Below are 142985 nucleotides of genomic sequence, written 5' to 3' on the forward strand. Positions count from 1 at the left end.
AGAGGTATCCATAGATCTCTTCATGTTGCTCTCAAAGTGCACCAGATTGATGCTTTCAACGTCAATACTTCCCGGGGGAGCATCCCCCCGTGACCCCCCTAGAGGAGGTGAGGACCTAGAGGAGGTGAGGTCCGCCCCCCACTCGTAAAAAAATAGTACTTTACCCCTGCCTATATGCCGTGAGCTGATTATGGAGCCTTCATTGTAACAGTAATTCAGATGCAATTAGCCTATATAAAAGGCCTCAAATTGGAAGCACTATCTGGGCCGTCTTTATCACTCAATTCTGCAATAGGTAGATCTCGCCTTTCACCTAGGCCGAGGTCGGTGATCTTGGCCTTAAAAAGGTTGGTGACCACTGCTTTAGATGGAAAATAAGGAGCCACTCCGCACGCCCCTCTGAGAGATATTTGGTTAAAAATAACACAATAGCCGCTTTCACTGCCATATATACTGTCACGTATACTGCCACCCGAAGTCCCGGGTAAATCGCCAGACGCGCCGACACCTCCTCATCACTCCACCGCTCCCACGTTTCATTTTGTGTTTCCATAAGTTAGTCTCTCTCCGTTGGTGCGCTGGGCTAATGCTAATAATGCTAATGCGAGCAAATAAAATGGCGGCTTCACAAAACCTAGCCAGCCAATCAGAAATCGGAACCTTTTCCTCCCCAGGAAAGTACCACCTCTCTAGTAGGGACTGAAAAGGTTCCCGAAAAAAAAAAAAAAAGTTCTAGTTTCAGATCTTTTTGGTGTGAACGCAAAATCCCAAGAACAATCTGAACTATTCCTGGGAAAAGTACTCCGGTGTGAAAGCGCCTAATGGTGCTCTAGGAGGAGATTCAGGTGTTAAGGTGGCGGGTGTTACCTTGGTTGGTTATTGGCTAATGGTTACACAACCCAAAAACCTTATGACATCATAAAGTGGCCAAAATCTGATCAGTTCATTTTCAGACAGGTTTTTATATAAATGGATCAGGACAAAAAGTGAGAGAATCTTTTTTCCTGAAACTTGCAGAATCTCTTTACACAGAGGGGACACATGTTTATGTATAACAGACATGAAAAAGTGGATTTTGCATAATACAAATTAAACTCAATTATAAGCCAAATACCAAACATATAAACTCACTTCCAGCCAGTCGAAGAGGTTTATCAGCCTGCCGCACTCCAGGTGTAGTTTGTACACGATGCAGATATCAGGAGCTGCGTTGGAGACGGACCCATCCTCAGACTTTAGGCGGTCATTCTGAAGGAAAAGCAAAGAGACCCCAATGAAGCTACTCTCACCGCTTTCAGTTTCTCCTTATCTTAAGATAGTTACACACTTTGATGGAATTAAGAAGTACCTGGAGATAATAGAAGGGGCTGTTGAGCGCAGCCTGAATGGAGGTGCGCGGTGCTGCATTCAGGTGGCGTCTCACAGTGGCTGAAGAAGAGTAGTAGCAAACTTCATACAGTGTCTGAGACTCTGGGGGAGACAGGTGGCTCCTGGAAGGGAGAGCGATGTTAGTCAAATAATCATTTATACCACATTTATTACAATATGAATTCAAGCAGAGCAGAAGGTAATACTTCTTACTGCACTAAGCTGTCGATAAATTGGAGAGCTTCATTTCGCAGAACCTCGAATGGACTCAGTTTTTTGGATCTCCGAGACTCGTTCATCTCCAGCAGGGCCTAGAAATATGTGAGAATAATTTATGGATCAAATTCATCAGAGAGGAAGAGAATTCCTTCACAGAAATGCGGTAAAGATAACATTCTTCAGAAAACCATAAAAACCTTCTGCAGCTGGAAAAGATCCATTTTCTTTTGAAGGTTTTTCACCGGGGAGGTGATACTCTCTTCAGCAGGAGGGGGGGGTTCGGCAACTACTGCTGTGAAGAACAAGACAAAATCATTTGTTGCGTATTCACTAACTACGGTAATAAGATATAAAGATATGCAAGTCTCTCCATTTGTACTACTTACTGTCCAACTGCTTGAATTTGGCGAGCATGGCTTCCAGCAGGAGAAGAGCGCTTTTCATATTCTTAGACTTGGAATGCTGCAATATCTCTGCACACTTCTTGAGCAAAGAGATCAGCTCATCTTTAGCCATCATCCTAGAGGGTAAGGATTGGGGTGAGTAGGTTAACAACTTCTGCTTTGTTCACAATAAAAAAGCCAGTCTCAAACAAAGGAAATTGGTCCAATGCTGTTTGACTGTAAAAAAATGGCTATTTGGCCACCAGGAGGAGCAATAAACATCCAAATACCATTGCATATGCTGCCATCTAGAGAATAAAATGTGTAAATAATGTTTTTTTATTAAAAATGAGACTTTTTGACAAGGTTTTGACAACACATGGAATTTGGGATTATTTTTAAACAGTGGGCATGGGCTCGAAAAGCCTCCTGCCTACAATGAAGATTCTTGATCGTCCATGTCGGTTCTTCTGGTTGAAACACAAGTTAAATATAAAGATTTACTTCAGAAGCTTCATGGCTGATTGGTATTCCTCATTCTCCCAGACGTTCTTCTCCAGACAGATTAAATGGAGCTCTCTGATCTGTAACACATACACAATTCCAGTTTTAGAAAACATGATAAAATTACCTCAACACTACAAACAAAGTTGTTTTTTTATATAGAGCAGTAATTTCTTGCCTGTTTCCCAAGCGGGTATCGAGGTAATGATGAGGTCAAAGTGTGGAGACACCTCAGGGTGGGATAATAGTGTTTGTGGTATTTGCGAAGGTCTTTTATCAGCCTCCGGCACACCTCCTAAAAGACAGAAAAGCCTTAGATTCTGACGTGCTTCTATTACCTGCCAATGCCTCAGGTGTAGAGATAAAACAAAAATGTACCTTCAAATGAGTGTCATCTGTGAGCAGGTGCTCCTGTTCCTGAGGTTCCTGCTTTTCTACATACCTAGAAACACATAGGTTAGACTCTATTTAAATGATTAGTTGTACATTTGAAAAAGCTCAATCAAATCCTACAACAAGGTACTAACACAAAAATGTAGTTAGCCGGTGAATAAAACTAAATGATATATGTGTGTGTACCTCTTGAAGGACGGCAGCTGTCTGATCCTCTCTAGGTCCTGGTGACCAAGCTGCATCACATTAAGCAGAGCCTCCTTCTTCCTACAGCACAGCACACTGAGAGGCTGAGAGTGAAAGTGCTCCAGCAGGGCCAGCTGCACCAACACAGAGCAGATAGCTTGCAAATCACTTATCTAAATTACACTTACACTTACAAAAAAACATAGGATACCTGCACTCAACATCCACAAATATTAAAACAAAATACTTATTTGGGATGTTGAGTGTAGCAGTCACAAATAAATGGCTCAAACCAAACATCCCATCTATAGATGATTGGTACGATATCATTTATGAAATCTTCGTAATGGAAAGAATAACCTTCTCTATCGAACTTAAATTTGAGGAAATTTGGGAGAAGTGTATATTACCCTGATATGACCTTCTTTTGTTTAACTGTTTGAATCTTTTATTTAATGATCTATACTGTCAATGTTTTATATTGAAAATAAAACACCCCATGTTCTTATGTGCTTACTGTTGTTGTTTTGTCAAGAAAAAACACGGACCACTCTGTAAAACTATTTAACTACATACAGTTGAGGCCTAAATTATTAGCCCCCCAGGAGTTATGGAACATTTTCCTAAAATTCTTCCCAATGTTTCCAGTATTGATAAAACTTGATATAATCAAACATTCACAAGTGCTATTTAGTAGCTTTTGGTACATTTTGGAAAATAAAATAAGTTTTTAGGCTTGCTTTATATCAAATATAGTGAAAAATGGGTTGGGCAAAAATATTAGCCCCCATGTGAATTTTTGCTTTCAAAACACACCTAATCAACCAATCAGCTTTCAACCCACAACTAATCAACCAATCAGCTTTCAAGCCACACCTGAGCATCAATCAGCATAAAAGGGGAAAATAGTGTCAGTGAGATGTCAGCTAGAATCCCCGGACATCTGCCAAGATGATTGTTGCTGACCTGGCCTCTTCTGGAGTTGATGTTTCAAGGAACACAGTGGTGAGGGCTCTTCATCGTGGTGGGCTTCAGGGCCATCGTCCCAGAAGAACCACTTTACTCAAAGAGTGGCACATCAGAGCCAGACTGAGGTTTGCCCGTGAACATTTGAAAGGTAAAGATGCGTTTTGGAAGTCTGTGCTTTGGTCTGATGAGACTAAACTGGAACTGTTTGGGCACATGGATGTTGCTTATGTTTGGCGAAGAAAGGGAGAGGCCTTCAACCCTAGGAACACATCATGCTGTGTGGCTGTTTTGCAGCCTCAGGCACAGGGAGCCTTGTTCGGGTGCAAGGCATCATGACAAATTCAAATTATGTTGACATTTTGAGGGATAATATGACAAAATCTGCTCTTAGTCTTCGCTTAGGTCGTCGCTGGGTCTTCCAACAAGACAATGACCCAAAGCACACATCAAACTTGGTCCAACAGTTCCTAAAGGAAACCAAAACCAAGGTGCTAGAGTGGCCGGCACATAGCCCAGATCTGAATCCTATTGAGAATCTGGCGGGTGCTCAAAGTGAATGTCCATGCTCGGAAACCACGCAATTTGGACCAGCTGGAACAATTTGCAATGGAAGAATGGGCCAAAATCCCTCAAGAGACCAGTGCCAACGTAGTAAAGAACTACTCCAAGAGGTTGTTGTCAGTTGTGGCTCAGAAAGGGTACACTATTGACTATTAATGGCCTGGGGGCTAATAATTTTTGACCAACCCATTTTTCACTATATTTGATATAAAGCAAGCCTAAAAACTTATTTTATGTTCCAAAATGTACCAAAAGCTACTAAATAGCACTGGTGAATGTTTGATTATATCACGAAGAATTTTAGGAAAATGTTCCATAACTCCTCGGGGGCTAATAATTTAGGCCTCAACTGTATGTATATGTACACTGAAGTTGAAATGTGATCCAAAGAAATAATAAAAAAAATGTAAAAAAAAAACATAGGATACACATGTTGGATAAGCTCTTAGAAGCTACTCTGTACCTGAACACCCTTGATGAAGTTTCTCACTGAGAAATCGTGGTAGAGGAAAATGCTGATCAACACCTGCATCACTTTGCCGTTGAGCTTGAAAGGGAAATGCGTTGTCAGGATCAACTGGAAACATAAACGAGACAAAATATACAATTGACTTCCTGGTCATTAATTTCAAGACAACACAGCAGCCAAATACACAATTTGATTGAAAAAAATTATTTGATACAGTTTTACTTGTTAAATCTCCATGTTTAGAAGTTGTGCAATACCTTTCACCATGCTATGTCTGCATAAGTATATATATTTTACAGTTTGACACAAAATTGGATGGAAGATTGGCAAATTTAATTTAGAATAAAACAGGATAGAGAAATAACACAAAGTCTTTCAGTTGTGGAAGCTCATTAAATCACTCTCTACCATATTTTTTGAATGCATACTTCCTATAGTGAATGTGAGAGTAACCATTACCTTGTCTATGACTGTGGCCAAGTGCTGAGTACAGGAGAGCGACTGGAAGAGCTCTATGCACAGCAGGGAGGACACAGAGTGGGGCAGCATGTGTTGGATGGTGCTGGGTGACGTGGCGATACCAAAGATAAACATCAGCGGAAGACGTTCAATGTACCGGCTGGGGAATGGATAACATGTTTTAACAGATGTTTGAATAATAGACGAGATACTTAAAACACTGATGGATGCATTTTTCCTTCAGTGAATCATTTACTTTAACCCTAGTGTCTAGAATAACTCCCTTAGCTTCCAAGTGTATGTGAAGGTGGCTATAAAACCAGACTGGTATATGACTTTCCAAATAATAATTGTTATCTTTTAATACCATAACCAGGAGGCGGATGACAACAATAAAATGATAAGGAAACAGTTCAAGTGTACGGCTAAAGCAGGGGTGTCCAAACTTTTTTCACGAGGACCACATACAGAAAAATATACGAAGGGCTGGGCCACTTATAGAGGTATGTTGCCTCGTAAGTTAAGTTATAAGTTAGCAAAATCAATAAATGTAGGTAAATGATGCTTGATACTTGAAAATGCTTTAAGAAACACAACAGCCTACATCTCAGCTCTCCATAGGGTTTCATTTATTTTGTTGGCAGCTCATTCCTAAAAACAGAAGCCTCAGATTGCTTTTTAAAAAAGGAAATATAAAGGGTAGATTTCAAGCTTGTAATGTAATTAAGTTATTGGGCACTTTTTATCAACTAAGATTTGTTTGAAAATGTTTCCCTAACTTCAATTGACTGAATTTATTTGAAAAGTGGGTTTATTAATGAATACTACTGTGTAATATATTTGTACATGTATATTTAAAAAGTACAATATAAGACAAGCACAAGTTTAATTTGTGGGCCATATTCCATTATACTTTTTGAATTTGCTGAGGGCCGATTCAAAATGTCCCGGGGGCCAAGCCTTAGTTTGGACCCCCCTGGGCTAAAGCATTGACGTTACCTGCAGATGAGTATGAAGTCCTGAAGAACTCTTGCATTGAAAGCCTCCAAATCTTTGAAAATAATGACAATGGGAGGCTGCTGCAGATCATCTTTGACCGGAGAGCTACGCTTCTTTCCAGGCGTAAGAGAGTAGGATTTCTAAAACACAGGGAAAAGTGCTTTCAGCTTTTCAATGTCTTTCCATGCACCAAATTGCAAATCTAAAATTATGTACACTGATTATGCTTTACGGTCCTACCTTTGTATTCATAGTGTACCAATCACAGAGTGTACTGAGGGAGCAGTGCACGCTCTTGTGGAGCGGAGCACTGGTCTGCTCCGTCTCCTCTTCCTCATCATCATCCACAGTCACATCAGTGCCCAATAACCTCTCCAGGACCCTCTTTATTAAATGCTTCAAGGCTGAAATGAAAAAGAAAACAATATAAGAAAAGAAAGTATTAAGTCACTACCACTTTTATTCTAGGACACAAAGATAAATTCCTTCAAAATGCAATTAAATTATCGCTCTCGTCTTTTACCTCCGCACTCTTTGGCCTGTACTGAGGCCACATGAGGAGTCACCGACTGCCGGAGCAGTTCAGACAAACTCTGGAAGGTCATGTCATGGTCCGGGACATTTACACCTATGTGAAAGATATCAGAGATAAAACAAAAACAAATGTATGACAATGTTAGCTTTGAAACTCCATATTGGAACACCACAAGACTGGGGAAAAAATAGAAATTAAATTATAATTTTATACTAAACTGCTGTGGATAATCAATCAGCAAATGACATTTTACCGAGAACAAGAGCCGCTGTGGGGATCTCGCTGGCCCTCATATGTGATGCCCAGTCAGTCTGCTGGCGAGTGGAAGAACACTTCCTCGTGAAGTCCAGCAAGCTGTCCAGAATTTTCGTGTTGAGTTCATCCTGTAAAAGCTTACAGATAGCAAAAAAAACATAGTTAAACCCATTGTTTATGACAATTCAAACCCACAAACTGTTTATGATACTCTGTTTGGATGGAATATTATTAAGGCTATTGTTTACCATCTCTTTAGTGTGGGAGTTTTGTTTAAAATAATGCACTGTTGTACAATTGAGATGGCATCAGCTGTTTTTAGTCTGCTTTGGTTTTGTATATTTTGAACAAACAATTATTTCCCAGTTGAATAGTTTACCTAAATAAATAGGTCAAAAAATAGTAAGAAATGTTTCTCCTAGTCAAGGGTGATGTCTTTAGATCCATTGCTTCGGCAGTCCATTCATCGCTTTATCTAAACGATTTAGAGTGTTATCGATCTAATGCTTATAATAAATAAGGCTGCCAACAATTACAATATTCAATTTCAAACCTTTTATTTATACAGATAAAATCCCATTGAGATCATTGATCTCTTTTCCAAGGGAGACCTGTTCAAGTAGTTCCACATGAAACATAAAAGCATTAACAGAACAACAAAAGGACATCATACAGCATCATTTACAAATAAAAAATAATTAAATAGCTTCCGATTGAGTAAGATAAGATAAGATAAGATGAACTTTTATTAATCCCTCGTGGGGAAATTATTTCTCTGCATTTGACCCATCCTAGTGTTAGGAGCAGTGTGCTGCCATTTTGAACGGCACCCGGAGAGCAATGTGGGGAACGGTGCCTTGCTCAGGGACACCTCGGTAGCACTTGGTCTTGCCGGGACTTGAACTGGTGACCTTCCAGTTCCCAAGCCAAGTCCCTATCGACTTCGCCACCACCGAGTAGCATCCAACCGAGCTTTAAAAACATTTAGTGGCACCAGATTGTTCAGTTTCCATTTAATTTGCAGACTATTCCAAGACAGAGGAGCTGCGCATCTAAAAGCTGTCTTCCCTAAGACAGTCCTAGCAGTTGGCACATTTAATAAAACCACAGCATTCGATCTCAGGCAGTAGCCACTTACAATTCTCCGTGAGATCAGGGAGCAGATATAAGATGGAAGTTTCCCTAGCATGGCTTTGTATATAAAAATGTACCAGTGACTGAGCCTCCGTACAGTTAGTGAAAGCAAACCAGCCCTTGCATACAGGGTACAGTGATGGGTTAATGCTTTACAGTTTGTCACAAATCTCAGTGCACTGTGATACGCAGCATCTAACTTGACCAGGCAATTGGCAGGTGCATTCATATAGACCAGATCCCCATAGTCCAGCACAGGTAAAAAGGTCACAGTGACTAGCCTTTTCCTGGCCTCAAGCGAGAAACAGGACTTGTTTCTGAAAAAGAACCCTAGCCTAACCCTCAGTTTTTTTAGCAGGTTATTGACATGAAGTTTAAAAGAGAGACAATCATCAAGCCAGATACCAAGGTATTTGTAACAGGCAACAACTTCAAGTTTTGTTCCTTGCGTAGTTACAATATCTAAAAACAGGCTCTGGTGTCTTTTTTGCTTTTGAAAAGAGCATTACCTTGGTTTTATCCACATTTAAAAGAAGCTTTAATTCAGAGAACTGAGTCTGAATAATGTTAAAAACAGCCTGTAATTTAACACCAGCCTCCTTAATGGAGGGACCTGCACAATACATCACAGTATCATCCGCATACAAATGTAAAGTAGCTTCATCCACATTATCACCTACGCTGTTAATATATATGGAGAATAAAAGTGGTCCTAAAACAGAACCTTGTGGTACACCATTAGAAATGTTTAACCACTCAGAAGACAGTCCATCAAAATGAACACATTGGGACCTTTCAGAGAGGTAGTTCACAAACCACCCCACTGCAAGGCTGGATATGCCAATACTGAGTAGCCTCTGCTTTAAGATGCGATGATCGACGGTGTCAAACGCTTTGGAAAGGTCAATAAACAGAGCTGCACAACTCTGCTTATTATCTAAAATACTCGCCACATCATTCACCACTTTCATTGTGCTGTGTTTCTTTCTGAAGCCTGATTGATGTTTAGACAGGATGTCATTTGTACATAAAAACTCCTTTACCTGTTCACTCACTAGGCGTTCAAGAACCTTAGCCAGAACTGACAATTTAGAGATTGGCCTATAGTTATTTAAAATAGTTGCCTCCCCTCCTTTCAGTAAAGGCAAGACATAAGCTGACTTCCATACTTTTGGAATTGTATTTGTGCTGAGGGAGAGGTTAAAAAGAGAAGTAAGAGGTGGAGCAATAAAGTCTGCAGCTAAAAAGAAGGTTCTAAGTTGTCCGGGCCAGCCGGTTTCCTAGGATCTAGTTTAGATAAGGCTTCATGAACAACATCAACAGTAAAAGGGGTAAAACTGAAAGGGTTTTCCAGACCACGTTGTTCAGAGTCACAGACTGTGGTGTTTACAGAAGCAGAGTTAGTGACAGAATCAAATAGAGAACCACAGGACACAAAATGCTCATTAAAGCAATTTAGCATAGTAGCCCTGTCTGATATAGAGCCATATGCTGTGGTAAGGCAAGGCCAGATGCTGTGGTAAGGCACGGAGGTAGCTCATTACGGATCTCACCAGTTGATATCGATTTTATTGCTTTCCAAAATGTCCTAGGATTATTTAGGTTTTCTGTGGTAACTGACAAATAGTACTTCGACTTTGCACTTTTGACATTTGAAGTGAAGCTATTCCTTAGCTGCCTAAAACACAGCCATTCTATCTCTGAGCCTGATTTCCTAGCCTTTGCCCAGGCCTTGTTTCTCTCATGAAGGAGACTAGACAGCTCAGCAGAAAACCAAGGATTGTCTCGTCCCTTTACTCTAAATGTACGCAGGGGTGCATGTCTATCAATGATCTCTATAAAACAAAGATAAAAATAAGACCATGCGGTTTCTACATCAGCACACAGATCGATTTTACCCCAATCAAACCCAAACAGATCATGCACAAAACCCTGCTCCACAAAATGTTTTATGTCTCTCTTGATGATAATGCGAGGTTTAACCTTTTGGACCGTAGTGTCCCTAATTGTGGCTACAACACAGTGATCGCTCAGATCATTTGCAAATACTCCCACAGATGAATATTTATGTGGAACATTAGTTAAAATGAGATCAATTAGGGAGGATTTATTAGGGGACTTAATATTTGGGCGAGTAGGACTGTCCACAATCTGAGTAACATTCAATGAGATACAAAGGTTTTTAAAATCCTCTGACACTGCAGTTAACCAGTCCCAGTTAAAATCTCCAAGTAGGACTATTTCCTTGTAGTCTAGTTGTGATAAAAGATTTGCTAGTGAAGACAAGGAGTCTTTGACAGCTGAGGGGGGTCTGTAGCAGCCCACCACCATGACCTGTTGACCCTTTGCCACTTCTATATTTAAGGCTAAAAATTCAAATTGCTTACTGATCGATTTGGAAACTAATGTGGTTACACTGAACTTATTCTTAACATAAATTGCAACGCCACCACCTTTATTAGGCCGGTCGGTACGATACACATTAAAACCATTTAAGGCAATGTCAGAGGCCAAAATAGACTTATTTAGCCATGTTTCAGATAAGACAATGACGTCAGCGTCAGTCGATTTTGCCCAGATACGGACAAAATCTAGTTTACCTAACAGACTGCGCACATTCAAGTGGATGAAACCCAACCCAGACCTAGCTTTAAAATCAGCAGGAGTAGCGATCTGACTATTACTACTGGGCGGACCAGGGTTAGGTTGTACATTTCCTGACAGTAATAACAACAACAAAAACAGGCATCTTTTCCTCTTAAATGACACACATACATTGTCATCTACTTTAGAATCACCGGAAAAGTCTGCGAGAGTGTGATTAGAGCTTAAGAAGCAGTCCTGAAGAACCATCATCGCAGGAAAATAAAAAAGACAAACATATTTTGTCGAGCAGATTGACTGTGACAAGGCAATACAATATTGTATTCATTCATTCACCTCTACTATCCCTGACTTCTATTTGTTCTGTTCTGTTGGTTAGGAAACACATTGAATGCTCTTACCTCTGTGTCCGTTTTAATTTGATCCCAAAGATCCTGACACAGGTTGAATCGTGTTTTACTCTCGTCAGCACCTTCACAGCCATGGATGAAGTGATCCTCTGTGGAGAAATGGCATCAAAGTGAGTGTAACACCAGACAGCTAAAATGAGAACAGTCTTCTATTAACATTAACATAGCTCACCCAAACTGAGTGTCTTTTTCTTCTTAGCACTGGGCTTGAAAACAAAGCATCCCTGTAATTAATATATACGGCGATAAGTTTCAAACAGTGGAAGTTTACAATGAACATAAACAAAGAAAGTACAGTTTAATATGGCAATATTATGTCACAGACTGCAAGCTAGTTTCACGAGGAAGCCCTGCAAAATAATAACGTCAGAATATTACGTTACCTTGGACACAGATGAAGTTGACATCTTAGTTGTAGCTACATGCTAAAAAAGCTAACCGTTTTTTAACTTTAGTTTAGTTCACACAGTGACTTGAGCTGCAGTCAGATATTTGTTTAAAATACTGCTTGTGCTGTATTTAACAAACCCCCTACTACTTCCCGCCAATATGACGTTTACGGAAAAGGCTGTGTTCACGACACATAAGGGGACAACGCCTGTGTGTTTAAATTGTAGGTTATCGCACATGATTAAAGTGTATATGCTAACACATGCTAATATGACATATACAACCTCAAAGTATTTAACATCAGTTTAGTTTCATTATGTTAATCCTCTCTGATGTTTTAATGCGGTGAATTCGTTTAACACTGCTGTTCTTGAACACCCCCGCCTCTTCACAGCATCTCTGGTTTCCCTGTTGTGGCCTCTCACTCAGCCATGGATGTTTAAACTCTTTTCAGGTCCCCTGTTGCAGTCCCTAAACATCATATGCATATAATACCAATAACTTCATAATAAATATACATACAAATACAATATTCGAATTAATTATTTTCTTTCTATACATGATTTTTAAAAATGTACTTAGATTAGTTTTATGTGTTTTATGTGTTTTATGTGTTTGCTTAGATCTAACGCTGTAACTTATTGCAGTCTTTAATTTTCCTATTCATAAATGATATACTGATGATGATGCTCCCTAGTAGAACTTATTGTGAAAAATATACAATAGTGGTAGCATGAGTAACAGTAAAAGCTAGTAATAGTATTAGTTAGTACTTAGTGTAAAGTTAAAATTATTGAGTTTTTAAAATTAATTTGTATGACATGTTGAATATTTAATTTGTATTTCAAATGTTAATTATTATTATTATAAGACTGGTCTCATAGAAACAAGGAAGTAGCCAGGACTTTTCCACTTTTTTATAGTATTTATATATATTTTTATATTTACCTAATTTATTTACAATTTTTACATTGTATAGATTTCTGGTCGTTCCCATAAAATAAACTTATACAAAGAATGTCAGGTTTTCACGCAAGTTAAGTTCAGTTAATGTGTAACTTATATCTTAGTAAAATATTATTTTTAGCGCAATTCTTTAAACGTTTTTCCAAAACTAAACCATTTTTTATTAGAGATATGACATTCTGGCCATGGTTTATGTTTTCCATACAAAAAACGGTATAAATCTGGGAAAACTAATGAACACACATACTCGACTGTGTAAACAACTTAGATATAAGACAAAAAAAACTCAAAACAAGATCTGGAGTCAATATTTATAAAAAAGTAACAGTTACATTTCATTGAACACTTTGTGGAAGACATGTAAATATTACAGATAGGTCTACTAGTGTTGAAAAAGGATGAAATAAATACAAACGGAATTTAAAATCCCATAGGGATATATAAAAACATGGTTTTTCTTTAAAAGTCTCCATTTAGCAAAAGAAAAAAAAACTTCTTCAATACTAAGCATAAATACAAACATGTTTCTAAAATCTATGCCCTAAAGATTACCTGGTTATTATGACTAACATACATACTTAAAATCATCCAAGACATTTTTTCATTAAGTACAAAATAGGCCATATAATTGATAGCTGTGACCATTAGTGTTAACAGTTGGAAATCGGATGCCTAAACAAACCATTCTGCAGCATAACTTCTCAAATCCTGAGTGAGATTGGGTTGAAAACAACGTTTGGGCCTATGATCCACTATAAAGCCATTTTTTTATTTTGACTATCGGCCTCATGTCTTGTAGCTGCTTTAGCAACAGATCAGCACCATCTGAAAAAGTTTTATCCATGACAATCTTTACATTGCTCACTGCTTTTAGATTAAGAGGATTTCTGAAGTCGACTAACTTTTCACAGCCTCTGAACTCAATTTTACCTTTCATTGCAGATTTCTGTCTGTGAGTTAGTTGTCTTTTGGACGGCAGTTCAGCATTAGATTTGTCATTTAATTTGCGTTTGGAAGAGTGGGTTGACTCTGAGGTTTCCAAAAACTTAAGGAAAGAGTCTTCAAGTCCTAAAGGCTTGAAAGACCCAGGCATAACCCCATCGTCACGTTGTTCTTGGGCTGTAGGGGTACCAGGATTTGAGTTCTCTCTTGAACTGTTAACAGTCAAACGATTCCTAAGGGTCTGCATCCTCTCCGGACAAGCTGGTGTTGGATGTGCAGGCTTTTTGGGACGACCTCTTTTAATTCCTCCATCTGTCCCAGTGGAAGCTTGAGATTCTGTACTATCATCGTTGGACAGCTTGCTGTCTTCTTGGCCTAGCCGATCCACAAGCTCATCTGTTTTCTGGTCACTGGGCTTTTCACCATCATCTGGCTCCGCCTCCTCAGAAGATGAGGTTGACCCGCCCTCTGATTTGCTTGAATCTTTGAATCTGGAGCGTGAGTATTTTTTGCAGAAAATGAACTGACTCCTGTGGTCTTCAATATATCTTTCTGTGAGGCCATGAGTGGTGTAATGCTTGAATATACTTCTTTCAGCCCGCTCCACTGCATCGCAGCCTATTATCATGCATGGGTACTGCAGAGCAGACTTCTTGGTGCACATGGCTGATGCCTCATCGTGTGATTTTAGTGTTGGCTTTCCAAAACTAGTCCAGTGTTCAATGGACTTTCCATCTTTCTTTTTTGTGTTTTTCTTCTTCACTTTGAATTTGTTTTCAACATTCTCTTTCCCGTTGAGCCCCGGGAAGAGCCCCATTGCTTTAGTACGTCGTCCGTCACTTGTTTTAGGATCATAAACATAAGCATGCTTTTTTATCAGGTGACGGAGGAGATTTGATTTTGTACTGTAAACGCGGTCACACTCCACAAACTCACACTTGAAAGTTTGATCAACTGAGCCGCTTTCGGAGATGGCGATTTCCTTGTGGTAATTCTTAATGTGCTCGATGTACTTTTCCACAGAGTTGAACGGGAGAGCACAATCAGACCGGTCACAGTTGAAAGTCCCTATGTTCATGCTGGCCATCATGGTTGTGGCTTTGTCACGAGTAAACTTGTGAAGTAAGAGGTAATGCTGCACTAACCTTGTGATTCCTAAGAACACCCTTGAACAGTTTTTCACCTGACACCTAACTTCATCGTCTTTGTCTATGCTATGATGGCTCTCTTGGCCATTTTCGACATTCTCCATTTCTATGTCAGGTTCAGGTTTACTCGGGGGTAGGGATGCCTGATGCATGGCCCTGTAATGGAGAATCAAATTCTGCTGGATGGTAAATGCCGCAGTGCATCCTTCATGAACACAGCGATATGGTCTATATGGACTAAAGGGGTTGTCTGCATCACACATTTTGAGGCTCAACCTTTTCTGATGTTTTTCTTTCCTCTGGTGTTCATCCTTTGTTGGTGTGCTTTTAGAGCTTCCTGGTTTCTCTGGGGAGGATGAAGCAGACACAATAGAAGGGCTAGACAGTGGCTCTTTTAGTTTGCTGGATGATGCATCTGATCGTCCGTGCTGCTTTTTTCCTTTGCTAACAGGACTGAGTTTCTCCTGTGAATGGCATTTCTGTTTCACATCTGGACTCTTGTTTAAAACAGCCACTTCAGGTTGCTCTGGAGCTTTTTCATGAACTGATGGTGCCACCTGACAGAGCGACATATCAGTCATGTAGTTTTGAGGTGGGGGAAGTTGTGCAACAATAGATACATCAGGAATGAAGTCCTGTTTACCGGCATCTCCTGGTAAAGTGTTCTGAGGAGCTTGTGGATTGTTCTCATTGTCTGTTTGAGGTGCAATTGCAATGTCAAGTGGTTCCTGTTTTATATTAGGTAACACATCTGCAGATGGTCCCGAACGACTGGAATTGGCATCAGTAGTCGCACAGCCAATTAACACATCATCTTTGTTCAGTCTAAATGCACGCCTGTTTCGAGCACTGATCCTTAGCTTCTGCATTTCTGCCTTTGACAATCGATGAACTTTTTCGTAGTGAATTCTCAAACCTGTCGTTCTCGTGAATGTTTTGGGGCATATCTGACAAGGATATGGAGACAGTTTGGATGGGCTCTTTTTAAGTTCTTCTATCATCTCATTAGAGTAATCATGCATTTTACTTAAGTGTTTGAATAATGCCTCCTTGGTCATAAATGAGTAGTCACACTCATCCTGGTCACATTTAAAAGGCTTGGGGATCTTTTCAGTGGGTTTGTCATCACTTTTAGTTGGTATTTTACTTTTTTCAATGTCACGGGGTTTAACACGATGACTGACATTTTGCTCTAATGACAAAGCATTCCGCCTCCTTTCCTGAGCAGCCTCAATCAAATCTAACCTTTGAAAGGCATGGGAAATTTCCATCAAGTGATCCTCTTGACGAGGTGGATTTGCCAACTCTCCGGCCTTCTGTTGCTGGTTTTCGGAGGAATCTGAATAGTCCATTATATTTGTATGTTGGGGCTCCTGTTTCATCAGCAAGGGTGAAGTCAAAGAAGTCGAGCTAGAAGATTCTTGTGAGAAATCACCATTTGACATGTTGAATGCTGCTCCATTTGTATCAAGGACATTGGGGTCATTGAGAAAATCAAGAAAAGATGTTGGCAGATCAGCTGTTAGGTCAATTTCATCTACGGGCCTGCACTGGGAGCGTTTAGATAAGTGACCTCCGAGAGACTTGGTGCTTGTGAACTCTCTGAAGCATCTCCTGCAGATGACTTTGCCATCCTTAATGATGGCTGGCCATTTGGTTCGCTTGCTCAACCTGCCTCGTTTTCCTTTCTGCACGTCAGGGTCACCTGCCTTTTCATCTGAGAGAAGAGCCTCACAGTCAGCACCAGGCGAGTCTGCTTCATAGGTGAAATCTGTATGAATGACATTGTTTGAACTGAGCATGCCATCCACAGAGTCTTCCATGTGTTCATGACAAGGAGCGGAGACATTCTCTGTTTTAATTATTTCATTTGTTGCTTTTGATGCAAGCGGGGCCTCTGGAGTTAAACATTTCACAGGAATATCAACTGAGGAGCCTTGAGTAGGACAGGAGTTTTCACTCTGAGCATATGGAGTGTGGTAAATTCCTTCAGGTAGGCTATCAATTGTTGAGATACTGTTTCCGCTATCCAACTGGCTTGTCATACTTGCATTGCTTTTTCCAACATCTACACTGTCTCCACGGCCCTCTGGATGCATAAGTCCATACTGATGCCCACTGTTATGGATTTGCCCTCCATTGTCAAGCATCAAAGAACTGGACACATACTGAGACATCAAACTTGAAACTGAAGGAGCATGTGACATAGAGGGACCATGTATAACTGCCATAGGAGGATCTCTGTCCGAGGGGAGAGGCGCTGTTGCTTGATAAGGGTCAGGCTGCCATTGATGATAGCTACGAGGGGGGTATTCATTCATGTTGAAGGGTTCTGGATAGCAATTATTCGCTGGGGGTGAAGACCATGTCTCGGGCATGTCTGACTGCATCATTCCGCTGGGATTATTTGGGCTTCCCCATGACGGATAAACTGTGGGGTTTACCATTGGAGTGATAGGCACGGGCTCCATTGATCCAGAATAGCATTGGGCAGGTGAGGTTGAAGATCCCATTGGGTAATCCATTTGCTGCATCCCAGGTTTGTTGCATAGTATTCCAGGCTGACTTGACGGCCTGTTCCCTTGGTTCTGAAAGGGATTAGGTGAAGCTGGCCCATTTGACACCTTTTTTGCTGTGATTTTGGCCACTTTGTTATATTTCTTTGCCAATTTCCAATCTTCAAATATGTCAGGGTGTTGCTTCTTCACATGCCTAGACAGACTTTTGTTGGTGCTGTAGGCCCTTGTGCACTCACTATGTGGGCAGCTATGCAGGTTCTCCTCATTTCCAGCAGATACAGAAGGCGTATTGGAAGGATATCCTTGCAGTGAACAAGGAATTTCTGTCTTGATTTGACTGGGAGAAATTATTTGTGGAATCACTTTTGGAAGTTCATTGCTTTGTATATTATCCTCTCCTTGTTGACTTGCCAAAGGGTTGTTTGCACTTGGTTCATGATTTCCTAGTGGGATCTCACTTCTTCCAGCTCCCATATCACGGTGCCCATGAGGAAGCTCTGGGGCTGGTTCAACATCAACTGCTACTGGAGTGGGGTTTGTTAGAGGAGTGTAGCATGTATCTGCTTCTTGTATTTCAGGATATCCTGCAGAATTCAGCATGCTTTCAATGGAGTGTTTAACTCTCACAGGAACAGGTTCTTTACCGAGGTCTGGTGAGCTGCAAGGAGACGCATTTGCATTTGAGTCCTCCTTCATATATATATCTGTATTAACCCTTTCAATATTGACAACTGCAGAACCGGTATCTTCTTTGCTCAGGGTGCTCTCTGGTGTTGGTTCTACTTTTGGAGTATCAGGAGGGTTTTCATGTGTGACATGTGGAGTGTTTACTGCATCATTTGTACAATGACTCTGTTGGTGTGACAAGAATTGAGACTGGGAGTAAAATATTTTGCCACAGTTGTCTGTTTGGCAGGTGTAGGTAAGGTAATGCTGAGCCTCGTGATCGTACAACAGGTAGGCCTCGCTGAAAACTTCGCCACAGTTAGGAAACATGCACTGGGCCTTAAACTCGGGATGTGTTTTTCTATGCATGAGAAGCTCAGAATTTGAGTTAAAGTTGGCCTTGCAATCCAACTGTATGCATATGTATGGTTTGCTGCCACAATGCATCTGCAAATGATCATTTAGATGTCTGACATTGACAAACTGCCGTCTGCAGTACTGGCATACCACTTTCTGTTTTTGTATCTCTAAAAATCTCATGGCCTCGTCGTCGTCCTTGTGAGATCTGACATGAGCCATGAGGTTGCGGAAAAACTTGAAAGCCTTGGAACAATTTTTGACAGGACAGAAACAGTCTTGACTTATGTTTGTGTCAGATGTAGTTTGTTCTATCTTAACAGGAGATGCTAATTGGTTGCCGATTTGAGATTCAACTTTAACAGGACTCATGCTCACCTTGGTGGCGACTTTTGAATGTTTTGATGGACTTTTAGGGGACTGAGGTACCTTCCTAGCAGCTTTCATTGCAGCTAGTCTCTCTTTGCAAGATTGCTTTACATGTGATGCTACATGTGGCTCTAGAATCTCCCTTGTTTCAAAACTGTCGGCACAAATTGGACAAAGATAAACTCCATCTTTGAAGTGCTTCTGTGCATGGCGAACAATTCTGTGACCCAAGAACTCCTTATCACATAAAACACAATACTGCATGTAGGCTCGCCAATTTCTGAACCGGGCTGACACAAAACCCTGCTCCCGAAGCTTTTTAGCCTCTCGGTTTTTTTCTCGTTCATCCGTGATCTCGTTAAGTTCATTTGTAGTGGTAAGCAGAAAATCCTCCAGGTCTCTGTATTCAGGGAGTTTACCAAGTGCATTGTCCACCTCCTGTTCGTCTGTGTCATTGAGTGTGTCTATAGATGACACAATAGCTGCCTCATCTCCCATTAATGCCAAGCAGTTGCGTTTTAGCGTTTTCCAGTCCCAGAACTCTGGATCAAAAGGCCACTGCGTCTTGAAGGCCAGCAGTAACTCGCAGCGTAAAGAATTGGGCACTGGCAGACTCCCATCCTCCTCAGGCTTTTGGTCAGGTTCATTGTAAAGTGACTCCACAGCATAATACGAGTCAACAGTAGGCTGGAGGAGGAACTCGGTCAGCTGACATGCACGCTTAACCTCCAAATCAGTTGGCAAGAGGCAGGATATCGTTTTGCAGATGGTGGACTTGCTATCTTTATGGTCACTGGATGTCATTTTGAGAGCTTGAATGCACATTTCCACACACACTGGAAGCCCCACCTCACCAACCTATAGAAATAATAAAGCAACAAAAATGCAAAGATTATCATTTTAAGTCCTCTTTGAGGTGCAGTATCATATGAGTAGTTTTTGCTGGGAATAGTCATGTGTTATGGTTCTGCTATCATCTACAAATGCGTAGACTATTTATCTTACCTCGTTTTGAATGACTTTGATTAGAAACAGAATATGACAGACACTTCTGCAGAGGAGAGCCATCTCTTTGCTGTGACCAAGAAATGCATCAGCTGACGACTCTAAACGCATGAGTAGCTTACTCCAGAACAGTGTAAGTTCCCTGCAAAACATCAGAAACACAACTGTTAAAAACAGATACTTACTATTTGGATTGCTGAATCGTCTTTTCGTTCTGTATTATGATTATTCTATTTAAAAATAATAAGTACATATATGTGACCTGCTCCATCGAAATCAGTCGCATTGACCCGAAGACACATTTTGAGTTGTATACACTGTTGGAAAGAGGATATTCCTAGCTTTCTAATGATATCAGGATTGTTGTTCTACTCCAAATATTAAGCGAAATATGTCACATTATATAATGACTGTCACAGAGTCATAATTTTGAGAAAAAGGCCTTCGAAGTTTTCTCTTCTCTGGAATCCATCGATCTGATTGATTATTAGTGGAGCAAATGATCAAAATACTACGGAGGGAAGATATTTTCGTTTTGAGGGGAAGCTCGCGAGTGTGTGTGTATACGCGTGTGTGTGTTTGTGTAATTTTGCGTTTGTGTGATTGTGTTTGTTTCCCGGGGAAAACACTCACGAGAAACACCGGCTGTTGTTATGCCTGCTGTGACGTTAAGTTACTCCGTTCTCCGCTTGTAATTATGCCGTTACAAGCTTCAAAGTTGTATTTATCATCTGAATTTGCCGAAACAAGTGTAATATTCTGAAAGCCAAGACTTTGTTTAATTGAAATCAGATGAAAACAAACTGTAATGGACCCTGCCGTGTTATCTATGATTACTATACTCTTACATTCATAATTTCAGCCGGAGGGAGGGGGGGCGGCCCTACGGAAGAGCAGATTGCGAGTGAGAGCTGTCTTCGTCCCTTTACAAGCTTCAAAAATGTATTTATTGTGTGATTTTGGAAATAAAAAAGTTTCATATTCTGAATGCCAAGACTTTGTTTGTTTAAAATCAAACAAAACACCCGAACCCCGAAAAAATAGTTTTTTACGTAAATCCACATTTATTTTGAAATGAGCCGTTGCGACTTCCGACTGATTTCGATAGAGCGGGTCACATATTGAGTATTTGGATGACAATAAATCTAAGTCTACTGCATAGTTTTTACTTTAAAATTAGCTGAGCATAAGTCCTTTATTAACAGCATGCCTCTCTTCCCTCAAGTACAACATGTATTAAGATACAGGGACCTACAAACACACACAATCAGCCTCCAAATATGCTCCAAAAAGGTCAGTGAGTATCTTTGTGCACATGATTTGTACAGAGAGTGCTTCAGTTTTGATGAACCAATTACGTAATGTATTGGTTCAATGACCACTGTATTTTGTAAGGGTATTTATCTGGAATAAACAGCCACACTCACCAAGCACAATAAACATCTCCTTGAAGTAGCTGTCGTTTGAGAAAGGCCGAACATAAGCAGAGAGCTCCTTTCTCATCTCCTTCTGACTCCAAGTTGCAGATCATTTCAAGAGCATCTTTACAGTCTATTGACGCAATCTATTTTAAAGGAAAAAGAGAAATAAGATAGTGGATCACAGGAAAATAGTCGATTTATATTAACTAAATAAATCAGCAAATCTTTCATATTTGATAACACCGCTGGGACAAGTGATAAGTGGGTTTTGGTCATTAGACTACATTTCAGTTCAGTTTTTGTAAATTAAAGTCTATCTTCAGTCCAATTGTCCATTTGCTACAATGTGTTTAAATGTAGTGAGTGTAATGTGTGTAATTCTTTACCTCCTCCATTAGCTGCTCCTGACTTTTTTTCATGCAGATGCAAAGCAAGTAGGTTTGCTTGAAGTTTCCTTTTCCTTCATATCCCGGATACTCTGAGCACATCTTAGCCAGTACAGCAGCTTTATCAACACTCTCCACTTTAATTAGGTGCTTTATTCTCATGTTCAGAAGTGCAGCACCTTCAAACTCAAGATATTCATGTACTAAGAAAGAAAAGTTTAAAAAAAAGACGAAAGTTCAGAGAGAGATGCAGAATATTACAATACAATTATAAATATGTGTAATTAAAGCTGCACAAGTCAGAAAGGTGCATTTTTAAACTAAGTCAGATCTAACCTTGCTCAGTTTGAGGGATTTTATTGGACATGATGCTGCTTAGTGTGGTGTTGGACCAGACGCCATCCTGCTGTGCCAGAACTGAGAGCAGGCAAAGTTGTGTGCTCCCAGTTTCTAACAAAAGGCTGTGTGCCAACTGCAACATAAGATATATTAAGACATAATTACCAACATTTCAGTGAGTGTATGTAATGATAGACAGTAAAGAGTCTAACATAATTGTTTGGACAAGGTTACCATATTACTATTACTATTAAACATTGTACAACTCTTTTAAACATTTGATGTTGTTTTTATAAAGAGAACCAACAGATTGAAACATTCAGGGAATGTGTTTTTTGATTGCTTTCAATGATTGGCTCAACCTAATGCATTCAAATTACTAAACAACCTTTCATTGCTTATCACTGCAAAGATAAATGCCTGGGAAAGCTGACCTTCATGGAGGACTGAAACTCCTCCCATAAGGCACCAGGGACATGCTGGGGCAGTAAGAGCAGCAGCTCCGCACAGCTCCTGTAAACCCAACACAGTTATTTGTTAAAGGCACATTTAGGTCAAGGCTGTGCACACATTTACAAAAATTAAGGGTGGCCATACAAGAATAACTATGCACCAAGTGTGAAGCATTAAAGTCAGTGTAAAATAAAGATGACAAAGAGGACAAAGAGGTGTAAATCCACAGCATCGAGACACTTTAATTACAATTATCAATATCAATATTGATCAATATTGGTGTACGTGTATGTGTTATTAAATAAAGATCAGTACTTAATCATCAATAACAAAAAAGGTTACATCATTGCATTGTATAATTGTTGCCTCGGTTTCTTTTCATTTTTTAGTATTCACCTAACCACCTTGTGCAAAGTATATTCTGTTGCCCATCCCAAATATGTCGAAGCTCCCCAATTACCGCCTCAAGGACTTTGCCTTGATCACAAGAGCACACTTTGTGAACAGAGGAGTAGTTTCTCCCTGGATATTGATGCAGAGTGTTTTAATATTTTTATATCCACATTTCTGATTTTTTTAAATATGGATTTGGATGCGTTTTCTTTCATGGTTATTGTCAAATATTGTGCAACTTCTGTGCAGGATTGCTGTCTTCAAAATGATGAAGCCGGACAAAGAGTAAACTATATAATTGGAACTGCAAAGCAAACTAATATTAAGTATGATATCATTTGCACATCCAAAACCTGTAACCCATCCATTGCGACATGAACTTTAGAATACCACAGGAAATACTTAAGGAGAATGCTTTCTCCAACATGCAATTTGAGCATTATGTTTCATCAATATTTAACACATATTACAGGTCAATGACATGCTGAGAGGTGTAATAAAACAAAATACAATTTCCAGAAAGTTTCTACTCACAGTGCTAATTTTTCAAGTAGGAGTGGCACGTTTTCACATTCGGAGGAGAGACAGGAGGATGCCTGAGCGAAGCTGAGGATGGCCAAAGTGTAGACCTCCAGCAAAGGCAGAGGATCTTCATCAGTTTTCCAACGGCCGACATGTTCCACAAGGACCTGCCAAACATAGGAATACTTACAATTAGATCCAAACTATTGATTAATTGATTGTTTGTTTTTGCCACACCTGTGTATAGCAATACGGGTTAATAAATGTAAAGACGAACACAATGTGTATAAATCATAAAATCCCAAAACCCAATAAAAATGGGACCAATACAACAGTACATCTAATTAGTCATTTAATCATTTTTCATTATTTGTTCATGGTTATTCTTAGGGTTTTTGCAACTACCTAGCAATGAAAAAACATTTGGAGATATTACCTTTCATACTGGGACATTATGACATACATTTTCAAAATGTTCTGCATTTTCCAAACTCATTAACTAATACCAATAGATCTTACAACGGTATATACATCAATAATGAAATCCATAGTTAGGGTTGTAGCTCTATAAGCTTACTTGTTAGCCCAACTATTTGTGTCCCTTTGTATACTTTCTATAGTTCGGCAGTTGTATAAGTGTAATAACATATAAAGTAGTGAGTCCAGTTGGACAACAATATAAGTTAAGGAAACCATGGTAGTAAAAGACAGATTAAAGGCTTGATAATCATGACAACATCAAAATAAAACATGTTTAGTGAGGAAAAATATCCCATTCCTCAAAAAAGGTAGCAATTGTATATTTAATGTAAACATTGAAAGTCACTATAAACTTTAAAGTTTGCTTTGATTAAAAAAATAAAAAACATCATCTAACTTTCGAAAAAAAAAAATTAATTCCAAACTATTAACTTTAAGGAAGCAAAAAATGCATTTGTATACTCTTATTATCTACTGATTACATAATCCAGCAGAGATGTAGACACCTAAAATAACAACGCACCAGTTATGTGTGGCTCAGCAAAAAACAACTTCTTTATCCTCCCTCTTTTTTTTTTCAAACCCCAGCTCAAATAACGCCTAACCTTCATCAATGAAAACTCCCTCCATTTCTTCCACACAGAAAAACTCTACAGATCCATTTCATCCTGAATGACTCCATTATTCCTGCAGTTTTACTCTTACGAGATAAATCTCCATCATGGCACAAAACTACAGCAGCATGCAGCCCGAGGCTCGTCCCCTTTTACTCAAATAACTTTAAAGTTGCATTCTTTACCGGCGTTGAATGTTGGATAGAAACACACTAATAATCCAAACTATTTTGGTACAATGGCAGTAATTCACAAGGTTATATAAATTAAATGGAGACATCGCATCATATGTTCGTGGTCGGGGCAAATTAATGAGAAGGATGTGTAATGGAGTCAGTGACCACTGCCACACTTTCCCTTTTTAATCACTGTCTCAGCCAGTTGCAGGCAGATCGGTTGCTGTAACATTGACATCCATCTAACATATTTCACTGGTGCTGGCTATACGACTGTAATAAACATCTCCGCTGATGTGGTTAGCTGGATTAATTAGGGCAAAAGGCCTGGGCTAGCACCTTGGAAAAAAATCATTGATCTTTCCGTACAATCAAACAGCTTCAAAAAAGTAACCCATTTTCACACCAAGCTAAAACTTAAGCCAGCATGCAGCGTTATAACGTTTTAATTGTCTTTCCAAAGGGGGACACAACCGTTTAATTCAGTGCATTTCAATGCAATGGCCCTGTAAAATTTCGCTAATGTAGCTACCCGTTTTTTGCACAGCATGACCACTGCACAGGACAGGGGGACCCTGCATACCAGCTAGCAACATTCATCTGCTATTAGCTATCTGGCCTGGAAAATACCAGTAATAGAGGCACGGCGCGCACACGTTGGTGTGACTTATCGTCGCATGGATAGTCAGACTTTGCAAAAAGGTTCATGCCATAAACGATCATCATTGAGAGAATGGCTGAAAACCATGGAGGAGTTTTTTTCCCCATCTTGAAATGCCAGGCATAGGCAGCTAGCTCCTTAGCTACATTGTTGTAGCAAACGTAGACGCGCATCCTCGGCCAGGAAGCCAGAGGGGCTGCAGGCTGCCCGGGATGAGCAGCAGGAGGACGGGCTAACCTGGCAAAACTCCTGGCAGAAATGCAGGGAGGCTTCCAGCGGGGACTGCAAACTCTCTTTCAAAGCTGTGGTCAAACCCTGGAACCGCTCTCGGAGCTCCTCGATAGCTTTCCGTGTGTCATATTCCTTCTCTGTCTCCCCCTCCGCCATCTTCACAACAATCACGACCGCGTACGCACAGATGTTACGCTGCCAGACTCGCACACGCACGCGCACGCAGAGGGGGAAGGGTGAGTACAGAGTGTGCTCCACACACACACCCCTGATGTCAACAAAGCATCCATACTGTGGCACAAAATCACACTCTGCAAACAGAGTGAACGTGAAGTGTTTGCTCATCACCTAATCAGTATGATTGGACTCCTGGATTACCCTGATGCTGTTACCATCCGTGCAAAGACAGGCTACTCGGCCATGACCTCCAAGCACTGAGCATAAGACAAACATAATCTTTTATATTTTCATGAACATTTTAAACAAGCTCCAATACCCCAGGGGCACGGTATTCTCGTGTTTCTTGTCCCTCCTGATCATTCAGATTGCAGGGTCAGCTCGATGCTTCAGTGTGACTGCAGCAGTTCACTTACAGGGGTCAGTCAGCTGAAAGACTCCCAGTTGAACATCTGGCCTCAAATGCAACATGTTACTTAGCATGTTATAAGTGACGTAAAAGTATTATGATTATGTTTTTATATTATAAGGGGCATACAATGTTAAAAGGAGTAATGCCACCAAAGCTCTGATTATTGTATAGTAGCCTACTTATATCTTGAATATTATCCTCAAAATGTAGCTAAATACAATCTTCAAACAAATGGCTGGTTTTACCCATTTCCCAATCTCCATCTACACTAACAATTGCTACATTTGATTACTCAACCATTTATAATCTGAAGGTCTAGGGAGGTTTTGATCATATTACCCACTCTTCGTTTGCGCAGGTTTTTTAAGTTTCAAATTACCATTAATGTACCACTTTTTTCCAGCACATTTTCACAGCTTTCATTTTCTATTTATTAGCTTCTTGACCAATTTTCAGATTTCTCATGTCACAAACCTGTTATCAACCTCAAAGTCATTTTCGTACTTTAAGACTGCTACTTGTGTTACTATTCCATTATATTTATTTTGCAGTGTATTGGACCGAAGCAACTCAGTATTTCGTAAAGTACTAAATATCCCTCAAAACACACAACGCAATACCATGCATTTAGAGTAAGACGCATTCATTATAATGCATCATTTTAATTGCTTTTCAATCTACAATGAATCATATACATCTACCAACTAAAACACAGGCATTATACAGACAGTATTGCTACAAAAACATTATCTGGCAACATATCAACATACATTGTAAAAGTGATACAATTTGTTTCCAAGTTAAGCGCTGCAGAAAGGTCTCCAGGTCCGTCTTCATATCTTGTTATGGTGGCAGGTGCTGCAGTGACACTCTGTATGGTTTAATATTTTTATATTAACCATGTCTGACTGAAAGAGGCAAAGATGAAGAAAAGACACATATGTTATTCTTAACCAATCCCTATCTGTCTACAGCAGTAACTGTGTAGATCAAATGCTCTATTAACAGTGTGAGCAGTTTAAATGTTTGGAAATCTTTACAACAGAAAGTTCAAATAAACTGCAACCTAATATAAACCAAACATTAGTAAAAGCAAAATATACACTCATATAATTTAAGTAAGATAACAATATCACAGTTTTAAAATGACTTTATTACAAATGAAATAACAGCTTTCCAAAACGATGTGGAACCACTGTTTAATCTTTAACAATGCACTGTAAGTTTGTCTGTTATATTATAGCCTACAATATTATCCACAGAATTGCAATTGGGTAGAAGTATAAAGTACATCATTTCATTTGTAATTATTTACGATAACACATACCTAAACCTTTAGGTAAGCCTATATTTAAAGTAGTTCCTTTCCATTACTGATTACCTAACATGACCAAATCCTCAGAAATATCCATAAACCAATCTGAACATAAAATAAGAAAACAGATCGACCAAAAGAGATTAAACTAGAACTATAACAAAAATATTTAAAGTGGAGATTTTTTTGTTTTATCTGCTAATTCTTTAACAGTTAGTCAGTGTAAGTCTGTTATTTGCTATCACTCATGTCAATCTCACTGTAACCTCTATGCAAAGTGAATATTTAAAGTAAAGTTTGCCTGACAATGGTTTTGTCTGTTACTGTGCCTTTACCTCTACCTCGTAGCTGCGACTCGCAACACAGCATGTTGACTCGGAGGTGATGTTCTTTGGGATCCTCATGGTCTTCAAGGACCAGAGAGGTGTCGGGTAAGCTCTGGAGAAGCAGCAGCCCACGCACTGGTAGATCGGGCGGTCGCCAGGCAAATAGTTGTTCCTTCTCAGTGCGCACTCTGGACAGGCCACTGGAGAAAGACAATACTATTGATTATGGACAGCTTGTGCTACAGTGCCAGAGACAAGTTGTGCCATTTAAAAATGAACCGTTGGTGTTTGGAGAGGAGGGTACCTAATGCATTTGTACTTAATTATAAAGAAATCTTACTGTTTGGTGAGTCCATGCTGGGGTAAGAATCAGCTACGTAAAGAAGAAAAGACATCAGAAGCAGAGACAATCCAGCTGATTTCACTGACTGCATCGTGGTGGCACAAGTCATCTAAGAGAGACAAAATAAAATCGTGAATCCAAAATCTGTTGATCAAAGCATTAGTAAGTCAGACATAAAGATAGAGCATTACCATGTTGTGAGAAAGTTCCCTCTTCATTGTGTCTCTGGAGAGGATGGCTTTTTACTCAGGACTTTTGCTTCCTTCTTTGTCGTTTTATATCCGTGTCTCTGGCCCCTTCCTGGATTAGGTGGAACCTACCAACCTTATCAATGATCTCACCGACTCACTGGCCACCTTTGGTACCTTGCACATAATCCCTTGAAAGGACAAAATGATCGTGGAAAGTCAAAACATACTTCCATCATCGTTCCATCCTGACTATTGATGCTGCATTTAATCCATGGGGTTTTGTTACTTGGCAACTGCTGATTGTTTTTATTTGTCATAGAAGGGTCAATAGTTTTATGTTTTTTTCTGCTTTAAATCACAAGTTTTCTATTCTTAATATTATTCAGCAGTTGCACCTGTAGACTTTTGACATTTCCCTTGACAATGACAAGATCTGTATTCTACCTTCCATTTTCAAGTAGGCATTCGTATACATCCAAAAAGGACTAAAAACTCTGTAAAATGTCACTGAATAGGTGATGCCATATTTTTCTTCAATTAAAGCTTCATTCATTGAACTGCTGCATCTTGACCAAACAAATGAAATAAACGATTTATGAGTTCACTTTGATCTTCATTTCACATAAAAACATATGACATCTAAATATTTTCGTCAGTTCAGTTTTTATCAGTTTAAAAATGTGACTAAACTCTTTTAAAACACTCCAACAGTCATTTATTGTGGATGTATTCTTTTTGTTTCCTTTACATTATGCTCATTTACTTACATAATCTATTAGTGCCATTGCTTCTTCAAAATTGGAGAAATTGATGGATGGAAAAAGTTATGAACAAATGGAAAGATATCTAATAGTTGCTAAGGAGTATCCATCTGTTCACCCCCAGCATCTGAAATATCAAGGATGAATATGAATTAGCTTTGTATTTCGTCAGTGTGTTTACTTAAGTACTCGTGTCCTGCGTCCTTGGTTGTGCCGGTGATAAATCCTCGGCCTCTACTCGTAATTCAATAAGTGTCGAAGACGAGATGTTTCAAGTCACAGAGATGTTTTAAGGCTGTAGAGTTTGCTTCAATCACAACAATTTAACCTTGTTTTGTACACCCAATAAAATGTGGTACTTATGTCATTCCTGTTGATAAGATTGATAGCAATGGCTGTTACATTGTGTGATCTTGACTTTGTCATATGGGGCAATTTTTACTGACATCAAACGTAATGTCCTGTAAAATTAAATGTAGCTGTAACACATTATTTTAGTACAATGGCCTATTGAACAACACGTGTAAGAATAAAAAGCACGAGTAATATCACATCAATCAAGAGCTGACAACATTTTAATCATACCATATAGTCTTATGTAACATCATACTTGGCTCTTTGCAGCACTGTATAAAATAACTGCTTGAAATCAACTTGGACTCATGAGGAATGAGTTGAGCTGTGTTAGTGTGCTTGAGATACAAGATATTAGATGTTAGGAGATATTGAGAAAAAAAAGAGAACCAGCTGAGAAAGAAGGCACAGAAGATTAGTTTGATGTGCAGTTTTCCTCACCCTATATTTGAATAATCACATTGACAGGCTTCACGGCCTCCAGATTTATGAAACAAGAAATGGTGCAAAGTCTTTGTATAGTCAATGATCTGGGTGGCTGAGGACGAGAACCACAGAGATGTTGAACTGTGTTATATAAATTGTGTAGCCATATGCTTGAGATAATCTCAAGGGCTCCAGTGTCTACACTCTAACTGTTGCTGTGTTGAGATAGCCCGGGTGACAGAGAGGTTAGCTGGGCATGTCTGTATTCAGCAGGCTCAGTTCAAAGCCAAAGGTTTCTGGATGGCATCAGTGTTTTACTGACACCACACAACAAATTAGGTAATTAGCTGAGACCTGTAGTTTTATTGGCTATGAAGCTAATGAGAAAATGCATTGTAGCAGTAAATAGAATGATGATTGTAACCCATTCAGCTTGAGCATACTGTAGTTACAATCCTTGCTTATTCCCAAGAATTAAGGCGGCCTAAAAATATTAATTAAATGAATTACAGGTAAACACACCTTTGCTTTTGTGTAAACATAGGTGCAATAAAGGGAGGTATGCAAAAGACCGAAATGGATGAACAGATGTTTTGTTAAGTTGTTCAGGAGTCAGACCATTTTTGCTTGGAACTCTCTCTCCACACGGTGGCATGAGAGATCTGTAATATAAGAACACGAATTACCCTTTATCTCATTAAATAGCCATGACATAGTGGATATACTGGTCATCAGAGGCTCTTTTTTTACTGTTTATCTCTAACAAAAAAGACATTGTCAGGGATAGACAAACAAAAAGCCATAATTATGGGTTCAAAGGTACATTTCTTAATTTCTTAAACTCAGAAGATTTTAATTGCATGTGCCAAAAGTGAGCAACTAAAACGAATTGAATTAAGTCCAATAAGCCTTATTTTCTGATGATCAATTAATATTATGTCAGATTAATATTAATATTAATTCAGAAGCTGGATCTTCTGTTGACTTTTTTTCTTTCAAATATTGTATAGTTTTTGCAGTTAAATTACAAATACATTACATTACATTGCATTTAGCTGACGCTTTTATCCAAAGCGACTTGCAATAAGTGCATTCGACCAAGAAGATACAAACTTGAAGAAAACAGAATCATATAAGTACATTAGGTTTCATAGAGCTAAAACATTTCAAGTGCTACTCAACTGGCTATAGATAAGCCAGTCCTTTATAAGTGCTTTGTTAGTATATAAGTGCTTAGTTAGTATTTAAGTGCTTTTTTTTCTTTTTTTCTTCATTTTATTGCTCAAAGTGGAGTCGAAAGAGATGAGTTTTCAGTCTGCGCCGCAAGATGTGTAAGCTTTCTGCTGTCCTGATGTCAATGGGGAGCTCATTCCACCATTTTGGAGCCAGGATTTCAAACTGACGTGTTTGCACGTGCTGGGGGGTTTCATTTAATTTCATCTCAATCTTTATTTCGAACAGATTAAAAAAATAACAAATAAAAAATAACAAATGTGAAAAACAGAATACCTTATTGTTAAAATGAATGAAAACTTTATTACAGACTCAGGGTCCAGATAAAAGGCATTACATATAATAAATTACATACACAGCATAAAAATAATTCATAGTTTAAGAATAATTTAAATCAGTGTCCTACAAAGAGACAACTATACCAATGTCTCCACAGCTGCGATTGGTAGCGTGTAGTACTAAACCTTATGTTCGATAAGGCCAAGAGGATTTCATTATCAGAGTCATTAAGCCGGCAAATACATTTATACATAAGATTTCTTAAAACAGCTTGACTCCTGCAGCCACAAACATTTCACTTGCACTAGACCATCGAGGTCTCTTCAGCAATATTCTCATGGCATCATTATAAGCTACTTGAAGTTTCCGTAAACTTGCTTTTCTGTAGTTTGACCACAAATGTGCCGTATACTGTAGAGCGGTGTGCAATATGCTCTGAACAGAGACATCTTCACTCCATCTGTACATGCACCAAACTTACGTAGGAGAATGTTTGCTTGTGCATACATCATGCGGCATTGCCTATAAATATCTTCATCATCTGTCATTTGTTCTGTAATAAAGTGTCCAAGATATTTTAATTTATTACAGACACTAAGATTAATATCAGACAATTTAAAATCAGGAAATTTAAGAACTTTATCTTCTTTGGTTCTAAAGATCATGACAGCACTCTTACTGGCGTTGTATTTGATGTCATGCTCCACACCATACACAGAACAAACAGCAAGAAGCTGCTGAAGACCAGCGCTAGATGGACTCAGCACAACAAGATCATCTGCATACATAATATGGTTCACTAGAGTACTACCAATCATGCATCCAGTATTACAGGCTCTCAGTCGCTTGGACAGATCATCAATATAAAGGTTAAAAAGAACTGGGGACATAATTCCACCTTGTCTGACACCATGGGGCTGAGACCCTATTGCCCCATTTGACTTGCATAGTCTGGTGGCCATACCAGTAGACCAGAATTCTCACAATGTATTTGGGCACCCCTCTTTGACTCAGTTTAACAAATAACTTCCTATGATTAACACGATCAAAGGCTTTAGAAGCATCAATGAAACACATAAGAACTGAGGAGTTATTACCTCTATATTTGTTGACAATTTCCTTTAAGGCGTATATACACAAGTTAGTGCCATGTTTAGCCTTAAAGCCAAACTGGTTATCTGTTGAGTTAATAAAGTCATCTAATCTGTCCAGCAGAATTCTTTCTAGGACTTTTGACAATATGCTGGCTAATGCTAATGCTAGTTATCTAGGCTTCCTACTTTACCGGCTTTGTCCTTAATAACTGGCACCAACAGAACAGACAACATTGAGTCTGGTAACAAGCCATGACTCATAAAGGCAGTAAAGCAGATAGAAAGAAGATGAGCTATCTTTACACTGGCATATTTAAGATGTTCAGCAGAAATATGATCTACACCACTGGCTTTGTTGTCTGACAGCTTGTTTATAGCTTGGCACACCTCATGTGGCATTATCACCATTGACTCATTGTTATCAATATCATCCTATACAGTTCACTTTGGACACAGTTGAATAAGGTATTATAATGCTGTCGCCATAACTCCACAATGTTGTCTGTTCCGGATGTTCAGTGCATGGTAGAAATATTTTGCATTTATTAATAGCCCTCACTTCTTTACAAAAATCCATAACATTGTTACTTAGCAGCTTCTTAGCCATGGAATCGGCCCTCATGGCTTGCTCATTTTTACAGATGAAGCGAATAGCATACTTGTATCTTGCATTAGTAAGCTTCTTGTACTCAAATACAGACCCTTGTCTGGGTCTGCCTGCCATAGCCCATGATTTGGTGGCTTCACAGGCTTCAGCATGATACTCAGCTACATACCTATTCCAGCCAGGCCTGATGTTATGAGTCTTATTGTTACTTTTGTAGTAAGACTTACTGCCTTCATACAGAGCACTTACTATATCACTGTACATGGAGCAGATATCACTCCTATGCTTTGCATCCTTACAGTTAACATCACTACACATAATTGCATCTCTAGGTAGATGAATATTAGTTAAGGATGTATCTGTCTGAGCATAATAGGATGTAATGTCTTCCTTTGTAAGGGTTGACCAGTCTAGTTTTTCTGTTTGAGCACTATTTACATTTCTGGTTAGCCCAGGTAGATGTTCGACATTTATTGACATAGCAACAGGTATATGATCAGTCGTTGCTGTCCCATACAGAATGCTCATACACTCAAGTGAAGCATGAGCATCAGCTATACTAATACAATGATCAAGCCATGACGTAGTATGCCAGGCCTCGCTAATGTAGGTATAACTATCTGCAGGCAAAAGCACCTTGCTTGACAATGTAAAATTGTTATCGTGACAGAACTGAGCCATATGCTTGGCAAATAATGAGTTCCTGTCTGAGATATCTGCATTCATATCCCCAATGACATACACACAAGAAGAAGTATTGCTTTGAATAAAGGAATTAATGAAAGCAAGCCTATTTAGATATTCATCCTCATTCTGATGACATTCATAGGGTGTATACTGTATACACATTTAGAATAATAAATTCCTTGTCATTGTGAGTAAACTGTATTGCAATGCACCAGTCGGCACAAAGCCTAACCACATTTATTGATGAATCAAGGTTCTTATTCCACAGGATAGCCACACCCCCTGATATCCTTCCTCTGACTATTCCCATGCCAAAGTCAGTAGTAGACTCCCCAGCCCCATGGAAATTATCATTGAAAGAGTTCCGTTTTTCCAAGTCTTGCTTCGCTAAAAATGTCTCTTGCATACATAGTATGTCACAGTTCTCCAGAAGGTGGTCAACTACAATACGGCGAGCTTTCCCTTAGCAAAAAAATCTATAACATCCTATAGAATCCTATAGAATCTTGTAGAAATCTATAGCATGTTATAGAATATTGTCGTTTTTGTAAGCCATGCTAAAGAATTCTATAGAATACTATAGAAATCTCTAGATCATTCTGTAGAATACTATAAATGTGTACTTTTCTATAAACTTCTATAATTAAAACTATAACAATCTAAAGAATTCTATAGGACAGAACCGACTCATGACATATCTGTAGAAATCTATAGAAATCTATAGAAATTTGAAGAAATCTATAGCATTCAAAGAAAACATGCATGACATTTTCTCTCTGATGCAACCTATACTAAATTCTATAGAATTCTATAGAATTCTATACAACTCGTCTTTAAATTGGAATAGAGCAAATCATAGTAATCTACATCATTTTGTGGAACTGAGCTGCTTTGCAAAAGCTGTATGGGTCCCTTTGAAATCTTTACAACTGTATACTGGATTATGTGCCCAATTAAATTATGTAACCTATACATAACCATATACAACATATTGGAATGGAACTCTAAACTGAATGAATGTCACTGTCCTTGTAATCTGATGTAAATGCTCCAGAATTTATGTGACTGCATCTGTATGTATACATTGATCACTTTTGTTATGTAACTAATTATCTGTTACAACTGGAGATTAAAGCTAAGTGACATATAACAATATCTATTGTTAGTGTGAGTCTGTTAAGAACAACTCATTGGAGTCTGCAGTACTCTACTCTGTTTTGCAGTCTATTATACACTGTAAAAAAAGATCGTAATTTTACAGGAAATAACTGTAAATGTTTATAGTAATTATCATGTTTTTTTAAATAACTTGCAAAATCCTGTAAAATGGCAGATATTATCTGTAATTAAATATGTAACTCGTAATATAAAAGTGTATTACTATTATAAGACTTTAAGATGTTCTTTGTAATTTTAAGGTAATCATAAAACTGTAAAAAAAAAAAAGCGTCAAATAAAAAAAACGTAAAATGTAATTAAAACCTTTTTACATACATAATTTTCTTAATATTCGATTGAATCCACCACAAACACAAAATATCCAATGTTGAAACAAAAGTAAATAAATATGTTCTCATTAAATTCCTAACTTACTATATTGTAAACATCTACAGTTGACAATATCATTAAAAAAAATTCAAATGATAGAAAGTGGAGACATTTCTGCAGGGAGGATCAAGGTTTAAAACACACACTGTTATTTACTCAACAAGTCACAGTTATCCTTGTTTTATTTATGTTGCTGTTTTTTTTTCTCCCATTGGTCAATATACAGTAATAAGCCTTAGTTTTACAGTATAATGTATGGTTTTCGGATTCTGGCCGACAGCCAGAGCTACGGAAATTGAAATAGAATTCAGCCAAAACACGGCAGTCCACAACACTCCTGATTGGTTAATATAAACGTAATCGAAGAAACCTGCCAATGAGAACTGTCCGCGCCTGTCGTTGACATTTGAAACATCCACGTCAGTTTGAGTGGGTCTCCTCCTGCGAGCTACAGCTGTCTGTATGTCTGCTGCAGGAATTTATGGATTAATATCGGGATCGTTTTACACGTTAAATATGAGCATCGGGACGTCAACAAAGAACAGAAGACTTGAGATCTGGTGAGTCCTGCAACTGTAATGGAGTTAAATATGTATTTAGATAATCCTTAGCTTGTGAATGTTTTATTTTTTATTTAAGGTTACGTTTCTTCTTCTAGTTAGCTGAGTTTCTTCCCGTTAAGTTGGTATTCATCATTAATAGGTTATTAAATGTTAAGAAGCCCTGACATGCTGTTTCTTGCAAGATGTTGCGCCCGGGAAACCTGGGTTAACAAGTGGCTGCTAACGTTAGCTTACAGTTTATTGCAGTGCTGCCCCCCCACCCTCTCGTCTCCAACACGGGAGAATTACACATAAACATGCAGCGGGGTGTCACAATGTTGTCGCCAAGTTTAATGTAAAGTTTCACAGCTTTCTTATAGCAGAATCTAGTTTGTTAATGTTCAGTAACAGCTAGCATAGCATAAACAGCTAACCGCTAACGTTTGGCTAACTTGCTAGTTAGCTCTGCTCTATATATTACAAGCTAACATGACTAGCTAATGTCACACTGTGTGAACTAAAATACTTTTTGTATTACTACATCATACATGCTTGGTCCAAATCACTGCTAAAATGTATTATTTTTGAAAATGTATAGTAAAGAAACACTCAGCCATGCATGAAATAACATAGCAAAAATAATACGGGTAATGTTTGACCCATGTTGTGCCTTAGAAGTGTAGTGATACAAACATGATTTTTATTCAAAAAGTAAGAAAGGGAAAAATACAAATTGGTGTTGATCCAAAACAGGTTAATTGAGGAATACCTGGAATCCTGAATGGTTAAAGTAATTTATTGCAAAGATATTTACAATTAAAACTAATTCGGGTCACTTTTGACACATGTTGGTTGTATGTTGTGTAACAAAGGGTTAACATGACGGCTGTGATGTTCACTCTTTTGACAGAGCACCAGTGGACAGTGAGGACTATGGAAGAGAAGATGTGATGGCTTTGTGTGGAAAGCTGCTGACGCCAGCCTGTGTCCCTCATCAGTCTCTCCTGGCAGCACCCAGCTATTCTTCCATCTTGCAGATGAAAAGACTTTGATATGTGAGTAATAACTAACTTGTGTCTAACATAGTATTGAATGTGGTTTAGTAAAGTATTTAAAAATACCCGACATTGTACATGTACAGGACAATCAGACCTTGTTCAACAAAGATCATAAGACAATTGTTTTGTCTTTGAGGTACAGCCGCAGCAGAGAGTCTGAGTTTGAAGAAAGCACTAACATTTTATTTAGTGTTGTTTAATCAATCAATATGTACTGGTCTTGAATTTCCTCACTGGATTACAAAATGCTCGAATCTTATTGTACAGGGACATTATGCAGATTTAATCACCTGAAGATGAAAATATAGATTCATCGATATGTACCATTTTAAGGAAATAGACTGTTAGTGGTATTGACCGAAGCTCCACAGCTGTAGCTAGGCGCTGCTAATGAAAACTCAAGTGCTCAATTTGTTGGTTTTTCTTTATTATTAAGAATTGAGCAAGTATATCTTCCTCTTCGAAATCCCAGTTGTACTTCGCCAACACGTAGTGCCTGGGAGGGTGTGTTTGATTGTTCCCACCCTTACCTCACTTATGGACTAGGTCATGTTAGACAAGCAATCCAGTGGTTAGTTTTAGGGTCACCTCCATTGTTTTATTTTTTATTTATTCACTTTAAGAGAAAGGGATTTCAGAAACAAGTCTCACAAGTTTGTCTCGCGGTAAAATTAACAAAAGCTAACTGTTGTTAGACTATGTTCCCCCCTTCTAAACTTATTAAATAATCAATGCCCTGATAATAACATCCATCATTATGGTTTACTAATAGTTATCACTTCACTTCCTCCTCCAGCACCTGGACACAGCAGGAACCTATGCCAGGATCCTGTTTGTGGACTTCAGCTCTGCCTTCAACACAACCCTCTGGCTGGAGGCTGCGCACCATCAGGACCAGAACCTCTCTCCATCCGGACCAGAACCTCTCTCCATCCGGACCAGAACCTCTCTCCATCAGGACCAGAACCTCTCTCCATCAGGACCAGAACCTCTCTCCATCATGACCAGAACCTCTCTCCATCAGGACCAGAACCTCTCGGCACCTCAACAAGGCCCGCCCCCCCCACTGACACTTTACCTCAGCCACAACGCAGACTCTGCATGGAGATCACAGGATGGTAAATAATGCAATGTTTGAATATTGCTTACTGCCCATATTTTATATTCTATAATTTATTGCATTCTATTTCTTAATATAGTTCGCTATCTGTGTAGTTTTTACATTTTTTTATTTGTATGTACGACACCTCCTCATACGTGTGAACATACCTGGCAATAAACCCGTTTCTGATTCTGATCTGTTTGTCCTCTAGGTTGCACTGCCACGTCTACAGTAGCACAGAATGGACAGAGGAAACATGATTGGGCCTCAAGTTTTTTGCAGCCAATATACATTATCCTACAAACTTGGGATAGGAGGGTGAGTGAACAAGTTATCCATTGGTTGGAACCTACAGTACATCCCCATTGTTAGACGTACTAAATCCTGCACACTGCTCCTTCAAATTGACAATGTGAGCATATGTCGCCATTTTGCCATTTCTGTTATTTTCAGTTGAGAATGTTTCAAAGTAATCTTAAAAAATTCAACTTACTTTTTGTTTCTACTGTTTATAAGTATGATGTTTAAATATGAAATGCTGTATTCATTAGTTGTACTATAATTCTACAAATATTTTTATATTTTAAGTTTTCAGAGTAATTGTTTCCTACAGAACATTTTGTCATGTCATTTTGTTGAACCTGTTTGATTGGAAAATGTTAGAAAAAAGCTGTAAAATAACAGTATTCCAGCTCTTTAGGTTCTGTATTTATTTTAGTGTTTGATCATACAAATCTAATACAAGAAAATGTAAAAAACTGTTTTTCTCATCAGAACTTTATTTAAGGTATTTTAATGTAACATTTTAAGACAATGGATTTTGAAAAGAGAGGAAAGTTTCCTCTAAAATCTTTAAGGACAATTTCTGTATACTAATTGCTTTTGCACTTTATTTCAGTTAAAGTATTTTTACTTTAATTTTATGGTTTTTGTTTGGCAGCCTGCTGCCAGTCATTTGACCGTTTTTTACAGGTTTTTTGCCCGTAGAAGTTTTAGTGCTGTACTTTTATTAAACGTTATTGACTGTAAAAAGAGCAGATACATCTGTAAAACCTGTAAAATCTTTAAGGGCAATTCCCGTAAATTAATGTTATAAATTCTGCAGAACAATTTTATAGAAAACAATAGCAATTTTCTATAGGATTCTATAGATTATTTTGCAGAATCTATAGTAAAATCCATAGAATGTTTGCCAATATTCTGCAGTATATTCTACAGAAATTCTATAGAAACATCAATAGATTCTATAGAATATAGGTCACAAATTCTATGGTGTTCTATAGAAAGCATCCATGGGGTTTTCTATAGGATTCTATTTTCTACAAAAAAAACATCTACAGTGTATATTTTCTATACAATAGTATTCTATAGATTATTTCCCAGAATCTATAGTAAAACACGTAGGCAATTTCTATAGTATATCCGCAAAAATCCTGTAGTATTCTACAGAAATGTTCTATAGAATTTGTCCATAGATTTTTCTATAGATTATTTCCCAGAATCTATAGTAAAACACGTAGGCAATTTCTATAGTATATCCGCAAACATCCTGTAGTATTCTACAGAAATTTTCTATAGAATTTGTCCATAGATTTTTCTATAGATTATTTCCCAGAATCTATAGTAAAACACGTAGGCAATTTCTATAGTATATCCGCAAAAATCCTGTAGTATTCTACAGCAATTTTCTATAGAATTTGTCCATAGATTTTTCTATAGTATTCTATAGATTTTTTTGCTAAGGGTTATCCCCTGTGCTCTGGCCCATACGAAGGCCACGACAGTTGTACGACAAGACCCGAATAGTCATTTAGCGAGATAAGTGAGTGCCCATTGCACCAGCAGGCACACTCATTCCCCCCGCAGTAGGTGCAGTGTTTGAGCCGATAACTCCCGCTCTGCGCGGCTCATAATATCGCCGGACAAATGCCCCTTCTGGCCAGATCTCCGGATTGTACATTTCGCTGACCTCATTGCATTCAGCAGATACTTTAAATGAACCGTATCTACCGTGTATAGTGCACATTTTTTGGTAAAATACAATATTTATCCACATTCATGATAATATTCATACATTAAAAAAAATAAAAAAGTCTTCATTAATTTATAATTAATAATAATAATAAATAATATGTGTCCGAAAGGGAGCAGGAGGAAGCAAATGCTTATTAATTCCCACCCCTTACTTGATCAATGATTGTCCTTTAAATCATTATGAAAGTTATTATACTTACATTTACATTCATACATACATATACAATAATTTCTCATCTTCAATCACCTCTCTTCATTCTCATAGTTTTCCAAAAAAGTGTTTCTGTACATCCTTTTAAACTGAATTATGCTTGTGCTTTGTTTTAACTCCTGCTCCAAACCATTCCATGAAGTCACCCCACAGATTGTACTCATACTTCTCAGAGTTCTTCTGACCTTGAGTTGTTTAAAATGTAGATTTCCTCTCAAATTATACCCACCCTCTCTGTCTATGAACAGTGTTTTTAATTTCCTAGGAAGTAGATTATGTCTTGCTCTGTACATGATTTTAACCATGTCCTGGATGTAGGAAGGGCCAGAACCATTCACAGCATGGTATGCAAGTACCAGTGTCTTGAAGTGGATTCTAGCAGTTACTGGAAGCCAGTGAAAGGAGCGGAGGAGCGGTGTGGTGTGGGAAAATGTAGGAAGGTTGAAGACCAGACGAGCTGCTGCATTCTGGATAAACTGCGGAGGTCGGATGGCACATGCAGGTAGACCAGCCAGGAGGGAGTTGCAGTAATCTAGGCAGGCGTGAGATGACGAGAGCCTGGACCAGAACCTGCGTCGCTTTCTGGGTCAGGAGGGGACGTATCCTCCTGATGTTGTAAAGAGTGTATCTGCAGCAGCGGGTTGTTGCAGCGATGTTTGCAGTGAAGGACAGTTTGTTATCTAGGGTCACACCCAGATTCCTTGCAGTCTGAGTCGGGGAAACAACAGAGGGGCCGATGTTCATTGTTAGGTCAAGAGTGGGACAATCTTTTCCCGGAAGAAAAAGCAGTTCAGTCTTGTCAAGGTTGAGCTTGAGGTGGTGAGCAGACATCCACTGAGAGATGTCTGCTATACCAGGGGTTCCCAAACTTTTCAGCCCGCGACCCCCAAAATAACTGTGCCAAAGACTGGCGCCCCCCCCGCCACGTGAATTGTTAACTCCGGTGGATCCTCATCTCCGGTGTGTCTCACTCATTAAGGTGAGACACGCTATTTTGATTCCATAACATGTTTTCTTTACATTACATTACATTACATGTTACTTGTTAGACGCTTTTATCCAAAGCGACTTACATACACAACGACATGCTGACTGCAGTGGGGGTTTGACCCCCTGATCCCACCACCAAGGCTCTATCCACTGCGCCACACGCCTCTCAGGCTTTTGGAAGGAAAATGTACAAAATACACATTTAGCCTAGGTGTTTATTTGACCAGGGCTGTCCCTGACCAACTTTGCCCCACGCAAAGTTAGATGCTGATGCCCTCAGTTTCGCGAGCGTCGACGGGGGGGTTGGGGTGCTAGTGGAGCCTCGCAGCGGTGAAACCGTGCCGCGCCACACTATTACACCGTGCTACGCGCTGCAGTGGAAATGCGCCATAATTGCGCCGCATAAACGCATAGGTGAGCCGCATTTGCGGCTCAGTTGAGGCTCCCTCCGCAAGATGAGGCCCCCTCTGCGAGGTGAGGCCCCACGCAGTCTGCGTGATCTTCCCGTATGGAGGGACCACCTGTATTTTACTATAGTTTGTCTATTTGCGTCTGTAGATTTCTCCTAAATTCACCAAAAGTTAGCATTCTAACGTAACATAAAGTACCGCGACCGCTGTTTGAGGTATCGTTCGAAAGCTCCGTCTCTCCTGCACAATCTCATTGGATCCAAATATGGTCATTTCCTTTGTATCAGCAACCAATCGTGAAAGTACAAAGGGGTCTTAAACCAAAAAACTCAATCTCATTGACTGGTGTCAATTTCTGACAACGTGATTCGTTCAGATGCGTCACGTGGTGTGCTAAGACACTTCTTGGTTTAGCTTTCGCTGGAAATGTAAAACTCGAAATGGCAAAAGAACAGCGAAAAAAACTTTCAAAGAGAAGACGACAACAATTGTCACTTGCATGAAGCAATGTTAGACAAAAAATAAATGTTCCCGAACACGAAATACCTTCACGGAGTGCGTCGAGGCGCAAGATGTCATCCAAAGAACAGGAGGGTTTAGGTAGCGCCTCATAGCAATCTTTAACCTGTTAAGCCCTGAGTCTGTTTTTCAGGTCTCAGGCTCGAAAATGACATTCCCAGAACAAATGACCATATCTTCACTTCTAAAAGGGGTAAATTCATAATCCTTTTTCTCAAAGCAAGGTTACATCTGTGAGTTGGATGTAGAAGTGTCAGAATCAATATAGATGTTTTTATTTTCAAGTAAATTCAGATTGAACATAGTAAAAAAATGTAAATTATAGTGTCCGTCCAAAACAAAAAAATTACTTATAGTGAAAACCACCCTTGAATGATGGGATAGTAGACTAAAAGCTTTAGGAATCCAAACTATAACATAATAAGTACCCTGTATCAAGATTGATGCAAAACAAGTGAAGTTTGACCTTTTTAGAGAGATTTAGAAGAAGAAAAACACTTCTGGGGTCATGTGGGTACATATTCTATATCTCTGGCCCCCCTCGGTCGATTTTGATGATTGACATCTCTTTTTAACCGTTAGAGCCAATAGAATCGAGGGGAAATTCCTCAAATCCATCTAGACATTACCCATTGGTGAATGAGTGCTGCGCAGCCAGAATGCCTCGGAACCGGAAGCTGTGATACACTCTGGTGACTATTAGCAGCTAATATAAAATCTCCGATTTTTACATAAAAATTGAATTATGGATTATCAATAATTTGTGACAGAGACATTGGATTAACCTATGGATTAACCTTGATCAGAATAACAGCTAAAGTGAGACGATCTCCCGTGTTTGCTACGTGTTGTGATGTCTGTGTTTGCTTCCCCTGTTGCGAGTTCTGATTGCTCAGTGATGATACTAATACCTATATAATCTGTGGAATCTCAGCTTTAATCTGATATATTGTATGTGCAGTTATGATAAGTAATAAGGGGTTGAGTTCTGTGCTAAGTGCGTTAGAATTTGTTTCGCTCAGGGGTCATTTAGACGCTTCTTATGAGACTTGTCTTTTGTTTTGATAAAAATGGTTCGTATTGTCAGTTAGCTGAGTTTCTTCCTGTTAATCTGGTATGACACATTAATAGGTTTTTAAATATTAAGAAGCCCTGTGACACAGTTTTGTGAGAGAAAAAACCCGCAGCCCCCTCTACCGGGGGCTCTCGGGCTTAACAGAGGTCCCATGCAGTGGCGGCGCTAGGGGGTGGCTACTTGGGCTCAATCCCCGGATGTTTTCTGAAAAGCCCCGAATGTTTTGTTTTATAACGTCTCGTGAGTAATGTGCAATACCGGAGTCCAACAGAGAGACAGCAGCCGCGAGACAGTAGCCTGCGTACTGCGTAGTCTTCCCTGCCCTGAAGAAGAAGTGATCCTTCGTTAGCGTGAAGAGTCTGCTTTATGCGCTCCACAGTAGCCCCGCTGCGAGGCTCTGGCGAGTTCACAGTTCATGAGCATGCTCCACTAGCAAAGAAATCGTCAGAAACGCTGACACCTCCTCATCTCCACCGCTCCCATGTTTTCTTTTGTGTTGCCATAAGTTAGTCTCTCTCCGTTTGTGCGCTGGGCTAATGCTAATAATGCTAATACGAGGAAAATAAAATGGCGGCTTCACAAAACTTTTTGGGAGTTTTGCGGGGCGTGGTTTGCAATCCACCCAGCAGAAATGGGAACCTTTTTCTCCCATGAAAGTACCTGCTCTCTAGCAGGGACTGAAAAGGGGGTGAAAAGGTTCTCATGAACTAAGTTCTAGTTCCGAATTTGTTTGGCCTACCTGTCTGTCAGCCTTCCATCTGTGCACAAACTTATCTCGTGCCCTCATTGGTCATGTGCGCGTTCGTGTGTGTTGGAGGAGGGGCTCTGTAAGGAAGTGACAGATTTTTTCTGGCTGTGTATTTTCAAATTCTAGCTCACTCGAGCTGGTTTCTCCAAAATTACCTACCCCCTAACCTATTAAGTTACATGTTCACGTTCTGCTGCCACAATAAGTCGGTTTCTCCAGTGTAATGATAATAAAATGCTTAGTAAGTATTGGTAATATTAATAAAAACAACAACGTTTGGGTTCGTTAGTTTAATGAATGTTAACCAGTAAGCTTCAATAATCAACTCCAGCTCAACAAACCATATTGCAATAACTACCTTAATGTTATTTCTGGAACCAACTGGAAATGTGAGATATTTTTCAGATACACAGATCTTATAGTGAGGTTAATCTCATACAGTACGCTGGTCTTCAACACTACTGTGACGCTAGCAGTCTGCATCAACAATATCAATGCTACAGTTACCTAACTAATGTACGAGGATGACCTTATTATACCAACCTCACACAGAAGCCATTTGTTCTACAGTATTGTGACGAAGGTAACTTTGTCACTATGGACTGACGGCTTCAGGCCGGGTAATATTGCACTTTATTAGCATGATTGCACAGTACAGTTGACATTACATATTTGCACATAATTTATACTAATTATTGAGGTAGTATTTTTTAACTGATTAAACCGTATTTATTGGAATGTCGTCTGGAAGGTGCTGGTCGGGTCCTCGGCTCTGCCTGAAAAGATAGGGGATGCTGGTGTAAGGATGACAGCGGTTGAGAGTAATCAGGGTGCAAATAATATGTTGATGTCTGTGGCTGATGATTGTGTGCACCTGGTGTCCTGTGTTGTCTCCTCCCCCCTCACCTGTGTCTTGTTAGTATGTGTGTATTTAGGTGCTGTTTCCTTGTAACTGGGTGTGTGTGAGATCCTTGTGGCTGCAGGATGTGTGCAAGGAGAACAGCAGGATTGAGGCTGTGAACTTTGTGCACATGATTTTAATAAATGCCCACGTCGGGTTATATTTTTGGACGTTCTGCCTCTGCCTCCTTGCTTGGTCTGGGCCGCTCAACGGTCAGTCTCACAAGTATAATCTGTTAGGATTTGTCTGTGTTGGTATTTTTCGTGTCCTTTTCTATCTTTGGGTTTCCTATTTTATTTTGGAAAGTGTTCACCTCCGTTTCCTGCCTGTTTGCTTTCTGTCGGTTTCCCTCTCTGATTACCCAATTGTGTTCACCTGGTACCTATGTGTTTTCTCCTCCCTCCTCACCTGTCTTGTGTTTATGTGATTAGTCCTGGGTGTATTTAAGTTCTGGGTTTTCTGTCTCTCTTTGTCGGGTTGTCTTGTGTATTGGCTTGTCCTCGGTGAGTGTTCTGTTCTGTATTTGTCAGCATAGCCTTGGAATAAAGGAATTATTTTTACGTTAATCTGCATTTGGGTCCTACCTGCTTCACACAACGTAACATTACAACCCGACCTCAAATATGGGCCCAGCAGATCCTTTTGAGCAGGAATTATTGGATTTTACTTTTTCTTTGGCTACCTGCTCTGATCAATGGATAGGAGCGGTCAGGGTTCAGCAGCGAGATGCTGCTCTGGCAGAAGCAGTCCACCTTACACTGAGGAATCAAAGTTTGGTGAAATTCTTACCTGCCAGGCTTTTGGATTACCTCACAATTTGTTTTCCCAGTCCTGACAGACCCAGGTCTCCCAACTCCTGTTTTGACACCACACGCATCGGTGTGGTCCGTCTGGCGTCAGCCCCTGCTTCTCACCCAGTGTTTGCTACTGTCCAGGAGCCATTCGCTGGTACTCGTCTGGCCTTTGGAGGTCCACGGAGCCTCCAAACGGCTCCTAAAGGAAGGGGTTGCAAGGCCAGGTTGGCAGCACGAGCCCAAAGGGCCAGGGTTCCAGAACCAGTTCAGCCCAGAGCAGTCATGGTTCCGTGCCCCAGTACCATCCCACATAGCCATGGTACCGTGCTCCAGTACCACCCCACACAGCCATGGATCCGTGTTCCGGTTCCCTGCCCAGCAGCCATGGTTCCGGCTCCAGTGCCGGTCCCAGCAGCCATGGTCCCTGCTCCGGAACCGGACTTTACAGCCATGGTTCCGGCCCTGGTTCCAGCCTTAGCAACCATGGTTACAGCCCCAGTTCTGGCCCCAGCAGCCATGGTTCCGGCCCCAGTCCTGGTCCTAGCTGCCATAGTCCCTACTCAATTCCTTTCTCAAGTCCTTTCTCAAGTCCCTCCTCTAGTCACTTCCCTAGTCCCTTCTCCAGTCCCCCCTTTAGTCACTTCTCTAGTCCCTCCTCTGGTCCCTTCCCGAGCCCCTCCTCTAGTCTCTCCTCTAGTCCCTTCCCAAGTCCCTTCCCAAGTCCCTTCTCTAGTCCCATCTCCAGTTCCCTCTCGAGTCCCCTCTCCAGTCCCCTCTCCAGTCCCCTCTCGAGTCACCTCTCAAGTTCCATCTCTAGTCCCGCCTCTAGTCAATTCCCTAGTCCCATCTCTAGTCCCTCCTCTAGTCACTTCTCGAGTCCCCTCTCCAGTCCACTCTCGAGTTCCCTCCTCGAGTCCCCTCTCTAGTTCCCCTCTCAAGTTCCCTCCTCTAGTCCCTCCTCTAGGCCCTCCTCTAGTCTCCCCTCTCTAGTCCCTCCTCTAGTCCCTCCTCGAGTCCCCTCTCTAGTTCCCCTCTCGAGTTTCGTTCTCTAGTTCCTCCTCTGGTCCCTCCTCTAGTCCCCTCTGTAGTCCCTTCACTAGTCCCTCCTCAGGTCACTTTCCTAGTCCCTTCTCTAGTCCCATCTCAAGTCCCTACTGAAGTGCTGTTGGAGGTCCCGCAGACTACTCTTCTGCCGGGGGTCCTGCCAACCCCAGGTCCTGTGCCGTTGGAGGTCCCGCAGACTACTCTTCTGCCGGGGGTCCTGCCAACCCCATGTCCTGTGCCGTTGGAGGTACCGCAGACTGCTCTTCTACCGGGGGTCCTGCCAACTCCATGTCCTGTCCCGTTGGGGGTCCCGCCGACTGCTCTCCTGCCGGGGGTCCTGCCAACCCTGTGTCCTGTCCCGTTGGTGGTCCCGCCGACTGCTCTCCTGCCGGGGGTCCTGCCAACTCTTAGTCCTGTGCCGTTGGAGGCCCCGTCGACTACTCTCCTGCCGGGGGTCCTGCCAACCCTTTGTCCTGTCCCGTTGGGGGTCCCGCCGTCTACTCTCCTGCCGGGGGTCCTGCCAGCCCTTTGTCCTGTCCCGTTGGGGGTCCCGCCGTCTGCTCTCCTGCCGGGGGTCCTGCCGGCTCCTTGTTTCTGTCTCGTTGGGGGTCCCGCCGACTGCTCTCCTGCCGGGGGTCCTGCCAACCCTTTGTCCTGTGCTGTTGGAGGCCCCGCCGACTGCTCTCCTGCCGGGGGTCCTGCCAATCCCGTGTCCTGGTCCTCTTCCGTGGGGGATCCTGCCGAGGCCTGTCCCACCAGCTCCGACACCGGGTCCTGCCCGGCCTCCGGCACTGTCCCGTCAGCGCCTTCCTGCCCGGCCTGCGGAGCTGTCTGGTCTTCGCCCTCGAGCCCGGCCCCCTGAGTGCAGCGGTCCTCGCCCTCGGGCCCGGCCCCCTGACTCTTCCTGCCGCTGCCTTCGCCCCTCCATGGTCCCCACCTTGGACTCTGTCTTGCCCCCGCGCCGTCCGCCCGAGTCCCCCTTTTTGGACTCCGCCTTACCCCTTGGCCGTCCGCCCGAGACCCCTTCCTGGTCCTCTGCCTTGCCCCCGGGCCGTCCGCCCGAATCCCCCTTTTTGGACTCTGCCTTACCCCCGGGCCGTCCGCCCGATACCCCTTCCTGGTCCTCTGCCTTGCCCCTGGGCCGTCCGCCCGAGACCCCTTCCTGGTCCTCTGCCGTGCCCCTGGGCGGTCAGTTCAGTCCCGTCCTCCTGACCCCCTCCTCCCACCCTGGTGGCTTAGTGATAGAACTGGGAAAAGACTTCCTTCGAGCGAGTTTGTGTACAGAGAGAAGAGGAGGAGACCGAGGACAGAGCCCTGAGGGACCCCTGTAGATAATTGACAAGGGTCGGACTCGGACCCTCTCCAAGTTACCCTGTAGGTGCGGTCTTTGAGGTAGGAGGTGAGGAGGGAAAGTGCAGAGCCTGAAACTCCAAGTTCTTGGAGAGTGTGAAGGAGGATCTGATGGTTCACCGTGTCGAATGCAGCAGACAGGTCCAGAAGGATGATGACAGAGGAGAGGGAAGCTGCTTCAGCAGTGTGCAGTTCCTCAGTGACAGCAATGAGGGCAGTTTCTGTAGAGTGACCTGCCTTGAAACCAGACTGGTGCGGATCAAGAAGGTTGTTCTGATGGAGATAACAGGAGAGTTGTTTAAAGACAGCGCGTTCAAGTGTTTTAGACAGTTCATGATCATATACCACAGACACTTTTGTCTCGAAGCTGTATATAGATGTGATATGCTGCACTTCAGGAATCGGCTGCCCATTATTTTACACCTGAATGTAAATCTTTTTACTAGAAGGTCTCTCTGAGCTTTTCAAAAAGGTTTGTTCTCTTTGCAGACATGAACAATACATGTATTGTAGTCTCATAAATTCAAAACAGATATTATTATCAACTCCACTTGTGAAGTTTTCTGGGGTCTATGAACGCCTGCACATGATTCAGAATAAAAAGCTTATGCAAAGTTTTTATGACGCTGGAAGAAATTGTTTGGGTGACATAATATAATAAAATAAAACAATATTATTGTTTTATTATATTTTGAATAATTCATACTTATTTATTGTGTTACACATTGCCATTGTTCTTTTGTTTCTTGTCCTGTGTCATTCAAAATTACTGAATCCAGAAGTTGTAATTTATAAGACGACACCAAGTAGAACAAAGTTTTTGATTTGAAATTTTGCAGAAAAAATGACACTGTTTAGAAACTATATTTGCAGCAAATATAGAAAAGTGGCAACTTTTTAATCTGAACCTAATGCCTAATGCATGCATGAGGACAAATACAACATATCTTTCCTATCATAATGTTGCAGAAAATCTTTTGCAAAATCAGTAATGAAAAAAGTTTGGCATCACATTTCATTTCAAACCTTTATTTATGTAGGTGAATCCCATTGAGATCATTGATCTCTTTTTCAAGGGTGACCTGCTGCAAGTAGGTTCCACATGAATACATATAAACATAACAGAAAAAAAGGACATCATACAGCATATTTACAGCGACTACAGTTTACATAGCTAGTAATATAGAAAATGTACTCTTCGGTAGTGCACATCATTGTTCCTTATGTTGTACTAATCATCTTATCGTTTTCTTTACACATACTCTGACCTTTTCTTTTGTTCCTGGAGCAGATGAGGGTTAATCAATGAGAAGAGTGACACAGTGTGGTGGAAAGTGGGATCTACCTCCCTACTTCAAGCACTGCTCTAATACCCTACTGTACCAAGACATAAAGTACAAGTGAGCAGGCTACCACATACATTATCTAGTTTTCGATTTATATAGATTTTAGATTTAGATGATATATGTAAATATTGTTATGATTACTCATTTGTGTTGGTAGATTATTAGTAGACTCAATTATTAATAATTTGTTGTTACACTTCCTTGTTTATCTTAGGTATTGTTTACCGTTGTATTTCAATTAAATGTTTTGTTTCTGTAACAAAGCGTTCAACAGTTTAGTGAGCCAACACTCGATTTGTCACATCAACGGTACTGTTTTAGTGAAATTACTCGTCAGTAATTATGATGGATGCTTTGAATGACCTGCTGCTCTTCTGTAAAATGCATACAAGGCAAGCCCGTGCAGGGATGTCCAAGAAACCCCATCGACGAGACAAAACTCGAGGCGTGAACGTGGCAGCCATTTTACATCATCAAGAGTGAATGACTGAAGCCGGATCAGTGCCGGGAGTTTTACACTTTTTCTGTCTTTTAAATATCACATTTATCTTCCTAAACAATCAACACCACACACGTTGGTGATCCAGCGGCAGGTAGGACGAATGCTTCGATTTGGTCTATTAAGTGTTGCTTAAATGAGTGATAAAAAGTCTGAATCGTGCAGTGCTGTTTCAAACAATGTGGAAACTGGTGGTGGTTGGGAACGAGTTCTCCAGACCGGCTTTTTGAAAATGGACTCTTCCTATATGGCGGCACGTTGACAAACCACACATCTAGTGGGCTAATCCTCTAGCTTTATAGGCCGCGTTGAATGTAATTCATTTTAAAAACCATACTTTGTGAATTGGTTAATTCCGTACCGACAAAGGACGTTGTAACAATGGCCTCACTCAAATTCCGTTCGAGTTAGCATGCTAGCCTAAGCTAGCCTATTTTGACAGATCATGGATTTGACATGCTCATTGTCGTAGTATGCTACAAGCAGCTAGCTGATAAAAGCCATTTATTTTAGCAATAATATGCAATTCTGCGTTACTCCTGTACCCGCTTATACGCTCATTGCCTACACACGTGCAGTTCTAAATGCAGATGTATTTATTGCAAAGCCATAATAGCACATCATGTTATTGTCCCGATGAAGGTCCCTAGTTAGCATGCGTTAATATTAGCTCTGCAAACTAGCATGCTAGCTAGCTGGCTAGCTAGCCTCAACGTGTGCGAGCCAGTCCCTCACAGCTTAATCTAAGGTTATCATTATCATCGGTTCAAAATGATCCTATTACTCTTGTAGCGTCTCGTATTCAAAATCTAATGTGTATTCTTGCACGAGTGGTTATGAGATACTGTAAATGTTGCAGAAATGTTTTAAACCATAGTAAAAGCACGTGTTTACCGATATGAGATTGATTAACAGACACTACAATATATCGATAGCATAATATGTATAGGCTAACATTAGCCAAAGGTTAGGCCAAAACAGAAGCTTGCCGTCCACGTTTTTCTCAATTTAGCGTTGCCGGACATAGTAATGTGATCAGAGAACAGTTTGATTGATGTTTGCAAGTTCATGCCTCAGGACCTGTCAGTACAAACTAATAGTTGGGTGGGTCATTTACATGACAATTGAAGTTTTAACCTTTGTCACGAATCCAAATGCTAAAGGGTGCATACTTGCTCATTGGTCAGCTACCGGAAACCGGGGCTCACTGTCTGACGGAACACGTGTATCAGCTATCTAGCCTGTGCTGAAGTCAGCAGTGAGAAGGTAAGTTAACATGTAATTTAGAGACCAAAGCAGACAAGGCGTCTACAGCAGCAGCGACCAAGAGGGCTGTGAATCAGGCCTTAGCAAGCGAACTTGGCACCAATTGCGCAAACTTTTTAACCCAGAAAAAAACGGAATGGGAAAAAAACCTGCCACATGGACACACACCCTGGCACTTTCACATTTTTGCAATAGTTCATTGAATCGATTTCTGTTGGGAATTTGATGTGTGCATTGTCTGTCTTGAGTGCATTGTTCAAAAATCTGTCAACTGCCTATATACAGGTACCAGGCTTCTACCTCATGCAAGCTCAGAGATGCAAGTATTATGTCAGGATGCTAAGTCTTCAGACTGTTTAGGACCACACAATCATGATAACTTGTTATTCACATAGCATCACATGTTAATAGATGATTTTTGCTTATACATTCAAAATGCACTCTGTATCTATGATCATAAATGGTAAAACCATTTATTCTGTATTTTATGATTTTTCTTTGAGACTTTGCACTCCTGAACACATCCCAAGTATTGCCCTTGACCCAGGATTAATTTGGCTCATTGCATTTACACAGATTTCTGGAGACATGGCCACAGAACATATTAATGGAAATGGTCCAGAAGAACCAATGGACACCTCTGCTGCAGTTACCCATTCTGAGCACTTCCAGACTTTACTAGAAGCTGGTTTACCACAGAAAGTTGCTGAAAAACTAGATGAAATTTACATAGCAGGTAAGGCACGATGAATATACTTGCATATTCAAATATGCAATTTTTTAAAAATGTTTTTCAATATCTTGCATGTACTGTCATTTTATTACCTTCTTGAGTGGGGGAATTGGGATCATGAAGCAACTTTTTGTGGTTTCCTACCAAAATGGGTACTGCAGTGCTACAAAATATTAAATGACACATTACTTATGTGAAAATGTGTAAATGATTGCAGCATTTGCATCCGCAACATGGTTGCATGGTCACTGGTGTCAGGGCAAATGTATTTTCCTCTTCCTTGTTGAGGCTGTCCAGTCTCCATTCATTTTAATGAAGTTTCTCCTAATTGCATACAATTATTGCAGAGGGGTGAACTGGTGTAAGTATAATGCCAATTCCTGCTTATGTATCTGTTGCCTTGGTCAGATATTTAACAATTTGTATTGGGTGACCTCTTGTGACAACGTTTGGGGGTCATTTTAGGATTTGTTTGGTCAGTCAGATCTAGAAAAGTACTTGTCTGGCCTTTTCAGCCAGACGGGCCGGGATGGAGACAATGGCAGCAGCTGTCTGGTGTGTGGCTGCCTGGGACAGGTGATGGCCCCTCCAAAGAGGAGGCTGCAGACTGGCTCATTAGAAACTCCCTGCCAGTATGGAGGGGCACTGGCATATCAAGTTGCACTGTTTCATCTGTTCCGATTAGTTCTGCAGAAACTTGCTGGTAGGAGAGTAAAGTGCATCCTGATTACTTATTACAGCGCTATTAGATTTGGCCTGCCAGCTCCTCACTTATTATAATTGTTGTTATCCTCATTTATCTAGTACGACATATACAATAATATTTTTCATGCGAAACGATCTGCTTGCAAATGTTCCTCTTTGATTATTTTAGTAAATATGGTTATTTATGTGCTTGACAAGTTACTAAAGAGAACTTCTTCAATCTTTAGTGTAAGAAGCTTATTCTCCCTGTCTTGTCTTCCCCTCCAGGTTTGGTGTCACACAGTGACTTAGATGATCGAGCGATTGAGGCTCTGAAAGAATTCAACGAGGAAGGTGCTCTGCAAGTCCTTTTGCAATTTAAGGACAGCGACCTCTCACATGTTCAGGTATGCATTTGCCGTTGTAGGTGTATTGTTTGGTTTCTTGACCCTTTAATTTCTGATTCCATTATAAACATTTTCTAGTCCAGTGTGATGTATAATGGCACTTAATGTTGAGTAGCTTGTTGTAGTTCCTGGCAAAGTGCATTCAGGTTTTATTTGGTGTCCAAATGATGAAAATCTTATTTGTGCTGTAGTAACCTCGGTTACACTGACAGATTACCGCTAAGACCTGATTGGATACCTTTTTATTTTTTCCTTTTTAATTTTTGATTCCATTATTAAAATGTTCTAGTCCAGTGTGATGTATAATGGCACATTACATTTGTGGTTGCACAATAGCAGTCCATGGTCTTATCTACAAGACAGGTTTTAACAGTCTTGTGTAACAACTTAATATTTTTATTTTCATCCAAGAATCAATATTGACATAGAACACAGAAGTATTGTTTGATAATCATTTTTTCTCTTCAGAACAAAAGTGCCTTCCTTTGTGGCGTGATGAAGACGTACAGACAGAGAGAGAAACAAGGGACCAAAGTGTCAGACACCAATAAAGGACCAGATGAATCCAAAATCAAAGTAAGAACTGGTCTTGCATTCAGTTGTATCTGATTTAATGCTTTGGACAAACATATGTGATGCAATGTTTTTGAGTGTAAACATATTTCCTGGTTTTAAAACCAGGAAGCTGTTTGAATATCAGACACATTAACATGTTTCTTATCTTGCATGCTTTCAATTTGCTAGTCTACTGTAGAACTTGCCATTGTTATTTTTACATGTTAATGCCGAGTAAACTGTATTGTAATTCTTGGTGTTTTTCTTATCTAGGCTTTGCTGGAGAGGACTGCTTACACACTTGATGTGACAACAGGCCAGAGGAAGTATGGAGGTCCCCCACCAGAGTCTGCCCACTCAGGGGCACAGCCCACCATTGGTACTGAGGTACAGTACATGTCGCCTTTTGTATCATCATTGAGCATAAAGATGCAAGAAGGATGCCCTTTACTTACTTAATGTTGAGTAGCTTGTTGTAGTTCCTGGCAAAGTGCATTCAGGTTTTATTTGGTGTCCAAATGATGAAATTCTTATTTGTGCTGTAGTAACCTCGGTTACACTGACAGATTACCGCTAAGACCTGACTGGATACCTTTCTTTTTCTAAATGTGATATATCCCTTGTTGCTGCCTTTCAATATTTTAGAGTTGTTCTAATGCACCATGTCTTTTTTTGCTCTCAACCTGGCAGATATTTGTAGGCAAAATCCCCAGAGACCTATTCGAGGATGAGTTGGTTCCGCTGTTTGAGAAAGCCGGCCCCATCTGGGACTTGCGCCTAATGATGGATCCTCTCAGTGGCCTGAACAGGGGCTACGCCTTTGTCACTTTCTGCACTAAAGAAGCTGCACAGCAAGCTGTCAAATTGGTACGTAAACTCTCCTGCAAGGTATCGCCAATTAGGGAGATGCTCTAGTGGAATTGTTAGTTAAAATACATAAAGTACAATTAGTGTTAGTACAATAACAAGTGAGCGGAGTAATTTTTTTTCTTCTCTACTAACAATGTCCTCTATACTTCCGCAGTGCAACAACAATGAAATCCGACCCGGTAAACACATCGGTGTGTGCATCTCCGTTGCCAATAATAGACTGTTTGTTGGCTCCATCCCCAAGAGTAAAACAAAAGAGCAGATTGTTGAAGAATTTGCAAAAGTCACAGGTGAGTCTGCACCATCTTTTGAGTTATTTTTCAGTATAATATTCTGTAAACATCAACTCAATATAACAAGTCCTGTGTGTCCAAATGATGACATCATTACTACAGTATGCTGGAGTGACTTAGGTTACTGTGATGGTTTACCGCTAAGATCTGACTGGACACTAAACATGGTTAATTCATTATTTTTACCTCCCTTAATTAACTGCAAAAAGAGCTGGCATCCCTGAGTATGTGTGCATATATAGCCAACTATTTTCATAATTTACTTGTGAAAATCAGGCAGCTTTAAAGTCTTTTAAAAAAAAGTCACTAGTCTGTTGATAGGCCACTAATCTCTGTGGTAATTCAGTTAACCTCCTGCTGACTTTTTCCCTTTCTCTTTCCCCGTGTTCTCGTCTCTACAGAGGGTCTAAATGATGTCATATTGTACCACCAGCCCGACGACAAGAAGAAGAATCGGGGTTTCTGCTTCCTGGAGTATGAAGACCACAAGACGGCAGCTCAGGCCCGTCGCCGCCTCATGAGCGGAAAAGTGAAGGTTTGGGGAAACGTGGTCACCGTGGAGTGGGCTGACCCGATTGAAGACCCAGATCCAGAGGTCATGGCCAAGGTAAGGTATAGGTTCAGGGGTCATTAGTAGTTTGTGTGGCCAGATTTGTTTCCTTATTGGCTCTCTGTTGCTGATGTATTTGTTCACTTTTCTGCAATGTAAACATAACCTTTCTTCCACCTATAGGTCAAGGTGCTGTTTGTGAGGAACTTGGCGAGCACGGTGACAGAGGAGATTCTTGAAAAAACCTTCAGTCAGTTTGGCAAGCTGGAGCGGGTGAAGAAATTGAAAGATTATGCCTTCATCCACTTTGAGGAAAGAGATGGAGCTGTGAAGGTATTGACGAATAAAAAGTTATCACTGCACCAATATACAATACTTATCATGAGCTTAAATATAAGTTTGTAATTTGAGTGACAAAATAATCTTACCTTCTTGATTACTTTTATAGGCTTTGGCTGATCTTAACGGCAAAGACCTGGAGGGAGAGGGCATTGAGATTGTCTTCGCCAAGCCCCCTGACCAGAAGAGGAAAGAGCGCAAAGCCCAGAGACAGGCCGCCAAAACACAAATGTAAGAGGGAAACTCAAATCAGAGATGTTAAAGCATCTAACAAATCGAGTTTGTGTACTAATATACATCAACTCGACAACTATAACACGTCCTGTTTGTGTCCAAATGATGACATCATTACTACTGTATGCTGGAGTGACTTAGGTTGCTGTGATGGTTTACCGCTAAGATCTGACTGGACACTAAACATGGTTAATTCATTATTTAGACCTCCCTTGATCTGCAAAAGATTTAGAGGAAACGATGCAACTCAAACCAGAGATGTTAATTCCATGCAGTAAACACATTTTTAATTATATATATATATATCAAGCAAGATGTCCCGTTAACATTGAGTTCGTATTATTTTTCAGGTATGACGAATACTATTATTACGGGCCTCCCCACATGCCACCACCCACGAGGGGTAGAGGCCGAGGCGGGCGGGGAGGTTATTCCTACCCTCCTGACTATTACGGCTATGAAGATTATTACGATTACTATGGCTACGACTACCACAACTACCGGGGTGGCTACGAAGACCCGTACTACGGCTATGATGACTTCCAGGGGTCTGGCAGAGTACGAGGAGTGAGGGGAGGAGTCCGTGGCAGTGCCAGTCAGACCAGGGGCCGCGGTGCCGTCACACCTAGGAGCCGTATGGGCTTCTCTCAGCGAGGAGGCCCTGCAACAAGCAGAGGTAAATTGAGCTTTTCTTTGTGATGTTAGTTTGAAAGTAGGTTGAATCAAATTAGTCACACTGGAGTTACTAATGAAGCTTGATTTTTGCTATGCTAGATAATTACTGCACAGTAGTGGAAAGCAACTTCCATTTGCTTAGGTTTATTTTAAGTGAGCTCGGTCTTTGTCTTTATGGTCTCTTTTCTTGGGTCTGGGTCAGATATCAAAACAGCCAGTTAAGAGGAATGACAAGGATGTCATAGATGTAGCAGATAAGCAAATAAAAGCAGCTGTAGAGGGAAATAAGGTGAGGATATTGTTTGTCTAGATTGTCTTTAATGATGTTTAAGTAACTACAATTTTCCACGTCAACTGAATTTACACCTGCCTATTGGCATCATCACTAATCCCTGACCAGTGTCATCTTTCAGAGCAGCCAGTCAGTTTCTTGCCAGTAAATATAGGTCATACTTTATTCTTAAGTAGGCCAGCTACATCCCACCCCAGTTGCAAAACACTCTTGTTCTAAATGTTGTGAAATTGCATTAATCTGTGGGAATGTGTGCAACATGAACGTCTGGGTTTTCTTTTCAAAACTATGTACTCATTTGAACTTTCCTCTCATTGGTCCAGCAGGGAAACGGGGCCGAGGGCGGTCCTGACCTGTCACAGTGGATTCTGACTTGATGTGTGGTGTTACACCGTAAGCTGCAATGGATGTTGAAACAAAAAAGAGCAAGACAAAAAGGTCCAATGATATTCCAGCCTTACAGAAGAAGCATCTCCCCTCTGTTTTTTTTTTTTAAACTTGTTTATGAAACTGCCACCTTAAAAAGATGACCGGAGGATTCTAAATACTCGCCACAGCCTCTTTGCCCCGAGCCCCCTAACGTAGCCCTGATTTACAGGGCTCTATGTATTGCCCTTACAATCTACCCCTTCCCTGTCCCCAAACATGCCATTTTTAAATAATTATTGAAGAAATTGCACTTTTAAGTTCTAAGGTTTGAAGTGGCTCAAAGGAGCTTGATGCTATTGTATATTTTTGTGCTAATCGCAATTTTTATTGTCGGAATATCCATGTTCTTAATCGTTTGATCTGGATGTTTGACAGAGAACATTTGCAGGTTTTTAGGGTGTACCCACCTGGCATGGATAAGTCAGGCATTCCAGGAAAGTGGTTCTTTTCAGAACTTGTCTTTAAAGGGTTGGTTGACTACCTCAGTACAGAGGACTAAACTACCCAGCCTGTACTGTAAATAGGGAAACTATATTGATGAAAGCAGGGCTCGTTTTCATACAAAATATGCACAAGAGCTGTAGCACAAAAAACAATGTACTTAATGTAATATAGTCATTTTAGCTGCAGCTCTGACACTGCAAACAGTCAAACTGGGCATGCAAAACTATCTCATATGATGAGTCTGAACAAGCCCTGCTTTTATCCTATTTTGAACTGAATTAGCTGCCTTGCTTCTTCAGAGTATGTAGTTACTGGTTGTATAGTTTTTCGGATAAAATGTTACTTTTGTAAAGGCTTTCAACATCACAGGCATCCAACTGCCTTTGATTAAAAAAATAAAAAACAAAAATAAAGCCCTGCAGTGTCCCTTTTGTGCCACTGTTTTATTCCAGTGGGTTTGTTTTTATATTGATATCAATTCATTTTCAAACTTAGAATTATGTTAATCAACCTAATCCAATCCTTCATCTATAAATATCATGTTACTCATGAATGATCCCTTCCCATCTCCCAAAACGGCAACTTTGTAAAATATTTTTCTAGTTATTCTTGTTAGATGACTGAATTGCCATATTGCCCAGCCAGTGAGCATGTGTTCCTAAAGTGAGCTGTTATGAGTTGGTGAGGGATCATAGTCACATCGTGGTAGAAGGGATACTGCAGTGAAGGATTTCTATTTCCCGGGTATAGCAAAAAGGAAACTGCTCTTCAATCCCAGTTTTCTATACAGTTAACTCCCTCAATAAAATCATAACAACCACCTTTTGAAAAAAAGATGTTAGCAGTTTTAAACTATTGTTGGTGGCCAACAACGTTTTTTGCATTCCTGCAAATAAATTGTTTTATACTGTAAAATGGAGGTGAGTGTAACTTATTTTTGTAATAAAGTTTTTGATTTCTATCTGTGTCTTAGTCTTTGGATAAAATCTTCATGTGGTGCAAATGCTCTGCTATTATCTAGCGTTTGATTCAGTTTGGCAACATGTCGGTCTTTTAAACTACGCATTTGTATTTAATCTGATTTAAATGTCTTACCTTGGGATATGAAATAAATGCGATAAGTATGCTTAGTTAAAAAAAATGTTAGACTTCGGAGCAGGCATTTCTGTGACTCCGTTACATTTTTTAAAAACTGGAAGCCATAGAAGTGGCAAAACTAGATAGATTATCGCTATACTGAAGTCTATAATCGCTACCAATATCTCCTCAAATGCCCGGACATTTCAAAGATACTGCAGTAAAAATATTTAATTCAGAAACTCACAACCCAAAGGCAATGAGGGTAAGTTATTGCGTTTTTACTCCAATAGACAATTGTTTACTTATGGTTTCCCCATACGATGCAATGTTGACCTTTTAACCGTTATATTGGTTTGGAGCATATACAATCTGGTTTGGAGCAACCTCATGTTTCCCTTCATTTATTTACTGAAGGCTCATTTGTACATTTATTTGGCCGTACTAGCACATGAGAATAGCTCGCAGGCCATGACTTAATGGTTCGGCGCAATGTTTAACAGTCTCACCGTGTTTATACTATTTATTTAAATACTGAATGAACATTTTCGCTGTAACTAGGCTATTTCAAGAAAAAAATCGGCATTAAAAAAAAAGCCACTGCCGCCTCTGCTTCGTCTTGCGAACTGTTTCTCCCATTCGTGTTTTACGTCTTGATTATTTGAGGTAGTGCGATGTAAGCTGATATAGCCTACTTGTTTTTTCCCTCTGTAAACTACAGTAACCTTAGCCAGCATGTTACAGGCTGCTCACAGCGGAGGTGACATCACAAGTCTCCAGTCAGCGGGCAGCCAATGTTGCCCCTCAATGGTTAGAAATGACAGCTCGAGCACCGCAGCCATTATCCAAACAGGAGTTATAGGACCGTCAACACCATACATCCATGGTCAACACAGAGGATGCTGAGTTATTATCTCTAATCCTGCGGTGGCTAACAGCTGTGTACGGCAACGTCATAGTCTCTCCTACGCTGATAGTATAAACGAGAAACATGCGCATTTATTCCATGAATTCATTATGGTGTCGCTGCTGGACTTCAATGAAAAATGGCCCTTAAAATCCACCGTACCCTTACAGTAAGTGCAGTCGATACATTTAATGACTATAACTTGCTTGATGTGTAGCCTTACATGAGGAAACCGCACAAAATGATATGTTTTTAATGTGATGCTGTCACGTGACGCAGCAGCACGCCCTTATTTAGATAGCCGCTCCACCATTTCTTTTTGTACAGTGTTATGCATTAGGCGTCATGTGAAAAGACTCTACAAAGCGACTAAGATGGGATGCATCAGGGTATTTCTGCAGAGCATAAGGTGCAGGGTGAAGCTGGACCGGTTCAGAGAGCTGGGCCGACAGTATCCAGTGTTCTGCTTTCTGCTGCTGGTCCTGCTGCTGTCCACTGTGCTTTTAAACAGGTCAGTATCTGAACAGCAGGCTGGCTAGTAATTACCCAATGTTACTCTTTATGGCTATGACATCCCTAACACATTTCCCTGTGTTTATTTATTGCTAAGGATGTATGTTTCTAATGTTTTCACAGATATATTCACATTATGATGGTGTTTTGGTCCTTCCTGGCTGGAGTCGTCACTTTTTACTGCTCTACGGGGCCTGAGTCTCTGCTTCCCAACATCTTAGTCTCCATCAAACCAAAAAACAAGGTACTTGATGAAGCAAGAAAGACTGAAAAGAGTTGTATGATACAGACAAAATAAAATGTCACAGTATTTGTGACTCAGTGTTCAAGGCTTGTATTAGTCATACGTACATAGCTACTACTACAGTGTAGTTATGACAATGAAAATCTTAGGTCACAGGCTCCTCCAACAGTGCAACACAATAAAACAGAAAAAATGGTGCAAGTACATACAAAAAGTAAAATAGTGAAATAGTGCAATAAGAGTCTACAAGTGATTGGAATATGATATATCAGATAAATAATTTGTAAATTGCAGCCAGATGAATGTTATGGATGTTGTTTCAAAAGTTCAGGTGTTAATGAAACGGTCCCTGAGTCTGGTGGTTTTAGTCCGGATGCTGCGGTACCGCCTCTGCAGTCAGACGGCAGCAGACAGAACAGTTTGTGGCTGGGGTGATGGGGGTCTTTTATAATCCTGAGGGCTTTCTTCCTGAACTGCTGGGAGTAGAGGTCCTCCGTGATGGCAGCTCTGTCCTGGTGATGTGCTGTGCAGTTCACCACCCTCTGTAAAGCCTTACGATTAAGGGCGATGCAGCCGGCCAGGAAACTCTATGGTGCACCTGTAGAAGGTCAGGATGCTCTCTCTGGTGCATCTGTAGAAGTTTCAGAGTATCCTGGAGTCCACGTTGAACCTCCTCAGCCTGCGGAGGAAGAAGAGCCGCTGTCGAGCTTTTTTGGTGATGGTGTTGGTGTGAGTCCATGTCAGGTCCTCAGTGATGTGGACCCCGAGGAACCTGAAGCTGCTGACTCTCCACCATTAATGGCGATGGGGGGCGTGCCCCTCTCTCTGCTGCTTCCTGTAATCCACAATCAGCTCCTTGGTTTTTCTGACGTTGAGATGGAGGTTGTTATCCTGGCACTAAGATGTCAGGTTTTCGACCTCCTCCCTGTACGCCGTCTCGTCGCCATCGGTGATCAGGTCGATGGCGGTCGTGTAGTCGGCTAACTTCACTATGGTGTTGGAGCTGTGTGTGGCCACTTAGTCGTGTGTGAACAGGGAGTCGAGGAGAGGGCTGAGCACGGAGCCTTGAGTCTCTATCAGGACAATTCAACATCATTTTTTGTTGCTTTTAGACATCTAGGATTATTGTTGAATATACAAACTGGTATTTAATTATTGCACACAAAGTTCTATCTGCAACAGAAGTGAATGATTGCCAGTCTCCTTAGTTTGTTAATCTTCTCTTTCAGTCATACCAACAGGAGTTGTTTCCACTAGGCCACAGCTGTGCTGTTTGTGGAAAAATCAAATGCAAAAGACACAGGTGAGAAACTTGGTCATATTCATGTGATGTGGTTGCAGTGTGTTGTATTATGACCCTATCATTTGTGTCATCAATAGTTTAGACAATAAAATAAACTCATGACAGCAGACCCAAGAGGGAACTCCATAGACCTGTATTGCTATGCTACTGCATATCCTGGTTTTACATGTGCTAGTAAAATACAGTGAAAATCACAAAGTTATTTGATTAGTAGCAAACATTAGGGTAAACAGGACACTCTCTATAATTATGCCTTAATCCTATTGTATTGGGTTTGTCATAATTCATTGAGTGGTCAAGTTATGGAAAATGTTGCAATGCCCTCTAGTGGTTAGAAAGGATTCTTTTAGTTTTCTCTCTTAAATTCTGTGATATTTTTGTTGTTTCAATTTACTAATAGACCAACTTTATTACTGGAAAACTATCAACCATGGCTTGACCTGAAAGTCCCCTCTAAGGTTGATGCTTCTCTTTCAGAGGTAATATAAAGCAAACATGAATTTTAAGTAATTTCTTTAATCTATAATAGACCAAATTATCTCAGTCCAATTCTGTTTTATTTCCAGATTCTTGAGCTAGTTCTGGAAAACTTTGTGTATCCTTGGTACAGGTAAGACACCTGTGTATCTTTAACATGCTGTAATAAAAGGTGAGGTGGTTTAATGTGTTGTATGTTGTGACAGAAGGGACTGTGTGACTTTCTTTTCAGAGACATCACAGATGACGAGGCGTTTGTTGACGAGCTGAGAGTGACTCTGCGCTTCTTTGCAGCTGTGTTGGTCCGGCGAACCCAGAAGGTGACGAATTAAGGCGGTTTGGAGTTCAAATATTGGGATGTGGATTGACTTAACATGATTTTCTTTAATACATTTTTCCCTCCCAGGTGGATGTGGCATCCCTTATCACACAAAAGCTGCTTAAAGTGTCCATGAAGCACATAGAAATAATAAGCAAAGCAAGACAGAAAGGTATTGCATCACTTACTGAGTATTGTCATTGTGTTCACAGCAAAGGAAAGGGAAGCAAATAACAAATCCCTCTCCTTTATAGTAAAGAACGCAGAGTATCTTCAACAAGCTGCCCTGGAGGAATACGGCCCTGACCTCCATGTAGCCCTTCGCAGTCGCAGAGAGGAATTCCTCTACCTCAGGAAGCTGACTGAAATGCTCTTCCCCTACATCCTGCCACCCAAAGCTACAGACTGCAGGTAACTTAGTGCTGTGACAAGAAAGGACATGGCTTCATATCTTTATAAAAGTGATTGCAGCGTCAGTGTGCCTAATTGTCCACCTAGTGGAAATTATTTCAGCATTGACACTTTACAAAAGTAGATGAGGATCATTCTTTACTCTCTCATTTTCTGATTTCCTGCTGCCTTATCTCTCAGATCTCTTACTCTGCTGATTAGAGAAGTTTTGGCTGGTTCTGTCTTCCTTCCTTCCATGGACTACTTGGCTGATCCTGTGAGTGTAGAAACATTAAGGGACACATAATGGATTTTCGAAATCCAAAACTGTTGTTGAAGCTCTCTGATGCTACAGTTTTGTCAGTCTTATAATATATTTGAATTGTATTTAGTAAGCACGTTAGTCCACATTATTCTCTACGAGCATGCTAAGTGGCAGATGTGTTTTCAGAACATGTTACATACTTACAGTGTTTACTGGCTGCTCTCTTTCAGGACACAGTGAATCATCTACTTTTGATATTCATCGACAACTCCCCTGTGAGTATATTTTAAACTGGGCACATGCAAATCCATTAACATTCTGTGTGTTTAAACATTGATACACAGTGTGTACGTAATTCATGGGTCAATCAGATAAGAATAAGGATCTACTTTCGTCCCTCTAGCCTGAAGAAGCCACAGAGCCCACATCAACGTTGGTTCCTTTTCTGCAAAAGTACTCTGATATTCGCAACAAAAAGAACTCTGTGAGTGTTTCCTCAAATAATTGAAAAGTACCACATCCCCAACAAAACCACCAGATATTGTATGGTTCTGTAGGTCTGTTTTTATACTGTTGTAGTTCAGTGTATCGGGTCACAGCGAGCTTAAAGAACACTTCCTTTCTTAACTGTGATCCCTGTTCTCTCTTTCAATTTTGTTCTCTCATCAGGTATTAAAGCTGGAGTTGAAGGAAATCAGAGAGCAGCAAGACCTTCTCTTCCGTTTTATGAATTTTCTGAAGCAAGAAGGCGCTGTTCATGTGCTCCAGTTCTGCCTTGCAGTCGGTAAGTGGTTCCCAATCCTTTCAGGTGGTTTCCAATGTTACATTTGCTGCTTTTACATGCAAGGAGTTACCTAGCTATGGGCAAGTCAAGCCAACAACACACAAACAACGTTTAAATTCTAAATGCTCTTCAAAGTAAGTTGTACAACTTAAGTATTCTGCTTCTCCTTTTTGGTTTATTAATTTATGACTGTATAGCATAGACATTTAATAGAAGCAGGCCTACTGTAGCCTTCCTCTCATCGCTCTCACACAGTCAGTCTCAAAGCATCAGAACCTCACTTGGACTGACTTTCCAATCTAGACACTCATGAATACCAAAGTGATGCATTCTCAAAGATCCTTACCCAGTGAAACTAAGCTGTCTGACTCTTTCAACTCCTCAGAGGAATTCAACGACAGGATACTGTGCCCAGATCTGTCTGACACAGAGAAGACGATGCTTCACGAGGAGGTGAAGAAGATCTATGAGACGTACTGTTTGGACGAGAGTGTTGACAAGATCCGCTTCGACCCCTTCATAGTGGAAGAAATACGCAACAGTATAACCATTTCTAAATTAGAATTTTCTCAAAAAAGGGCTTATAATGACCTATTTGGACAATTCATTAACATATATTTTTGAACTTTCTAGTTGCAGAGGGTCCGTTTGCAGAGGTGGTGAAACTGCAGACCATGAGGTGTTTGTTTGAAGCCTATGAGCACGTCCTGTCCCTCCTGGAGAATGTTTTCACCCCCATGTTCTGTCACAGTGATGAGGTTAGTGTCTACACCACAGACTAAATCACTCAACTTACTGACACACAACTTCACAACAAATGCCTTAATCCAATTAATGAATCCCCTCTTTCATAACTGTATTGCATCAATCCATCAAACTCTGATTTCTTAAAGGTCCCATCATATGCTTTTCTGGTTATTACCCGTCCCCTTGTGTGTTCTGTAGCTTTTTCTGCATGTAAACGATCTGCACAGTCACAAACCCTCAAAGTACACCCTGTAGCGAGTACAACTCTTAACAGAGAAAAGACTTGTCTTTGCTGCCCCAGAACGCCTCGTTGGAGATTTTTCTTTTTCCATTTTTTTCTTTCGGGAAAGGTTGACATCACTCTTAACCAAATGCACCTGTTGTGGCGATCGAGCACTCACACAACAGGAAAGAATGAAACGGAGAGGAATCAATAAAACACAAACACAGATATAGCTGATCAGTAATTATTATTTAGTTGTTGCAACAAACGAACAATAATGGGAAGTACATCACCTGCTGCCACAGCAGCCAATCGCGGAAATGCCCCCCGACAGTAGCAACAATCATACAGCATATATAGCCAATGTAATGAACACACACACATTTTCCCTAAACATATTTAACGCACACACATTTTATCATGCAGCCTACCACACAAATGTCACTTGTTTATCTCTCTGAAAGCTATACTTGTTATGTTTAAACGTCATCGTCTCATGAAATCCTTAGGATTAGTTAACTAACAAAAGTTAACTGTTCTTATAACCTGAGGCCTTCTCTGAACTTCCTCTAACCTCGGTGTCAGCTCACTTAAAATCAATACACCTATTGATAATTCAGAACGACCATTGTCTCTCTAACTGTGTGTGACCCAACTCAATAACACACATCATATAGCTTAGCATGTGATCTCTAATAAATATCAGAAATACGCTGTATTAAACATTCTGCTATAACACACCAATTGGTCCAAATGGACCAATCCGCGGAGCTCCGCACACACACTCACACTCACTCACACTCACTCAGCCTTATCTTTTCTCAGCGAGCTCCGCGGTGTCTCGCTGTCTCGCAGACCCCACGCATCAACCAGGAAACGACACCAGTAATCCAGCTCACACCGTCCGCTCCTCGAGCCTCAAAGGGCGGAGCAGCGAGCCCCGCAACGTCCTGCCAACACGGCACCCAGACCCCACGGAGCATTCTCATCTGTTCGTCATTACAGGTGTCATTTTCTGGTTGCAAACAAACGCCATTGTAACACATGAACACTGATGTTCAGCTGTAACGGTGGTTGACTAATCAGAGCACAGTGGGCTCAAAGGGAGGGGGGGGCAGGAGCTCCAACAAGCCGTGTAGGACAGAGTGAATACCTATGGTGAATACACATACTATACAGAGATGCTGTATGAGAAACCAATGTGAGTTTGGAACATTGAACAATGTAAGACCTCAACAATGGAATTATGATCAGTAGAAATGGCAATGACATGGGATCTTTAATACAGTCCTTTCAAAATATAGTTGTTTTACGGTCAGTTTTAACATCTACCATTTGAATGTTGTTATGTCCGAGTAAACAAAACCGCATCTGTCCAATGCTAGAATTACAGTTGATTTGGTGTTCACTGAATCTGTTGCACTATACTCTTTCGATCTCTCAGCCACCAACCACTGTCGGCCGCGTCATCAATTCAAAACGTGCAACTGACCAATGAGCCGACACTGGCATTGAGCCAAAATGCCAAGCCGAATTTCACCCCTCAGAGGCTGTTTCATTGAATACAGCTTGGTGGACAAATGCTCAGCCATTGTCCATAGCAGGCCACTGCCCTGCATGAATAGTGTGTGTACAAAATAATGATAGTATTTCAAATGTTGTTGCCACACTTGTTACTGCTTCAAAATTGATTTATTATGTGTTGTTTCCATGTAGCTTATATATTGTGTTGAATTTACATAACTTTGTTTGCTGTCTCCATGTCATTCTCCAGTACTTCCGCCAGCTCCTGAGAGGGGCCGAGTCCCCTGCAAGGAACTCCAGGATGAGCAGGTAGGCATCCCTTTACGTGTTTTTGTGTAACAATAAAAGCCTCACCCTAGCAGTATATTGATCCATTAGTTAGGTTTTCTTACAGAACTTTTGATAATCTAGCTTGTACTTTTTTTAAGGCAGAACATTGATTTATGTGTCTGTTACCACATGCAACCCACGTTCCTTTAATCTGTCTGAATTTCATGAATAATGTATAAAACATTGTTTAATCTTTACAGCTCTCTGTATGCCAATAGAAACTGCAGTGTGAAGGCAGAACATAGTATGTGTTTGTTGTCTTATATTTAATTATACATATACATTTAGACTTAATGCAACCTAAAAGAAGCTGTTAACATCATAAAAAAATTGTTATTTCGTTACGAGACCTGAGCCCAGGGATCAACTGTCACGTTTTATCACGGGGTGCGGTGTGTATGTGGCCCCGGAGCCCTGCCACTAACTCCTTGTACATATTGTTCCAGAAATAGCCTCAGTTTGGATGACATTCGGTGAGTATAAGGCATCAGTGTGCTGATCAGAACAGTGGCTGGCTGAGCAGTGCTGCTGCACGCAAGACACAAAGACATATCATTCTTGCCTGACTGGTCTATAGAGAAACATGTGCTGCCTTTTTAACAAATTCCCTGTTCCCATGGGTCCGCTGGAACCAGCGCTTCAGTTCAATGAGCCCTAGTCCATAATATGACAAGGATATATCATGGTATTGCTAGTGTAAATTCACCAATAAATACGTGTTTTATTTGTTGCCTGTGCTGAAAACGCTAATAAGAGAAGCTGGAGAGAAGTAAACATAATCAGTTAATCTTGTTAGTCATAGCATGACTCATCATTAATCATGGGGTATTCAAGCTAACCAAGAGTGATGGTGCTGAAAACATGCAATTAAAATCTTAGTTTTAGAACATTAAAGCTGGGGTAGGTAAGTTTCAGAAACCGGCTTGAGATACACTTTTTGTTATATTCCATGGAATGCTCTTAACATCCCGATAGCAATGAATATCTTAAGTGCTTTGACAAAAAATCCATAAACAAATGTCATCTGTGGAAGCCGTAATACTGTAAAAAGTACAACCAATCCGTTTAGCCGGCTAAGCGGATTGGTTGTACAGATTGCCGCCCTGTCTGTCAGCCTTCCATCTCGTGCATGCACAAATGTATAGCCCTCATTGGGCGTGCCGTCATTGGGCGTGCATTGCAGCAGTACTTCAATGACTCGCCAGCAACAGGCGGCCACTTTCACCAGTCTGCTGACGTCATGTGCGCGTTCATGTGTGTTGGAGGAGGTGCTCTGTAAGGAAGTCTGAAGGAAGGGGCGGATTCTTTTCGGCTGTGTACTTTCAAATTTTAGTGCACTCGAGCCGGTTTCTGAAACTTACCTACCCCACCTTTAAGGCTTTATTCTAAATAATTTTTTAATTTAAGTTTGCTCACATCTCAAATGACAGAGTTGAAATTGATGGGGGGGCTTCAGGAGGAATGGTTGATTTTGTATTTCAATTCCTTCACAAAAGCATTCTTGTTACGAAGGCAGTTTTCAAAGCAGCATAAACAGATGGATAGTGGAAAATGTCTCTCACTGCCACTTGATTTGTAAACGCTGGGCAACTATACGTCCCAATACCCTTCATGTCTGCAACTCAGATAACACCCTCCCCGTCTTTCTGCCTGTTGCTCCATACATGTATTGCCACCACCGTGCTGTGACTGTGTATCCACTCTGATTCTATGATTCATACTGCCTGCACCGGTATGATCTGCGGTCCTCTCCCTCCTCTTGCCCGCGGGGATGTGACCCTGTTCTGCTTATAGTTCCTGGGACTGGAGCCCCGAGTCTCCGTCCTCACTGTTCACCGCATCCGGCAGCTCTTCACCTGCATCTTTTAACTCCCTCCATGCCCAGTCCACGTTCACAACTTTCCCATACGGCTCGCTATCCCACCGCCACTCATCACCCAAGTAAGTCAGGGTCCATCTTTGTGTCACAGTGTGATGTCATGCTGTCCAATTTTCCCGCATGGTGGGACTGATGCATGGAATCCTGTTTTTATTTGTCATGTGTCCTCTCTCCGACTTTAATGTGTTGTTCAGGCTGAAGACTTGTCTGTTGTTTTGCAGTGACTTTTCAATGTCCAACTTCTTGTATACTGTATACTGGGTACATCACCAGGGGCGGACTGGCCACCGGGACGTTCGGGACGAATCCCGATGGGCCGGTACTGAAGTGGGCCGGTCGGACGATGTGGGCCAGTCGGATAAGTCACTAGCACCCCGCCGTCGACAATTTACTAGCGGTATTTACTTGCGGCACCGAGGTGGGCCGGTCGGAGAAGTCACTAGCACCCCTCCCCCCCCCCCTCCCCCCGTAGACAATTTACTAGCGGTAACTACTTGCGGTACCGAGGTGGTCGAGAGTCCCGGGCTGATTTGTAGTCCCAGTCCGCCCCTGTACATCACCATGTGTATATTGTGATTTCTAGTTCTCTTACTGTTACCGATACTTACACAGGGCAACTTTGATGTTGTGTGCCTTGACTGTTAACTGATCATACGTATAATTTGTGGTCATTTGTAAAAGCAAACATCTCATCATGAAATCACTGCTTATGTATTGTGTTTGTTTATGGTTTCGCAGCACTCACTTTAACATCAAACCAGACATTTCATTGTGAGATGGCTGTGAAGTGACATTTTGGCTTTGGATTTGGCTACTTTAGCGTCTTTCTCCCCATTGTTCAGTAATGTTTTAGATCGCCTTGCCTTCCCTCCTGTCCTCTATAGCTCCCTCCCTGTCACTCCTCTCTCAAGCTGCATGTGCTGTGCTAAAGCCATGCACATCTCCTACAGTACTCATTGTTTAATAACCATCATGTTTGGCCTGCAGGAACACGTCAAAGAGGGGCGAGTCCTTTGGGATTAGCCGCATTGGCAGTAAGATCAAAGGAGTGTTCAAGAGCACAACCATGGAGGGCGCAATGCTGCCATCCTACGGGCTAGTGGAGGGAGAGGACGATATGGTGAGGCTGATCTAAAACGTTTGACTCATTTTTAGATTATTCAAACGTTATTTGTTAGTTATAACTTTAACCTGACTATAGATTTCTTTAGTGTCTGGATTTAAACACAAATTGTCCTGTGTGCTTCTCGTTCTTACAGGTGTCTCTGATTCATTTAAACTTTAAAACAATGCTTAGAAATAACAAAAAGTGATTACAAGAGTGATTTAAAAGTAAAATTCAAACTAAAGCACTGGTCTACACCATCTTTGCAGTTACCACTTGGTGGTGTCGGTGAGTTAAAGAATCGTAAGTCATCCTGTTCACCGGATCTGCTTCCCATCTGTTATTTCCAGGATTTCCCTTTTTTGATGATATCAGAGGTTTTAGCATGTATTCCCAGAAAGTAGCACATCATCTGCAAATAATCAAAAACACAGTGTATCCACAGTTTTTGTCCAGAGCTCCACTGAAGCTTTTTTTAATATGTTGATTCAAATTAATACTAATTATGGTTGCAAAATTACTTCAAATCAAACAAATTATTATGCTTTAGCAATGCTTGTCTGCAAAATTTGAGTTTTGCCATCACAGTCCTGACCTAATAACTTCTTTCAATTTCCTGTATATAAGTGTATAAGTGCCCAACTGCTTTAACGATGTGTATGGGAAATCAACCATACAGTATGTGCACATATAATGACCTTTCATTCACAGCTGGTGCAGTAAAACAGGATGAGTTGCTGAATGTCCTGAAATGTTTTTTTAATTGCCCTTCCTGTATCTGTTGTAAAGGATTTTGCTATGTTTGTATTTCTATTTTGTGAGGCTATAAGGACCTTGATTTCTTTAAGACTTACATGTTTTAAAGTAAAAACAGTAGGTGTACACTGTATGTCAAATTAGTTAAAAAGGTGCGTCTGATAAACACCCTTGGTTTTTTATTGTACTCGTTGTTTTTGAGCCTAATAATATCAGACATATTCCTTGTGAAGTTGCTTACTGTATATGTGACCTTAACCTCTCCGGCTTCCTTCCATTCAAGGTGGAGGAAGCCATGATGGTGTTGGAGGATGACTCGCCCATGGAGGCAGCCTCCACCCCCAGCACCCCCCGAAACCTTTCTGCCTGGAACATCACCATCCCATACATTGATTTCTATGACGACGATGTGAAGAGGGAGAGGATTCCGGTGTTCTGCATCGATGTAGAGCGCAATGACCGGAAGGCAGGTGAGACTCAGCAGACCGTCCTTCTGGCTCACTTCCTCTCATGAGGGAGGGGTCATTCTGCTCTATGACGCTTCAAAATGTGGTGTCCTTATCTGTAAGATAAAGTGTTGCACTCCCCATCCACCACCCCTGAAATATTTATTTTTTAAATCATCAAAAGTCCAGTTTGGGTAAATAGGTCTTGGTACATGTTTTTATTAGAATTTGAGGAGCGCTCACTTTTTTTGGTTCGCATGCAATAAATAAACACGCTTGGTGCTGGTTGTTTTTGTTTACATGGGACAGAGCCAGGCTAGCTGGGTAGTTTCCCTCTCTTTCCACTTTTTATTCTGAACTAGGCTTGCTAGCTGCTGGCTTCATGTTAACTTTACCAACAAGAGAGTAGTATCAATCTTCTCATCTATCTCTCAGCAAGAAAGCTGATTACAAAAATATCCAAAAAACATGTGCCTATGACGGATAACAGCACCACATTGCCAACAACCCAAGACTACATATCATTAATTGGGGCTACATACAGTTACTGTTGCTCAAACTAGTTTGCAAAAAGATGAAATAAGAGTAAAAGCTGAGTGACTGCTGCAGATGGTAACAATGACCTCTCACTGTTTGTGGAACTTCTTAATCTTACTGTTTCCCTGTTTGTATTTGTCTGCAGTGGGACATGAGACTGAGAACTGGTCTGTGTACAGAAGATATTTGGAGTTCTATGTTCTTGAATCAAAGCTTACTGAGTTTCATGGTAAGGTTTCTTGTTTTTCATTTATTGTCATATGGAAGACATTTCCCACCAACATGATCTCACACATTCCAGAAGTTTCACAGAACATTACTTTCAAGTGAACCTTAATCTTAGATGTCATATAGATTTAATGGCCTGCATAATTCATGCCTTCAGTTTGTTATTTTGTGGTCAAAGTAAAAGGAAGCTTGTTCGTTTAGATATTTTATTTATTTTATTCTTTTTAGGCTCATTTCCAGATGCGCAGTTGCCTTCGAAGAGGATCATCGGTCCCAAGAATTATGAGTTCCTCACATCAAAGCGGGAGGAGTTTCAGGAGTACCTTCAGGTAGATGTCTGGGGAAAAAGGATACAGAAACGTAGGATGAAAATTATTCAAACACACAGCTATGACTGCCACCTCTGTGCAATGAAAGCGGCTCATATAGTTGTCAAATAAATGCATCAGTCCCATTTGAAAATGTTTCAATTTCAAGCCAAAGACTGATCTATTCAAATGTAAAACAAGTCTTCTGTTAGTAGAATTTGATGGCTAAAAACCAGATGTTAATGTTCTCTAAACTCCATGAAAAAATAAGCACCCTTACCTTCATATTTTGATCAGAGTAACAGTTTGCTCTTACGGCATTTGGTGACAGAAATGAAACAGTAATAGTGAAGGTTATATGTGGATTCACTTCTGTATGTCAGGTCCAGATCTCTCTCACACTCGCACGCACGCACGCACGCACGCACGTACGCACGTACGTACGCACGTACAACCACACACACACACAGTGCTCCAGGCAATTATTTCTACTCAATGCATCTGGCTGTGGCAAGCAGCACTTATGTGACCAGACATCAAGATTAAATATAAACATTTTCCATTATGAAGCATTTGTTCCAGGAACACGCCACTTTCACTTTAAAAATACCGTTTAAAAGTGATTACGACATTCTGAAGAACAAAGGGAACCGTATTTCAGGACCGTGGTCGGGTCCTATTTAGCTTCCACAAGGACAGCTGTTGTTTTTCAAAATTCTCACAAGGAGGAAAACGATAGTTACGGCTGTAACTACGGTTCTATGAGTCCCGGATGACCGCCAGAGGCGGTGCTTTAGCACTGGATATGTCCATCGCGCGCATGCGCAGCTCGAGTACCAATAACAACAAAGTCACCTGTGACCCACGTGACACCGGCTATATCAGCCGGTATTGTCAGAGGATCTGTTCCCCGAATCTTCTCGCGAGCACACAAGAATTCTGAGTGACAGGGAACTCTGGCGGTCATCCGGGACTCATAGAATCGTAGTTACAGCCGTAACTATCGTTCTATTTCGTCCCTACTGACCGCCAGAGGCGGTGCTTTAGCACTGGATGACTTATACCAACAATGTCATGAAGAATCCAAGCCCTTGCTCACCACTGGAAGCAGCGGAGCTTGGCAAAAGGACCAGGCCCAAAGAATGGGGAGTGGCGACATTGACCTGATGACAACTGGAGAATGTGCCAGAAGACGCCCGCGACGCCGCGGCGCAGATGGTCTCCAGGGACACCCTTCTCAGGGCAGCCCAATATGTTGAGATGCTCCTTGTAGAGTGGCATCTCAGCCTGATGGCAGGGGGCGGCCACTGGCCCCGTAAGCCTGTGAGATGGTATCGACAACCCAGTGGGGCAGCCACTGGTTAGAGGGCCTAACCTCCTTTGGTGCCGCCAGGGCAAACTCAAGAGTTGCTCCTCCTGCCGTATACAGGCAGTAGCCTTGATATACGCCCTTTGGGCACCCCCAGGGCACAGCAACTTCGATGTGCCGTACTCCTGAATGTCAAAGCGTGCCAGCTGGGCAGGCTGATTGAAGTGAGTTTGTGGAAGGACCCCGGCGGGAATGCCACATTTGCCCAAAGGGCAACGCCTGAGAGTCTCACCTCGGGCATGTATTGTTTATGGAGAGGACATGCAACTCCCCGACTCACTGCCCTGAGGCTATGGCAAGCAGAAATGCTGCCTTCGTGGGCAGCCACCTAAGCCCCACCTGGGCCAGGGGCTCGAAGGGAGGAGATGATAGGGCATCCGGCAGCAAGGGCAGGTCCCAAGCCGGAGCCCTCGGGGTGCAAGGGGGACGCTGCCGTAAAGCCCCTCTCATAAAGAGGGACACCGACCTGTGGCACCCCGCCGTGGCGCCGTCGACCCGAACATGTCGGGCAGAATCGCAGCCACATAAATTCAGAGTGGAGTGAGAACGTCCACTATCTAGAAGGGACTGTTGTCTAAGCAACAATGTACATGCTGTCCCCAAGGAACACGCACATTCTTGCCCCCAGTTGGGGTAGAAAGTGCGTGAGTGCAAGCTGCACGGCCCGAAGCTCTAGCACGTTGACCCGGCGCGCATTCTGCTGGGCAGACCACTGACCCTGAACGGTCCTGCCCTGCCGCACTGCACCCCACCCTGAGAGACATGCACCTATGGTGATGGTCTCCTGGCGGGATGGGATGGCGCCCATGGGCACGCCTACCAGGAGATAGGCCCTGCCCCTCCAGCGTGACGGAGAGTGGAGCAATGCTGCGACACCCTGACTTCACTGTGCCTGTGCCACTTGGCGTCCAAGTGAAGGCTGTTCAGCCACATCTGCATGGGGCGCAACGACAGCGGGCCTAAGGGCCCAGCGGCCGAGGCAGCTGCCAGTCTGCCCAAGGGCCGGAGGAACTGAATATAAGGCACCCTCTTGCCCGGCCCACGTGGAAGTAGGCATCCCTCGGTTGGGAACCACTCCACCTGTGCGTATGCAGTAGTCAGCATATAGAATGGCAGCACCTTCAGGAATCTGTTGATTCCTCTGAGGTCCAAGATTGGGCGAAATCCGCCGACTTTCTTGCTCACGAGAAAGTATGCCGAGTAGAACCCCCTGGCTAAGCAGAGGGTCTTACTGGGTTGATTGCGTCCTTGGACAAAAGGACGGACAACTCTTGGCCTAGAGGTAGGGCCCCTGCCGGATCGCTGACGACTGTCAATTAGACCCAGCCGAAGGCTAGGGGCCGGAGCTGCAGTCCGTACCCCTGGGTTAAGGTAAAAACCACCCAAGGGACGGAAGTACAGACTGCCCAGAAACTGAGCTGCTGCTGGGAAAGCAGCCGCCGACCACCCCCGGGATTTCAGAGCCCAGCCCCCCGGACCCTGGAGCCTCTTGGGGGGTTCCGGTAAGGCTCTGGGGCACGAGGCCGCCTGGAAGGCGGGCGACATGGGGCACGAAAGTCATTGGGAGGCGGTTGAGTGGGCCGCTAAGACCTCTGCAGACCACCCCTGTAATCCGGCGGCTGAGTGCGGCTGCTAGAGCGGCCCCTGGGCCTGCTGGGAGTGGGCACAGGTCTGCGAGGACCCGAGTGCTGCTGCCTGTCTGCCTAGCTTGGGCGGCACGCTCCAGTGCCTCCAGGGCAGCTGATCTAAACCGCTCTAAACAGCTCACCCCCCAACCGAAGGAGGGGGGGGGGGGGCTAGCAGCCCCTATACCGGGCCCAGGCTGAAGAGGCGACTTCATCATGCCCCTATCGGCAGCTAGCCGATCCACTTTAGAGGACAGCCTGTTTCTAGTCCTTCTATTGGGGGGAGCACACATAGCCATCGCTCCCTCAAGTCGCCGGGAACGGCCGAATTGATCTGGAGGAGGACGTGACAAGGAGAGGTGTCTGTTGGCTGCTGCCAGACGTTCCACCTCAGTGATTTGAGCCACTCTGAGCACCCGAGGCATGCAGCTACAGCTCATGCAGGCGTTTACCGTGAGAACCTCCCTCAGATGCTCGAATTTCGTCCCCACTGACCGCCTGAAGCGGCCGAGGCAGGAGGGGCAGCGGTCGTGGCCGTCCTCGGGCTCAAGAGAAGCCATACAGGCGCTACATGAATGAACCATTCTGTAGGTAGCCAGATGCAGCGTAGCCGGGAGCGGGTGCGGGAACCCAGCCTTCACCAGCTACCTGCTTAATGGAAAGAGTAGAGCGTTGCTGCTACTCGCCGAACAGAAAGAGGGATGTAATTACACCCACGTTACCGGCAGAGGGAGAGGAGCGAGAGCACTGCCTTCACCTGGCTGGATTAATAAACACGGCAGTTCAGCGTCTACCAGGAGCGGGGGCGAGAACACCGGCTGAGTTAGAGACGAATGCCAGATGCAGCATAACCGGGAGCGGGTGCGGGAACACAGCCTTCACCCGCTACCTGCTTAACGGAAAAACAGGGCAGTTCCGCGTCTACCAGGAGCGGGGGCGAGAACACTACCTTCACTGGTTGAGTTAGAGACGAATGCCAGATGCAGCATAACCGGGAGCGGGTGCGGGAACACAGCCTTCACCAGCTACCTGCTTAACAGAAAGAGTAGAGCCGCGCCGCTACTCGCCCAACATAAATAGGGATGTAATTACACCCACGTTACCGGCAGAGGGAGCGGGAGCGAGATCACTGCCTTCACCTAGCTGGATTAGTAAATAAGGCAGTTTACCAAGAGCGGGGGCGAGAACACTGGCTGAGCTAGAGGCGAGTGCCAGATGCAGCGTAACCGGGAGCGGGTGCGGGAACACAGCCTTCACCAGCTACCTGCTTAACGGAAACCAGGCAGTTTAGCGTCTACCAGAAGCGGGGGCGAGAACACTGCCTTCACTGGTTAAATTAAGACGAATGCCAGATGCAGCGTAACCGGGAGCGGGTGCGGGAACACAGCCTTCACCAGCTACCTGCTTAACGGAATAAACAAGGCAGTTTAGCGTCTACCAGGAGGGGGGCGAGAACACTGCCTTCACTGGTCGAGTTAGAGACGAATGCCAGATGCAGCGTAACCGGGAGCGGGTGCGGGAACACAGCCTTCACCGGCTACCTGCTTAACGGAGAAACAAGGCAGTTTGGCGTCTACCAGGAGCGGGGGCGAGAACTGCCTTCACTGGTGCTACTACTCGCCGAACAGAAAAAGGGATGTAGCTACATCCGCATTACCGGTAGAGGGAGCGGGAGCGAGAGCACTGCCTTCACCTAGCTGGGTAAAATAAAGAAGCTTAACAGTATACGCAAGACGTTAGCCGAGCGGCTGCTGCTAACGATCAAGCGAGATCAAGTCAAATAACACACATGTTTAAGACCAGATAACTAGCTTCTAAAGAATAGAATAGCACAGAGCCGTAGTTACAGCTGTAACCATGGCCAGGGCTCACACGGCATCTAACCGTAGTTACAGTAGTAATTATGGCCAGTACTTACACGGCTTAGAACTGTAGTTACAGTCGTAACTCTGGCCAGTACTTGCACGGCTTGGAACCGTAGTTACAGTAGTAACTATGGCCAGTACTTACACAGCATAGAGCCGTAGTTACAGTAGTAACTCTGGCCAGTACTTGCACGGCTTGGAACCGTAGTTACAGTAGTAACTATGGCCAGTACTTACACAGCATATAGCCGTAGTTACAGTAGTAACTCTGGCCAGTACTTGCACAGCTTGGAACCGTAGTTACAGTAGTAACTATGGCCAGTACTTACACAGCATAGAGCCGTAGTTACAGTAGTAACTCTGGCCAGTACTTGCACGGCTTGGAACCATAGTTACAGTAGTAACTATGACCAGTACTTACATGGTTTAGAACCGTAGTTACAGTAGTAACTATGGCCAGTACTTACACAGCATAGAGCCGTAGTTACGGTATTGCCTATGGCCAGTACGTGCACGGCTTGGAACCGTAGTTACAGTAGTAACTATGGCCAGTACTTACGGCCTAACCCCGTAGTTACAGTATTAACTATGGCCAGTACTTACACAGCTTGGAACCGTAGTTACAGTAGTAATTATGGCCAGTACTTACGGCTTAGAACCTTAGTTACAATAGTAACTGTGGCCGGTGCCTAAAAGTGTCAGCCAACGGCTGCCCACTAGACAATATAATATTGGGAGGATAAAATCCTCCTTAATGGCCATACATGCAGAGCACACGGCACACACAGTGAAGATTGTTCTCTGCATATCGTCCTAGTGCTAGGAGTCTAGTACTAGGAGCAGTAAATACAACGATATAGCGCTACTGCAACCATACCATGCGTTTACCGGGAGCAGCAGCGAGAGCACTGCCCTCACCGGCTGAGTTAAATAATGAAGCTTAACCGTACATGCAGGTGTTAGCCAAGCGGCTGCTGCTAACAAACAAGCAACCAAGTCAGAACACAATGTTAAGACCAGATAATTAGCTTCTAAGAAAGAGAACAGCCCGCATAGAACCGTGCCTGGTTACAGTAGTAACCGCACATGCCGAGCACACAGCACCCGCCGTGAAGATGTTCTCTGCATATCATCCTAGTGCTAGGAGTCTAGTACTAGGAGCAGTAATACAACGATCTAGCGCTACTGCAATCAAACCCTATGCTACAGGGAGCGGGAGCACTGCCCTGAGTTAATAGTTAAGCTCAACAGCAAGGTGTTAGCCAAGCGGCTGCTGCTAACAATCAAGCGACCAAGTCAGAACACAAATGTTAAGACCAGATAATAGCTTCTAAGAAATCGAAAGTACTTAACTTACTTTCTGCATCTAAACGAAAAACGGGTTTAAAGTATGACCCTCTGGGCTTCCATACTAAATCGAATGAGGGACGCAGCCAAAGCTGGGACTCAAATGCTAATGACAGCTCGGGCACAACGCCACAAGCAGAACTTTCAAAAGAGCATAAGGGCAACTTTATGGGAGAGGAAGCGGGAACACTGTCGTCACCAGAAAGTCTAAGCCACAAACAATAAGACGGTAATCAGGACAACTTGGCTGGGAGAGGGTGTGGAAACACAGCCATCACCAGCAACAAGCTGACACCAACCTGTCTGTCGAGGCTCTGCACAGCCGGCCGCAGCTCCTGGAGGACGCGTCTAACGACCCGTAGCTCCGACTGTCAGTCGCAAAGCTCCCCGTGGCCAGCTGTTTGCAGAGAAATCCCTCAGATCAAACGTTCAAACCTGAACGCTGTAGGCTACAAAAACGTAGCCACGGTACCCTCGCGCAGCGAGAAGATGAAAGGAACAGATCCTCTGACAATACCGGCTGATATAGCCGGTGTCACGTGGGTCACAGGTGACTTTGTTGTTATTGGTACTCGAGCTGCGCATGCGCGCGATGGACATATCCAGTGCTAAAGCACCGCCTCTGGCGGTCAGTAGGGACGAAATAGAACAACTTCTAATTTATAATTATGTGTTTTTCTTTGCAGAAACTTCTGCAGCACCCAGAGCTAAGCAACAGTCAGCTCCTTGCTGACTTCCTGTCCCCTCATAGTATGGAGTCTCAGTTCCTGGACAAGATGTTACCTGACGTGAACCTCGGTACTGTATGCCTGTGACAAACACTAGGGAGATGGATTATGTTTGACCAGCAGAACATTTCAAACACACTGTGAAATTGTTTGAACATCCTGACCTTGGGTTGCAATGAAAATGTATTTGTGTTTCAAACAGTGGCAAAATGCGACAGAAGCATACATCACTGAGACAAAGTGTCTATGTTTCACAGGAAAAATCATTAAGTCGGTTCCCAGCAAACTGATAAAAGAGGTGAGAAATGCATTCTTGATAGATGTGTGTGTGTGTGGGTCTGGTTTACTTCTTTATCTCATCTTACTGCAATACAAATATTTCCCGTCACTTGCGTCTCAAACGATTTGGTATAACAAATACACATTAGAGAAGTAATACTGTCATTGAAACTCATACACACTGTTTTCTTTATTTTTCAGAAAGGGCAGCATCTGGAGCCTTTCATCCAATCCTTCTTCAACTCCTGTGAATCTCCCAAACCCAAACCCAGCCGCCCTGAGCTCACTATCCTCAGCCCCACGTCAGAAAATGATAAAAAGGTTGGGGATTAAAGTTTTGTAACATTCAGAGTTCATACTCTCTCTTTCTCTTTCTCTTTCCACCAGCCAGGAAACATCTTATCTGCAAACCTTTGATTACAGCAGAGTTCCTCCCAGACGCCTTAATTACATTTAATAGTTGTTTACACTGAAGCACACCATTACCACTTTCTGCTCCATAAAAACTCCCACAATCTCATGGAGCTTTATACTTTAGAGATAGTTTTCAAGTGATGGTTTGCATCTGTCACTGTACATCACTGTATGAACTTTCCTTTTGTTTTTATTGTCATTTCATGATAATGCAAGTTTTCAGTTGTTTTAAATGTGATCAATTTCTCCTGCTGTCTTTAGATAAACACGCTTCACAGCCAGTAGTTGTTGTAGTTTCAGACATATGGACACTTTGGCTATCTTAATAAACATGGTTTTCTATCGTTATAACAGTGTGTGGGGCCAATACATGTCTATGTTGAGAATATGTTATGTATCTGACATGTAGTCAACAAGACTAGAAGCGTTTAACATGAAAACTCTGACCAGAACTAAAGCTATAAAACAATTGTGTCATTGCCTCAACATGCAGAGATAAACACAGTAAACCTCCTGTCATCAATATTTTCACTGTTCACATTTTGTTTTAGTTATCTTAAACCCTATTTGAATGCCATATTAAGCTCAGCAGAGTTGTCAGTCCCAAAGATTAGGGAAGGTTATTGAAACAACAGGATCGTGATCATATGGATTTAAAAAGGCTTCAGTCTGATGTACATTTCTCTCCTAGCTCTTCAACGACGTCTTCAAAAACAACGCCAACCGATCAGAGATGACTGAGAAGCGACACAATCAGAACTACTTCATGGAAATTATCACTGTTGAAGGGCTGTATGACTACTTAATGTTTTTAGGTACGTGAGCTCTCCTGGAGTTTGTTTATTGGAATAAGTTCATGACATTTTATTATTTACCACTGCTTGAAGTTGTGTACTTGGATTTCAGTTTTTTTATGCTGAAGCACAGGAGATGATGACGGCCCGTCCACACAGCGGCGTACGCTGAAGCTTGCCGGCGGGCGTGTCTGAAACTCGACCAACAACCAATCACATGAATCTCCCGCCCCTGAGACAAGCAGCGGTTTGATTGGCTAAAGCTTGTACTGGCATATGATTCGATTGGCTGACGCTTCTGCCGAGGCTTCAAAAGTTGAACATTGCTCAACTTTTGCCGCGAGCCACGCCAGAAAAGCTCCGCGTCACTTCCCACACTGCAGTTCGGCAAAAAGTGACGTCACCCCATTCAAAGTTTATGGTGAAGCTTTCAACGCACGCCGCTGTGTGGACGGGCCGTGATAGGAGCTAATACATCCCCTTATCTTCCCGTACACATGTTTTCAAGATAAGAAATTAAGAACGATAATGAAAAAGCATGTTTTAAAACAACTATACGAAAAAACACGCATTAAGTCAATCCAAATTATTATTTCATTGCATTTTATAGTTAACTGTAAGTTAAAGTAACCAATTATCTTTGTGGGACATTTGCATTGTGATTAAGAAAACATGCAGTATCTATTGATGGTATAAAAGCACCGCTCAGGAGTCACAGAATTCTTTATCGTTACACAAGAAATAAAAAAGTGAATAAAAAGGCATCGCTGCAGGATTGTACTATAATGAAGCAGGGGGTGATCTCTCTCATTCTTCACCACCATGACACATTCACCCCTGGACCCCCGAAGTAAAGCCTGTTACTCACTCCTTTATTCTTTATCTCTCTCTTCTTCTTCATGGCTTTCAGGCCGAGTCGTCTTCCGTATCCCCGACTGGCTGCACCACCTGCTGATGGCCGGCAGGATGCTGGTGAAGAACACGCTGGAAGCCTACACAGACTACTACCTTCAGTGCAAACTGAACCAGGTGGTCCAGGAGCACCGGCTGGTCTCACTCATCACCTTGCTTAGGGGTAAGAACACGTGTGAATTATCTAAGATGTTGAACTATCCCATTAAACTTGCTAATGTAAGAGATTGAATGATTTACATAATATTTGCCCTTCCAGACACAGTTTTCTGTGAGAGCAGTCAGCCCCGCTCGGCGCCGGACAAGCAGAAGAGGGCGAAGAAGACATTCGAGGAGATGATAACCTATATTCCAGGTATTTATTATACTATATTAGACCAACCTACTGCTCAAATGTGCAGATGTGAGAGCAACTGTATTAAAAAGATATTCATAAGCCGCTTGTATTTAGATTTTCTGGGCAAGTGTATCGGAGAAGAGGCCAAGTTTGAAGGTGTACGTCTCCTGTTCGATGGACTGCAACAGCCAGTTCTCAACAAACAGGTAAACAAGTCCCGTCATTTTCAGGACATATACAACATGTAGAACACTCTCAATTTTCCAACTACTTTGGGATTTTGTCAAAACAAAGAAAACCCTACACTCTTACCATGATTTTGTTTAATTGTTCTGGAGTTTAGCATTTGCATATATCTTTTTTAATATGTGTTTGAGGAGTGTAACTAAAGATAACTCACATTATTGCTTTTCATCATCCTCCTTCCTTCGGCCTCTCTCAGCTGACGTATGTGCTGTTGGACATCGCCATTCAAGAGCTTTTCCCTGAGCTAAACAAGGTAAACAGAAGCTGGCTTTGGTTTCTGAATAAATATATTCTGAACATCCATCCCTTCTCTTTACGGGTTCATCCTTTGTAGGGCTTCAGGGGGAATCTGAATGTATTTGCACAAAAAATGCATTTCTTCATCTGTATCATAATTGTAACGCTCCTTATTACATTACATTACATTAATTAACAAGCAAAACCTGTGATTGTATGATATCTCACAAATTATCAATAAAAGTAGAGGCAGAGATATCGTATCGCAGGATAAAGTAGACCCATATTTAGGAGAATAAGATAATTCTTAACGTTTTTAACCTGCATTCAGCGACTGCAGTTAATCACATATAACAAACAATTAAATTGTCTTTGTACGTTTATTATACAACGACATAGTATTACCAGGCATTGTTTTATATCATTATTTGCCTGCATCTGTGACTATAAGTGATAAATACAAACTGTATATATACACATAATAGAACACTTATTTAACAACTAAGTGTTTTCTTTAGTACTTATGCTGTTTTTGTTTCCTCAGCAGCTACAGAAGGAGGCCTCTGTGATGGCTCCATGGATGTAAAATGAACATAACAATGGACAATGAGCTCACTTTCTCTCGACATTGAACTGAAACACCTGCAGAGATCTGTGTTGGTTCGTTTACATGAAACCAGCATGCAGACCCCATGTACAGTGTCTGACCGGGACACATGACGCAGCAAGAAGAGGAACACAAGGATTTTCCTGCTGTATGTGTCATTAACATTGCAAAATAAATAATATAAATAAATGATATGACAGTGTTATTAGCACACTGTGTCATTGTCTTTCACCGCTTACATTATAGTCTAAAACACCTCTTGCAAATTGTTCACTGTGATATCCGTTTTACAAAATCTGCCAGACAATTGAAAAAAAATAATATTTTCGAATATTCTTGCAAATTGTTTATTTGAAACATTTAAAAAACACAATTCAATACATACTTATATAAAAACTATTTGAATGCTTTTTGTCAACTTAGATTACATGAATAATGTACAGACTCATTAACAGCAGCAATAATATTTTAGAAAAAAATTCATGACTCATTTTGATAAATACAATTAATTTTTTAGATAAAAAGCAAAAAAAGAATACCTGAGAAGGGCCTTCTATTTCCCTTTTTAAATATATTCTAAAAGGCTTATAAAAGTACTTTATAAAGATGACTGCTGGCAACACGGGATGCAATGACAAAACCAGAAGAGCATCAGTGTTTGGAACAAAGTATTTGATCCCATCAGCTCGGGGGTGTGGTTCTCGGCAAAGAAAAACATGTGAACAAGTGCATAGAAGGAGAGCTTCAAAAAGGTAATGTTCATTAGAAGAAGCAAATTCATGGCTTATTTACGGATCATATCTACAATATAACTACTCTAGCAATATATTTGTTCATCCAACTTGAAGATGCCCATGCTTTTGTAGCAATATTGTTGTTATTATTATTATGAGATAAGATGAGCAGGCACATGTGGCAGCCATAAGGTAATGAATCTGAGTTTAGGATTGAAGACAGTCTTAAGCTACACGAGATCAAACAATATTCACATTCAGTGCATTAATACTTCAGGCTTTGGCTGAGTTCCCTCCATCTCTATTCATGGCAGATATATAGCAGCTAGACAGCTTTCCCTTTATTTGTTAACTCAATACAAAGTTGGACACTTGACTAAACTAAATCTAACTTGCATGCATGTTTAAATTAACAGTATTATTAATATCCTTTACATATATTCCAAATGTATATTTAGGTTCTTCATTCTTCTTCAGCTGTAACATCTTGCACACATGCACGAAAGATGCTGTTATTGGCAACTCTTGTCATCCTAAGCCCTTCAAATCAGTTGTTTAAATCACTGTATGAAACTACACTGAGGCTTTGTCTTCAATCTTGTTGTATTCTAGCTGTCCTTGAAGGCAAGCGAATTGAAAGGCAAAATCCCAGAGGAATTTACAGGCCGTTTAAGAGTTCAAAGCTATCAGCGGGTCAGAGACAGACATAAACCCAGCAGCAACAAACCCATGCTGTGTGCTGCTACGAAAGCCGAGTTCCTGAACGTGATCCGGCCTTCCACTGCAGGGTACACGAGCTTCATGTCCGAGATGTATTTGGAAAATACAGAAATGTCCATGTCACCTGCAAGAGGCAGCAAAGTTACGACTTTCTTGGTATTTGGTTGTTATTTTATGAAGTGTTCCACATAAAAGTATATCCTTGCTGTCCCAGCTTAAAGCCTCCTGTTCTCTATTTTTACAATGCTATGAGAAACAGCTGCACAGCAATTAAATGCATCCAATTTAGATAACACATTCCCTACCAGAGTGAGTTTAAATAAGTATACCAAGGGGGGACTTCTAAAAATGAGTGAACAGGGACTCTCTCCTAACACGTGATCACTGAAAGACAAACTGCACCCTGCAGTGCCTTGCTTAGGAGGACAGCTGCAGTCATTTCAAGTGAGTTAGACATTTAATTGTCCAATGAGTGGGTAGTATGAAATGTAAATCATATTATTAATTGTTTCTATAGCACAGAAGGAAAATCAGCTCACAAACAAGAGCTAAAGCTAACGGCTCTGTGAGGACTGTATTGAAGCACAGTTGTGTTAGAGCTAATGCTAACACCAGCACACCAACATTTGCTAAAAAGTACTCAACACCAAATAGCCCACAGTTCAGGCTGTTCAAAAACATCATCTCAAATGTTTAGTCGCAGACATTTCTCTGTTTTTTCTCAGACATTTGAATTTTGACAGGGACAAGCACAGTTTGAGAAATCTGAACCAGATAACCAGCTCATTGCAGTAAAACAGTGAAAGTTCAGAGGTAAAATAAGGCTTATTATAACACCTTTTAATCAGTTCTCCATTCTTAAAATGTTTCACAGGCACCTGAAAGTGGTGGGAGTTCATTTTAGATTCACTTCTGTAACTCCCCTTAACCACACATCATCAAAACACACTGATATTTTATTTTGATTTAATGCTCCAAATCCTCCATTCAGATTACATTACCAACTTATAAACATTCTTACCTGTGTTATGTTTCAGTAACTCGTCCTTGATCATGGTAAAGCCATCGCCTCCGCCCACTATGTAAGAAGGCATCACCACAGTGTACGTCTTCTCGGGGTCGACCGGTTCATATTTGGGAACACGGCACTCAGTGCAGAGCATGGACAAGGACACCACTCGCTGGTTCACTGGTTTGGAAAGGTCATACTGAACATGAATGCCTGCAATGTCCAAGAGAAGATAAGGAAATGTTATGTATAGTTTCCGTTTTCCTCAGAGCTATTAACAACGGGATATGTTGAAACAGCTGGCTCTGTCCAAAGCTAAAGACATTTGTCCACTGGTGACTTTGCAGTCTATTAGATAAGAATAACATGAGTGGAATCAATCATCCAACTGTTGTTAGGGAAGCCAATAAGTTAATTTACCAAAATGTCAAATTATTCTATTAATGCTAAATAATGTAAATGAGGATGTAAAAGTTAAAATGATTCAAGAGGACTCCAGGGGAAACAGGTGGAGGAGCATAAAGGAACCGGAAGACAAACCTGAGACTTGAAGAAATTCTCCAGACATGCTTCCATATCTGTGAATGGAGTGCTCAAAGGCCTTCTTCACTGTGGATCCCTTTATCTTGACCAAGTCAAAGGTCCCTCCGAATGGTAAGACGGTGAGGATTTCCTCCATTGTTATGGAACCTTAAAGTTAGGGAAAATACTGGTACATTTTAAAAGTAACTACAACTGCAGCCTTTGTAATGAAGAACTTGTGTTGAAAGAAAGTACCATTTTTGTAGTGCTCGTCTATAGCTGTCCGTACGGCACCGCTATTCAGCATACAAATGCCCACATGATTCCACTGAAGCTCACTTGAATATTTTATGTTGTGATAAATCTGTCAATCCAAAAATGGTAAACATGTTATACAGAAGTCAAACTCCGCCTCCTGGGAAAAGTGAATCTCCTGTTGTAATGTGCCTAAGGGGTCAGTCTGCTCCCAAAACCCCTGCAGGCCCTTTAAATTCCACAAATTCCCACCTAATGCTGAACATGCAGACGCAGGATCTGAGAATGGTTACAAATACTGGTTCACATTTAGCAGAAATGAGTGACCTGTATTCTGTAAATGAATCAACAAATGAAGGTAATGTTTGCCTGTGATAATTACCATAGCATCACAGATCAGGTTTCCAAGGTTACACTCCCGAAATCGACACTCTTCAAACGTCCCATTGAGGTAGACTAAGGTCTGTCCGACGTACTGGGAGGAATACTGAGCCAAGTTTTTCTTCCACTCTTCAATGTCAGCGAGGATATCTGGGTCTGAGAAAGCAACAAGACGAATAAAGCTTGTTCAAATGATTAGATTTAAAAATGTGCAAGTAGTAGTTAAAGCTTCCATTTTAAAAGCTGTGTAAACATCACAGTAAGTATCAACATTATGCCAACGTTAATTATAGCTTCACTTGGACACATATCGACATGGCAAGTCAAATCTTTGTTTTGTTTTTTGGGGAATGGTTGAAAATTCAAGCATGGGCCCGTTTTAATGACTGTAATTGCAGTCTACCTTGAGGAATGCTGCTGTCCATTAGGATGGGGTTCCCGACTGCTTTTACCACATTCCCAGCCTGGTCAAAGGTAACTTTTAGGTATCCGAGGTACTTCCCAAAGGCAAAGGCCTGCACCACCGGCACGTTCCTCCCATCATTGGATCTCACCATGAAAGGGTACGGACCTGCTGGCACTTCAGTGGATGGGGTTTTTCCTGCAAAGACAGTTTGCAGAGCACCGTTTCTCACTTCCCGTTGCAGTGAAGGCAAAACCATGCATTTTGATCTGGTGGTTTTTTCCCTATTGTTGTATCTACATGTGCTAAGACTGAAACTGCAGCTAAATTGAACAAAAATACAGGTACAAAAAACAGTTAAACACAGTCAGCTTCCTTTTTAGGAATACTTAATTGTTCATTGTTAAGGATGTTTTTACCTGGGGCCAGATTATAATTCTCTCTTTCTCTACAAAACATTGAGAACAACTGGTAAAACACCAAACATTTTCACGTTAAAAATCAAGGCTTCCCAGAGGACAAGCTAAAGGCTAATTTCCATTCAGCTTGTTTTTCCAGACATCTTATATCTATAATTGTTCATTTGGTTAAAATCCCTTGTTTAAAAATCAATATTTAAAAAAAATCATTGTAAAAATCTTCTTAAATCTGGATAAAGATTTAATTAACAGGTTTTAAAGATATAAGAAAGAAGATTTTGTTGCCACTAGATCAGACCCGAATGAAATAAAATAGGAAAACAAGTACCAGTATAGAGGAATGTGTTGGTGTGTCCCCCGATAACGACATCAATCCCTCTCACACGTTTGGCGATTTCTTGATCCATGGCAAAGCCAGAGTGGCCCAGGGCGATGATCTTATTACAGCCCAAGGTTTCCAGCTTATCGACCTGAACCTGAAGTGCCTTCACCTCATCCTCAAATGTAAGATGTTGGCCTAACACAGGGGGGGGGGGGGGGGGGAATTAATTAAGAAACCTCTGTTGTACATCTACTGTGGTCTGAGCTTCATGCACATACTGGACAAACATGAACTGCTGCATGCAACAATGTGCCAAAAACACATTCAACACTTCATCAATCAAACTGCAGGTTATTCTTTTTACCTGGCATGGATAGGAAGGGAGTCTCTGCAGTGGTGTAGCCAACCACAGCCACTTTCTCTAAGCCCACATTTATGACAGTGTAGGGCTGGTAGTAGCTGCTGAGTTTTGAGGCCAGGGTCTGGTCTGTTTTTATGTTTGCACTCACCATAGAGCAATTTACATTTTGGAGGAAGGGCTTGATCAGACCTTCCACTCCATTGTCAAACTCATGATTTCCAAAAGCCTTAATATAGAAAAACAGGATTGCATTAGCTGATGGAATCCAGTGATTGTTAATGCAATGTCTTAGTATAACGCCCAAAACAACATTTCAGCTGTTGTGTTTTATGTAAAATTCCCAATGTAAAGAGTATTTATTTACCATGGCATCATAACCGAGTTTGTTCATGAAGTGAGCTGCTTCGGCGCCTTTATAGTAGTTGAACCAGACAGTCCCCTGAAACTGGTCTCCAGCATCCAGGAACAAAACATTCTTCTCCTTTTTCCGGATCTCCGACACTTTAGTGAACCTCCTGGCGACCCCAGCGAAACATGGACCCCTGGGTGAACACTTCCCCGAGTCAACGCTGGTCTCCTCAATCCGGGCATGGTTGTCGTTAGTGTGAAGCAGTGTCACCTCGAAAGTCGACGCTGTGCCCGAACAGTTTAGAAAGATGCAGAGCGAGGTCAGGAGAGCGCACCGAGACGTCCAGACGCTCATCGTGCCGTTGTGCGTAAACACGCAACAGTGACCGAGAATGTAAAGCACTCGAAACAAGGCGTGGGCTTTTCCCCTCAAGAAGGATGTGTCAAAGCAAAGAAGGGATACAGTCGGGGTCACATCATTCCCGAATAGAAAAATATAAATAAAGTATAAAGTAAAAGCGTCTGCAGTAAAGGTCAGCTTATAAACTTCATGCACAACAACTTTTGGGATGCCGTTTTTTAGGGACATATGGGACAACTTTTGTGTGTTTAAAAAAACACAGCCTTTACCCTTTATATGTTGCAGATGTCTCTTGGCTGTAATAGGATTTCAAATTTAGAATAAATATGCTAAGACTTTCCATCATTATAATCGGTCAGACAACATATTGGTTCTCTTTTCAACTTTTCACTATCTGACATTTATTAGGTAGGCTAGTACTCCCTATTGTTTCCTTTATGAATGACGGAACTCACACACTTCTCTTTGGAGTAAAAGTGAACTCACTGATCAGCCTGCTCTCAGTGCTCCTCACTCAGCAGCACCACTTGGTGGAGAGACTCTGACTCTGTTGACCGCCAATATTTTTTTTATCATAAATCAAATATTTAAAATATATATAACCCAGAATACTGTAGGATAATGGTTAAAATATCCACAAAAATACCACCACTGTGAACTGTACATAATGAATGTATGGAAGCCGACACGAATTTAATTAAATGATTAAAATCTTGTATTTTGGGAACAATTCGATAGGTTTCATTGGCCTTGAAGAATAATTTTTTTATTTGTAGCAGCTTTTATTTATATATTTTCCATTGCAACTGTTGGAATGACAACAATACTTTTCTCCTTTTTTTTCTTTCTTAAACTGATTTACTAGTGAGCATTTATCACTAGTTTCTGGTAAAGGAGCTGCAGCAGAAAATGTCTTGTCAGAGACAAAGTGAGAAACAAATATAAATAGTTTTGAGCCTTCATATAGCAACCTCACACACATACAACTTGACACTAAAATTTAAAAAAACATTAGGGGTTTAAAAAATGAAAGGACTTACCCAAGCATGAACAATGTTGCATGCATCAACAAAGGTTTATGCGTTAAATCACGAGCAAATCTCATTGGCCTTTGCAGGAAGGCTGAGTTAATAGCCCCAAGTGTTCACTGAGAGGCTGCAAGAGAACCAGCCAGTTTATCTGTGCTAAAACTTTATAGCAGCAGACACACAGCTATCATAAATGAACTGAGCCTTGTATACATGCATGAAACATGAAGATATACAGTTCATTTAGTTTGCAGCAAGGGTTCAAATACCTACACTTGTCTGATTTATTATCTATCCTGAAAATGGTTTATAACTTGGGTAAGTTAAATCCCTATTATTTTTTTGTGTGGTTTTACCTTCTCTTCCAGTTTAATGATAACCCTTCACAGATATGCAACAGCTTCCAGAGTTGGGCGTACAACAGTCGACGAAACAAATAAAGGTTTCATTTGGTGCAGTTTAACATAGGAGCTGACATAGTTAGACAGATGGCATATTTGTGAAACTTAAGCATAAACACACAGTAATAATAGTTCTCATTCATAACACTCCGTTCGATGTCTCACTATGGGATGCGCCTCATCGCGGAGCAAACAGAAGCATCAATCTCATTACGCCAATCCTGATTGGCCGGTGATTCTTGACGTCAACGTCAGGGGAAATCACCCCCTATAAGTAGCCTGCGCCACGACGCATGCGTCATTCAAACACCTCTTCTCGCTTCAGAGCACACCTCGAACGGTAGCCGGGCTAGCTTAACAGTCCACAGACTGAACCCAAGCTAATTTTCGGTCGACGGGCGTTAGCCGGCTACCCTATTCTCTTTCAGAAGAAGTACCATAGTCAACCTCGCCGATTTCTTCCTCTGGAAGTAAGGTAAGATTTTGACTTGCAAGTTAGCAACCAGAGTTGGGTGTAACGCGTTACAAAGTAACGCGTTACTGTAATAATATTACTTTGTCGGTAACGGAGTAGTGTAACGCATTACTTTTAGAATTCAGTAATCACACTACAGTTACTAACATTGCCCCGACACGCGTTACTTCGTTACTTTCTAAAATCAGTCATAATCAAACCTCAACAAACACCTGCAAAGAACACATGCTAAGGTGGAGCTAACGCACAGCTATTTGTTGTGTGTTTATATCACACACGGAGTCTGTTCTTCTTCTCTGTTTTCCGGTTGTTGCCTGTTTTGAATGACGAATACACACTACCGCCGCCTGCTGGTAAGGAGAGTTATTGCCACTCACGCATGCGTAGTTCGTACGTGCTCGGCTGAAGTCTTTGCGTGTCTGGCTCCAGTGCAACACATGGCCAGCATGCAGGAGAACACGCTGACGCAACAGCGTGAGCAGAGATAGACTGCGCAAAATATACAGATAGCAGGAGACAGAGGACAGCCACGGTCAGATAGGAAAACATTCAGGAGCTATCTGGATCAGTCTTATGCGACAATGGAAACTGAACTAAAGAGAACATTTGAAACTTTAGCAGTCTGCGTGATCTGCCTGCAGGGAGGGGCGGGCCGGCCCTGCGAGTAAAGTAACGAGTAAAGTAACGAATTACTTTATGTAGAGAGTAACGAAGTAGTGTAATATATTACTTTTTTTTAAAGTAATATGTAATATGTAATATATTACTTTTTTTTAGTAACGACCCCATCTCTGTTAGCAACACACCAGTTGCTAGCTTGTGCTTTTTTCCCTCACTGCCGACACCACGGTAGCGAGGACGTTTTTTATTCTTTTTTCTTCCCCGGAGGATAAAAGGATTTAAAAAAGAATATTGCCACACCAGGTAATATTCTTTGAGAGGAAAAGACCCACACTACCTTTTTCTCCGGATAAAGGACAGTTTGGGACACTTTTTTCGACATACCTGTTAAGAGCGGGTCCTCTCCATGGACGCCTCTCTCCCTCACACCAGAGGAGTCAGGGACTCGAAGGCTCGGTTCTGCGACTGCGGGTTGAAGATAGCAGGCACAGACTCACACCAGGTCTGCTCGTCCTGCCTCGGGCTGGAACACGCCCAGGAGGCTATCGACGACCCCGGCTCGTGCGGGCATTGTGCCCGCCTCACCATAAAGAGCCTTCGCCGACGGTTAGCACGACAAGCTAGCCTGTCGGGACAGGATCCCCTCATGTCCACTGGTTGGCCGGCTGGCAATCAAGACACGGGGGCGTCCGCCGCAGAGACTGAGCCCCTCGCCTTCACGGCCTGGGGCCCATCAACCGCGGCAGCCGCGGAACCGGTTTCGCGCGCCATATCAGGCCGGGCCCCGGTGGCGGCAAAGGACGCGGGAACGGGACCCCACGCTATACCAAGCTGGGGCTCCCGGCTGGACCTCACCATGGTTTCACCCGCGGAGGATGTCCTGGAATTAAATTACATGGAGGACGAAGAGGATGCCTCTGAGTTCCTCCTGTCTGATTCGGACGAGCAGGAAGACGACGTCTTCATGTCACCAGCTCAGGCTGCAAAGCCTGGAGCGATAGCACACCAGCTTCGCCCTGTCTCAGCATGGACCTACAAGCCGTGTGTCAATGTGCTGCGGCCAGACTAGACATCCCATGGCCCGAAGTGGCCAAGGAGACCTCCAGGTCCCGTTATGAAGGAAAACAGTTTTTCCAAACAACGAGGACGAAGAGGCAACTCCTCCCGGTCTTCCCGGAGATGTTGGATGAGGTGTCGGTCTCGTGGAGAGACCGACCCTTTAGCAACAAGGCCCCAATCCAGGGTGCCTCCTCCCTTGACTGTGACGGTATGGAGAGGCTCGGCCTGCTCCACATACCGCCTATGGAACCGCTGGTGGCAGCCCACCTCCTACCGAGGATGGGCCCGTCACCGAGCAGGAACCCCACACTGCCAGCAAAAACAGACCGATTCCAGTCGACCATGACGGAACGGGCCTACAAGGCTGCAGCATTGTCCGCCAGAGCTCTGAATGTTTCCTCGATGCTAACCGCGTACCAAGCGGAGCTCTGTGAGGATCTGTCGAGCGATTCTGGACCGGCCACTCTGGACGAGATAGCAGCGGTCACAGACATTTGTCTCCGTGTCCAACGCTGCGCCGTCCAGGCCACGGGCAAAGTGATGGGGATCATGGTGGTGCAGGAAAGAGCTAGATGGCTCAACCTCACCAACCTCCCAGACCAGGAAAAAGAAGATGTGCTGGATATGCCCATCGTTCCCGAGGGAATTTTCGGCTCCGCTCTCGCTTCCATGCAGAGGAGGTGAGAGTCGAAAAAGAAGGAAGACGAGGCCCTCCACCTCTGTCTCCCTCGAAGGGTCCAGCCGCCGCCTCCGCAACAGCGACCCTTCGCCCAAGCTGCTCCGAACCCTGGATCTAGAGTACCAGATCAGCAGAGGTCGCAGTCCGCCCCGAGTCCCCAGCCCAGGCAGGAGACGAGGGCGAGTTGGTCTAGAAAATCTCCGGTCCCGGCCGCAGCCCAGGCGCAGCCAACCCAGAATTTCGGCCAGCAATCAAGGAGGAAGAAGCGAGCGGCATGACAGCCCCTCCTTCTCCCCTCTGTGACAGAGCTGGAAGTTCCTTCTCCGGCTCGAATTGTGTTCCCGCTGCCTCGAGAGATGCCTCAACGCCATCCTCAAGTCCGCACAAAACACATGTCACATCATTATTGTTTAAATAAACAATTTTTCGCTGACGCATCCAGGCCTCGGCCAAGGGCGCAGCTCAAAAAAATGAAAAGAAAGACAATAAACAGTCCGTTAACCATAAATCCCCTTTTGAGAGCAGCTACGGCCTCTCTCAAAAGGCGGATAATAAACGGGTCTGTGAAGGCACCACCGCCACGCGCATGCGCAGTGCCGGTTGGGGCTTTAAGGGCACGACCGCCACGTGCGCACGCAGTGCCGGCTAGAGCTGTAAAGAGCGGCCCGTCAATCCTTTCCCTTTCAAGAGCAGCTACGGCATCTCTCAAAGGACTGATTATTGACGGGTCCGTGAAGCCACCGCCACCTGCGTGCGCAGTAACGGTGGGGACTGTTGAAATGGGGTACCACCGTGTTCAGACACTAGAGGGCCCCATGACACAACAAACAGAGTCTCAGAGGGCAAGAGAGGTGACATCTCCGCTGGCTCTAAGGATACAGTGGAAGATGCTCGCAACATCTGCTTGGGTTTTCAAGACAGTAACACAGGGTTACAGGCTCCAATTCGCTGTCACCCCCCCTCGTTTCTCGGGCATTTTGTATTCACAAGCCCGAGGAGAGTCAGCCCATATTCTAGAGAGAGAGATCCTCTCACTTCTAGAAAAGAGAGCTATATCTGTTGTACCTGCCGAGCAGAGTCAGAGTGGTTTTTATTCCAAGTACTTCCTCGTCCCCAAACGAGGACGGAACGGAATCCGGCCAATACTGGATTTGAGGGTTCTGAACAGATATCTAAAAAGATATAAATTCAGAATGCTCACTCACACAGCTGCGTCTCGTGCGACAAGATGATTGGTTTACATCAGTCGACCTGAAAGATGCGTATTTCCACGTCCCAGTATATTATCCACACAGGAAATATCTGAGATTCGCATTTCAGGGGATCTGTTACGAATACAGAGTACTTCCCTTCGGCCTGTCTCTCAGTCCAAGAGTGTTTGTACGATGTACGGAAGCCGCGATAGCCCCGTTAAGACAACAGGGTATTCGCTTGGCGACCTACCTGGACGACTGGCTGCTTCTCGCAGTCGGAGCACGAGGCTATTACGCAGACAAATGTTCTCGTAAAGCACCTGCTCAACCTGGGGTTCATAATAAATACAGAGAAGAGCATGTTGTGCCCAGCGCAGACTATACTCTTCCTAGGGTTACACCTGAACTCGGTGCCCTTTTCAGCTCGCCTGTCAGCGGAAAGAGTGAAAGCTTTCAGAGCTTGTCTCGCTTTATTCCAGCGTCGCAAACATGTTCTCTTCAGAACATGCCTGCGGTTGATGGGGCTCATGGCGTCAGCCATCCTGGTCGTACGACTAGGACGCTTACACATGAGGGAGTTTCAGCGCTGGGTAGCCGCCTTAAAACTAAACCCCGCGCGTCATGGCGCGCGGAGGGTAATGGTTACTGTGAAATGCGTAACGGCACTGCGCCACTGGCTGCACCCGACTTTTCTAGTACGGGGCGTGCCTATGGGTGCTGTCCTTTCACGGAGGGTGGTCACCACAGACGCATGTCGGACAGGTTGGGGAGGTATTTATGAAGGCCGCTCGGCGAGGGGTCTCTGGAGTAGAGACCTCCAGCGGGCACACATAAATTACCTGGAGCTTTTAGCGGTGTGCCTCACCCTAAAGCACTTCCTGCCTTTTCTCAGAGGACAGACAATACGACGACAATATCGTATATAAACCGCCAGGGGGGTTTGCGTTCTCTCCAGTTACACATGCTGGCACGCAAACTGATCCTATGGAGCAGCGGGCGTCTCCTCTCCCTGAGAGCGACGCACGTACCGGGTGTGTCGAACCTCGGGGCAGATCTGCTGTCCAGAGGTACACCACTTTATGCAGACTGGACTTTACATCCAAGGATTGTGAGCCAGCTGTGGGTGCATTATGGCAGAGCCACGGTGGATCTGTTCGCATCAAGAGAAAATGCTCAGTGTCAGCTGTTCTTTTCGATGCGCGACCTAAACGCACCGTTAGGCGTGGACGCACTCGCACACGTTTGGCCTTCGGGCCTTCTGTACGCGTTCCCACCCTTGGCTTTGATTCCCCAGACTCTGGCAAGAGTGAGGGAACAACGCCACACACTTATTTTGATAGCTCCGCACTGGCCAGCTATGTACTGGCTGGCGGAGATTTATCAGCTGCTGTGCGGGCAGCCATGGCAGCTCCCACTACACAGGGGCATACTGTCCCAGGCGGGGGGTGAGATTTTTCACCCACACCCAGAGCGCTTGGCCTTATGGGCCTGGCCCGTGGGTGGTACAACCTGAATATAGTGAGACTCCCTCATAGGGTGATTCCTACACCAGGTCTCTCTAACATAGTGCGGTTACTGACCCTGACTTCCGCCAGGCGAGCCAGTAATGTTTTCATGCACTGTCTGTACATGTACCCAATGGATATTGTGACATTTCCTCAGCCGCTGGGTCCCTACGGGGAACAGCAGCGGGATTTGCTGTGTCCAGTTTGTGCTTACGCACCTGTATGGACAGATCAGGGGTGTTTGTCATAATGACCAACTCCTGGTGTCCTGGGCTAACCCTTAAAGGGGGGCAAGCCGGTTACTAAGCAACGGTTCTCCCACTGTCGTGTGGAGGCTATTGCTTTGAGACCCGTGTGAGTCAGAGTTTGCAGGCACCTTCGGGTCCGCGAGCTCTTTCAAATCAGGGTCTGGCTGCATCCTGGGCTCTGTCCAGGATGTCTCCCATCCAAGACATCTGTGCAGCGGCAAGCGGGTCTTCGCCGCTCACTGTTGTCTGCTTTTACAGGCTGGACGTCTCCGCTCCAAGCGTGGCCCGAGCAGTGCTGGGCACCTTGTTGAGTCGGGACTCTACCTGTTAAATTCTGGTTGATCGGTGATCTTCGAGATAAGCTCGTCTGGCAATACGGGAGCTACAATATCCCATAGTGAGACATCGAACGGAGTGTTATGAATGAGAACTATAGGTTACTTACGTAACCCCAGTACTCAGAGTAACATGAAGTGAGATGTCTCACCAGACGGCCCTCCTTGCTATGGTGAAGCGAGAAGAGGTGCTTATTTTGAATGACGCATGCGTCGTGGCGCAGGCTACTTATAGGGGGTGATTTCCCCTGACGTTGACGTCAAGAATCACCGGCCAATCAGGATTGGCGTAATGAGATTGATGCTTCTGTTTGCTCCGCGATGAGGCGCATCCCATAGTGAGACATCTCACTTCATGTTACTCTGACACTGGGGTTACGTAAGTAACCTATAGGTTCCTAAACCTTTGAGGAATGATAAATTCCCCTGTCTTCTTTCTCCTGTTTAGTCCTCCTCCTTTCATCTGGCAAGCAGCTTTGATACAGTGGGTTACTTCTAAGTATTTTTGTGAAGTAAGGTGAGAAGTATTTCTCCAATAAATCATCTATTTTTGTTGTACTCTCATTCACACTGTTCTTTAAATGAAACACAAGCTGTGAAGTCTACCCTGCATTTCTAAGATTTATATGTTTATACTGATAATTTATGTTTCTCTAACATTATCACCAGACTTTTCTTTTACATATTGCTGACAGGGTGAGGAATGTCATTGATGATTGTGTCTAACTTCCACCTCATGCCTGCCCTGTTCTATAACCTCTCCTTTTCACACTCACCGAGCGTGTGGGTCTCCTCTCGCTATCGCCCTCCGTGTCTTTCTGCACACAAACATAACACGTACAGTGTACGCACGCACGCACACACACACACACACACACACACACACACACACACACACACACACACACACACACACACACACACACACACACACACACACACACACACACACACACACACACACACACACACACACACACACACACACACACACACACACACACACACACACACACACACACACACACACACACACACACACACACACACACACACACACACACACACACACACACACACAACTTTTACCTTCAGGAAGCAGTAAATCAATCTGAAGCTCACATAAACAAGTCCTATTCTTCTCATATCACGGAGGAGCAGGTCAATTACAATGTTTGCCATTTACTGTATACCTCTGGGTAATCTTCCTTTAAATGTTAAAATGAGGCCATCTGTGATACTTCAGCTGCATGCGGTGAATGCTTAGAGAGAATTACGCGTTATGCAACTAAACACCAGTGACTGACACAATGGTATCACTGCAGCATCATTGTCAGGGCTTAATAAATCAATGCTACGCTTCCTTTTTCCCCCTCCTCAACATGTGGACCAGTTCCAGCTCTTATAAGTGCAATAAACTCTTGCCTGCCTGCAGTCAGTCTCCCATCTGACCATGCAGTCTCCAAATGGACTCATCCTCTTCCTCTAAAGCCAAAATGGACTGACCACAGTAAAACAAGCCTGTTACTAATTAGTCATCTTCACCACTTAGCTTATTTCCTCTTCCATGTATTCCTCCAGGGAATATAATTCTGCTCTATATAGTGCATTTAGGTATACACTCCTCCCACTACTTCCTGGAAGCTGTGGGCTGACATGCTCTAAGCAAGCAGCCTTTTACTTGAGAGACCCACACAATATTTGCAGAGAGCATCTCCCAAAAATGGGGCACACATTCTCCAAAATGTGACACAGTTCCATGGTGCCTCCAGCTCCTTTAGATGATCACTGGATCTCGAAAGTTAAAAGCCCACAGAGCCTATAGTTGTAAATAGTAGCCCATATCTCTCCAGATGCATTTTTTAGCAGGGGGCCTTTGAGGTCTGATTGGCGGAGCAGAAGGCACCATATGCCATCAGACCAGGCTGGGACACACTGCAGGGGGACGGGTGCTGCTCCTCAACATGTGTCCTATTTCTGAGCCTCTCATTGTAATCCTACTACACACAGTGGTGGAGGAAGTACACAGATCCTATACTGAAGTCAAAGATAGGCTCGCTCCATTACATTTAACTGTAACTCAAGTAGTACAACGACAGTAAAATATATTTGAGTTTAGAAAATAATTATGATATTGTATTGTCTTTTAAAGAATGTATTTGTAGAAGCATTTAAAGAAATACCGCTTTATATATTGCACTCCTATGATTTGTACTCTGCATTGACAATCTAAAAAATGAATAGAAATGGATGCAGCAAAAACATAGATTTAATCTTTTTCTATTCTATGCATTTTTCTTCCTAGTCAGCACCTGATGCCTACATTACCCATAATGCAACTTGACTGCTGACATTTTGTTTGAGATTCAAGCAGATGAGTAGAGCTGGCTACAGAGGTCTGGTAAGCACACTTATTTTTAACTCCACAACATCAAACTTTTTTCAATTAAAAAGTGGAGTCTTCAGACTAAAACCGATACTGACTCAAGGGACCATTTATTACATTTCACAAGTCTCGCCCCAGCATCAAAAGGCTTTAAACAACTTTGTTATACATGTGTAGTAGTAGTTTCCAAGACCCTTTTAAACAGATTTCAGGAATAAAATGACGATTGCACTTTCTCTTTACATTTGATAGCAGAGAACTTGTTTTAACTACTTTTTACACTGCTTTATGAAAAGGTTGCTTCTCTCCATTTTAATTAGGCCCTGTTTCACTAAATTAAGAGTGGTTTTGTGTCTGCTTAATTAGTGTGAATGCTATTTATAGCATTCCGCTATAGTTCTTCGAATCTTTATTCTTCCCCTTATTTTAGCCAATACTTTGGCTAAAATAACTTCAGCATACTTTCAGCTACAGAAACCATTCAAATATCAAACTATTCAGACTTCATACTGACTTCAACATGTTCCACATGTTATACATTATTGGTGATGTATGGTTTTAGTCGAAAAGTTTGCAGTCAAAATATTCTGCTGCTTTCCCAAGCCTTTTTACTTTCTTTTCTCTTCTTACACATTCATTCACTCCTGCTTACATCTGATATTTAACTCCTTCAGCCTACTTTCAGCTACAGAAACCATTCAACTATTACATTATTCAGCTATTTCAGGACATTGAGGCTACACATGTTGTTGTTTATACCTTTTTTTAAACCTTTTCTTTAAAATATTAAGCTTCTTCACTATTTTTCCTACTCTCCCAGTTTAACATTTCACTTTCAAGTTTTCAACAAAGTCATTGTAATGCATTTGAACTGTAACAATTTTGATTCAAATCATTTCACTTTTCTGCATTTCTCCGCTAAGTGCAGCAACACACTTACTTGGTTTTTGTAGCTAAAAGCAGCTACAGAGACCATTCAACTAATAACATATTCTGCTTTTTCTGCATTTTCAGCTAAATTCAGCCACAAATATTCACAGTTTACAGCATTCGCACGCATTTCCTGCAGGAAATGCATTTTCTAGTTGTTAATTACAGTCCAATGTTTCAGTTGAGTTAATACAGCATTATCAATTAGGTGTGTAAATGACACAATCTTATTTAGTGTGTTTGTTTTATGGCTTCATGGGATTTGTTTTGTTTTGTTTTTTGGATGAGGTAGATCTGAGTAGCGCCTGATTATGTTCTCTTAGCAGCTGGGCACAAGATGTAAGAAGATAGGTAAAATAATCTGCAGTAAGTGACATTATATTGTGCTTCAGTGTGCTGCCTAGTTAGGGATGGGTGCACACACTAAAAGTGTCAGCAGTAACATGAAGATCTTCTGTTGATTGTAGGGTCATTGTTGTGTGTGATTTGGACATTTGCTCGGTTGAACTCACCCCGTACTGACAGATATGTGTTCCAGGTAGGTGAGGCTGAGAAGGTAAAATGCCATTCAGAGTACAAAAAATAAATAACTTTATGTGAGGAAGCAGATTTGATTAGCTTTGGGTTATTTTTCTTCAGTTTATTATAGTTTTACTGGTATTCCAATGTTTATGTTTCGTATTTTGTTTCAAACTTTGTCAGTAAATAACATTTTTCCCCTACTTACTACTTTTAAATCCAGGCTGAAGACTTTTCTTTTTGCCGCTGCTTTTAATTTAAACTGAGCGGTTGTGTTTCGTTTTTGGTTCATGAACATTTGGGGCTAGTAACCCCAGGGAATCAGTGTCTGGGGACTTTGCCCTGGCTGGTTTTCTCTGTGTATGCTGCTCGGGACATATGTGCCATACAAGCGTACACAGCTCATGTTCGGAGAAACCTTAAAGAAAGGCATCAGTAAAATGGAACTTCTGTGTGAACTATTCATATCTTAAACTGCACTGTAACTTTTTATTCATGTACTTTTTATTAATGTCTTTTAATGTTTCTTTTGTTATCTTTTCTTTTTAATGACTATTATTAAATGCCTTTGTCTGAATGTCTTTCATTTTTGTAAAGCACCTTGAATTGCCTTGTGTTGAAAGGTGCTGTAAATAAACTTGCCTTGCCTTGCTTTTTTTCTCCCGTGGTCCTTCAACGTCCTTTTTCAAAGTTTTATTTGTTTCGGTGCCAAACCACCTCATCTGCCCTTTACATAGTGTGGCATCACGGCAGTAGTTGTATCCAAACATATATAGAATACCATTGTTAATCTATGTTTTAGAGGTACACTTTTAACACTGTATATATTTTGCAGTGTGTCAGTTAAACTTAATGTGTATTTTTTTAATATATATTTGTCAAATTCTTGGTTAAATCTTAGGTTCCCTAACTGTACTATGTATTCATGTTCTCCTACAATGAGCAAATATTGTAGAAGAATTATATACTCAATATAGGGAAGTGTAAGTCACTTGAGAAAACAAAGTTTTAGCCTGTTCTAAATTCACTAGATTACCTTCTCTGAAATTTGAAAAAAACAATCTGCTCTTGTTTTGGTGAAGCATTTCAATGCACAGCCTGGTTGGTTGTCAGCTCTTGCTATTATAACACACATCAAATGGTCTCTGTAAACAGATGTAATGCTTTTTGCTGCTGTTTATATGCAGACTTCCTTCTGGGACACAGAAGTACACACAAGACACATGAGATCCAGGTTACAAACATGACTGATCTAGCTGCTCAGCTCTGTCATTTCTCCCGTGTCTCATCCCTTAAACATATGGAAGCTGTGGTTAGAAGCAGCCATCCCTACAGCGATGGTTTGGATAGGTGGAGAGGGAGGGTTGGCTCTCATAACAACAAGGGATCTGCCCTGATTACGCTTTGCCCCATTTGGTAAATTTCTCTACAGCTGTCGATTAAGGATAGAAATAGATTAGTCATAACTAAAAGATCGCCCCAAAAAATATGTGATAAGAGCACATGATTTATCGAATAAATTGTAACAGTGTAAACTGAGTCTGAAGTGTTTGTTGAGACACAGTAGTTTTTATATTTCTGTCACAAAGCAGCACAAATATATATAATTTTTTTTATATAACCTTATAGTAAAACGTGAAATAGTTCTCTTAGAGTTACCAACACACAGAGAATCATCAAAGCAATTTTTTCTCAGCCATTTTCTGCTAATTAGTTTTAGTTTAATGAGCAACAAATGCTCTTTTAATATCAAATCAAAATCAAATCAAGTTTTATTTATATAGCACATTTATAAACGATTTTTGGTCGAGCCAAAGTGCTGTACATATAATAAAAATAGCCTACAGTAGTAGAGACACTTTACAGCAAATACAACAGCACAGATTGTTCAGAATAAAACCGTAAATATTGAATCTCTTTATAGACAAAATGGTCAAAATGATGCTATTGTCCCCCTGTCTGCTAGAGCAATTGTTTTCTAGTTCCCTTTAATGACACCAAGTGGATAACATTATGTTTATAGTTTGTTGGACTGCGTGTAAGGGGCAGCAATGCAAATTTCCTGTGTGACAAATTTCTATTTTTGACTTTGATTTTCTCCTGTGGAAACTTCTTGGTGAGAAACAGTCAGGTTTAATCACAGCACAGATTTCATTTGAACTATAATGAATTCATGCCAACATCAACAAAGCCTTTTCCCTGCCAAATACTGATAAAAACAGTACAGGAAAGTTATAGTTCAGCACAATCTGATTAATTCAAATAAAAGTAAGATGAGAAAAGCTCTAATTATCACTTCAAGATATTATTATGATTTGTTTATTAAACTAGGTGTAATACTTTGGGTAACTTTTCATTTAATATTCATTACATTGTAAGGTAAAGGCGTTATAGAAACAGTCGGTTGCTTGTATAACTTATCAACTTTAAGCCCACACGGAAAGAAAGTATAGGAACATATATGCCAATATATGGCAAATATATGCTGCATATATGCCATATTCAGGTTCATATATGTTCATATATGTGCATATATGTGGATTAATAGGAGATATATGTGTCTTATATAGCTCATATATTTCCACATATATGCCAAGTCAGGTTCATATATTTGCATACATCTCCTACATAATGCCTCATATATAGCTCATATATCTGTCTTTTTGCATATATGTCATACAGAATGCCTACATATAGGTCTTTGCAAGGTAATGTGGTAATGTGCATATTATTCCAAAGTTCTATATAACTACATGGATTAATCATTGTACTTATTTCCATTCAATGCAGATTGAGGTTTGCGGATTGCCCAAGACAATTCAATGTATAAAGACAATATTGTTTGATTACGGTATGTTTTATTGTATGAAGCAACATTTTTAGTTTAGTTCACCCAGGACCGGAACCGGATGTTTATATCCGCTCGACGTCAGCTGATCAGTTTAAGATTAGTAAATTATTAAATATTTGATAATTGTACATTATTGTTAAAAAGTTAATGAGTTAATAACGCGTTTTTTTAACGCCACTAATTATTTTAACACGATTAACGCATACATATTTTTTTCCTCGGCCGCCCCGTAGTTTCAGAGCGCATCGAGTTTAAAATACCATCTACAAGCTGATGCTGACAGCCCCGCTCCTGCTGCCCGCTTGCAGCAGACCACACTTCCACGCTCACCGGCAGGCACCGACTGGCTATTGGGAGGACCGGGAGGGTGTGTGTATGTGTGGCCCGAGCGAGCGAGAGAGACCTTACGTGTATTGTTGTTGTTAGCATCTGGTGCTAGCTAGCTGCGCTAACGGATATAAGGAGCTGTTTAAATGAAAACAGAGGAGCGACATTTCGCCGACAACTGCACCGAGCACTTGACTTTATGCAGGTAGCAGACAGTGGGACATTGTACGAAAAGTCAGCACACTCAGCACGGATAGTGTGCGTAACATGATTGCAGCGTCCAGGCAGCTCCCGTTCGAGCATATGCCTTGAGTTGCACATAGCTCCAACGATCCATCTCACACACACACACACACACACACACACACACACACACACACACACACACACACACACACACACACACACACACACACACACACACACACACACACACACACACACACACACACACACACACACACACACACACACACACACACACACACACACACACACACACACACACACACACACACACACACACACACACACACACACACACACACACACACACACACACACACACACACACACACACACACCATTTGTATTGTATGAGAGAGGTTCCAGGTTGAATTGAGGCGAATATTTGTAATGTTCAGAGGTTGTTGTGTATAATATTCATGAGAATATTTATCATTGTTCAAATGATAATAAACATTAGCATAAAGCATATTTGTCCACTCATATGTTGATAAGAGTATTAAAAACTTGAAAAATATTCCTCTAAGGTACATTTAGAACAGATAAAAAATGTGCGATTAATTTGCGATGAATCGCGATTAACTATGGACAATCATGCGATTAATCGCGATTAAATATTTTAATCGACTGACAGCCCTATAAAACACATTATCTGAACCACAAGTTTTCACTAAATGTTACCTTTAATTGTTTACGTTTTTTTTAGGGCTGTCAAACAATTACAATTTTTAATCAGGTAATCACAGCTTAAAAATTAATTAATCATGATTAATCACCATTCGAACTATGTCCAAAATATGCCATTTATTTATGTATATTGTTGTGGGAATGGAAAGATAAATGAAAGAAGGCGGATATATCCATTTAACATACAGTATCTATGTTTATTATAACATTTTTCTGCATGTCAAAATGAAAGACAACCCACACACCTATCAATCATCAAACCGTGGGGTCTTAATTCATTACGTGTTGACTTCTATCAACGGGGGAGTACTTCAGAAAAGTCGACAGAGGGGGGGGGCGGCGGCTAGTGGAGTACTTCGTGACCACAGAGTGTGAACGTTGTGATCAGCTGTTTTAGCGCAGTTCTCCAGTGAAGGGGGGGGGGGGGAGTCTCCCTCCGCAGCCGGTTGGCGTAGTTTTGGCACAAGTCCGTTGTACAGACCGACGTTAACAGCAGCCCTATCTGTGCACACGGAGACCGACTCTGTCGTCCGGTGATCTAACCGCCTTCTGGAAAAGCTTCACAAGTACGTCGGTAAGCAAATGCGCTTTGTGACACAAGTGACGGTACGCATTTCAGATTACGCCATAACCTGCGTACCAGTTATGTGCACCCCTGTACTACAGCAAAAGTATTCTCCGTCGGGACTTCCTGCAACAACACCACGCCGTTATCAAAGATGTTCTATTGAGAAGACGATCACTATGTGTTACGTCCCCACTAAGGTCTAGGGGACCTGGAGACAATAACGTACAACCAATAATTATGAGAGAGTCAGAGTAAACGTTGACAAAAGGTTTATTCCTTGTAACCCATCATAACATACAATTAAACAGAAACACTCTGTTGGTGAGGAGGAGTCAAAGGATTGTGCCAAACAAAAGAAACAAGCATAACAAAACCAGGCCTATCTCTACAACTATCCTTTGAAACCAAACTCAAACAAAAACCCTCACTAACAAACTACAAAGAATTTGACAAAACAATATACAGGGGTGGCAACAATCCACTTACCTAGTGTGTCTAAACAATAGTTAGCTCGGTGGTGAGAAATGTACAGGGTACCCCAGACTTACCTACCCACGAAAACAGTTTGCAGTATCCCGGAGTATGTCGCCAAACTTAAGGATCGTCTACATCATGCTTGCTCCTTGGCTAGGGAAGCTTTGACCTCTACCCAGGGGAACATGAAGAAACGCTACGACCAGAAGGCGGTAGCGCGCTTGTTTCAGCCAGGTGACAAGGTGTTGGTTCTATTGCCTGTACCTGGTTCTTCTCTGTCTACTAAATTTGCTGGTCCTTATGTTGTAGATAAGAAGCTCGGTGAAACAAACTACGTCATTCAAACACCTGACCGCAGACGTCCTACCAGAGTGTGTCATATCAACATGCTAAAGAAGTACTGCACCAGGGAAGACCAAAGTGAGTCTTCTAAAGCTCACCAGGTGGAGACAACCGTCTCTCCTATGGCTTCAGTTTCAAAGGTGAGCTCAAATGAGGATGAGGATGAGTTGGTGATGCGCAGTGCAACACCACAGGGGGCAAGACTAAGCAATACTGAGGTATTGGCTGATTTGCCCAATTACTTGTCTCATCTTCCTGATATCCAAGGAAGTGATATACAGAAACTGATATTTGACTTTGCATGTCTTTTTAATGACACTCCCTCACAAACTTCTGTCCTAGCTCATGATGTGGTTTTGACCCAGCCCTCGCCCATCAAACAGCGTGCGTACAGAGTTAACCCAGTTAAGAGAGAGGTTATAAAAAGGGGTCAGATAATGTTCTTGCCGATGCACTATCTCGTGCTATGTAACAGGGTTTCCGCTAGGATTTTTTCTCGCCGGTCAAATGTCCGGGCAGAATTTATTTTACCGGACTAATTTGAAACTTACCGGTCATATTTCAATAATAATAATAATAGTTGTGTAGCAGAGTTTCCGTTAGCAGGTAATTTACCGGACTATGAGCAGATATGCTTCAGTTTAAAACTCAGTTCACGGGGCTCATTTTTATATTGCTTCAGTTTATAATCGTAACAGATCGAAACATTCAGATTCATTTTTCAATAAATTATTCCACAAACAACATAATTATTACATTCAAACAAACTACTTGTAGTAGATAACGTACATTATTCAGAAGTTTACATCAACTTTGAATAATAACACGGGAGAAACGGATCCTCTCTCTCCCCCCCCTCTCTCTCCTGACAGCCCGTCAGTTTCTCATGCAGCTCCTGCAGCTCGCTAAACAGAGGGCGGGGCTTCAGGTGCTCATGCAGAGCTGCGTGTCTCGGTCAGACTCAGCAGCTGATCTGATCTCTCTCTCGCGTCCGGTTACACTTCACTCGCGTTTATGTCCATATCGATCAGGTCCAGCTCTCCTGATCGGCCTTTCTAGAGAGCACCGATCAAACTATTAAGAGTGAATATCGGCCGATAATGACCGGCGGCCGATCGATCGGAGCCTCCCTAATTATTACCAGACAATTTGACCGTCAGGTTTTGAATTTACCGGTTTTTTATAAATTTTACCAGCTAAAAACCGGTAATTACCGGCTAACGGAAACCCTGCTATGTAAATAGAATGTTCATTGTAAGGCCAAACATACTGTTTGGATTTATATGTGTGGGGGTGTTACGTGCCAGGCAGGCTGTACATGTGTGGTTTTCTTTCCCTCCTGTGTTTCTCTCTTCTCCCTGTCTTCTGCACAGCTAATCAGCAGCTGATCGGTATCTGCCTGTGCACCTGAGTCTGATGGCTGATTGGATCCTCTCACCCTCAGCTGGCCTATCAGCAACCAGGGCCGACCATAAAGGAGGCACCCAGGAAGTCTTCTCTCTCTCACTCTGGGCCTGTTGCTGAGGAAGGAACACGGCTGTGTTTAGCAACTAAAGCTCTGAACTTTGTTAATGTGTGTGTGTTGAGAGGTGGAGGAGTTAGGTAAGTCTGGGGTACCCTGTACATTTCTCACCACCGAGCTAACTATTGTTTAGACACACTAGGTAAGTGGATTGTTGCCACCCCTGTATATTGTTTTGTCAAATTCTTTGTAGTTTGTTAGTGAGGGTTTTTGTTTGAGTTTGGTTTCAAAGGATAGTTGTAGAGATAGGCCTGGTTTTGTTATGCTTGTTTCTTTTGTTTGGCACAATCCTTTGACTCCTCATCCTCATCCTCATCCTCATCCTCCTCCTCCTCCTCCTCCTCACCAACAGAGTGTTTCTGTTTAATTGTATGTTATGATGGGTTACAAGGAATAAACCTTTTGTCAACGTTTACTCTGACTCTCTCATAATTATTGGTTGTACGTTATTGTCTCCAGGTCCCCTAGACCTTAGTGGGGACGTAACACGTAGTGATCGGCTTCTCAATAGAACATCTTTGATAACGGCGTGGTGTTGTTGCAGGAAGTCCCGACGGAGAATACTTTTGCTGTAGTACAGGGGTGCACATAACTGGTACGCAGGTTATGGCGTAATCTGAAATGACAAAAGTTTTCAAAACCCTGGCTACTGAAATCAATCTTACTAACTGCTCTGTGCAATTTACTCCGTGAGTTGGCAGACTTTATTTTGCTTACTTTAACATCATTTTTCATGGTGGGGCTAAGCCATTTCTTGGTATGGGTGTAGCCTACCCCAGCCATACCCTGGCGCTGCCACTGGTGGCACGTATGGGTCGGGCCAGCGCCATATAGACTGCAGTGGCGAGCCGTCGGGGCCCTCTAGGCCAGTGGTTCTCAAAGTGGGGTCCGCGACCCCCCCGGGGGTCCGTGGCACTCTGCCAGGGGGTCCGTGAGAGGTTTTCAGATTCATTAATTTAAATTATCATATATATATATATTTTTTTTCTTCCAACAAATAATATATATTTTTTTTAATCTAAAATAGTTCATAGATTACGTTCTAATCTAACAAATAGATACATTTAAAAATCAAGCGCGTCACCCATTACCGTGGAAACAACAATAACTATTACGTCAGTCAGAGAGTGCCGCTGCAAGCATCATAGAGATATAACACGGCTAGCATACTACGAAGATGGACAGATTTTTAAAACGACCGGTTACGGCTACAAATGAAGTAAATGAAAAACAAAAGTAAGGAAATACGATGAGGAGTATCTCCAATATGGATTTATTGAAGTGGAAGGGAAACCGAAATGTCTGATATGCCTGCGGTGTCTTGCCAATGAGGCGATGAAGCCTGCCAAATTGAAGAGGCACCTCGAGACCAAGCATTCAGATTATGTAAAAAAAGACCGGGCTTTTTTTGAGAGGAAGGGTGAGGACTAACGCCAGCAACAACAACGGATGGTTAATGTTACGTCTGTTTCTGCTAAAGCGCAGCGGGCCTCCTACCTGGTAGCGCAGAGGATTGCTAACGGTACGTCCACACAGCAGCTTTAGACAAATCTTCCACCGCTTCCAACGCTTCTCTGCCCATTGACTTTGAATGGGGATGACGTCACTTTGCCTCGCTTTTCGCCGAACTGCATTGTGGGGGAGCGAAGCGAAGATTTCCAGGATTCAAAAGTTGAGCAATGTTCAACTTTTGAAGCTGAGCTGGAAGCGTCAGCCAATCAAACACGTTTATGCAAATCTGACAGTAGAAGCGCTAGCCAATCAAACCGCGTGTAAGCAGGGAGAACCAGACCGCAGTTCATTTCCTCATATTCCAAACGAGAAATTACGGTAGCAAATCACCCGGTTCTTTACGACCAGAACTATTAACGGGATACAAACCGGAGGAACCAGGCATGGAGGGAGGTGGCAGAGACAGTGGGGGAAACTGGTAGGTTTTCGCCTGTTTGGGGAGTTTATATATATATATATATATATATATATATATATTGCTCGCATAAAATCCCCGGGGTTTTTTGCTTTGTATGTCGGGGGCGGGAGATTCATGTGATTGGTTGTTGGTCGCGTTACTCACAAAAAATCGCCAAGCTTTCAGACACGCCCAGCTCCAAGATTTTTGAAAAGCTGCTGTGTGGACGTAACGTAAGGCGTGAAATCCCCACACAATAGCGGAGGAACTGCTGCTCCCTGCTGCGGTGGATCTGTGTGAGGTGATGGTGGGGAAAGATGCGGCTGCCAAATTGAGACGTGTACCTCTGTCAAATGACACCATCAGACGACGAATTGAGGACATGTCTGCTGATATCAAATCACAACTGCTGGAAAGACTGAGAGGGTCTAAATTCGCGGTTCAATTGGATGAGTCCACTGATGTGTCTGGCTCTGCGCAGCTCATCCCGCTGGTTCGCTACCCGTGGGAAGGAAGGATTCAGGAAGATTTTTTATTTTGTCAAGAGTTGACGGGGCGAGCAACAGGTGAGGAGATTTTCAATGTTATAGATATGTTCATGGAGACTGGCACTGTGAGTTGGGAGAATTGCATTGCGATTTGCACGGATGGGGCCATGACCGGACGCAATAGTGGGGTGGTTGCTCGTGCCAAGGAGCGCAATCCAATGATGATGGCTACCCACTGCATGCTGCACAGGCAGGCTCTGGCGTCAAAATCGTTGAGTCCATGAACTTCCGGGGAACGATCCTCGTCTACATGAACCACGTGACGATAACCGTTTTTGGACTTCCGTTGTCGTAACTCTTCTATCTATATGGCGCTGGGTCGGGCCATTCTGCACATGCGTTAAATATTTTAACGCAATAAATTAAAAAATTAATTACCGCCGTTAACGCGATAATTTTGCAGTGTGAGAAAAAGTTTTTAGAGAGTACTTGTCCATGGACAAGTGAGTTTGGCAATTTACTTGTCCGAATACATTTTTCACTTGTCCAGAATTGACAAAAATTGGGGCCACTGAAATCTTCTTCTTCGTCATCGTATTTTTTACATTTTCCCACGGTTTTTACAACACCGCTCAACGTAAGTGAGCGGTAAGATTTTACTGCATCACACATAGGGTTGGGTATCGTCTGGATTTTAACGATTCCGGTTCTGCTTTTCGATTCCGGTTATTTTTGTTTCTCGATTCCGGTTCTTTGAGAGGGTAAAAATAAGCCCCATGACAAACTGGGAGAAAAATATATTTATGAAAACATTAAGTCAAATCTGTATTCCTATTTACAAATCACTTCATACTGTTTAATTTCTTACGGTTATTGAATACAATTATATAAAAATAATCTCTGCATTGTTTAGTTAGTTCTAAGTGGTGCAGTTTGAGAATGTACAAAGACTCCAGCTCATTAAAAACTCTGCAGCTAGACTACTAACGAATACAAAAGGAGGGAACACATTAGTCCTGTCTTAGCTACTCTACACTGGCTTCCTGTAACTTTTAGAATTGATTTGAAGGTGCTTCTCCTCATATACAAAGCTCTAAATGGACAAGGACCCAGCTACATTGCTGACTCTCTAATGAACTACACACCTGCCAGAACACTGCGATTATCAGATGCAGGTCTATTAGAGGTCACCAGAAAGAGTCATAAGAAGATCGGTGATGCAGCCTTTGTAAACTACGCCCCAAAACTGTGGAACATGTTACCCAACAATATTAGGGAAGCCAATACATTAGGCATTTTTAAAAGGCTTAATCTCTTTACCAAAGCATTTTTACTGATTTTACACTATTATACTGCACTATTCTCTGTGATTGACATTGCACTATTTCTCTATGTTTTATTCCCCATGTTTTTATTTTTAATTATTTTATCCCACTTTATGCTTTGCTCTTGCTGCTTGTTTTACACTGATTTTATGTCTTATTTTTTACTGATGTAAAGCACATTGAACTGCAATCCCCTGTATGAAAGGTGCTATACAAATAAAGTTATTATTATTATTATATTTATAGCCTATCCTAGCGCATTTCTACAACTCAAAGACACTTGCACGCTTACACATGTCCTGCAATACACATGCTGGCAGCTGCCCAGCTACTCACTGTTTGTAAAAGTTAATAAATAGTATAAATAGCATTTTAATAATTTACTTTCTATACCCTGCTTCATAAACAATACTGACATCCCTGTGCTCCTCCGAGTCTGGGGGTCCAGGGATGTGAGGACAGCGCAAGGACACAGACAGGGAGGCTGCTTCCCTTCATAAAGGAAATGGTGGTCAATATTAACAACACAGGAGCTAAAACGCTTAATAACCTTCATTACGTGTTAGAGACAGAACATAAGAAAGTTTGACAAAGATGAGGCTGTTAAACGGGCTGCGGATCCGCTGTGTGTAGAGAGAGAGAGAGAGAGACGCTGAGCTGCACCGTGCAGCGATCAGCTGATACGGAGCATAGAGAGAGAGAGCTGCTGTCCGCGGGGCTCGGCCTTGCCTCCTGTCCTCACAACTCTTAATCACGGGACCGGAGAATTGTTATTTGTTCCTACTCGGAACCGAGTTTTGCTTCCCAACCCTGCCACTGTGCTACACTTCCCGCCCCGCTCCGCCCCGCCCCGCCCCCGTCTAACTGTACAGAAAGCGGCGAGATGCATTTCCTTAGGAATCGACAAGCAGAACCGAAACTAACATTTCTAAACGAACAATGGCGGACACGGACAATTTGCGAATGAGTTCTGCCATTTGTAAACTGAATTTATCAATCATTTGTCAATAAATCGGGGCGAAAAACGTCACTTGTCCGCCGGACAAGTCAATTGAAAGATCTACTTGTCCGATATTGTAAACAACACGTCCCGGACGGTGGGACGTGTACTTTTTCGCACACTGAATTTTGACAGCACTAGTTTTTTTATATTATTAGAGAATAATAGAGACATTCGCTGCAGAATGTGACGTCATAGAAAAGCGCCACTCACAACGAGCGTGCATTCATGACGTCATCCCGTTTATTCCAACCGCTCGCGGATACAGGAAAACACAACAGACAGAACAAACATACAAATTACATTAATTTCACCATGTGCACGTTTGCCCTGGTGGAGTGGACAGAAGGTAGTGACAAGGGACTTAGGAGCATTCTGCCGATTGACTGTGTTCGAGATTTTCATGAAGAGAATTACTTGAATGGCGACGAAAAAACTCCTGAGGAGTTTTTGGTGGAATGGCGCCATGGACGCAAGGGAGCTAATAGACAGTGGCCGGTGTATCAAGCCAGGATCATCAAGGTTGCAAGTGCTATCCATATTTATTTAGCTTTAGTAATTAATTAAATGAACAAAAGCCTGTAAACCAGGCAACGTTTTCAGACCAAGGACCCCTTGGCTGAGAGAGAGAAGAAGCAGGGACACCCACTACATATTGTATACAATTGTGTTGTAAATTAAACATTTTCATAGATTTCTTAGACAGCTTCATAGACTTTGACAGCACTAGTTGAGGGATGCACACTTGGCCCTGAAAAATGAAAATGATCATTTGAAAGACCTCATAATAAAGCGTAAGTATTATTGCATTGCAATATTGGTTTAATACAATCGGATAGGACTTTTATGTTTTGTAAATGTGCCAACCCATTCTCACAAAAAAACGTGTAATAACTACGTTGGTCCACAACGTAGGACGTAGTATTTCTACGAAAACGCCACGGGGTTTGTCAAGCGAAGCGGAGAGAATACTTACTTCCGGGTGTAATATTTTGTAAAGCAAATGAGCTGCTCCGACCCTCGGTCCTGACGGACTCCAACTTGTGTTTATTAATTGTAGAGTATTCGCATTTGGTCTCTTTGGTCCTTCTGCAGACACCGTACCGGATGTAGGGATCTACATGCGGCACACGAGTAGTGTTGTGATAACTACCAGGTGTATGTGTGTTGCTCCGTTACTATCAAGGTTATTAAACCAAGTTCTATAACAAACATGACTCGTTTATGAGAACATCAAACATGGTGTCAGAAGTCAAGTCTCCGGAGTTTTTTTACGGCGGATTTTTCACGTCTGGGTGACGTTTGAGAGGACAACTAAGCCTGCTCCACCACGACGCATGCAGCTAAGCTAACATGGCGGAAGGATTCCGGAGACCCGACCCACTCGTCTTTGACGGTAACATCGCAGAGAACTGGCGAGTATTCGAACAGGAATATGACATTTTCATCGCGGTGGCACACTATGACAAGCCAGCACGCACACGAGCATACATTCTCCTCAATATAGCGGGATCAGAGGCCATCGAGCGCGAGAGGTCTTTCGTCTATGCGGCTGAAGTGAGGGGTCCTGGCGAGGATGCGCCCATCATCACTCATGCCGAGTCTAAAGAAGACCCGGAGTGTCTGAAAAGGAAATTTAGGGAGATGTGTAACCCTCAAACAAATGTCACTATGGAAAGACACAAGTTCAATACAAGGAATCAAAAAATCGGTGAATCAATTGAATCGTATGTCAGTGCTTTAAGGATCAAGGCAAAGAGCTGCACATTTGGGAATCTCTATGAAGAACTAACCAGAGATAGACTGGTCTGTGGTATCAGTAATGACAACTTAAGGAAAGTGCTCCTGAGAGATTGTGATTTAACACTAATCAAGGCTGTTAACATATGTCAGATCCATGAGATGACTGAAGAGCACAATAAAACGCTAGCTATGCCACAACACTCTGCCACAAATGTGGATTCAGTTCAGACTTACCAGAGAGGAACACGAAAATACAAAACAAAAGGAAACCTCAGGCAAATGGAGCTAGCTCTATTTCCAACTGCTACAACTGTGGAGGTAGTCATGCAGCAAAGAGGGACAACTGTCCAGCAAATGGTCAACAGTGTCATACCTGCAAAAAGTGGAATCATTTCAAGATGTGTTGCAATTCCATACAACAAGCATATAACAAGCAAGGGCCCAGGAGGATAGTTCATCAACTAGAACCTGATCAAGCTGATACAACTACAGATTCAAACATTCTATGTTGACGGCGTAACACTGCAAGTAAGTGTTGACGCAACTGATGCACAGATAGATACAAATGATGAGGCTTTTGTCACAGTGCAAATCAATGACAATGTAGTCGAGATGAAAGTAGACACTGGTGCGAAGTGCAATGTTATGTCAAAAATGTCATTCAATGTGATAAAAGGAGATGAAAAAATACAGACGTGTTTTAAATCCACTAATCTTGTTGCATATGGTGGTAGCAAAATCAAAACTGCGGGCGTAGTCAGACTGCAGTGCCACGTAGTGGGAAAAGTCCACACACTGCCATTCTACATTGTAGAAGAGGATGTCCTGCCACTGCTTGGGCTACGAGCGTGCAGACGGATGGGACTAGTTTCATTCAGTGAAGCAGTTCATCAATTAAGCCCCACTGACGATGATTTTTCAATTGAGATCCAAACAGAATACAGCGATCTCTTCTCTGATGAGCTTGGAAAGCTACCTGTGACGTACTCCATGACTCTCGACCCAGATGTAAAACCAGTCGTTCGTCGTGCACATCCCATACCTGTGGCTATGAAAGACAGAGTCAAAGCTGAACTCGACAAGATGCAGGAACTGGGCGTCATCATTCCTGTCTCAGAGCCCACTGATTGGGTGTCCACTATGGTAGCCACTAGCAAAAAGGACAAACAAGAAATCAGGATATGCATTAATCCAAGAGACTTGAACACTACTCTGAAAAGACCACACCATCCTATGCGTACTGTGGAAGAAGTCGCCACACACATGTCAAAAGCAACTATGTTTTCTGTATTAGATACAAAGAGATCTTTTTGGCAGATTCCACTCGACCATAAGTCTTCCATGTTAACCACTTTCAGCTCCCCTTTTGGTCGTTACAGATTTCTAAGAATGCCATTTAGAATCAATTCTGCCAGCGAGGTGTTCCAGCGCTCCATGGAACAGATTTTCGACAGATACCCCTGTGAAATAATCGTTGATGATATCATTATTGCAGGTAAAGATGTTGCAGAGCACGATGCCAACCTGAGAAAAGTGCTCAACAGGGTCAGGGAGGTAAACTTAAGGCTTAACCCCCTCAAGTGCAAGTTCAGGCTAAGCCAAGCCGGCTATGTCGGCCATGTTTTCACCAGTGAAGGACTCAAAGCAGATCCTTCCAAAACAAGTGCTATTAAGGAGATGCCAGTGCCAGCAGACGTCCCAGCCTTACAACGATTTCTGGGGATGGTCAACTACCTTGGAAAGTTCATACCAAACTTCAGCCAGCTATCAGCTCCACTACGGCAACTCACACATAAAGACACAGAATGGACATGGCACGAACAGCAGCAGAAAGCTTTTGAAGATTTAAAGAAACGCATGTCTTGCCCACCGGTGTTGCTATACTACGACGTTGACAAGCCAGTGACACTTACCTGTGACGCTTCACAGTACAGTACTGCAGCGTGTTCGCAGGAAGGAAAACCTGTAGCGTATGCTTCGCGTACACTAACTGAAACAGAAACCAGATATGCTCAAATCGAAAAAGAGTTGTTGGCAGTGGTCTTTGCATGTTCAAAATTCAATGACTATATCTATGGTAAACCAGTCACTATTGAAACAGACCACCAGCCCCTCGTCACCATACTAAAAAAGCCCATACACACAGCACCTGCAAGACTACAAAGAATGATGCTACGACTACAAAAGTACGACATCACTCTTGTGTACAAATGTGGAAAGCAAATGTTCCTGGCTGACACTTTGTCGCGAGACAAACAAATAAATAAACACAAGGATAATTATGTGTTATTCTTGAGTAAATGGAGAATTGCACAGGGGAAAATAACATATCTATTGTGGTGATTGACATTATTCACCCACGGATCTATGGGTTAGGGTATTGTTCTGCACGGACATTTTAGTGAGCCGGACTTCCTGTCTCCGCCGGTCTTCGCTTCCCGGGCATGAAGCTGTTTACATGTGTTTTGAGATGCTAAATAAAAGTCTAGCTTGTACCTTTGACACCCCGCCTCCGACTCCCATCTCTCGGCACCACACTATGCCACAATTTTAGATGCGGATTTTGTTAAACTAATACGTTTGCACTGTGGACCAACACTATATATTGACGGGGAAGGGGGTAGCAATAAAGATAACACAATTTTACCCAACATAACAGAAATAATATCGATAGCAGCGTCCCTAGCAACCACCTTGGTAACAATGAAAACGTTGTATAGACACAATTTCTTGAAGTAATCTTCGTAATAACTAGCAAACTAAAGATCATGTACATCCACTGCACACATAATCTGAAATAACAACTCATATTTCTCGCATCAAATGACATCAAAGGGCATTTTAATCGCCAAACTAACCTTAAAATAGGCATTTTCCACCGAGAATAAAACGAATGTCGGCCATGGAGTACGGGCGGCTAGTGGAGTACTTCGTGACATTACATTACATTACATTGCATTGAGCTGACGCTTTTATCCAAAGCGACTTACAATAAGTACATTCGACCAGGAAGACACAACCTTGAGGAAAACAGAAGTGTGAACGTTGTGATCAGCTGTTTTAGCGCAGTTCTCCAGTGGAGGGGGGAGTCTCCCTCCGCAGCCGGTTGGCGTAGTTTTGGCACAGTTCCGTTGTACAGACCGACATTAACAGCAGCCCTGTCTGTGCACACGAAGACCGACTCTGTCGTCCGGTGATCTAACCGCCTTCTGGAAAAGCTTCACAAGTACGTCGGTACGCAAATGCGCTTTGTGACACAAGTGACGGTACGCATTTCAGATTACGCACATAACCTGCGTACCAGTTATGTGCACCCCTGTACCAGAGCCATATTATTACTATTATATGGCTCTGCCCTGTACTACAGCAAGAGTATTCTCCGTCAGGGACTTCCTGCAACAACACCACGCCGTTATCAAAGATGTTCTATTGAGAAGACGATCACTACGTGACAAAAGTTTTCAAAACCGTGGCTACTGAAATCAATCTTACTAACTGCTGTCTGTGCAATTTACTCCGCGAGTTGGCAGACTTTATTTTGCTTAATTTAACATCATTTTTCATGGTGGGGCTAAGCCATTTCTTTGTATGGGTGTAGCCTACCCCGGCCATACCCTGGCGCTGCCACTGGTGGCACGTATGGGGCGGGCCATTCTGCACATGCGTTAAATGCGTTAAATATTTTAACGCAATTAATTCAAAAAATTAATTACTGCCGTTAACGCGATAATTTTGACAGCACTAGTTTTTTTATGAGACTGGGTTGAATGTGCTGTCAATGGACCGTGTTACAACTTAGATGCAAATAGCATCCAAGTTGCTTGCAGCTATGGTGATCTGATGATTGTAATTGGTGTGATTTTATTTGTTCCCTTCTGTACAACCCCACACTCGATATTCCTCAAATGAAGGAGGACATTGCCTCACTTGCTGGAAGAGTAAGTTCCTCTTATTTGTATCACTTTATTTGACTTTTTACTTAATCAGAGGAGGAGATTTTTATGATGTTAGGCTGATTAGGGCAATTCACCTGCTGTTTGTATTTTTAATTGTTCAAAAATTATAACATACTGTCTTCCTTCTCTAACAAGTGTGCAGCAACCTCAAAACAATTGCAGGTGAGTAACATTTGTCTTGTTCTTAGGATGCATATTTTATGGTGTGACTCTGTAGGAGGCAATAGTCTACAAATGTGTGTTTGTCCAGGGCTAATCTCATCAGTGCCAAATTGTTCATTGCCAACAGGCCAAGAACCTCCGTTTTCACATGTGTATTATATCATAATGGAAATCAAATCAATGGACAAAAACCTTGGACAAATTAGTCATATGTCATTGAAAGCTAACTACAAAATAATTTCATCCCCCTTTAATTCATCTTGCTTCTCTTGTAAAAAGCCTCAAAATACTGTGGCAGCTGCAGAGCCTCAGAAGAAGCAGCCTGGTGATGATGATGGTGGTGGTGATGGTGGAAATAACAACAAAGTAAGTAACAAGTCAAAAATGTATCTATAAGCTCTCAAGGCGGGAGGCGGGAAAACATATAGATTGGATATTTTTGCTATTTGACATAAAACAACGTATATAGGGTTATTTGTGTCCATATTTCCCAGTTATTACCACTGTAAAAGTTAACCGTATACATTTTGTCATGTCACTGTTTAATTTCCAGATCCATGGAGAGAGAACCGAAGCTCCAGAGAAAACCGAAGCCCCAGAGACAGTAAGTAGATGCATATTCTTAAGGTAAAGGTTACATGAAAATCTTATCTGGACAGTGGTTATTTTTTTGATGGGTAACTGCAAAACTGATGCATTACCGTGCGTGCCCATGTTAGATCAAGTTTAGGACAGTGATTTGTTACTTTAGTGCCTTTATCATTCTTGTGCAGTAGACAACTATTTACTACTGATCTATACAAACTATGTTAGTTTGTATAATGTTAATTAATAATCAATTGTGATATTCCATAAAATATATTTGTGAAAGTTGTAGGCCTACTAATACATTTCTATGTGATGTATTTTTCAGATTGAAATTGTGAAGGGGTCAGGAGTCTTTTGCAAAAGAGATGCGTGGAAGGCATCCATCCATACCACCTCTGGCACAGCAATCGTGCGAACTCTCCTCCTCGGCACATTTCCCCTTGACACCCTGCTTCAGAGCAACCTCAACGGTAAAAAAAAAAAGCTACTGTTCAAAATCTCTTTAAATCAATCCTGTCATTAATAAAGAAAGGCAGTTTACACATGTGTTTTTCTTTCTAAACTGATTCATCTAAGAATGGAAAAACTGAACTATTTTCTTACTCTCTGTTTTCGCTGCTGCAATTTGTTACGAGTAATGTTTTTTTTACAATTGTCCCACACTCCAGCCCAGTGGTTCTCAAACTTTATCATTTCAAGGATCCCCATAACTCAGAGTGTATGATTGGAAACCAAATGTGTATGGGTCTATTTGAAACACCCCCAAGGAACCTTGAGTGTCATTTGTCCCTGGACAACCACTCTAGCCTAAAGTGTGGGCCATTAGTATGTAAACATTAGCTGCTGCAGATCAGCAGGATTACCCACTTTTCATTTGCAAAATAATAATTATGAAATATTACTTTAGGTGGCAAGCCAAAGCGAGGTGATGGGGAGCAGCTGGAAGCCCTGGACCCAGGAAAAAAAGCAGCCATAATCGGTGAGTAAAAACGAATGAATTTAGAAAGGAAAATAAAAGTTAATAGAGATGCCTCAAGTTGACTACTTTAACCATCCCTGTTTCACTATTTATTAGCTATCAATGGTAGGATCAGCATCAGGTAAGTGAGGACACCCATTAATGGTATCTGCACGGATTAGCACCTACTGTAGGGTGATCACTACATTTTCAATTGCTCACTTCTTGATCACAGCTCTCTTCTAATAGAACCCATTGTCTGGGCTAGTGTGCTTCCACTGTGGTGGTCCTCTGTGTTATAGAATACGTAGTCGTTAATAACCCCATGACATTAATTGTTCTCCTCTGCAGTGTTAAATAACCAGCATCTTCACCCTTAATCAATGACCATGCCCTTATACTGTGTTTGTGCCATATCATGTCTTTAGTTAATTTTCTTGATTGCAATGCATATCTTAATGCTCTTATGGTAAACAACCTGTGCTGATGATCTCTGTTGTTTGTATACAAGTGAAGTTCATGTGATGTCATTTATTTTTTTAAACAGTATTTTGAAAAGCCAAACTTTACCTAATTCTAACTAATAATTGTAAACTTAGCAGCTTCTTAGACAGATTTGGTAAATGCACTGACTTTTCAGATAATTCAAACATAATAGTAATGATATATGAAACAAATCACTAATAAAATAGATCATCTGTTTGAATAAAGGCTTTGGGCTTTATCTGCCAATAAACTCACAGGGGAGCTCGTGTACACTACACCAGGTGGTTTGGCAAAACTTTGGAGTGGAATGCTTGGAGTCTGTAGAAGACTTGGAGCATTTTTACACTGTCATCTCATTATGTCCTTTTCTTTTCTCTGTAGAGGCAACAATGAAGAAGTGGCCACACACAACGAAGGGCCAGCTGGGTACAGCCATCAACAACAAGCTGACAGAGCTCAGGGCTCGCCAAAAGCAGACAAAATAATTGACATTTATTGTCAATGTTAATGACTTATACATTTTGTGTGTTGTATTTTTTTATGTAGGTAGGCTATGTATAAACCTTGAACATAGGTGTAAATAAACATATATGCACATATAGGCTAAACTTATATGCGCATATATGTGAAACTTATATGCACTTCACATATATGTGCATATACACTGCACCCATATATGTACATATTTATGGATATATATGTACATATATGTTCAGAGACATATATGTAGGGGTCCAATTTCAGATATGTCACATATATGTTAAACATATATGTGACATATATTAAAAATATATAGGTTCCTATATATTCCTTCCATGTGGGAGGGCTGCTGGATACCTTAATACTTGCTAAAAATAGGACTTTTAGGGCCAGTGTGAGATTTAATTTTGGCATCTACTGTGCTGTGCTGCAATGTGTTTAGAGATCAGGGGAGATAAGGGAAACAGACTCACTGAAATTGCCCCATACTGCTGCTGCTGCTGCTGCCCCTGAACTGGGTCACTCCGGCAGCCTTTTCACACACAACACTACAATCAGAAAACAAAACGAGGTATCGGCAGAAAAGGGTATGTGGATATGTGTGAACCGTGGTAATGGTGTCTGTGTTGAGCCCAGTTTTGGTGCATTAGCAGTGCTGGGCGGTCATGGTCAGTCAAGGGGTACAATCATGAGCTCACAGGAGGGTCTGTTTCACCAAGCGCTGCTTCGCGATCATCTCTGCTGCGCTCATGAATAACTGTGGCTGCCTGGAGGAGAATTCAAGAGGAAAACAAGAGTTGCAGAAATCACACAGAATTACTTTACCAACAAATATGTGAAAGCCACTCACCAATTTGGGATTCACAAAGGCGAACAAAATAGAAAGTATAATCAAGTTTCGCAAGAATGTTAATGACAGCTTTCTGCAACAGGAGATAATTCATTAACACCAAAAGCAATTTACTGGTTTCGGAGCTAAAGCACATTGCCTATGTGATTTTCAAAGCTATTTATGTATGCTTTGTGAGTTATTCCAGCGTTCAAGTCAATTGGAGATACATCACCACACTCTGTAATGTTCACTTTCCATAAGTGTCACCATCCAGATGGATCTTGCTCATTAAGATCTGAAAGGCTTTTTAATGCTTTGAAATGTCTTTCCCTGTGTGTCAGTGCAAGTATAAACTGTATAAAGTGACGATAATATGCAGGAAAATTCAATCAAAATACTACAGATAATCAGATACATAAGATAAGATTGGACTGGTTACACAACCAAGTTAAAACCAAATGAGTTGATCTACAGCAATCCGCTCCACTAAGCAACATTACAAATATCATGTGGTACATACATGGCACATACGCCCATCTGTAATAAATCTAAACACCTATGTGATTATAGACAATAACTAACGGCAATAACTGATTTGATGCTCTCGATAACTTCAGTGAAACAGACCCTCCTGGGCACCTTGATAAGATACCTTCATGCTCAATGAATCTCAGATGTTTGACACAAATGATCTTGTCAGTTGTTATCTATTATTCTTTTAATGGGCTTGTATGAGGTTTACAACAAAGGTTAGAGTAACTGATGAGGACACCAGAAAGCAGAGCCATGGCCAAGGTAGTTTGGTGGCTAGATTTGATAACGTTACACTATTTCTCCAATCAGCATTTTATATTTTTCATTGTGTAGAAGGATTTACATCATCCTAGTTGTGATGCAAATCAATGACATAGCAAAAACTAAACGATTGATTTGCTATAGATAATTAAGTGTTGGTGTTTAGACAAAGGTTTAGCTGGTTTTGATGTTGACCTTCAACTCATGACCGCAGGACTTGGCAATGGCCTTATTTAGCCTTTATTTATACAAGGTCTCATTTTCAAGAATTGACTTGAAATCAAGTCAATCATAATTATGGCTCTCATAGGAGAGACTGCTTAGGTTGCTACTCAGGTCTAACTGAGGTCTTTTGCAGGAGACAGTATTAGCATTTGTGTTTACTGTTTAGTTGTTGCACCAGAGATCCCAACGTTTATGTGGAAATGGGATTAAAACAGACCGATGCATCTGCACTGACTCATCACTTGATAGAAAACAACAAACTTCACCTCCCGCTTATCTATTATCATACAATATCTTCTTAATCTGTCACTATTGAACAAAATCCATAATATTGACATTGTGACACTCACAGATGAAAATGTAATGGCGCATTTTCACTGCAGCGGGTAGCCCCGTTTAAGCATCCTTAATTTTCCTCAAGCGGCCAGGCCAGTTTTTGGTGGCCTTCTATGGAACGCCCTTTGCGCCACAATTCGCGCGTTTATTCGCGCGGATTAACGGACCTCCCCGTTTATAAAACGGGGAGGTCCGTTTAAGTTCAAAGTCTCAGTAACTGTTAGGATTCTCATGTTTTGTCACGTTTGTAGTTTTGTATGTCTGGTTATGGGTATTTTCCTCCTTGTATATTGTCTGGTCCTTTTCCCTGTGTTTTTCATCCCGTCGTTAGTTCCCTGGTGTGTCTAGTTGTCTGATTGTTTTCACCTGTCACTCCTTGTGTGTCTCCTGTGCTCATCAGTGTTGGCCCCACCCCTGATTGTTCCCACCTGTGTCTAGTTACCCTGTGTTTAAATTCCCCTGTCTCCCAGTGTTCAATGTCGGTTCGTCTTGTGTCATGACTAGTTCGTCGGTGAGTGTTCTGTTTTGTCTTTGTTTATATCCCTAGCCCTAGCCTTGAAATAAAGGAGTTTTTTCAGTTTATATCTGCATTTGGGTCCTGCTTCCAACATACACCGTAACATTACGAACCGACCAAAGATGGACCCAGTGGATTCAGCTTTTTTGATGCCACAGGCGGCTGCTAAGAAAGGAGGCGCAAAGCCAAGCTCGCAGCCATGCCTCAATGCTCCAGTACCGGCCCACGCAGCTTTGCGTCCATACTGGATTACCTGGCTTACACAGCCAGGGTCCAGGCTTCCGCTCCGGACATTACAGCCAGGTTTCCGGCCCCAGCTGCCACAGTCCCCTCTCCAGTTCCCTCTGGAGTCCCCTCTGGAGTCCCCTCTGGAGTCCCCTCTGGAGTCCCCTCTGGAGTCCCCTCTCCAGTCCCCTCATCTAGTCCCTCCTCTAGTCCCTCCTTTAGTCCCTGCTCTAGTCCCTGCTCTAGTCCCTCCTCTCGTCCCTCCTCTAGGTCCCCTCGCGAGTCCCCTCTCGAGTTCCCTTCTCTAGTCCCATCTCTAGTCCCTCCTCTAGTCACTTCTCGAGTCCCCTCTCCAGTTCCCTCCTCTAGTCCCTCCTCTAGTCCCTCCTCTAGTCCCTGCTCTAGTCCCTCCTTTAGTCCCTGCTCTAGTCCCTCCTTTAGTCCCTCCTCTCGTCCCTCCTCTCGTCCCTCCTCTCGTCCCTCTTCTAGTTCCCCTCGCGAGTCCCCTCTCGAGTTCCCTTCTCTAGTCCCTCCTCTAGTCCCCTCTCTAGTTCCCCTCTCGAGTCTCCTCTCGAGTCTCCTCTCGAGTCCCCTCTCGAGTCCCCTCTCGAGTTCCCCCTTGGTTCCCCTCTCGAGTCTCCTCTCGAGTCTCCTCTCGAGTCCCCTCTCGAGTCCCCTCTCGAGTTCCCCCTTGGTTCCCCTCTCGAGTCTCCTCTCGAGTCTCCTCTCGGGTCCCTACTCCGGGTCCTGTCCCGTTGGGGGCTCCGTCGACTACTCCTCTGCCGGAGGTCCTGCCAATCGTATGTCTGTCCCGTTGGAGGCCCCGCCGACTACTCTCCTGCCAGGGGTCCTGCCAACCCTTTGTCCTGTCCCGTTGGAGGTCCCGCCGTCTACTCTCCTGCCGGGGGTCCTGCCAGCTCCATGTCCTGTCCTGTTGGAGGTCCCGCCGTCTACTCTCCTGCCGGGGGGCCTGCCAGCTCCTTCTCCTTTCTCGTTGGAGGTCCCGCCGTCCACTCCCCTGCCGGGGGTCCTACCAACCCTATGTCCTGTCCCGTTGGAGGTCCCGCAGACTACTCTTCTGCCGGGGGTCCTGCCAACCCTATGTCCTGTCCCGTTGGAAGTCCCGCAGACTACTCTTCTGCCGGGGGTCCTGCCAACCCTGTGTCCTGTGTCGTTGGAGGTCCCGCGGTCTACTCCCCTGCCGGGGGTCCTGCCAACCCTATATCCCTTGCCGTTGGAGGTTCTACCGGGGGCCCTGCCAGCCCCATGTCCATCACCTGTCTCGCCGGGGTTCCTGCCAACTCCTGGTCCACTTCCGTGGGGGATCCTGCCGAAGCCTGTCCGACCGGCTCCGGTTTCTGTCCGGCCGACACCGGATCCTGCCCGGTCTCCGGAGCTGTCCCATCAGCGCTTTCCTGCCCGGCCTCCGGTTCCTGCCCGGCCTCCGGAGCTGTCCGGTCTTCGCCCTCGAGCCTGGCCCTCTGAGAGCCGGAGTCTTCACCCTCAATCCCGGTCCCCTGAGAGCCACGGCCTTCACCCTCGATCCCTGGCCCCTGAGAGTCACGGCCTTCGCCCTCGAGCCCGGCCCCCTGACTTTCCCGGCCGCGGTGGCCTTCGCCCCTCCATAACCCCCACTGTGCTGTAAATTCATGGGTTTGTGTTGGGTGTATGAGGGTTAAATTAATGGGGTTCATTTTATGTGAGTGTGACTTTAAATCTGGATGGAGATTCGCGGGGGTTTATTGAGATGTATAAATAGAGGGGAAACATACATTAACGTCATTGAGATTGAGGAATCAGGAGAGGCCACTAGTAAGTGTGATTATTATATTGAATGTGATTTAATGTGTATGGGATATGTGTGATCCTAATTGGTGTATTGTTGTTGTCCTTTTTCTTCTAAGGTTAACAACCTATTTGGATTTTGATTAAATAATCAAAACTAGGAGTTGTTTCCGTCCATCTTGATTCCACCCATACTGTCGGGAGATAGACAGTACAGTTGTTAACTAACGCATCGGGAGGGATAAAGTTTTCAACCGATGGCGAGACACAGCTAGAGGAGCGAACGAAGCTACCGGAGCTCACGACCGAACGAGCAGGAAAGCCTGTGGTCGCAACGAGCGGCGGGAAGTGAAGGCCCGAGGCTAGCAAAGCTAGCAAGGACCGTCAAAGCTAGCAAGGACCGTCGAAGCTAGAGGAGCTAGCGAAGCTACCGGAGCTCATGACCGAACGAGCAGGAAAGCCCGTGGTCGCAACGAGCGGCGGGAAGTGAAGGCCCGAGGCTAGCAAAGCTAGCAAGGACCGTCAAAGCTAGCAAGGACCGTCGAAGCTAGAGGAGCTAGCGAAGCTACTGGAGCTCACGACCGAACGAGCAGGAAAGCCCGTGGTCGCAACGAGCGGCGGGAAGTGAAGGCCCGAGGCTAGCAAAGCTAGCAAGGACCGTCGAAGCTAGCGGAGAGTAGCTAACGAAACTACCGGAACTCGCAAAGCACCGAGGAGCGCCGGTCCGCGAGTCGAGCTGACAACCGGACGATAAGGAAACCCCGTGGTCGCAACGGTCGGCGGAAAGGGAAGGCCCGAGGCTAGCAAAGCTAGCGGAGCTAACGTGGTCTGATCACGTGAGTAACACAGACAATATTTTGGCGCTATCTAGCCAAAGAAGCTAGTGTTAGCATAACGAAAACAAAGCAGTAGCTATCCAGCAGACTGAAGGTTTCCACAAAATAAAGCTAACTAGCAAGAAGACAACAACTAGCTAGCAGACTGAAGAGTGCTAGCATAGGAACCCAAGCTAGCTATCAAAGTCAAAGACACCACGTTATTGGTTAGCAAACGAAGCTACCCAGGGAGTAAAGGAGAAGCTAGCTAAGCCAAAGGCACCAAGCTGGTGGCTAGAAAACGGAGCTAACCAGCTAGCGATCCAACTAGCTAGCCAGGACAAAACAGATTGAGCTAAACTCAACCTTAAATTCAGAGAGATGATTAAGGGGGAGGAAACAGTGAAGTATCTGAAAGACCTGCGGACGAGGGCGAAGGTGGCTCTAGTTCGTAAGGTGAACTCAGTAACAAAGACAGTGAACACTATGTTAGAGGAGGAGTTGATGAAAGAATATAGTGAAGTCCACAAGGCCGCCACCAAAGTCACAGAGGCCAACAGTGAATACCTGATGAAATTAATTCTGAACGCTGATAGCGACGAGGACCAAGTACCAGAAGAGCTGAGGGCAGACGTGGAAAAGACTGATGGAGAGACCAGCCAAAGGCTTGAAGAGGTCAGTGACGTGATTAAAGCAAACCTTTGGTCTAGGCATGGAGAAAAGAAAGTGATGTTTGCCATCGGGGAAGCTGAAAAGGTCTATGAGGACGCAGAAGCGACACAAATTGACCTGGTGAGCTATGAGAATTACGAAAAGCAACTTAAACATTTAGAAATACTGATTAAAGAATTAAAGGAAGTGCACAGCACCTGGAGGGAATGGGCTCCTGTGACCGACCAAAAAGATGTGGAAGAGATAGTGCGCCAGCTGGAGAAAAGGAAAAACGCACTCAAGCGTCAAAAGGAAGCTGAGTTCAACAAAGCACGTGGCGCAGCAGAGTTGGCACGCGGCACCGCAGCAGAGGATGAGCGCACCAAGTTAGCCGAGACCCAACGTGCGAAGCTCGCCGAGATTCAAATTGCTGCAGAGGAAGCACGCATTGCAGCAGAAGAAGCACGGTTTGACCTCATGAAAGCGCAGCATAAAGCAGTGGAAGAGGCAGGCACGGAACCCAGATACAACCCGATGGGAGCGATATCAAAGATACGACTCAAGCCGATAAGCCTTCCCAAGTTCAGTGGCAGTATGAGGGAGTTTCACAGCTGGAAAAAGGACTGGGAATCTTTGCAGAAGCAGGGAGAACCATCCGGGTCGCCTGAAGTCAAGAAGTTCCAGCTTCTGGACAGCATGGAAGAAAAGGTAAAAACTGATGTCAAGTTGGCCAGTTACAGTACAGTCGAAGACATGTTCAGAGTATTGGAGAACCGGTATGGAAACAGGACCACGATTACACTGCAGATCGTCGCAGAACTGGAGAAGATACCAGCTGTGAAAGGAGATCAGCCGAGGAAGGTGATAGACCTCATCCAAGCTGTGGAAAAGGCTTTGGCAGACCTCACAGACCTCGAGAACCCTGGAGCCATCAACCACCCGCTGATGATTAGGTCTATAGAAAGCAAGCTGCCCGACCAGGTGAAGCGAGAGTGGGTCATCTTCAGGGCTAAGCCCGAAAACGGTGTCACCCCAGTCAACCATTTCAGTATGCTTCTGAAGTTCCTGAAGGAGCAAGAAGAAATTCTAGAGATCTTGGAACAACTGAAAATAACGGAGACATCTGAGAAAATGGACAAACCGCAAAATAGGTTCGAGAGGAAGTATGCCTACACAAAAGCCACCAGAAGGGACACTCCAGAAGGTGAGTGCGTCGTGTGTGGAGAGGATAAGCATAATAACAAGTTATTCTTCTGCAAGAAGTTCAAGGGGTTTGGCTTGGCTGAGAGAAAGACTGCTGTGGAGAAGGTAGGAGCATGCCGCGTTTGTCTTGGATGTCACGATGGGGTAGAAGAGTGCACAGACAGGTTCCTCTGCAACAGGGAAGACTGCCAAGAGAGGAGCTCCTCGGACCACCACTACCCCCTCTGTCCAAAATGGGAACAGCTTCCAAAGGGGAAACTTGGAAAAGGCAGCGAGAGGGTAAGAGAGCTAACAGAAGAACAAAAGCTGGCCTTGTCCAAATGTTCCCCAGAGGCGGCGGCAGAAATCAAGAAAGCTTTCAGTAACAGCAACAAGACTTCAGTGACAAGGAGCACTAGGAAGGATGAAGGTGGACTTCTGGAAAATAATGGACTGACCGAGCACCCTGTCATCATGATGCTGTTGGAAGTCACTGCCAACGCTGGGCAGAAGATCGGAGCTCTGATTGACCTCGCATCAGACACCAACTACATCACTCACGTAGCGGCTGACCGGCTCGGTCTGAGCAGAGAAGAAGTCACTCTGGTCGTGCATGGAGTTGGAGGGATGACCGTGACAGTCAAGACGAAGAGGTACCTCCTGCGAGTAAGAGTCAAGACCCCCAAAGGTACTGTGAGGGCTCACAAGCTGGTTTGTTATGGCCTAGAGGAGATTGCTAAAGTGCATCGGAGCGTCAGACCTGAACAGCTAAAGAGGTTCTTTCCAGAGGTTGCAATGGACGAACTGAAGAGACCAGACCATGTTGAACTTCTCATCAGTCACAGAGAGGGGAGACTTGCTCCACAAAGACTGAGGATAGTTGGAGACCTCGTCTTATGGGAGGGCCCACTGGGTAAAACAGTGGGCGGAGCACATCCCAGTCTGTTTGAGAATATAAAAGTGACTATGCACCAGTCCGAGACGCACTTCGCTCGCTCAATGAGGACAGCTGCTGTGGAGTACAGAGAAGTAGTCGAGAGTCCTGAGATCCTGAGGGAAGAAGAGACTAAGAGTCTGACTCAGGAAGTAAAGGCGGAGACCAGGGATACAACTGCAACGAGGAGAGAAGTTCTCGAGTGGTGGAAGTGGGACAGCATCGGTGCAGCCTGTGAACCCATGTGTGCTGGGTGTCGCTGCGTCACATGCCAGCCAGGAGGAAAGGAAATGACCCTGGCAGAAGAAAGGGAGCTGGACGTGATTAAAGAGGGGCTGTCCTACATGGCCAAAGATGAATACTGCCTGACTCCGCACTGGGACGCATCTTACCCATGGACCGAGGACCCAGCCTCACTTCCAAACAACAGAAGAGGAGTGGAGGCCACCTTCCTGAAAACAGAGAAGCAGCCCAGTTTCGCGCACATGGTGGAAGATCGCAGGGTCCTGGACGAGGACAGTTATGTGGACGACATCTTAACGTCCCACAATGACCCAAAGAGACTGGAGGAAATCACAGAGGGGGTAGAAGAGATCCTGAGCACCGGAGGCTCCTCCCTCAAACCATGGGTCAGGTCAGGCCAAAGTGGGAGGCAGAGGACTGCGGAGCAGGTCCAAGCTGGAGCAGTAGCAGAGCCAGGGGTCAGGTTGGTGGAGTCAAAGGCAAAGCTAACACCTCTCGACCAAAAGGGAGACGTAGTCAAAGCTGAGATGTGCGGTGCGGTCTTTGCAGCTCGATTAAAGACTTACATCGTAACAAGAGGAGCAACTCCTGAAGACCAGGGAGAGGGCTCAGAGTGGCAGAGGGGACCTGAGTTCCTGGTGAGGCAGCTAGAAGAATGGCCCATGAAGTCGGCCGCGGAGGTGGCAACCGGTGCCAGAGAGAGTGTGGGCAAGCGTCAAAGAAAGGCATTCTTGGTAATACTCACCAGAGTCCAGTCAAACAAAACCCCTATCCATGACGACACCAGTGGAAAGGACGCAGAGGCTGAGGAGTCCCTAGTTAAGGTTGGCGGATCCCCAGAAACCTCAGAAAGGGAAGAAGCTTCAGTCTTGACAGAGAGAAGACCGGAAAGGAAGTTTCGGAGCATTGCTGTTCTGAACCTGGTGAAACTAGAGAGGTTCAGCAGTCTGGCTAGGCTATGTGGAGTGGTCACATGGGTCAGGCGAGCTGCAGAGAAATGGCTGACTAGAAGAGGCCGAGCGGCGGGTCAAGCAAAGTGGGAGGCAAGAGTCCTGGACAACAGAAAAGTCAAACCTGTACCTCTGCGGAGGAACCTGGCTTCGGGGTTGTTGAAGATTCCGAAGTGGAGAACTAAGAAGAAGGAACCTCTTCAGACACCACCACCAGAGCAAGGTTATTTAGGTTGGTGGCCACCTTGGGTCATCCGACCAGGAGGCCAAGTGGGAGGTGTGCTGTAAATTCATGGGTTTGTGTTGGGTGTATGAGGGTTAAATTAATGGGGTTCATTTTATGTGAGTGTGACTTTAAATCTGGATGGAGATTCGCGGGGGTTTATTGAGATGTATAAATAGAGGGGAAACATACATTAACGTCATTGAGATTGAGGAATCAGGAGAGGCCACTAGAAAGTGTGATTATTATATTGAATGTGATTTAATGTGTATGGGATATGTGTGATCCTAATTGGTGTATTGTTGTTGTCCTTTTTCTTCTAAGGTTAACAACCTATTTGGATTTTGATTAAATAATCAAAACTAGGAGTTGTTTCCGTCCATCTTGATTCCACCCATACTGTCGGGAGATAGACAGTACACCCACCTTGGACTCTGTCTTGCCCCCGGGCCGTCCGCCCGAGTCCCCCTTCTCGGCTTCTACCTTACCCCCGGGCCGTCCGCCCGAGACCCGTTCCTGGTCCTCTGCCTTGCCCCCGGGCCGTCCGCCCGAATCCCCCTTTTTGGACTCTGCCTTACCCCCGGGCCGTCCGCCCGAGACCCCTTCCTGGTCCTCTGCCTTGCCCCCGGGCCGTCCGCCCGAGACCCCTTCCTGGTCCTCTGCCGTGCCCCTGGGCGGTCAGTTCAGTCCCGTCCTCCAGACCCCCTCCACCCACCCTGGTGGCCCTAGTTTTGCGTCCCTCCTCCGGACCCCCTCCACCCACCCTGCTTGAGGTTTTGGACTTTTGTGGGTTTTTTTTTTTAGGGACGTCTGGAATCCGTCCCTTGAGGGGGGGGTTCTGTCAGGATTCTCATGTTTTGTCACGTTTGTAGTTTTGTATGTCTGGTTATGGGTATTTTCCTCCTTGTATATTGTCTGGTCCTTTTCCCTGTGTTTTTCATCCCGTCGTTAGTTCCCTGGTGTGTCTAGTTGTCTGATTGTTTTCACCTGTCACTCCTTGTGTGTCTCCTGTGCTCATCAGTGTTGGCCCCACCCCTGATTGTTCCCACCTGTGTCTAGTTACCCTGTGTTTAAATTCCCCTGTCTCCCAGTGTTCAATGTCGGTTCGTCTTGTGTCATGACTAGTTCGTCGGTGAGTGTTCTGTTTTGTCTTTGTTTATATCCCTAGCCCTAGCCTTGAAATAAAGGAGTTTTTTCAGTTTATATCTGCATTTGGGTCCTGCTTCCAACATACACCGTAACAGTAACCAATCAGTGAAGAGCAAAACCAGACCAAAGCAATCTGTAGATGAAAAGTTCCTGACATTGTGAGGCTGGAAATTGTACGTTATTCCAGATTCAGGGGACTATGTATTAATTTGGCTTTCAATATAATAAATATATCAATCAATATAACCTGCCTTCATTGTCTTTTAAAATAAAATCGCCTTACCTTATCTTATTGAAGTGAAGGGTATTTGTCTCCTTAAATCACCTTTAAATGTACTTCTTATAACATGGCATGGTGTAACATATCAAAATGTTCAGTCTCTGGTCTTGCTAGAAATGCAATGTCACTCACCTTAGAGCACTGTCTTATGAGATACTTAGCTTAGAAATCAGATTTTTGGAATAAAATCGCCTTACCTTATCTTACTGAAGTGAAGGGTACTATTTATGTCTCCTTAAATCACCTTTTAAATGTACTTAGCTTAGAAATCAGATTTTTGGAAAACTTAAAAACTCTTGTGAAAACACAGATGTACTCATGTCATCCATTTTTTTTGGTGTTTCAGATTTGGTTTACCAACGTTTTTGGTTCACAAAAGTAGTGAAATATATGAATTACACTATAGGCCTATATAAATGTGTTGTTCATGTTTAAAATGAAAATGTGTAAATTAGAATTTGGAGTAAAATAGTTCTATCACTCTACTTTCACCACAGAAAAGTTACATCAGGACTGATTCATGACTTCATATTCCATACTGAGGTTCATGTGATGTGTACAAATACACATCACATGAACCTCAAATTCAACCAACTATTTATGTTAACATAAGAAACTGTAAAATCTCAATATTTACAATACAGGGTTCATACACTTTTTCACCAATGATTTTAAATGACTCTTTCATGTGGCTAGCATGCGCTGCCTCGCCCATATTCGAAATATTGAATATGTAACAACACAGTTTGCATTTAGCACGTCTTGGGTCAATGTCTTTTGATAACCACAATTGGTACTTATTCTTTAGAAGCCATACATTGTTGAAACTGCACTTCCCTGGCATCTTTAGTAGCTCCTGTAGACTAGAGGGCGTGATTGTAAACATCTCTCACCAGCAAAATACTGCCACAGTTGCCATTTTACGTTTCATTATACGATACAGTATTTATTATCATTATAGTATTACTATTTCGGCGATTAGATAACATAAATTATATTTGATGCAACTTTAGTTATATTTCCATGACTTTTCCAAAACTTTGGGAAAAATATTGCATTCCATGACTTTTCCAGGTTTTTAATGACCGTACGAACCCTGACAATATCAGAACTTTCTCAACCAACTATTCATTATAAATGTAAAGACAGGGGGAGCAGTACCATTTTGAAGTTTTGGGGGAAGCCGGAAGTGACGTCAATGCGGGAACGCTTCACTGTGCGGCGAGAGAGCCAAACACGGACAAAGTGTGTTGTCATGCGTAGAAATGGTGAATTACTGAGTTTAGGCACGTTAATAACGTTTTAATGAAGTTGACTACAGTATATTCATATTTGTCAGTGCTTTCATGTCAATTCGGCGAACATAAACATAAATGATCGTGGTGAAGATGATGATTACATTAGGATTACAAATCGGTAGTGAGAGCTGCTGAATTTCCTCCCGTAGGATGTGATATAAAAACAAATCGATTATTTTTGTAGTTGTTATCTCAAGTGGATGAAACTACATTTATTAGTGCTTTCATGTCAATTCGGCGAACATATGATACATTAAATGATCGTGAGAATGATGATTAAAAATCGTTTGTTTGTGCCGGTCTGCATTTCCTGATGAGAAAACAAACCGATGCTTTTTGTAGTTGTAGTACACCAACATGGATTAAACGTGTGGTTTTTTTACCACAATGTTGGGGAAATTAATGGATAAAATGCACGGATTATTATTATTATTATTCCCACTCCGATCGGGACACTAGGTCCACCGTTTCCCCGCAGCGAGGCTCCCCCCGTTGACAGTTTACGTGGGCTGGGTGCAGTGGCGGACTGGCCATCGGGACGAATCCTGATGGGCCGGTCGGATAAGTCACTAGCACATCCCCCATAGGCGGCGCGTGAGGCTCAGGTTTGGGAAGGCTAAATAACTTATTTTACCTGACGCTGCCCGCCTTCGGCGTCTATAGAAAAGAGATCAACTCAGTGTGCGGAGTTTAAATCTCTCAAGTCATATTACAGGATAAAGGAAATACAGTTTAAACTGCCGTATGCAGAGAAGACGCCGACGTGTCGCACTTATCATTCATATTACATCATCAATCAGATCATCGATCATATAATATATCATATATTTCCTTATCTGAGTCAGCTGAGCCGTATCTGGCCGTGCAACACTTACAGTGTCACATACTGTATGCAGAAGTATTATTTTAAGCAACACATTATGTTGACGAAACACTCGAGTCAAATGTAATTAAAGTCAGATCCACTCGTGTCTTAGACGTGACACGCTCTCAGCTGGAGAGAGAGACCCTGGCTTGATTTACCGAGTTGATAACCAGCGTCGTAGGACCGCTTAGCGAGATCTCGTTTGTTAGTTTGTTGTTGTTAGTTTGTTTGTTACTCAAACATATCCAGGGTATGTTGAACTGGCTTCGTAGTACAGGGCATAGGTGGCTTGCAGCGCTAATGTCAAAGACACAGACATTATACATTATATTTGTATTTTACCAGGATGCAGTGACACAAATATTTACATATTTACATTTACTATCTACAGCACCCGCCGCCCTGACATCCCCCACTCCCCCCATTGACAATTTACTAGCGGTACCGAAGTGGGCCGGTCGAGAGTCCCGGGATGATTTTTATTCCCATTCCACCACTGGCTACATGACCGTATGATCGCCCATATTGACGCACCTCATTCCTAAACTTCTAACAGATACAACATAAACTGATCCTTCAGCCTCATATGAGCTCTCAGATACGTTCAAAATGAAACTGTCATCGCTGTCTGAGCTCGCTGCTGTGTGCACCATTGTGCGTTTACATGCAGATGCTGGGATCCTGAACGGTGCAGCTGGAGCACTGTGCCCGCAATGACATCACACATCATTTGGCGGGACTTGAAGAATCCCCGAGAAGATCCAGAAAATTGTCAACATTGAAGGGCAGATTAATGGTTATCAAAGTACAAATATCCAAAATCAGTTCAGTAACGGTTTGCAAGGGGACAATATTTACTCAAATTGATGGGTTTGGATGATAGGGGAAACTCGTGTCACAGGCTCTTTAATCTTGTGGAGGCACAGATGGAGGTGGAGGCTGCTGTAGTGATGCTGGTCCTCTGATCCTTGGTGGTGGCTCTGGTGAAGGCCCTTGAGCCACGGTAGATCTTGACCTGGGTGCAGGCACAGATGGAGGTTCTTGCTGCTAGGCGCAGGCAGCTGTGAAATCGGAAAGAAATATAGGACAATAATTACTACTAAGTGCATTAAAATATAAAGTTCAAGTGGAATGTTTCTCAAGCACAAATAACAATGCACAACTCAAAATAAAATGGGGAGGTGGGACAAGAGTCTCTCTCTCTTACAACCAGGGCTCGAGCTCAAGGACGTCCCGTCATCGAAAAAATAGTGTCGGGGAGGATACACATTTTTTTTGGGACGAGAGTTCAAATAAAAATACCCTGCTAACTCTACTACAAACGGCGATGAAAATGAAACCGACTGCACGTTTTGTGTAGCACACAGTTATTAAACCTCCTTGTCAACATAAACACGCACAAAACATTTAGCAACCTGCGAAATACACACACATGAAGCTCCAGCTGTGCCCACGAATTCCTGGCCCGCAAATTCGCGGGTCTAGCTATAATAATAATAATAATCCTTATATTTATTATAGCGCTTTATCAAAGACTCTCAAAGCGCTTTACAAATACAGATCATACATGTAATGGTCATATACTGTGGACAATACCCACAGGAGCAAATTTGGGTGAAGTGTCTTGCCCAAGGACACAACGGCCTGACGCAGTGGGGCGGGAGCGGGTTTCGAACTGGAGTTCCCCATCACCTGATGATCAAACACACAGACCACTGCACCACCCGTCCCTCAGCTATGTACCGAGTGTGTGTATTTCGCGGGTTGAGTGATGTACAATGGCATCCCGTGGAGGAATTCTGAAATGTTTTACCGTTAATCACAAAAACGCACAGCAGAACCAGACCCTGGAGCGCCGGCCTCTTTATTTACTTACTCCTCTTCATCCGGCTATGGGTAATAAGGCTGAGAAGAGAACCCTCCTCCATCGTATTTAATCCTTAGCAATATGCTGCGCCTCTCCCCATGTAGGGATGGGTACCGAGCCCCGGTATTAAACGGGCCCCGGGCCAGAATTATTAAAGACAGTGGTAACGTTAAGCTCCGACGTTATCGGATTTTTTATCGGTACTGGAGACATTTAAAAAATATGTCATATGTATTATTGCTACATACACATTATATCGCAGTTTTAGTTTCACCAACTCCGTTTCTAATATGCAATAAGACTACAACATGCGTCTATGATGTATTTTCGAGCTTTCCAATCCAGACGAGATCTCTCTCTCCCGTCTGTGTGCGAGGGGGCGGGGCCGTTTGTAAAGGTCTCCTGACTGTGTTACAGACTGTCATCCTGGTTAGTGGTTACTCTAGGTTCTGTCTTCAGGACAGTGTTGGATTTTTTTGATAATTGGATGGGACTTGATTGGATTCAATATTAGAGTAACTTTCTCGTTTGTTTAAATATATTTGGACTTCGTTTATGTGATTGAATGATTTACTCAAATAAAAAGGTTGATGAATTATCATCTAATGATTTGTATGATGTTTTATTTATGTTAAATGTATTGTAAATATTGAGATTTTACAGTTTCTTATGTTAACATAAATAGTTGGTTGAAAAAAAAAGTTTTTATGCTCAATTTGTATTTGTACACATCACATGAACCTCAGTATGGAATATGAAGTCATGAATCAGTCCTGATGTAACTTTTCTGTGGTGAAAGTAGAGTGATAGAACTATTTTACTCCAAATTCTAATTTACACATTTTCATTTTAGACATGAACAACACAGGTATATAGGCCTATAGTGTAATTCATATATTTCACTACTTTTGTGAACCAAAAACGTTGGTACACCAAATCTGAAACACCAAAAAAATGGATGACATGAGTACATCTGTGTTTTCACAAGAGTTTAAGTTTTCCAAAAATCTGATTTCTAAGCTAAGTATCTCATAAGACAGTGCTCTAAGGTGAGTGACATTGCATTTCTAGCAAGACCAGAGACTGAACATGTTGATATGTTACACCATGCCATGTTATAAGAAGTACATTTAAAAGGTGATTTAATGAGACAAATATCCTTCAGTAAAATAAGGTAAGGTGATTTTATTTTAAAAGACAATGAAGGCAGGTTATATTGATTGATATATTTATTATATTGAAAGCCAAATTAATACATAGTCCCCTGAATCTGGAATAACGTACAATTTCCAGCCTCACAATTTCAGGAACTTTTCATCTACAGATTGCTTTGGTCTGGTTTTGCTCTTCACTGATTGGTTACTGAGACTTTGAACTTAAACGGACCTCCCCGTTTATAAAACGGACCTCCCCGTTTATTCGCGCATAGTTTCGCGCGAATAAACGGACCTCCCCATTAATCCGCGCGAAACTACGCGCGAAACTACGCGCGAAACTACGCGCGAAACTACGCGCGAATTGTGGCGCAAAGGGCGTTCCATACCTTTCCATGTAGCGTAGCACCGGCTAGCGGGTCCTTTTTCCCTCTTTTACCGGCCCCATAACATCGTGGTTCTATCAGGTCAGGGCCAGGGCTGAACTGGTGACGTCAACACTCTCGACTGCTGATTGGTCAGAGAGAATCGTCACAAGATCGCGCGCGAGATCATCCCTAGCGTCGCATATATATCTAGAAGCAAGCTTGCAGCATTTTTATACACAGCATTTTTGTAAACGGAGGAGCTACAAAAATGGCAACGTCAAAGAAAAGCACACCGTGGTCGACCGAGGAGGTGACGACGTTCCTACATCTCATTGGGGATGATAAAATCCAGCGGGAGCTCGACGGAACAACTCGAAATGTGGAAAAAAAATTGCCCCGCCTACATTGCGCTGCTACCCCAGGTCCTAAACTGTAATGGAAATGCGCCACGGCCTCAGACGGCCAGCGAGGCAGGCCTGAGCGAGGACGCTTTAGGGACGCTTAAACAGGGCTACCCCGTTACAGTGGAAATGTGCCATAAGAGTAGACTTGCTGATTTTTTTTTTTTGAGAGACAGAGAAAGTGCCCCTGGAAAATTGTAAGATAATGCTACACATATGGTCAGGATATGTGGTCTAAAGAGCATGACCTGATGACCTGAGGATAGTCAACTGACTTGAAGATTTGTTGAAAACACCATGACTGCACTCTTAGAAATAAATAAGCTTACTAGAACCATGTATGCTTCGTTGGCTTGTCCGGGAATGTCCGCTCTAACCTGTTTTGGTTTTTGGTAGATCCTTATATAAAACTTATTTCTAGAGCAATTTCAGAGACCTTTTTGAATCAACTGTGAGAACACTTTGTGAGACATTGTACTGAAACTTTATGAAAAAACGATGGGGTTTTCAAGTGAAAAAATGTATAGAAGTAGAAGGGGGGATATGCTGCTTCCTCTTAAGAAGATAGTATATCACAGCATATTCATTACTGGTTTCAGTTCCCCCCTTTGGAAAATGGACATTCTCCATGTGTGTGTGTGTGTGTGTGTGTGTGTGTGTGTGTGTGTGTGTTTCCTGACAAGACTAAAGACTAATTTCACAAGCATGATCCGGCTCTTGAATATTGTCCGATTGCAGCCTCAATGAAGGCAGCGAGTGAACTTGAGAACTGGTATCAAACACTGATTGAGAGTGAGAGGTTCACAGCTTCATGTGTTACTGGCAGGGACCCAATGTCAATATCAATGACAGCTATGTTCACACTTCAGAGGTGCAGAAAATGGCAGATTTAATGTGCAATCCTTTTACTGGAACTTCTACTGTTACATGCATTTTTTCTTTTAAGCTAAATCTTTTTTTAACAGCTTTATGAAGCATACAAAGATTATTGGAAGCACTATATCTTATTGATGGACTTCATAGCAGATGTTGGTGAATCCAGTATATACACACATCACATTTCCGTTTTTTACTTTCGCTTTTTCATGTCGCTTCACCAATTTTGACTTTTTTCTTTTTGTCTTGATTTGACCTTGACAAGATGGTCCAACTATTTTTAATAAAGGTCTCATATATTTGTTAAACATTTATCTTGTAGTGTTTTAAGTGTAACATTGACATTTTGAGTGAGAAATGGGCTATGTGGAATAATTACAAGGTACTTGAATGCGTCCCTGGTATGTTCTCTATTGTGTAAGGCAGTGGCGGCTGGTGGAACATATTTTTGGTGGGGTGAGTAGAGTGAGTAAACATTTTTTTTTGGGAGAAATGACCCCTTAAATTAGGACTTCTGGTGATGTAATGGCGCGTTTCCAGTGCAGCGCGGAGCTCGCTTTAATGCTGCGTTCAGACCGGACGCGATGCGAATATTCGCTTCGCTCTAAACGCTCCTATCGCATCGCTCTAGTCGCTCGAGTTTCACCGCAGCTGCCAGCTGTGTTTACTCGTATCATTCAAACAAGACACGCTGGCTCGGGAGCTACAACTACAACAACATGAACATATTTTACTGTGATTAAATTGTAATACACGTTTCTAAATGATGCCGACGTAACAACATACTGATACCGGTTAGTAAAAACCATGAATTAATGCTTTGACAAGTCTGCAGACAGACGGCAGGCGAAAAACCTTTTAGAATGCTTGTTTCCTGAATGGAGCTTGGCTAAGCTAACGCTATATATGCTCCGACCGTCCACACTCACAACAACGGCCTACAGACATAAATAAACCAGCGACTGTATTCTCCATGACACAGACAGTCTGTGGTTTGTACTTGTTTAACTTTTGTCTAGTTTCTGAACAGATCGTATCTCTCCCCGGCTGTTTGAAGAGCAAGCATGTGAAACAAAAGATAGCATTTACCTGTTTGCATCCAGCTAGCCATGTGAGAAGCCTTGTTGATACGTTTTGTCTTTTTCACGAGCTTGCTGTGATATATACAAATTGGGTTGGTCCGGTCCAAGGTCTTTAAGTATCAATTTATCTCCCAAACTTCTCCTTTCAAAAGGATTGGAGAGTAGCTCTTGGGCGGACCGAGGTTCCGGCGACTCCACCTGCACACCATTCTCATCCAAATACTGCGTCACCTTGGTCACTCACGAGTCTAAAAAACAACTCACGTCAACGCACGTAAGCAACATGGGCGCCAACGTGAGCGCCCACGTGACCAAAATATTTGACGGCGCTGATTGGCTGAAATTATGTTTCGGCGGCACAGTTTACTATTGAGACTTTTGCAATGTGCTGGTTGCTGCTGTTTCGCTCGGGGGCTCTGCCCGGTAATGATAAACTAATGCCATGGGCAAGGCCAGGCAGGAAACAGGTGACTTATCAGTAACTTTAGACATCGTAACACAATTTTAAACGAGATTGTATTGTAGATTATACATTTTTGTGATACCAATTGTATGATATTTACCTTGTTCATTAAAAATTAAATTATAAAATATATATTTTTTTAAATATATATTTTTTAAATATATATTTTTTTATTTAATATTTATTTTTATTTTTTATTTTGTATCTGGCAAGAGGTGGGGCGGCGCCCCTAGCGCCCCTATGGGCCGGCCGCCACTGGTGTAAGGGGTCATTGGCAGAAAATAAATTGAAAGTATTTTTCAATTTTGTGAAGAAAAAAAGGTATTTTGATCCAATTAGAACCCGGACCCATTTCTACTTTTGGGAAAATTAAGGGGAACATAATTTAGACTAAATAGAGCACCTAGAAAACATTTCTGACAAGAAACCCCCCCTAGTGACAAATATCTGAAATGTGACATATATGTCACATTGGGCTTTAATGGTAAAGTAACTCTTATTTTTAACTTAATTAATGAGGATGATTTTTTGGTTTAAATTAGTTTGAACATTCTTTGAATTGAAGAATAAGAACATATTAACTCAATATAATTGAATCAGCTAAATGAACTGAGCAGATCATAATAATATTTCTAATTGCATATATGTCACTTTCGGTTTACTGTGAAAGTTTAGGGTTAAAGTCCCGATGTGACACCAGTGTCACAGCGATATTTATCTCATCTGTTTCTTATCAATTTGATCAATAAATGTTTCCACAACAGGTTAAATTTAATAAAGGACATGTTATGTACTGTAAGCATTTTAATTCTTAAATGGCTTGAATTTTACCTTTAGCAACAAAAAAAAGCTTTTGAAATGTAGCTAGTTCTGTCACATGTGTTAGTCTGGCACATCGACATCTTGGACATGTTGTTATGGGAACACACAATCAAATGTCCTGGACCATGACCCACCAGTCTGTTCAGTGTGTGTCACTTAGGGACTTCATCAGATAAAATAAAGGCTAAAGCTGTATAAGGAACTTTCCAGAACATTTAAAGTTCATGTGACACCCGTGTCACGGTGGGTCATTATGGGTTAAATTACAATCTTTAGTGGGCACCATATGAGACACACTGGGCACTATGACCCAGCAGATACTCTCCACAGAGAGAGAGATGGATAGAGAGAGAGAAACAAGGCTGATCAGTGGTGCTTGTCTGATGTCAGAGTCTCCATAAAACTGAGACTTTGGGTTTGCTCACCACTCATCCACAGGGGGCCTGAGGAGACACCGCTCTGGAGAACCTCTGCCCTACAGGAGGATTATCCCTGAAATCGTCCCAGATGTTGGGAAATCAGGACAAACCACTCCTCATTTGAATTTTAACACATATTAATTTTCTTTAATGTTGTGTAGCCTACAGCAATTGAGGAACTGTTTTTATGGCTACAAAACGGAAAAGTATGAATTGCGTAGAATGGATACTTTATTTGTTTCCAGAATGTGCACCTGCACATTAAAACCTGGAAGAAAGGAATCCGTTTTTATTTTTCTGACTGACTATGCCATTTATCTGTCCGGATGGCACGGAAAAGGCGACGTCCATCAAGAGAAAGGGCACCTTAACATATCAGAGGGCAACATAAAATATGCGAAAAAGTGATTAAAAGTTATGGAGAGTTTCGGTCAAGTCGAGCCAACTCAGCCGGTGAACAGCACAAACGACAGTTTTATTACAGATCCATCCACTGTGGATGTGGCAGAGAGTCTCGCCTTTCAGATCAGCCTGGCAGTTATCCTCTCCGTTATCACGCTCGCCACCACTTTATCTAACGCCTTCGTAATCGCAACCATCTCCCAGTCTAAGAAATTGCAAACTCCTGCAAACTTTCTGATCGCCTCACTGGCTATCACCGACCTGCTGGTGTCCATCCTGGTGATGCCCATCTGCGTCCTGTACACGGTCATCCACACCTGGACGCTGGGGCAAATCGTGTGCGACATCTGGCTCTCCTCGGACATTACGTGTTGCACGGCGTCCATCCTCCACCTGTGCGTAATCGCTTTGGATAGATTCTGGGCCATCACGGACGCAGTGGAGTACACCAAAAAGCGCACGCCGGGGCGCGCAGCAGGCATGGTGGCCACAGCCTGGGTCATCGCCATCTCCATCTCCCTGCCGCCTCTCTTCTGGAGGCAGGTGAAGGCAGAGGAGCTGACCAGCTGCAGCGTCAACACGGATCATATTTTCTACACCATCTACTCCACCTTTGGGGCTTTCTACATCCCCACATTGCTGCTGATTGTCCTCTACGGGCGGATATACGTGGAGGCACGGAAACGGATCCTGAAGCAGTCCCCCAAGAAGGTGGGGAAGAGACTCACCTCTGCGCACCTGGTCACCAACTCTCCGGGATCCGTGGCGTCTCTGCAGTGTGGGAAACACGACACCCCGTCCAGCGACACCGGGTCTTCAACAAGCGAGAACCAGGTGAAAGTGACCGTGTCAGACGCGTTTTTGGAGAAAAAGCGTATTTCTGCAGCCAGAGAGAGAAAGGCGACAAAGACTTTAGGGATAATCCTCGGCGCTTATATTGTTTGTTGGCTTCCTTTTTTCATTTACACATTGGTGGTGGCCACGTGTGAAACATGTTTCAACCCCGAGCTATTTGACTTTTTCAACTGGTTGGGCTATCTGAACTCCCTCGTCAACCCTATCATATACACAATGTCCAATGAGGACTTCAAGAAGGCTTTCCATAAACTGTTGCGCTTCAGATGCTGCAGGTCGTAAAGGAATGTGATTTTAGTCTCCAATAAGATGTATTTATGTTTTGATATAACGTTATATAAATGTATCAGATAATATAATAAGAATGCCATAACAAATATAATTTCTGGGACTGACAAGAGGATGTGCAGACATGAGATACATAATTCTAGTTTTTATTAAAGTAGTAAAGTAAATCCCATGGATGTGATGCTAAAACCAAAACAGGGTAAAAAGCTTGTTTTGATTTAAAAAAAAAAGAAAAGGATTTGACTTTAAGAAGTAGGAGAAATTCAGCTTCACACCTCACTTGTCATACATGCTTCTCTGTATGAGCTAATGTGCAGTGTTGTAGGATACATTCAGTAATGTTTTTTTTGTATTCTGTGTTCCTGTTTGGAGTATTGCAGTGAACCAATGCACAGTGAGCTACTTCCATGTGAAGACTGGCACATTAATGCAAGGTAGCAGCAGAGATCATGAACATCTGACATGATAAGTGAAAAAATGAAATGTGTACCCAAGATCCTTTTTGCATCATGTGTACATCATGTCTATGTATTCTGATAAATTATACCAGTGGTATATATTTTCCTTGTGGTCATGGACTGCTAGCTGCTACTCTATGGCTG

General features: G+C 42.5%; 7 protein-coding genes and 1 long non-coding RNA gene across 24 annotated transcripts in view; 4 read left to right on the plus strand and 4 right to left on the minus strand.

Moving 5' to 3' along the window:
* orc3 (origin recognition complex, subunit 3) overlaps window positions 1-11987 on the minus strand; it is a 13559-nt gene extending 1572 nt beyond the window's left edge. Inside the window, exons 1-18 of one of the 3 annotated variants that reach the window (XM_034111668.1) lie at window positions 11832-11987; window positions 11621-11654; window positions 11440-11537; window positions 7299-7437; window positions 7034-7138; window positions 6751-6914; window positions 6511-6650; window positions 5512-5671; window positions 5047-5160; window positions 3054-3187; window positions 2853-2916; window positions 2653-2769; window positions 2475-2554; window positions 1974-2107; window positions 1785-1879; window positions 1582-1679; window positions 1349-1490; window positions 1132-1248 (exon numbers count right to left, since the gene is read on the minus strand). In XM_034111668.1, the coding sequence (XP_033967559.1) occupies window positions 1132-1248; window positions 1349-1490; window positions 1582-1679; window positions 1785-1879; window positions 1974-2107; window positions 2475-2554; window positions 2653-2769; window positions 2853-2916; window positions 3054-3187; window positions 5047-5160; window positions 5512-5671; window positions 6511-6650; window positions 6751-6914; window positions 7034-7138; window positions 7299-7437; window positions 11440-11537; window positions 11621-11654; window positions 11832-11855 (1959 nt within the window). In that variant the 5' untranslated portion in view covers window positions 11856-11987. Of the gene's footprint in view, window positions 1-1131; window positions 1249-1348; window positions 1491-1581; window positions 1680-1784; window positions 1880-1973; window positions 2108-2474; window positions 2555-2652; window positions 2770-2852; window positions 2917-3053; window positions 3188-5046; window positions 5161-5511; window positions 5672-6510; window positions 6651-6750; window positions 6915-7033; window positions 7139-7298; window positions 7438-11439; window positions 11538-11620; window positions 11673-11831 lie in introns of all 3 variants that reach the window. The other 2 variants (XM_034111667.1, XM_034111666.1) reach the window with 2 other exon arrangements.
* A 1114-nt stretch (window positions 11988-13101) lies between these two features.
* On the minus strand, window positions 13102-25675 carry znf292a (zinc finger protein 292a). The gene is made up of 8 exons (XM_034111415.1): window positions 25493-25675; window positions 23337-23491; window positions 22391-22469; window positions 21954-22089; window positions 21618-21820; window positions 21238-21374; window positions 19811-19952; window positions 13102-19663 (listed from the first exon to the last, which is right to left on the minus strand). Exons 1-8 carry the CDS (start codon window positions 25640-25642, stop codon window positions 13547-13549), a joined length of 7119 nt encoding a protein of 2372 aa, XP_033967306.1. The 5' UTR covers window positions 25643-25675; the 3' UTR covers window positions 13102-13546.
* Window positions 25676-26749: 1074 nt separating this feature from the next.
* Window positions 26750-28506, minus strand: cga (glycoprotein hormones, alpha polypeptide). 2 transcript variants are annotated; one of them, XM_034111742.2, is made up of 4 exons: window positions 28251-28506; window positions 28057-28168; window positions 27732-27916; window positions 26750-26983 (listed from the first exon to the last, which is right to left on the minus strand). In XM_034111742.2, the coding sequence occupies exons 1-4, from the start codon at window positions 28275-28277 to the stop codon at window positions 26909-26911; spliced, it is 399 nt and encodes a 132-aa protein (XP_033967633.1). In that variant the 5' UTR covers window positions 28278-28506; the 3' UTR covers window positions 26750-26908. The 2 variants fall into 2 exon arrangements, with proteins under 2 accessions (XP_033967633.1, XP_033967632.1); XM_034111741.2 differs by having other exon boundaries at window positions 27726-27916.
* A 7192-nt stretch (window positions 28507-35698) lies between these two features.
* LOC139436085 (uncharacterized) lies at window positions 35699-38418 on the plus strand. The gene is made up of 4 exons (XR_011645297.1): window positions 35699-35799; window positions 36692-36836; window positions 37636-37957; window positions 38153-38418. It is a non-coding gene; the product is annotated as an uncharacterized lncRNA (long non-coding RNA).
* An 11392-nt stretch (window positions 38419-49810) lies between these two features.
* LOC117467439 (heterogeneous nuclear ribonucleoprotein Q) lies at window positions 49811-58594 on the plus strand. The gene is made up of 12 exons (XM_034111070.2): window positions 49811-49956; window positions 51705-51864; window positions 52834-52952; window positions 53421-53528; window positions 53781-53894; window positions 54198-54374; window positions 54532-54667; window positions 55072-55277; window positions 55404-55553; window positions 55669-55790; window positions 56144-56469; window positions 57084-58594. The coding sequence occupies exons 2-12, from the start codon at window positions 51717-51719 to the stop codon at window positions 57110-57112; spliced, it is 1635 nt and encodes a 544-aa protein (XP_033966961.1). The 5' UTR covers window positions 49811-49956; window positions 51705-51716; the 3' UTR covers window positions 57113-58594.
* An 887-nt stretch (window positions 58595-59481) lies between these two features.
* On the plus strand, window positions 59482-82957 carry snx14 (sorting nexin 14). 14 transcript variants are annotated; one of them, XM_071201637.1, is made up of 32 exons: window positions 59696-59786; window positions 59945-60128; window positions 60254-60374; window positions 61604-61677; window positions 62078-62156; window positions 62244-62287; window positions 62387-62474; window positions 62561-62645; window positions 62728-62884; window positions 63065-63140; window positions 63359-63403; window positions 63532-63612; window positions 63798-63912; window positions 64298-64453; window positions 64546-64670; window positions 65708-65887; window positions 66657-66715; window positions 67183-67209; window positions 68531-68677; window positions 69603-69735; window positions 70760-70946; window positions 71605-71688; window positions 71916-72016; window positions 78888-78999; window positions 79187-79227; window positions 79410-79529; window positions 80314-80437; window positions 81327-81491; window positions 81588-81683; window positions 81780-81871; window positions 82108-82164; window positions 82693-82957. In XM_071201637.1, coding segments are annotated over exons 1-32 (3198 nt in total). In that variant the 5' UTR covers window positions 59696-59785; the 3' UTR covers window positions 82735-82957. The 14 variants fall into 14 exon arrangements, with proteins under 14 accessions (XP_071057741.1, XP_071057738.1, XP_071057739.1 ...); XM_071201638.1 differs by having other exon boundaries at window positions 82696-82957; XM_071201640.1 differs by lacking the exon at window positions 59945-60128 and having other exon boundaries at window positions 59482-59786.
* A 96-nt stretch (window positions 82958-83053) lies between these two features.
* nt5e (5'-nucleotidase, ecto (CD73)) lies at window positions 83054-88623 on the minus strand. The gene is made up of 9 exons (XM_034111071.2): window positions 88246-88623; window positions 87885-88107; window positions 87527-87715; window positions 86780-86977; window positions 86378-86532; window positions 85996-86104; window positions 85759-85908; window positions 85231-85431; window positions 83054-84333 (listed from the first exon to the last, which is right to left on the minus strand). Exons 1-9 carry the CDS (start codon window positions 88582-88584, stop codon window positions 84176-84178), a joined length of 1722 nt encoding a protein of 573 aa, XP_033966962.1. The 5' UTR covers window positions 88585-88623; the 3' UTR covers window positions 83054-84175.
* Window positions 88624-140872: 52249 nt separating this feature from the next.
* htr1b (5-hydroxytryptamine (serotonin) receptor 1B) overlaps window positions 140873-142985 on the plus strand; it is a 2423-nt gene continuing 310 nt past the window's right edge. The window contains exon 1 of the mRNA XM_034111855.2: window positions 140873-142985. This exon is cut by the window's right edge and continues 310 nt beyond it. Within this exon, the coding sequence (XP_033967746.1) occupies window positions 141256-142377 (1122 nt within the window). The 5' untranslated portion in view covers window positions 140873-141255 and the 3' untranslated portion in view covers window positions 142378-142985.

This window comes from Pseudochaenichthys georgianus, chromosome 22 (genome assembly GCF_902827115.2).
Source record: "Pseudochaenichthys georgianus chromosome 22, fPseGeo1.2, whole genome shotgun sequence".
In the NCBI taxonomy this organism is placed as follows: Eukaryota; Metazoa; Chordata; class Actinopteri; order Perciformes; family Channichthyidae; genus Pseudochaenichthys; species Pseudochaenichthys georgianus.

What these genes read in the sequence shown, in the direction of transcription:
- znf292a (XM_034111415.1), bottom strand. Translation starts at nt 25,642, where the DNA reads ATGGCGGAGGGGGAGACAGAGAAGGAATATGACACACGGAAAGCTATC. An exon ending in AGTTTCAGTCCTCCATGAAG is followed by an intron (nt 22,090 to 22,390) that starts GTCAGCTTTCCC and finishes CTTATGTTGCAG; the next exon opens with TTGGCACACAGCCTTTTGTT. An exon ending in AATCCCTCAAACTGAGCAAG is followed by an intron (nt 21,821 to 21,953) that starts GTTAGATCTGAC and finishes TTTCTTTCTTAG; the next exon opens with TACATGAATATCTTGAGTTT.
- cga (XM_034111741.2), bottom strand. Translation starts at nt 28,277, where the DNA reads ATGAAGAGGGAACTTTCTCACAACATG. An exon ending in CAGCATGGACTCACCAAACA is followed by an intron (nt 27,917 to 28,056) that starts GTAAGATTTCTT and finishes GTCTTTCTCCAG; the next exon opens with TGGCCTGTCCAGAGTGCGCA. An exon ending in GTCGCAGCTACGAGGTAGAG is followed by an intron (nt 26,984 to 27,725) that starts GTAAAGGCACAG and finishes TGCCTCTTTCAG; the next exon opens with TCAGACATGGTTAATATAAA.
- LOC117467439 (XM_034111070.2), top strand. Translation starts at nt 51,717, where the DNA reads ATGGCCACAGAACATATTAATGGAAATGGTCCAGAAGAACCAATGGAC. An exon ending in CACAGCAAGCTGTCAAATTG is followed by an intron (nt 54,375 to 54,531) that starts GTACGTAAACTC and finishes ATACTTCCGCAG; the next exon opens with TGCAACAACAATGAAATCCG. An exon ending in ATCCAGAGGTCATGGCCAAG is followed by an intron (nt 55,278 to 55,403) that starts GTAAGGTATAGG and finishes TTCCACCTATAG; the next exon opens with GTCAAGGTGCTGTTTGTGAG.
- snx14 (XM_071201637.1), top strand. An exon ending in CCAGTTCTGCCTTGCAGTCG is followed by an intron (nt 63,913 to 64,297) that starts GTAAGTGGTTCC and finishes TCAACTCCTCAG; the next exon opens with AGGAATTCAACGACAGGATA. An exon ending in CCAGCAAACTGATAAAAGAG is followed by an intron (nt 79,228 to 79,409) that starts GTGAGAAATGCA and finishes TTTATTTTTCAG; the next exon opens with AAAGGGCAGCATCTGGAGCC.
- nt5e (XM_034111071.2), bottom strand. Translation starts at nt 88,584, where the DNA reads ATGAGCGTCTGGACGTCTCGGTGCGCTCTCCTGACCTCGCTCTGCATC. An exon ending in AACTCGGTTATGATGCCATG is followed by an intron (nt 88,108 to 88,245) that starts GTAAATAAATAC and finishes TTCTATATTAAG; the next exon opens with GCTTTTGGAAATCATGAGTT. An exon ending in TCCCTTCCTATCCATGCCAG is followed by an intron (nt 87,716 to 87,884) that starts GTAAAAAGAATA and finishes CCCCTGTGTTAG; the next exon opens with GCCAACATCTTACATTTGAG.